This window comes from Drosophila ananassae, chromosome XR (assembly GCF_017639315.1).
Source record: "Drosophila ananassae strain 14024-0371.13 chromosome XR, ASM1763931v2, whole genome shotgun sequence".
Taxonomy (NCBI): Eukaryota; Metazoa; Arthropoda; class Insecta; order Diptera; family Drosophilidae; genus Drosophila; species Drosophila ananassae.
In genome coordinates this window covers 8,612,367-8,753,154 of record NC_057932.1, presented here as the reverse complement: position 1 = coordinate 8,753,154, position 140,788 = coordinate 8,612,367, and the positions used below count along the sequence as shown (strand labels likewise).

At 38.2% G+C, this 140,788-nt stretch overlaps 14 protein-coding genes across 35 annotated transcripts; 5 read left to right on the top strand and 9 right to left on the bottom strand.

Annotated features, from left to right (window-relative positions):
- Positions 1 to 18,834: 18,834 nt before the first annotated feature.
- On the bottom strand, positions 18,835 to 23,354 carry LOC6501928 (phosphatidylinositol N-acetylglucosaminyltransferase subunit Q). Of its 3 annotated transcripts, XM_001967124.4 has the most exons (8): positions 22,353 to 23,352; positions 22,175 to 22,283; positions 21,983 to 22,118; positions 19,648 to 19,792; positions 19,504 to 19,580; positions 19,333 to 19,448; positions 19,164 to 19,278; positions 18,835 to 19,107 (listed from the first exon to the last, which is right to left on the bottom strand). In XM_001967124.4, exons 1-8 carry the CDS (start codon positions 23,003 to 23,005, stop codon positions 19,010 to 19,012), a joined length of 1,449 nt encoding a protein of 482 aa, XP_001967160.2. In that variant the 5' UTR covers positions 23,006 to 23,352; the 3' UTR covers positions 18,835 to 19,009. The 3 variants fall into 3 exon arrangements, with proteins under 3 accessions (XP_001967160.2, XP_044573203.1, XP_014759369.1); XM_044717268.1 differs by lacking the exons at positions 21,983 to 22,118; positions 22,175 to 22,283; positions 22,353 to 23,352 and adding an exon at positions 19,881 to 19,902 and having other exon boundaries at positions 19,648 to 19,819; XM_014903883.3 differs by lacking the exons at positions 18,835 to 19,107; positions 19,164 to 19,278; positions 19,333 to 19,448; positions 19,504 to 19,580; positions 19,648 to 19,792 and adding an exon at positions 19,899 to 19,961 and having other exon boundaries at positions 22,353 to 23,354.
- A 633-nt stretch (positions 23,355 to 23,987) lies between these two features.
- Positions 23,988 to 26,227, top strand: LOC6502349 (splicing factor U2AF 50 kDa subunit). The gene is made up of 5 exons (XM_001967125.4): positions 23,988 to 24,128; positions 24,633 to 25,196; positions 25,256 to 25,344; positions 25,461 to 25,583; positions 25,697 to 26,227. Exons 1-5 carry the CDS (start codon positions 24,116 to 24,118, stop codon positions 26,156 to 26,158), a joined length of 1,251 nt encoding a protein of 416 aa, XP_001967161.1. The 5' UTR covers positions 23,988 to 24,115; the 3' UTR covers positions 26,159 to 26,227.
- Positions 26,228 to 28,800: 2,573 nt separating this feature from the next.
- LOC6501908 (1-phosphatidylinositol 4,5-bisphosphate phosphodiesterase gamma-1) lies at positions 28,801 to 39,673 on the bottom strand. Its single transcript, XM_001967126.4, has 4 exons — positions 38,102 to 39,673; positions 32,701 to 33,178; positions 31,710 to 32,563; positions 28,801 to 31,633 (listed from the first exon to the last, which is right to left on the bottom strand). Exons 1-4 carry the CDS (start codon positions 39,401 to 39,403, stop codon positions 30,563 to 30,565), a joined length of 3,705 nt encoding a protein of 1,234 aa, XP_001967162.1. The 5' UTR covers positions 39,404 to 39,673; the 3' UTR covers positions 28,801 to 30,562.
- An 11,642-nt stretch (positions 39,674 to 51,315) lies between these two features.
- LOC6502372 lies at positions 51,316 to 68,488 on the top strand. Of its 4 annotated transcripts, none has more exons than XM_044717463.1 (4): positions 51,316 to 51,344; positions 64,469 to 64,813; positions 64,873 to 65,188; positions 68,093 to 68,488. In XM_044717463.1, the coding sequence occupies exons 1-4, from the start codon at positions 51,331 to 51,333 to the stop codon at positions 68,405 to 68,407; spliced, it is 990 nt and encodes a 329-aa protein (XP_044573398.1). In that variant the 5' UTR covers positions 51,316 to 51,330; the 3' UTR covers positions 68,408 to 68,488. The 4 variants fall into 4 exon arrangements, with proteins under 4 accessions (XP_044573398.1, XP_044573399.1, XP_032311968.1 ...); XM_044717464.1 differs by lacking the exon at positions 51,316 to 51,344 and adding an exon at positions 59,897 to 59,967; XM_032456077.2 differs by lacking the exon at positions 51,316 to 51,344 and adding an exon at positions 62,846 to 62,971.
- Positions 54,734 to 60,845, bottom strand: LOC6501878 (high mobility group protein DSP1). 3 transcript variants are annotated; one of them, XM_014903882.3, is made up of 6 exons: positions 60,123 to 60,845; positions 58,152 to 58,607; positions 57,908 to 58,066; positions 57,687 to 57,850; positions 57,395 to 57,569; positions 54,734 to 57,327 (listed from the first exon to the last, which is right to left on the bottom strand). In XM_014903882.3, exons 1-6 carry the CDS (start codon positions 60,144 to 60,146, stop codon positions 57,145 to 57,147), a joined length of 1,161 nt encoding a protein of 386 aa, XP_014759368.1. In that variant the 5' UTR covers positions 60,147 to 60,845; the 3' UTR covers positions 54,734 to 57,144. The 3 variants fall into 3 exon arrangements, with proteins under 3 accessions (XP_014759368.1, XP_001967163.1, XP_032311967.1); XM_001967127.4 differs by having other exon boundaries at positions 58,152 to 58,610; positions 60,123 to 60,844; XM_032456076.2 differs by lacking the exon at positions 60,123 to 60,845 and adding an exon at positions 58,946 to 58,996 and having other exon boundaries at positions 58,152 to 58,610.
- Positions 61,880 to 62,923, top strand: LOC6502368 (HIG1 domain family member 2A, mitochondrial). The gene is made up of 2 exons (XM_001967128.4): positions 61,880 to 62,469; positions 62,535 to 62,923. Exons 1-2 carry the CDS (start codon positions 62,325 to 62,327, stop codon positions 62,696 to 62,698), a joined length of 309 nt encoding a protein of 102 aa, XP_001967164.1. The 5' UTR covers positions 61,880 to 62,324; the 3' UTR covers positions 62,699 to 62,923.
- A 1,077-nt stretch (positions 68,489 to 69,565) lies between the features above and the next one.
- LOC6501867 (calpain-C) lies at positions 69,566 to 73,221 on the bottom strand. Of its 4 annotated transcripts, none has more exons than XM_044717461.1 (3): positions 72,180 to 73,221; positions 71,868 to 72,117; positions 70,337 to 71,158 (listed from the first exon to the last, which is right to left on the bottom strand). In XM_044717461.1, the coding sequence occupies exons 1-3, from the start codon at positions 72,887 to 72,889 to the stop codon at positions 70,868 to 70,870; spliced, it is 1,251 nt and encodes a 416-aa protein (XP_044573396.1). In that variant the 5' UTR covers positions 72,890 to 73,221; the 3' UTR covers positions 70,337 to 70,867. The 4 variants fall into 4 exon arrangements, with proteins under 4 accessions (XP_001967166.3, XP_044573395.1, XP_044573396.1 ...); XM_044717462.1 differs by having other exon boundaries at positions 71,907 to 72,117; positions 72,180 to 73,220; XM_001967130.4 differs by lacking the exon at positions 71,868 to 72,117 and having other exon boundaries at positions 69,566 to 71,158; positions 72,180 to 73,217.
- A 2,347-nt stretch (positions 73,222 to 75,568) lies between these two features.
- On the bottom strand, positions 75,569 to 77,385 carry LOC26513704. Of its 2 annotated transcripts, none has more exons than XM_044717326.1 (4): positions 76,846 to 77,385; positions 76,665 to 76,811; positions 76,481 to 76,578; positions 75,569 to 75,848 (listed from the first exon to the last, which is right to left on the bottom strand). In XM_044717326.1, exons 1-3 carry the CDS (start codon positions 77,067 to 77,069, stop codon positions 76,533 to 76,535), a joined length of 417 nt encoding a protein of 138 aa, XP_044573261.1. In that variant the 5' UTR covers positions 77,070 to 77,385; the 3' UTR covers positions 75,569 to 75,848; positions 76,481 to 76,532. The 2 variants fall into 2 exon arrangements, 1 of the variants encoding a protein (XP_044573261.1); XR_006507724.1 differs by having other exon boundaries at positions 76,866 to 77,374.
- Positions 77,386 to 82,236: 4,851 nt separating this feature from the next.
- Positions 82,237 to 83,409, bottom strand: LOC6501846 (27 kDa glycoprotein). The gene has a single exon (XM_001967132.4). It carries the CDS (start codon positions 83,238 to 83,240, stop codon positions 82,365 to 82,367), a length of 876 nt encoding a protein of 291 aa, XP_001967168.2. The 5' UTR covers positions 83,241 to 83,409; the 3' UTR covers positions 82,237 to 82,364.
- Positions 83,410 to 89,082: 5,673 nt separating this feature from the next.
- Positions 89,083 to 94,043, top strand: LOC6502373. The gene is made up of 3 exons (XM_001967133.4): positions 89,083 to 89,347; positions 89,415 to 90,110; positions 92,163 to 94,043. Exons 1-3 carry the CDS (start codon positions 89,189 to 89,191, stop codon positions 93,057 to 93,059), a joined length of 1,752 nt encoding a protein of 583 aa, XP_001967169.1. The 5' UTR covers positions 89,083 to 89,188; the 3' UTR covers positions 93,060 to 94,043.
- LOC6501835 (lambda-crystallin homolog) lies at positions 93,927 to 95,554 on the bottom strand. The gene is made up of 3 exons (XM_001967134.4): positions 95,363 to 95,554; positions 94,919 to 95,297; positions 93,927 to 94,585 (listed from the first exon to the last, which is right to left on the bottom strand). Exons 1-3 carry the CDS (start codon positions 95,398 to 95,400, stop codon positions 94,049 to 94,051), a joined length of 954 nt encoding a protein of 317 aa, XP_001967170.1. The 5' UTR covers positions 95,401 to 95,554; the 3' UTR covers positions 93,927 to 94,048.
- A 1,335-nt stretch (positions 95,555 to 96,889) lies between these two features.
- On the bottom strand, positions 96,890 to 100,357 carry LOC6501825 (IWS1-like protein). Of its 2 annotated transcripts, none has more exons than XM_044717539.1 (6): positions 100,150 to 100,357; positions 98,907 to 99,953; positions 98,687 to 98,840; positions 98,250 to 98,613; positions 97,176 to 97,589; positions 96,890 to 97,102 (listed from the first exon to the last, which is right to left on the bottom strand). In XM_044717539.1, exons 1-6 carry the CDS (start codon positions 100,166 to 100,168, stop codon positions 96,980 to 96,982), a joined length of 2,121 nt encoding a protein of 706 aa, XP_044573474.1. In that variant the 5' UTR covers positions 100,169 to 100,357; the 3' UTR covers positions 96,890 to 96,979. The 2 variants fall into 2 exon arrangements, with proteins under 2 accessions (XP_044573474.1, XP_001967171.2); XM_001967135.4 differs by having other exon boundaries at positions 98,907 to 100,091; positions 100,150 to 100,356.
- An 814-nt stretch (positions 100,358 to 101,171) lies between these two features.
- Positions 101,172 to 127,948, top strand: LOC6502708 (WASH complex subunit 4). Of its 10 annotated transcripts, none has more exons than XM_032456072.2 (10): positions 101,172 to 101,260; positions 101,576 to 101,663; positions 101,724 to 102,229; positions 102,286 to 102,507; positions 102,561 to 103,661; positions 103,720 to 103,972; positions 107,502 to 107,656; positions 107,719 to 108,145; positions 127,217 to 127,425; positions 127,491 to 127,948. In XM_032456072.2, the coding sequence occupies exons 2-10, from the start codon at positions 101,639 to 101,641 to the stop codon at positions 127,929 to 127,931; spliced, it is 3,339 nt and encodes a 1,112-aa protein (XP_032311963.1). In that variant the 5' UTR covers positions 101,172 to 101,260; positions 101,576 to 101,638; the 3' UTR covers positions 127,932 to 127,948. The 10 variants fall into 10 exon arrangements, with proteins under 10 accessions (XP_032311963.1, XP_032311962.1, XP_032311966.1 ...); XM_032456071.2 differs by having other exon boundaries at positions 101,198 to 101,301; XM_044717449.1 differs by lacking the exon at positions 101,172 to 101,260 and adding an exon at positions 101,404 to 101,512.
- Positions 127,949 to 128,002: 54 nt separating this feature from the next.
- On the bottom strand, positions 128,003 to 130,089 carry LOC6501804 (peptidyl-prolyl cis-trans isomerase). The gene is made up of 2 exons (XM_001967138.4): positions 129,558 to 130,089; positions 128,003 to 128,858 (listed from the first exon to the last, which is right to left on the bottom strand). The coding sequence occupies exons 1-2, from the start codon at positions 129,849 to 129,851 to the stop codon at positions 128,433 to 128,435; spliced, it is 720 nt and encodes a 239-aa protein (XP_001967174.4). The 5' UTR covers positions 129,852 to 130,089; the 3' UTR covers positions 128,003 to 128,432.
- Positions 130,090 to 140,788: the final 10,699 nt, after the last annotated feature.

Here is a 140,788-nt window from a genome sequence, read left to right as displayed (position 1 = left end):
CTCATCGCGTTTGAAGATTTGGCTCCTTTATCCCGTTTATAGCTGGAAATTGCGTTGTGGCTTTCGTGATGCGTTTTAAAGCTTGCAAGAAACCAAATGTGGATAGATTCTTAACATGCTCCAGGTGGACAGCTTTGTTTCAAAAACAAATGAAAACACTCACTTAACATTTTACGGGGGCCTTATTGCAAACTTCTGGTTTATAATAAATGGGCCGCAAAAATCCACATCAGTAACTCCAAAAAACTGGCAACCGCTGGCAACCGAGGGTTGGTGCGGAAACATGGGATACGCTTGTGTCATGCTTTTGTCACCGTTTTCCTCTCCCCTATTCGCCAGTATTGGGATCGAATAATAGATAGCAGAGCACGAAGCCCCGTGTGCAGATTCCGCTCATGGAAATCAACAATTATAGTCGAAGTGGCTTCTAGGCAATATAATGGGATGACGGCTATCAAAATACAACTAGTTCCAATAATAGTTGGTTCCAGACATGATGTCGCTAGCAGTCGCTACCTAGTAACACTCTTGTGGCGAACTCAGTGCTGGAAACGAATAAGCGTTGGAACCAGCTGTCATGTCAACCTACGGACATTGGATTAGCAGAACCAGAGAACTCCAGAGTAGGTTTCAGAGGAAACCGCTGCTGGCCACTGATCTTGAGGTCCAAGAAGAAACGGATGACCATGACACCATATACTATTATCAATTAACTTCTTGGGAAGAGCACCACGTGACAGGATGTCTGCTGGGTTTAAAGACTTAGGAACATATCGCCATTCCATCGTTCCGGTCATTTTCTGGATTGACGGAACCCGAAAACATTAAAGCATGCGGGCTCCTCCCGAATCCAGCGCCACAGCAGAGCCGCACCAGCAGAAACACTTCCCAGCGTAGACCTTTAACTTAGCTACCTTCGACATAAGACGAGCCATCAACTCTGCTCCAGATATCTCCAGTTTCGGCACCGTAACAGTTTTTAGAGGTGCAATTCGGGATTTTGAGCAGAGCAAATGACTCTCTGACCTTGTACCCTTGGATATGACATAAATGCATGCACCATACGCATCGATGCTGACGTCGCCAAATCCATGAATCTCCACTTTAGGCTGTGATGATAGTGGCTGACGGGTCAAGCAGCTGCCAGAAAGAAGTTTGGCCGGCAATAATTTATTGAACTCGTCACATCACTTTATTTTATATTTATGTTCGAGTCTCCCGCTCTATTCTCCTCGCCCGCTTTCGTGCATTCGATCGGCCACCTGCATCTGCCGTCATGCGCTAGCGTTTGTCTCGCTCTCTCGTGGGTTCTCTCGGTCGCTCCGCAGCATCAAGCGTTGAGCCGCGTTCCCGCGTCATTATTCTAATTCGGTCGTCAACCCTACTCAGTCACATATGTAAATATATCATTTGTAGAAACACCATAACAATTAAATAAATTGCATAAATATCTATAGATCGATCTGTGCTTGTTTTTATTAAAGCCAATATTTAGAACACAAAAATAAAGCTCCCGAAAACGCTCGGCAGCTAAACATTTGGTGAACCCCGACGTGATTGTGCTTAGGAAAATAATTTGTTAAATTATTGAAAATTTGAGCTGCGCGGCTTAAAATATATAAACAAAAACAAATAAATAAATTAAAAAACATTATTCGGTTTGTGATTTGTGCGCGAAATATTAGCATCTGTTGACATACAAACATACGCTGTTTGCAAAGTTCTACAATCGCTCATACATATATTACCCCGTTATATAGAATTTGCACAGTGGGTCGTAAGCTGACAATAAATAAACAAACTAAAATAATTTTTTTGTTGCGAAAATGAATCCAATTTCGATTGTGCCTCTCCTGGAAGGAAAGTATACCTGAGTCAAAGTGCAGTTGTCCTTTTTAAGGATCTTCAAGGATTTTTGTCCCCCTTGAAATCAGTTGATTTCTAAGTCGCACTTAAATGTGCGGCTCAGCGAATTGGAGGGAATCGTTGCGGATTTCAAGAGCACACACAAGGAGCTGTCCGAGATGGATGTTGCAGAACTCAGGAGCGGTCTGCGCGTCAATTTCGACGTTGCGGCGAGGGAGGCGATTCATCCTGGGCAGATTTAGGGCAGATTTCAGCGCTTTTTCCAAGGGCGAATTTCAGCTGCGGAAATGGTGCTCCAATATCCCTAGCGTGTTGGACGGCGTGCCTAAATAGAATCGAGAGTCCTATCTAACTTTTGATGACGGCAGCAACTTTCCGAAAACGTTAGGATTGGCTTGGGATGCTTCCAATGATCAGCTGCTGCTTTCATTTTCTGCTCTTCAGTCCACTTCGAAGCCGTCTCGACGTTCTGTCCTATCATCAATAGCGCGGTTATACGATCCGCTGGGCCTTGTTGGTCCTGTTGTTACTAAAGCAAAAATATTCTTGCAGAAGCGGCCGAGAGCATCTTTCTTGGGATGAAAGGGTTATCTTTCTTACCCCAGGGTTTTTGCCTCCTTTACCTCCGAGTGGCAGGAGATCTGCCGGAGCTTCAGTCACACCCAACGTGCAGAATTTCCTCGGCACTTACGTCTAGAGCACTCGTGGAGATTCAAGGATTTTGTGACGCCAGCATTGAAGCCAACGGAGCATGTGTCTACATAGTTTCCAGGTCGCCAGGGGCTGAGAGCCGCCTTCTATGTGCTAAGTCTCGAGTATCGCCTCTGAAGACGTTAACTGTGCCGAAGTTGAAGCTGTCTGGAGCTGAGTTGTTGCCGAGAATGATGGCAGAGGTTCACAGTCTAGGCGCTTACACGGGAAAGAATTTTTGTTGGTGGGACTCTTCAACCGTGTTATCGTGGATTCAAGATGAGCCTGCCACGCTAACCGCGTGGCAACCATCCAAAATCTTTTTGGACTTTTTGAAAATATGAGATTAAAAACTCCAATTTAATTGACGAAAATATTGTTTAACCACCTATAATAAATTATACAAAATTATTTCGAGTTTTTCCTAAAATCCAAAATTAAAACATGGTATGATCTACTGATTTCAATAAGAAAATAAAAATCTTCCATAGAAAAATGTTTGGGGAAAAATCATAGAAGACCAAAAATTAATGTAGAAAATCTGAGATTTCAACTTTGGATGCGTATTCCAAAGATATGGTAACTGCTACATACCATTTTTTAATTTAAGTTGGTACACATATATTTCAAAAATGATATGTACTAGAAACAATGATGGTCATCGCCATTACACGGCCTACATAATTCAATATATGGTAAAATTTGATCAATTTCTTCTCTTAGGTGTACCGCGGAAACTGTGGGTGATAGAACCTATGTTTGTTCTGGACTTTGGTTCAGGGGAGCCTAAAGGTTATGGAGCAGGTAAAATTATGCGTGGAGGAAAAAAAAAGTTGGAAATTGTCGGCCTGTGTAATCGGACCAGACAACACGTCAACAAAACATCCAACGAATACCCAGAGGTGGTGGCATCAGATCCATCAAAAACAACTCTGAGCTTGGCTTGAACTGTCCTTCAAAACGTAGTGATGCCAAATACTCATTTATGAACACAGCATACTGATCCTTAAATTGTGGCTGACGGCAAAGCTTCCTTTCGTGGGAGTAAAATTCTCCCAACGAAAACATCACAGAGTAGGCGCCTGACTCGAGCCGAGCAGAATGTTGCACGAAATGCACTTCGCACTCCTCCTTCATCCACTTCACAATGGGCTCGGCGCAGTCTTCGATTTCCCAAAATGTACGGAGCAGACCCTCTAAGCGCTTATTCAGCTGGCTTGGGCTCTTCACAACGTCCTTGCGGGCTGTGGCCACGAACGACTTTCTCTCCAGATGTAAACCGCCACCACGCACAACGCATCGAAGCCGGGTTTGCCCAACACAGCAGCTTATAGAATAGAGTGGCTCCGATATGTAAATCAATACAGTTCGGTCGGAAAAACTTGGGATCAGCCAAAGTGAGGTGGGACGGAATATTCCAACTGGAGACATCCAAGCTGAAACTAGGGTGGAAGCCCGTGATGTTGACAAGGGCCGATTATTCGGAGCAATGGAATCGTAGGAGCACATCAACAGCGCGTACGTCTGTCGTGAAGTCAGTGTCGTCAGACATTGCCATGTACGATTTGCTACTACGAAGCTGCAGTTGACTAGCCAGTCTGGACGTAATCACGTGCTGAAACTAATAGAGCTCGGCATGACACAAAAACCCCATCACGACTCCAAACGAGAATGTTCGCTGACAGCCAGTAGGCTGTATCACCGCTGTGACCCTGGTCAACTAGTCCATGAGCCGTGGATGGTGAAGCGCCTATTGGCTCGGCGCACTCGGCTGACGTAGACGTCACAACCGAAGGCTGGCTGATGGAAGACAGGAACTCCAAAAAATGCAGCAGGCTTTTATGCCTCCCCCCACAACTGAAACAATTATCAGCGAGGCAGTCTCGCAGGTGATGGCGAGTTTATATACATTTCTGACATAGACCGGATGAAATCCGAGTTCGAGGCATTTTGCCTCTTCCTCGCCCTTGGCCTAGGTAGCTAGGTCCAACCTTTGAAGGAGAACCTGCACAATGATGCAGCCGGCGATCTGAACTGTCGTCCCCAAATTTATCAAGGCTCGCATATGGGCATTAAATTTATCTGAAATTATATATCTTATAGAAGAATTATATATCTTATAATTTTTTTGATTTTATTTAATTATAATTGTGCACGGCGAACACGATTTATTCCACTGTGCGCTCAGAACCGTACACTGATTTATAGAATATATATATATATATGAATGCTTGTGCGCGGCAAATTCACTTGCAAGTGGAACGTATGTATGTATGTTATTATTAGCGGACCGGATAACAATTGACCGAACCGGATAACAATAAACGATTTATAAATATAAAATACTTGTTTCCAGCCACTCATGCACTGCAGTTTATGATCAAAAATGTACAGACATATTACACAGGCCGACAATTTCCAACTTTTTTTTTCCTCTACGCATAATTTTACCTGCTCCATAACCTTTAGGCTCCTCTGAACCAAAGTCCAGAACAAACATAGGTTCTATCACCCACAGTTTCCGCGGTACACCTATGAGAAGAAATTGATCAAATTTTACCATATATTGAATTATGTAGGCCGTGTAATGGCGATGACCATCATTGTTTCTAGTAAATATCATTTTTGAAATGTATGTGTACCAACTAAAATTAAAAAATGGTATCTAGCAGTTACCATATCTTTGGAATACTCATCCAAAGTTGAAATCTCAGATTTTCTACATTAATTTTTGGTCTTCTATGATTTTTCCCCAAACATTTTTCTATGGAAGATTTTTATTTTCTTATTGAAATTATTAGATCATACTATGTTTTAATTTTGGATTTAAGGAAAAACTTGAAATAATTTTATTGAATTTATTATAGGTGGTTAAACAATATTTTCTTCAATTAAATTGGAGTTTTTAATCTCATATTTTCAAAAAGTCATGGCTATCTAAAACTGTTTCTTTGTTCAAAACGTATCTATTGCAGGTTCAGCTTGTTTTGTAAAGCTTTACAGAAGTACAGAATCAGTAGATCGATTGCAATAAGAAAGTAAAAATCTTCCATAGAAAAATGTTTGGGGAAAAATCATAGAAGACCAAAAATTAATGTAGAAAATCTGAGATTTCAACTTTGGATGAGTATTCCAAAGATATGGTAACTGCTAGATACCATTTTTTAATTTTAGTAAAAATGATATGTACTAGAAACAATGATGGTCATCGCCATTGCACGGCCTACATAATTCAATATATGGTAAAATTTGATCAATTTCTTCTCATAGGTGTACCGCGGAAACTGTGGGTGATAGAACCTATGTTTGTTCTGGACTTTGGTTCAGGGGAGCCTAAAGGTTATGGAGCAGGTGAAATTATGCGTGGAGACTTACTGTTGGCCTATGTTATTAGACACTGCGCAAAAATGAATCAAATATATTATTGGAATTAATTGATTTAAGAACATTATAATGCTCTTTATTTATGGGAGCATATGAAATGGTGTGAGACAAAAGCTCCAATTTATGATGCGTGTGCAGTGAGATAAGGGGCAAGAGTAAGCCCGCCTTAGAATATAGGCTGAGCGAAAACTCGTTAGCTTAATGCTACAAATGCAGCCCGTTAAAGCCGAGCGGCCGAGAAGAGTGGGCTTGCAACCAACAATAGCGAAAAGATAAATAAAGATAATACAAACTATTCTTTAACTATATTTTAGTAATCTGATCTATGCCGTTTCTTCTGCCTGACTCGATACTAGACTTCAATCCGATTTAGATAAATTCTAAAATAAGTATTTAGCAAACAACCTAAAGCCTAACCTAATGGTTCGAAATGTAAACTGTCATTTTATCGATCAAGCCCTCACCAGGCTACGTACTTTCTCTGAGGGTACGCCATAGAACGATAAACTCAGGTTAACGATCTGGGTGTTCTATTAGATTTGAAACTTAAATTTACCGACCATATATCCACCATGGTTAATAAAGCGATGGATGGATGTGCTTGGTTTTATTAAACGAATTTAATGACCCGTACATAGCAAAAACATTATATACATCATTGGTCCGTCCGATTATTGAGTATGGTTCGTGTGTCTGGAGTCCTCAATACGAAGTACAAGTTACGGCAACACCAACTTGCCCTTGATCAAATTGGACATGGAGAAAGAAATGAGTTCAGAATAGGTTTGTCTGAGACTGCTTTTATTTTAAGTACAATATTTATAGCTAATTGTAGCTACATTCTGATAGCTACATAGATATTGCTTAGGTGGTAAATTACTGAAAATACATTTTATTGTAAAAATGATAAATTAACAATTTAAAAATGTGAAATGTGTTAAAATTTTTTGTCTATTGCATTAAATTCGAAAGTCAGAAGTTCTTGCTGCCGTTTTAGGTTTTTGCTGTAGTGTTTGGTTTTTAAATTCATCGTTCTTTATGTAGGCTATGACCAAATATTTTCTTTATTATGTATAGTGTTTTTGTGACTTAGTATTAAATTCTCATGACTTAACATTCCCCCGGTCGTTGAACAGGTTCATCTGTCGTCCACCTCTATAGTAAACTGTCTTGGGGTAGGTTCCAGAGTTAATCCTCTTGTACTGCCATTAGTTTTTAGAGTTAAAATAGATTGAATAGTTGGTACGGTGAATTTTGTCCTTTTATATCAGCTATCCGATGTCGGCTATCCTCTAATACCGTGTCGTCCATACTTAATGATTGAGTAGGAGCTTAAGGTGGATTCTGATATTACCTTTATGGGCTGATGTTTCCTCCTCTTTTTAATTCCCATATTAGAATGTGGTATTGTGGACACCAGTGGTATTGTTATGAGAAAAATGGCGTGAGTATAAGTTGTACTGCCTTGCGCATACATTATCTTGTAGAGCTGAAGGACATCAGTGGTCTGGTCGGGAACATCAGTTAGTACTGATGTAAACCGCTGTAAACCATTTGCAAGTAGATTCGTTTATGCTGTAATGATGACGCTTGCTCCAAATGTGCGCCTTATTACTGTCCTTGTTGCTTATTTATGAGGGTCATCTGTTGTTCCAATGATCTTAGGCGGTTGTTGATAGCCAAACATCCTTTTCGCACCAAGTCGATGGTAGAGTCAATAATGGATGTTTGGTTCTGAAGCAGCAAAAAATCCCTTAATAGGAGGTTACCCTTGTCCTTTGTGACCTTTGTAAGTGGAATCGAGTACACAGGCATGCTTATACGTTTGTAAATTCTTAACACTGGTGTGGGAGCTCTGTTAACCCAATTGAAAGTACTCTCATATCATTTTAGTATGAATCCAAATTGTAATATATTATCAACGCCCATTATGAAATTACCATTCTCAATAACAGGTAATGATAAGATGTTTATCTTTTTGCGTTGTAAATGGGGCTTATCAGACTGTTTGGCCTTGATGGTGTCGTCCTTGTTGTTGATCTCTTCTAGAAAAAGGTGGAGCTTTTTGTTCAGGATCTGGAGCTCTTGTAGGTATCGCACGACCATTACCTCCAAATTTGTGCTTTAGTCGTTATACCAGCTACTATATTTATACCCTTACAGAGGGTATTATAATTTTGGTCAAAAGTGTGCAACGCAGTGAAGAAGACATCTCCGACCCTATAAAGTATATATATTCTCGATCAGGATCACCTCCTGAGTCGATATGAGCATGTCCGTCTGTCCGTCTGTCTGACTGTCGGTTTCTACGCAAACTAGTCTCTCAGTTTTGAAGCTATCGAGTTGAAACTTTCCACACATTCTTCTTTTATTTGCAGACAGTGTATAAGTCGAAAGGCCCGGGATCGGTCAACTATATCCCATAGCTGCCATATAACTGATTGATCGGAAATGCCATAATTTTGGTGTTTTTTAAGTTGAGGGCCCGGGCCCGGCCCGAACGAACACGAACTCTTTTTTGAGAGTCCCGGCCCAACACGAAACTTTTTCACCAATGCCCGGGCCCAACTCGAAACTTTTTCACCAAGGCCCGGGGCCGATACGGCACGGCACAAAACTTATTTATGCGTATAAGGAAATTTAAAAGACATGCAATTTATAGATATACAGGGTGCGCCGAGCTATCATCGTTTTGATAACGGCCGAATTAAGAAGGCGAGGTTCAATTTTTATATTAAATTTATTATGGGTCTATTTAACCCCAAAACAAATTCCGCGGCCGATCCAAACCAATGCCGGATAACAAGTGCCACCAAAGGTCTGCGAATCTGGGAAAAACAAAGAATATTGAACAGCTGATAACGGGCAATTAGTGGACCGCTGCGGCTAGTTACACAGAGAGAATTAAATAGAAATAATTATGATATTTGATACTGGCACAAGTCCCAACAGCCATCTCGGGCTTAGGTATAGAAACACTGAATAGCTTTGACGTTTGTGAAGCGATTGGCTTGCGTAGGTACGTTTTGGAAACATCAATTCACTACAATTGAAACTATAAATAACTTCAAACCGAAAGAACGTATCGAAGTGGTAACTTTGTTTATCGAAAATGGGCGTTCAATATGGGCGGTGGATGCTGCCTCACATTGTGTGCCCGGATATGTATCGAAAGGGTCTAGAAAACTTCTGGTTTTAGCAGGTCGGGGCTCTTGTCACACAGCAAACGAAACCATAAAGTTTTTGCAGCGAAAATTTTTTTGGACGTGTTGTCAAAAAGATATTGATATCGACTGGCCGCCGCGTTGGCCGGATTTGACCCCGCCGGATTTTTTTTTGTGGGGATATCTAAAAAGCAAGGTATACATAAGAAAGCCCAAGACCATCAAAAAAGGTATTGTTTTCATTAGAGGGATTTTATCCAAACATTAGTCAAAAGTAGTTTGGCTTGGGAGAAATTTGCAGAAATGTAAAACACTTCTGATTCACCAAATTGGAGATAGTGGGGACATTGGTGTTACCAGACACCAGAAAATAGGAAGGTTTAGAGGAGGATTAATGGAAAATAGGAATTTTATCCATTCCGATTCAAGTTATCGACATGGGGTAATCTATTCCGGTGAGGACCAAACTGGTGATTCCTAAAAAGCTACGTCCTAAAGTTTTTGAAGTGGCGGAAATGCAGAGGATTGCGTGAAAGCTTGCCGAAACTGCGCGGTGTAGGCCACGATACGACCTGTTCCTATGGAGAGGAATGCAATGCCAAGGGGACCTCGGAAATTGTGGCAACGGTTTTAATAGGTCCTCTACCCAGCGGAGAGTACATTCTGGTACTAATTTATTTTTACTCCCGGTATATGGAGCATAAGATTAGCCGAAACATTACTTCGAAATCGATAACTACCAAAATAGAGGTGGGGGTCTTCTACAAACCCAAATCGTAGGTCACGTTCAAAATAAGAAACACGGCCAAGTCTTTTATGTTAGAGCGACATCTATACGGGTGTCGTCGACAGCCTAGCAAAATACTTCTCGTCCAAACAAAACTCAACGCTGGAGAGGCACTTGTTCAGAAGCTGAAAATTTAAGTTTCTCGGCTTCATATTGCAACTTCGTCAACAAATCAAAATTGGCTTCTCTAAAAAGGAAATTGAAGACATCTGAAGGGTTAAGGACAGTGTCATAGACGATTGGGCACCATTGGAACTAAATTGAAGCAGATTAATTAATTTTAATTAAGCACTTAATTAAGCGTCCAAAGTTAAGATATTAAGGGGGCAGGATGGTTTGAGACTTCAAAAAAAATTTTTTTTCAGAAATTTTTTATATAATAGAACATTATCTTAGAAATATCCTGTGAAAGTTTCATGTCGATCGGACTAAAACTTGCTGAGATACCGATTTTCTAGTTTTTTTCTCTCCATATACTTTCCATTGCTTTTAAAACTTTAGACGCGTTTTGCTCAAAACAACTTTTTCAAGTCGGTGCGTAACGTAACTCAAAAAGTAATGCTCGGATCTAAATAAAATTTTTCACACATCTTTAATACAATAAATACTTGCGGATGAACGAACGATTTTTTTTTAAATTTTTTTTTACCATTTTTACGGGCAATAATGGGCTAATTTTTATGTAAAAATAATACCTCCGACTTTACAACCGCGCCAAAAATTCAAAATTGCATATTTTTCAAAATGGTTTCGTTCATCCGCACAAGAAACAAATATTTTAAGTAAATCAATTTAATTTTTTGATTTTAGATAACACTGTAAGGCCAGACTTTACGCACCGCAAGAGACCAATTTTTTGAAGCGACTCCGGCCGACTGCCGTCACGGAATAAATAATAATTATTTCTTAATAAAAAATATTCTTAAATACTCTACAAATATAGCCATTTATCGTGTAAAAAAATTGGATCATTTCATTCACTCAGAAATGAGAAAAAAAATCGCAAAAATGTGCTTTTTTTCAGCCCCTGAAACCATCCTGCCCCCTTAAGGTCTAGCGAGGTCCCATCTATAATATCTTCAATCATAGCTCTAAGCAAAGAAGGGAATGCCCGAGATGTGGTAAATTCGGCCACACCACGCAATGAACCTACATGTCCTACCAGAAAATCATCTTGCAATAAATTATCGAATATCTGTTATTTTGCTAAGATTTGCCGAACTAATATAAAGGGTTTGAAATGAAATGACTTGAAATGGTCAAACATTAACATACACTGTGTGGGAGTAGAGGCGACAAGCCCCAAAAAAATGGAAGGGGCAGCACAATGCTTCAAAGTATCTAGCGATGATGAGGAGAAACACATAAAATGTCATGTAGGAAAACGGAAGATTCGGCTGATCATTAATTCAGGTTCCAAGTTTAATCTCTTCAGTCACGCAAACTGTTGACGACTAAAAAGAGAAGAAGCGATGTTTTTCAACGAAATATCCAAGTGCAAACAGCAGTTCCGTGGAACGATTCTGATAAATTGCTACAAATAATTTTTATTTTTGATGCACCAATACCCGTCGAAGCAGGGGCCGAAATATTGCTACATTTTATGTAATCGAAAATGGAAGAGAATCTCTATTGGGCAGAGAAACTGCAGTGGAGCTAAAAGTCCTTCAATTGGGAAGGAACATAAACCAAAAAGAAGAAACGACACCATTTCCAAAATGGAAATGCATAGAGGCGAAGCCTTTAATAGACCATACTGTAAGACCAGTTCATCTGCCCCTGAGACGAATTTGAGTGCCCCTGCATGATAGAGTTATGGACAAACTTAAGGAAGCCCTGAGTCGTGATATAATTGAACCAGTAACGCACCCGAGTGTCCCGATATCTCTAATCGTCCTCGCATTTAAGGAGAATGACAACACTCGCCTGTGTGTTGATATGCGGCAAGCGAATAGAGCAATTCTACGGGAGAACTACCCATGTGGAACAAATGCTATCCAAAGTGCCAAACGGCATGAGGTAAAGTTTCCTCGATCAAGTAACCTACGTCGGAAAGTTCATTCTTGGATTCTTGGATCTTGCACAGCATACTTTAAGGAAACTGCTTAAGACCGCAAATAAAATAACATAGGGCGAAGCTGAGGGGATCGCTTTCAGCAACTTAAAGGCGCAGCTAGCCATAGTACCCATAGTATCAAATGGGGGCTATTGCGGCTGCAGTTATACAAGTTTACCGTTATCCACAGAATTGGAAAAAAAAAACATCTCAGATGCGCTTTCGCGACTCTGCCAATTATTCACGGCAGGAAACGGATTCCAGAACGGAATATAGTATACTACGGCTGGTGCAGAACAAAGTCCTTGACCATCTCAAATATGGTTGAGTTTTCTATAAGGGAAGAAGAAATAATAGATGCAGTCAGCTGCCTTGAAAATAACTCCTGGAAACCGGATGCATCGACAAATTTTCACCCTTTTCGGAATGAGCTGTCATCAATCGGTTCGCTGTTTCTGAGGGAAAACCGATGGGTAGTATCAAACCCTACTAAAAGCACAGGCGCTAGAATTAGCACATGAGGGACACCAAGAAAAACAGAAATGAAGCGCCACCTGAGGTCAAAGGTGTGGTGACCACACCTTTAACCGAGAAACCGATACGTAGAAAAAGTTTATCAAGGTCTGCCGGGATTGTTGTCTGGTATCTCAAGAGCCCCGTCCACCCTATAACGATCCTAGGACCTGGGTAGCCTCCGACCTTTTAGGCACTCTACTCATTGGCCAGTATATCTCGGTTGTCTTAGACTATTTTTCCCGCTACATGAAACACAAGTTTCTTAAGTCCATCTCGTCATGATCGAATTTTTCTTTTGTCTAGGATATCCGAAATTCCTGAAAACAGACATGGGGTAGACAACATGTTAGTCCGGAATTCGTAGACTATTGTATCGCATGAGGCATTAAGCAAGTTATCGCGCCACCTTACTGGCCACAAGTTTCGTTCCCATGTATAACTTTAACCCACACTCTTAGTATCGAAGAGATAAAGGAGTAGTATTAAGACTCAGCCGAAAGGGACCGAGACATGGTAAAACTTGGAAAAACATTAAGGAAAAGAGGAGACAGAGAAGAGTGACATCAAGGTTGGTGACAAGGTCCAGAAGCACGTGGTGTTCCCAAACAAGCTCGTAGGGGGAAAGCAAAGGAACATAGTAGAAATAGAGCTCGATGGTAAGAAGCGAACCAAATATATCGGACACTTGAACAAAGTTGCCGGAATGGCCACCAGCCCTAACTTACGCTTTGCGTCTGAAGAAGGCACCAGTCCAATTCTATTTCGATCGAACAAAGTACCCCAGCCACCGTTAAAATTTAAACTCTTTAATAAAGGAGGGATGTGTGAACCGGCACTGGAAAGCAAGGATCAAGGCAGCGACGAGGCACCAGCAAAAAAAGACAGGAATTATCAACAGGCAATCACTCGAGAGTAAAGCGGCAACACGGACAGTCATACTACGGAGCAGTTACTACGACGCGTGTCACTTTTATTACAAATTAAATATAAAGACTATATAAAAATATAAAGACTATATTTATAAAGACTATAACTATTATAAACCTAAGCCCGAAGTTCCCTACTTATTCAGGTTGGACTAGCAGGTCATTACAACTTGTATTAACAAAAGCAACTATATCAAGAAAGGATAGCTAACTTTGAGCGGAACCGTTCATATGCCCTTGCAGTTAAGCAGCAGCTTATATTATTATTGTATTTATCGGATCATATATAGTTGTCCGATTACTATGAGAATTTCACCATCGAATCAATTTTCTAGTAAAAATGTTGGAAACAGCCCCAATCATCTTCAAAAATAGCAAGGTTGTACCATTTCCGACCAGTCAAGCGAAGAGAAAACAAAAAAAAACAGAACTGGTTATAAACCCACCGCTGCTTCTCAGTTTTAGAATATATAATTTTATATTTTTACTAGCTTCGCCTTTGGATGCTTGGCTCAACAACAAAGTTATGGCATTTCCGATCAATCAGTTATATGGCAGCTATAGGATATAGTCGACCGATCCCGGCCGTTCCGACTTATATACTGACTTATATACTGCAAACAAAAGAATGATGTGTGCAAAGTTTTAGCTCGATAGTTTTAAAACTGAGAAACTTTGCGTAGAAACAGATAGAGAGACAGACGAACATGCTGAAATGGACTTAGAAGTTGATCCTGATCAACAATATATATACTTAAAAGGTCGGATATGTCTCATTCACTTTTGACGCAAAATACAAGGGTGGTCCCATAAGTACTCCAAAAGAAAAACGAAAATTTTGGAAAAGTGGCGATTTATTTCTCAACATAATCTTCTTTTAGCTCGATACACTTGACCCAGCAATGCTCCAACTTCAACTTCCGACAGCCCGAAATTTCATGCAGGATATGACCCACGAGGTCTTTTGAGATGCCCCGTTTTCGGGGCACCTGGGCGTGGCTCATCAAAAACCGACGTGCGACTACGTTAAAACTCGATGAACCAATTTTTGATTGTCGCCATCGCAGGAGAAGAGTCACCGTACACAGCATCTAGGTGCCCTTTGATTTCGCTGCGCGATTTTTCTTCCAAAAAAAAGAATCGAATCACAGACCGATATTGCTCTTTCGCCATTTTACGAGTCCGATTCGGCTGAAATTTCGCCAGTAGCCGTTTAAGAGAATGTACTGCAGTATTTCTCTTGCGATAGTGATGCCATCGGCCGATGAGGCTAAGTACTTATCAGACTGCCATCGAAGAATATCCTCTGCAAGGGTATAAAAAGGAGCTGCAAATATTTGTCATAATCTATAATGTCACACAGTACGACGGGAGAAACCCCGTCGTAACAAAAAGGTATAAGATTCCTCGAATTGAGGATATATTCGTCCAACTGGTTGATTCGACATAACCAGTTAATCCATAAACATAATCCAAAAAGAATAGAGAAAAAAGATAGTGGATCGTCCAGGCGAGCTGGAAATATAGAGTTAGACGTCGGTGATAAGTGATAATTATAAGATAAGGTCTTCTTTAAAAACGTTATCTTTCCCCACAAGTCCCACAAGAAACTGACAGAATATTAATAAAAAGCAGGAAGACCTCCTGAGTCGATATAATCTTGTTCGTCGGACCGACTGTCTGTTTCTTCGCGAAGCTATCGATTTCAAACTGTGGACACATCCATCAGTTATTTACACGCAGTATATAAGTGGAAACGGCCGGGATCAGTTGACTATATTCTATAGCTGCCATAAAAATGATAAATCAGATATGACTCAAAATTTAAAAAAAATTTATTTTTTAGAAAATGGTATTAAAAGCGAAATTCTCATAAATATCCGATCAGATGTATATCTAATAATATAAACTGTTAATTAACTGTAAGGATATATCAACTTTTCGTGACCGCCCTTTATCTGTTTGCGTTTCTTTCTTGTTTAGTTTCTGATGCTCCACCACCGAGTTAAGATGCCCACCGCTTTTTATGCCCTTCAAAAAAATTCATGCCATTGCGCAGTTTGCCATATATATTAAAAATAAAAAAATAAAAATAAAAATAAAATATCTTACTTAAATATTAATTTTATTACCAAAATTCCAATAATTACACCACGAAGCAAATAAAGAAATGAGCCGTTTGCACGGATTACCCCTATTCCCACCTTAATCGAAAAGAAAAATGTAAATAGTTTATCGAAATAGATACAATTTTCAATGACTTACATCTAATTTCAAAGAATTTTGATGAAAATAACATCAATTATTAAATTTAACATTAACTGGTTTATAGACCTATGCCTATAGCGTCCTAAGCCGTCAATTCTTTCGTTGCTGAGGATCGATTTGGTGATGTGGTGCTGCTAGCCACTGCCAATATTCTAGTCAGGAGCCGCTCAGGAGTTATACTGCCCTGCCGAGCGCTGGCTCGCAGGTACACCAAGGCTGGCCAAGGCTCACTTCAAGGCTGGCGAAGCAGCTGTAGCTGCGGAAGATAAGGTCTCCGGTGTCCGTATCCGGTATAGGTGACGCAGGTGGTACAGATGGGTTTTATGTGCAAGTCAGCTTGCTATCCCAATGCCCTGACTACTCAATTAACTGCGATCGTAACCAATTTTGCATTGGACATCAGCTCTTGGAAAATTTCCGCCAATGTAAAGCTAGCGAATCCTCGTTTTCACCAGCCTCAGCGAGTTGATTTGCTAATTGGAGCTGGATTATTTTACGAGCTGCTTTGTGTGCGGAAAATTCATCTGTCTCCTGGTTTGCCCTCAATCCAAAAAACTCGGCTCGGTTGGGTTGTTTGTGGAGGCAGAGGCCCTGACAATGGAAAAGTCCACATGGCAGGCTTGGCCCTGCGCCAGCACAACTACAAGGTGGCCATGCGAAAGGTCAAGCGGGAGATCGAGTTGCGCAAGAAAACCGGATAGTCTGGACAAATTTTTTATTATTGAACGTCACTTTGTTGTATATTTATGTCCCTATTCGCGTCGCCCCTTCTCGTGCATTCGATCAGCCAACTGCATCTGCCGTCATGCGCTAGCGTTGTCTCGCTCTCTCGCGGTATCTCTCGGTCGCAGCATCAAGCGTTGACCTGCGCTTCCGCATCACTCACTAATTAGATCGGTCTTCAATCCTACGCACAGATCCCATATTTTGTATATCAACCAAATCATCAAATTAGAAAAATAAATTGTCTTTATACATAAATCTAACAGAGCTTGTTGTTAGTTAAAGGCTGTATTTTGAAAATTAATTAAAGCTCTCGAAAACGCTTGGTAACTTAACAAAGACTTTAAAACAAGAAAGGTCGAGTCGAGTTTACAGATTATTTGATAACCGGTACTCAAGTTTTTAAACTGTTTATTTAACATTTGAGAAAATAGATTCCTCAAAAAAAAATTTTGACACAAACTTGGTCTGCGTGGGTATCAAAAAAGGTTGTGCCAAATCTGATGGATCCATCTCATAATGTCTGTGAGATCCAAGCGTCCAATACACCATGTCATTATGGGAATCAGAAAATGGTTCGATTTTGCTTCCAGATTTAAATTAGCTATAACAAGAAAGGAAAGCAAACTTAAAGCGACACCGAAGTTGTTATACCCTTGCAGAAATTTGGCAGAATTAGATTGCCCAAAATAGCATCCGTAGAAAGTCCCATCATTCTAGATTCAATCATTCCATCATTCTAAATGCCATCATTCTAAACAGTTAAGCCAATTCCGATCGGCAAATCTGATAATTTTATCTAACTGGAATCTGTACCAAGTCCCATCTTTCTAACTTAAAAAACACCAAAGTTATGGCAATTCCGATCAATCAGTTATATGGCAGCTATATGATATAGTCGACCGATAAGGTCTGTTCCGACTTATATACTGCCTGCAAAAAAAAGAAGGATGTGTGCAATGTTTCAACTCGATAGCTTTAAAACTAAGAGACTAGTTTTGCGTCGAAACAGACAGACAGACGGACATGCTTATTTCAACCACTAACCATACAACATATAGATTTCTCATTTCATACAACGAAAATGGACGCAAAAATTTCTTGCGACAGGCCCCCGGAGGCCCCAGAGAGAATCTTACTCTCATTCTTACGCTCATTTTTACGCTCATAATCTCATTTAACTTTTATGGTTGTTCAGTCGCAGAGAGGCGCATCATCATGAAGGTTCTTCCGCGGTTTAACCGATCTTTATATGTATGCGTGCTCACACATTCACATACACGGTTTCATGTGTGCGTTGGATTTCGTTTTGAAACCAGCTAAAATTTTTGATTTTTGTAAATTTACAGGCATGGAGGTGATCCTGATCAAGAATATACATATATACTTTATAAGGTCGGAGATATCTGCTTCACTGCGATGCACACTGTTGACCAAAATTGTAATACTTTCTGCAAGGGTATTAAATAGTTTGGCATCAAACTTTTAACAAAATAGCAAACAAATACTACAGGAATATGCCGTTTTTAAAGCGGTAGAAGCGTGGCAAAAATTAAAAAAAAAAAACTTGATTTGCGTAGGTATTATAGAAGTCTACATCTAGCAGAGGATATCTAATAGCTTTATCTCTCTGAGATCCAAGCACTCATACAGACACAGAGAGACGGAAAGACGTGCAGACAAACAGGCGATCTGAGGCGGACATGGCTTTATCGACTCTGTTTATGCTAATCCAAAAACCAAGACATGCAGGTCGTTATCTCGTGGACAGCCGTCCACAGTGAGTGTATATACTTTATGGGGTCGAAGATGATTCCTTCTCACCTTTACATACATACATTTACACAAATACAATATCAGAGATTACTCCTTCTTCATATTACATACATTTGTGATATTTTGTGACGTATCGAAATATTCCTAGGCACGTATGTTTTTACCCTCAATTAATTTATAATTCTGTAAGAAAACGAAAAATGAGAATATGCCCGCCACTGCTTTAACCACTGTGCTTATTCAGGATGACTACATGAGTCGATATAAGCATGTTTTTCTATCAGTCTGTCTGATTGTATAAGAACTTGGGATGCTTTAAAGCAATTGACTTCAACCTTTGCCCACAACCTTCTTTCCTTTTAACGCAATATACAAGTTGGAACGACCTTAATGGCTTGATTATAACATTCTATAGCTATATATAACTAAACGATGGAACATTTCATAACTTTAGTGATGTATTCCCTGTCCCTGTCAATGGAAATTTTCATTTATAAATAGAAGCATTTATAAATACAATTTATACAATTTGAATAAACTTTAAACTTTAAATACTTACAACTGGAAATATTCTCGTGACGGGAGACCTGTCAATATAATATACTATAATCTTTATATTCATTATATAAAGAAACATAAAAATACATATTAAAAATACAAAAAAATGCATTTTTTTTCAGTTGAGGTAATATAACTAATTTAATATAAATAACAATGTAGTTTATGTATCACGTTCATAACCGATTTTCTTATGGTTAACAGATAGATGTATTTTATCGTGTTTGACGAATTGATTCCGCTGCACCGTCAAAAATAAAATTAACTTACTACCAAGGTATTTTTTCTTTTATTGTCAGGTTTCAATTTTAAAAAAAGAAACGTCAACCTTATGATGATTATCAACAAAAAACTCTTTATCCAGAGGAAAGATCCTCTTGATTTTAAGGCAGTCTGAAACGAAAAAAAAACTGTTAATGGAAAATATTTAAGAACGCTTATTTGAATACCTATTTTACAACATCCTTTGATAAAAAATATTATGATACTTTTAATTGGAAAATACATCAAATTTTGACGAAAGTAGTCAAATATGGTTAGCGTAGTAGAGGTAAGCGCCTTAAGCTAAAAAAAGTATTTTCATTATTTTAAAATAAAATTTATATTATAAAAATTTACCGTAGCAAAAACAATGTAATATACGAAGGTAGTAGGGTACAGGAATAAAATCGCCGAAAAGAATATTGTGGCAAGATATAATTGTCTATTCATATAATTATGAGCTTCAATTCGACCTAAATAAATAGTTTTTTATTAAAAAACCCTTATTTGTAAAAAAGATATAAAAACCTTTTAATACATTATACCGATTGCCACGAACCACTTGCCATAGTACAGACAAGCCTTTGATTTCCACGTTATAAAGGCTAAAAAAAATAATTATTATTCATAAATATATAATTATTTTAATTAATTTTATTAAGAGGAACTTACACTTTAGTGTAAATGTAGAAACAATGTGAGTGTAATCCAATAACTGATATTAAATCTGCAAGTAACGCTATTTGAAACGTAAATCCCAAACATCCGAAGAGGGCAATGGCAAAATAAACTTGTCGTACAAAGGGCTCGATAAAGTCTATTAAAATACATAAAATAAACTGACCTTAAATAAAATGTAAGCCATACTAAATAAAAATTTAAAATGTGTAATATAATCAGCTTACATATCATAAATATTCGTATAGATTCTGAAAAGATCTCTTATAAATGTGGCACGTATTTTCAGATTCCTGTAGGCATCCGATCTGAATGTATTATACGCCAATCGAAAGGTATAATTTTTAGTCTTAATAGTAGACAAAAAACAAGAAAGGAAAGCTAACTTCGGGCGGAGCCGAAGTTTATATACCCTTGCAATTATGCCATTTCCGATCGTTCAGTTATATGGTGGCTAATGGATATAATGGCAGATCCCTATAAAATTGGGCAAATAAGATTATTTTGCCCAAAATCGAATCTGTACCAAGTCCCATATTTCTAACTTAAAAAACGGCAAAAACACCAAAGTTATGGCATTTCCGATCATTCAGTTATATGGCAGCTATAGGATATAGTCGACCGAACCGGGCCGTTCCGACTTATGTACTACCTGCAAGAAAAAGAAGGATATGTGCAAAGTTTTAACTCGATACCTCTAAAACTGAGAGACTTGTTTGCGTAGAAACCGACAGACAGACGGACAGACGGATATGCTTATATCGACTCAGAAGGTGATCCTGATCAAGAATATATATACTTTATACTGTCGGAGATGTCTCCTTCACTACGTTGCACACTTCTGACCAAAATTATAATACCCTCTGCAAGGGTATAAAAATACAAGGTTAATAAAATACAATATGGATCATTTGATCTTATTTATATTGCACGAGGAGATAGTCTTTGAGATGACGCAACACTTAAAAAGTTTAGAATCACTAAATTGGGGCTGGCTGATCCTTATGAAATTTGGCATATCGAATTATTTTGCCCAAAGAGGAATCCCTTGAAACTCCCATCCTTCTAACTTGAAAAACACCAAAGTTATGGCATTTCCGATCAATCAGTTATATGGCAGCTATAGGATATAGTCGACATGCTTATATCGACTCAGGAGGTGATCCTGATGAAGAATATATATACTTTGTAGGATCGGATATGTCTCCTTCACTGCGTTGCACACTTTTGACCAAAATTATAATACCCTCTGGCAGTGGCGTAGATAGCTTTTTGATATGGGGGGGGATATGACTCAGAATAATATCATGTTTTTTTGTAAGTTTTATTTTACACTGCGATAATAATCCGCAATCTGCGATAATAATAATAATAATGCTGTACTGCACAATTTTGAGATTATATCATCTTATAATTCTCAGACCCAAGGGGGGGGGATTGATCCCCCTGATCCCCCCCAATCTACGCTACTGCCCTCTGCAAGGGTATAAAAATATGATATTTATAATTATTGCGAATTTTTTATCAGACTATTTTTTATCAGACTTTCTTTCATTGTCGCGTATGACATTAAGCCAAATAAAACTTTTTTGTTTAGTTTGAAAAACTTATATTTTCTACATTTATTTTCATTTTATTATATAAAAAAAATATGGTATTTCTAATTATTGCGAATTTTTTAGACTATCAGTTTCTTTCATTATCGCGTATGACATTAAGCCAAACAAAACTTTTTTGTTTAATTTGTTTGTTTAGCTCTAAATAAAGTCCTAATTAATTTACAAATATCCAATTCCCTTTTTAATATTTATAAGTTCAAAAACAATATAAAAAGTATAATGGAAGAAAATGTCGCGTGCGACAGTGAATAAAATTGAATTAAAAAAAAACTATGAAATATTTTTAAATAAATCGAAAAGAATTACTAAGATCAATTAATAAATAACGTTTTGAAATTGATTGCAGACAAATTTTCCATCAGTTTTCGCTGAAATCAGCGTTTGAAATGGTTTTTGAAAAAGTAACTTCTTTCTGTGTCGCGTGCGACAGCCCTAGTTTCTTTTCAATATTCTAAAAACAAAAAGTCATCCAAAATTTATATTTGCACCAATTATAGAACTTGTCAAAACCTATTACATTCACTTTTGAAAAATTAAGAGTCTTAGCAAATGCCCTTTTTTAAAGTGGGAATGCTTGAACTTTAACTTTTTGAACTTTAAAGAATTACCCATATTTAGGTGGGTACCTAAGTATTTTTAATTTGTATTTTTTTATAATGCAAAATTTATTATATATGATGTTACTAAAAATAAAATGTAACTTTACATACCTAAAAATGTAGACCATAACGCAATGTGATATTTAAAGCAATCGACAAAAAAGTTATTTAAATGAATATTCAGTTTCATGCCAATCGGGCTTCCTTCTAATACGTTTAGGAGGCTGTACAGATGTCCAATAATAGCCTAGTACAGAGATAAATTATTAAACTTTTTTTTTAACATTTTATAGCCTTACTTACGTGAGAAACTTGAATGAGAAAATCTCCTGGCTGTATCGCTAAAGAAAACAGTATTACCATTAATATCATTCCTATAACACGATCAAGTATTATATTTGTTTGTCTTGATCTGTGTATTATAATACAAAAAATATATAATAATTACACCCATCGTTTACAAAGTATGTAAATATATTACCCTTTATCGTATTCCTTATTCCATTCCTTAAAGTTTTTGTAGACTGTTGTATGCTCAATAAGTTTATTGACAAAAATATTTGCAACAAAATATTGAAAAAATACCAATGGTGACAGCGCAAAAAAATTCCCTATTTTTAATATGCTTTTCTTAAGATTGTTTTTAGGTTTTTGGGTTTGAACAGTTAAATCAACCAATCGAGATAACTCCAAAAAGTCACACTCCTCATTGTAATATTCAAAATTGTTTCCAGCAACAATTAATTTTCTAATATTTCTTTCATATATAATTATTTTAGTATGTTTTAAGTGCTCAGGGGCTATTCCTACATATATTAGAGATATATTTTCCTTGATTTCGTCATATGTAAAACATAGTCGCATATTAAATTTATTACATTGATTTATTTCGTCACATGATTTTGAACTACAAATGCAACCCAAGAAGCGTAAATGGTTTGGGGCTGTGTCCATTACATTGGTACGCGGTTTAAAAGAAAATGTGGTCTCAACAACGTAATATACAATGACGTCGTCTTTGTTAATTTTTACTTGACCATAAAGATTAATTGGCTCTTTAGAATAAAAATATTGGATGGGGAGATATATTTTAATGCTCATTATTGACCGGCAAAAAATCTTCAAAACAACCATATAGTAATTACTTAAAGCGACAAGCTATCAGAAGGTTGTATGGTCTAAACACTTCACGTCGTTAATGCTTAGAATTTCAACAATTGTTTTCTGAGTTGTAACATTTTAAAATTTAGGTCACGGTCAATGTCGCTATTTTATTTTAACAAATTTTTTACATTCTTGAATTTATTAATTATTTAAATGTTTTCTTCAAAAATAATTGAATTTTGGGCCATTAGAACCCTAAGATGTTTTCATGCCGATATGTCTCTAATCGATATCATTTAAATACAAGCTTGTGGTTCGAGAAGTACATATGTACACACCGAAGTGAAGAGGAAAAGCGAGAAACTAGTCTTAAAGTGCGGGTTACACTAAAATATAAAAAAAAATCGGTGTTACCCTACTAAATTTACCGAGGTTTACCAGTGTTGGCAGAATGTATGGGCGAGAATTTCAAAAATCAAATTGTAAAGTTTGTCTTTTAAACTTACTTAAATTACGAGTAAATATATAATATCATTGTCATATTTTTTTGTGAACTTATTTTATTATTTTTACAACAAAACCTTTGATTACCTTATATACGTTAAATATAATGACGCTTGATATAGAGAATATATGATATAGAGATATATAGAGAATATTATAAAAGCAACCTAATTCACATTTATTAGTTCAATTTCCATGTTAATTTAGTTGTAAAATTTGAATCTATGTGCCCTTTTATTCTGTTTAAGTTTACCAACCTTTTTGCTAAATCAGCATATTTTGTAAATAATTTATTTATTTATTTACAATCTGCATGCTTAAGGTTACAAACTAAAGCTAGAGGGGGGTGTTGCAGCCATAGCTACTAAGGCTTTCGGCTGTGTAAATAATTAAATTTTTGTACTCTATTAATAAAAATCCCTTTTAAAATAGCTAGATTTATGTAACATTATATCGGAATGGAACCATCTTAAAACAGCTAGATATTACAATTGAATAGCTAAAATGGAAACACTTCTGTTGGTATCGATGTTTCTCCACCTCTATAAAATACGCATACGGGGATACACTTTTCATCGGCATTTTTTATAGTAAAATTTTTTTCGTTTAAAGAACTGTTTTTATTTAAACATAGAAATGGGATATGATGGTAAGAAAAAACAAAAACTATAAAAGAAGATACAAGAACATCCATGTTTTAATAACAAGAGACAAAATAAATAGATTTGTTCCTTCCCACATATGCATGTACTTATGTACATACGTACTTATATTGTGAAATACACATTAAATTTGTTAACCAATTACGGTCTTAAAAGCATACAAGATATCCCGTAAATTTTTGTTTGCCTCCCAATAGCCTTTTTAAGCGCATTTGACTCTTCTAAAAATATGACCGGCTAATTTCACTAGGGCGGTATGCATTTGTATTTTTGTATATACATACATACATATGTATGTACCTTTGCATTTATTGTAATATTCCTTACCTTAACATGGAAGTTAACTTTTTAATGTTAAACATGGTTGAAACTTTAGAATATTTGCATTCAAATTATGGGTTCAACGTCGATAATCTTACGACGCACATTTGTATTGGTGTGTTTGTACAGTGATTTGCAGGAAAATTAATATTTATTTGAATTTAATTTAGATAGAGAGCGTGACAGGGAGAGACGCCGCCACCGTTCACGTTCCCGCGACCGCCATCGCGAACGATCGAGGGACCGTCGTCATCATCGAAACTCTAGGCGCAAGCCTTCACTGTACTGGGATGTGCCGCCACCGGGTTTCGAACATATCACCCCAATGCAGTACAAAGCTATGCAGGCGTCTGGACAAATACCGGCAAGTGTTGTGCCAGATACTCCTCAGACTGCGGTGCCGGTGGTCGGATCGACAATCACCCGTCAAGCCCGTCGTCTTTACGTCGGAAACATTCCGTTTGGCGTCACAGAGGAGGAGATGATGGAGTTCTTTAACCAGCAAATGCATTTAGTTGGCCTGGCACAGGCAGCGGGCAGTCCAGTCTTGGCCTGTCAAATAAACCTTGACAAGAACTTTGCTTTCCTTGAGTTCAGGTCCATTGACGAAACTACCCAAGCCATGGCATTTGACGGTATTAACTTAAAGGGCCAGAGCTTGAAGATTAGGCGGCCACATGATTATCAACCAATGCCAGGTATTACAGATACACCAGCAATTAAACCAGCTGTTGGTAAGTCACCTATATCACTTGTCTTCTATATTTATTAATCTAATAACGCGTCCTTTTAGTTTCTAGTGGAGTAATCTCGACGGTAGTTCCAGATTCGCCGCACAAAATTTTTATTGGTGGTCTGCCAAACTATTTAAATGACGATCAGGTACATTAATCATAACTTAAAATATATAATGACATAATATTATTAATATTATAATTACTATTAATAAGGCTAAGTTGGTTAAAATGCCTACTAATCAAATTTATTTTTTATTTAAGGTTAAGGAACTATTACTGTCCTTCGGCAAGCTACGCGCGTTTAACCTTGTTAAAGATGCAGCCACTGGACTAAGTAAGGGGTACGCCTTTTGCGAATACGTAGATCTTAGCATCACGGACCAGGTAATATAAAATTATAAAAACTTTATTTTTAAAAACAGTTAAAAATACCAAGTTTAATTTTTTATATTATATTATAAATATTATGTTTAGTTTAAATAATTTTATTTTTAAAGTCAATTGCAGGACTCAATGGAATGCAGTTGGGCGATAAAAAACTCATTGTTCAACGTGCTAGTGTAGGTGCAAAGAATGCCCAAAACGCTTCTAACACCACTCAATCGGTTATGTTGCAAGTTCCTGGCTTGTCCACAGTTGTTACTTCCGGACCACCGACAGAGGTTCTGTGCTTACTTAACATGGTGACTCCAGACGAACTTCGTGATGAAGAGGAATACGAAGACATTCTGGAGGACATTAAGGAAGAATGCACGAAGTACGGAGTTGTACGTAGTGTTGAAATACCGCGACCCATAGAAGGCGTGGAAGTCCCAGGCTGCGGCAAGGTATTTGTCGAGTTCAACTCTGTTCTCGACTGTCAAAAGGCTCAGCAAGCACTTACTGGAAGAAAATTCAGCGATCGTGTCGTTGTTACTTCGTACTTCGATCCAGACAAATACCATAGACGCGAATTTTAGACAAAAAATCTTATTTTTCACATTTACCGATTGTCCAATAAATATCATATAACAAAATAAAACAAAAAACGAATTTTTTTATATAATTTACATAATGGAACTTAATCTAATTATATTCATAGGTCCTTCTATTTAATAATGTTTATCGTGCAGCCTTCTTCTTGCTCAATGGTTCGAGTCGCGGTCACATACATACAGTGTAAGTTATCGGCAAATCCCCTTGATAGACTCCACTGTTGTGTAAAAAGACCAAGTACCAAGTGTAAAAAGAAAATATTACGAGAGTCTTAAGTCTGTTACAAAGCTTTAAAAGGAGCTAAAAAAAAAATTTAACAGCACAGTGATCCAAAAGATACCATAGGAATGGTTTACGAAAAAGTCTATAAACGTGTTCGACTGAGTTACGAGAAGTTGGGTCGGGTGAAATGATATTTTTTGGGAAAGAAGGGTGCAATCGATTGCCCATCAATTCCCACCCACCAAATGCCCATCAATATTTAGAAATGCTCAACTCCCGTTTGGAAAATATTCAAAAATGAAATTTTTCCAAAAATTTTCAAAAAATTTTACTTTTGGAATTTTTTTTCTTAACACCGAAATAAAGTCGTTTGCCCACCAATGGGCATCTTTTTATTGGTTTAAAATTTTAGAATGATTATTTATTTCAAATTCGCCATTCCACTAGTTTTGAAAAGTGGTGTTATTATTTGCATAGTAAATTTTGCGACCTTTCAATATATATTTTTCTACCCTTGCAGAGGGTATTATAATTTTGGTCAAAAGTGTGCAACGCAGTGAAGGAGACATCTCCGACCCTATAAAGTTCTATATATATATATATATATATTCTTGATCAGGATCACCTCCTGAGTCGATATAAGCATGTCCGTCTGTCTGTCTGTCTACCGGGGCTACGAGTCCCCGAGCTTCATGGTAGCCAAAGTGGGAGTGCTTCTTTTAGTTGCACGAACCTGACCAGAGGATTTTTCTGGTACCACGGGTGATGAGGATTCACGGAGATGGTGCTCTAACTCCACCTCGTCACAAGCCCTTAGGGGTTGTTGGGAACATAGCTAGCCGTCTTCGAGCGGTCTGGTCACTGACCAGCAGCGAGTACCGCGGTTTGCGGAAGAGGAAGGAATAGTCCTCGCCTCCGAACAGTGAGAAAGCCATGTCCATGAACATGGTGGATAAAACTGTACCACCTTTTGACGTGGCTTCGGCCACTTCATAATCTATTCCCAGCTGCTATGCACTATCCAGGGCCACCGACTCGTGACTGTTCTGGAGTCAAAATCGATAGTGTCCTTGTTGGCACGGCGCCTGACCGGAGGCTGTGATAATTTCTGGTACCACGGGAGCCAGAGCCCACGGAACTTGTTCCGTCCTGGCTATGGTTGAGGCCCCTTAGGGAGCTACGTGGTGGTTGTGGTTTAAAACCTGAATGCGGGTAGAGTCTTCTGGCTCGACGTGGAGTTGCGTTATACAACCGGGGGCCGTGATCCCATAGATCGGAAGAGGTTTTAGATAGGCCTCCATCCTTAACCGAGGATTAAGTCATGACCGAATAGATTGACTTACATTTGGTATCCGGCGGAACATGGTTCCAAAGGGGTGCTGATTGACGCATAGTCTCATATCCCACGCCCAAGGGGGCCGTGAGATTAAGCCAACGTGGCAGGCGCTCACGTTAAACATATCAGACTTTCATGTCTGTTTCTACGCAAACTAGTCTCTCAGTTTTAAAGCTATTGAGTTGAAACTTTGCACACATCCTTCTTTTCCTTGCAGGTAGTATATAAGTCGGAACGGCCGTGATCGGTCGACTATATCCTATAGCTGCCATATAACTGATTGATCGAAAATGCCATAACTTTGTTGTTTTTAAAGTTGGGACTTTCTACACATGTTATATTTGGCCAAAATATCTTATCTACTATACTAAAGTAGGCCGACTACATCCTATATATTTCATATAACGATCGGAATCGGCATAATTTTGGTGTTTTTTAACTTAGAAAGATGGGGCTAGGGTACAGATTCCATTTTGGGCAAAATAATCCCTCCTCAAATTTTATAAGGATCGGCCGAGTATACCCTATAGACACCATATAACTTCGGTATATCAACTTCGGCTCCGCCCGAAGTTAGCTTTCCATTCTTGTTTTGAAATAAATTAAACAAATTTTATCATTATTAAAATTAAATTCTTGCAATTCTTAAAATGTGTGGTTTCTTAAAATATAGTGTTTCTTTAATGTTAAAATTATACATTTTTAAAAATTAAAATGATGTAAGTGGTGGTGGTGTTGGACTCTGTGAATCTATGCTAGGAATAGGAATAGATCTAATATACATATAAAAGGAATCTATAATAAAACGCAAGCATGGCGAAATTGTTATACTACAAAGTTAAAAGGGTGATGTATTTTCTAAAAGCTATTTGGTGTCATTACTGAAACTGTAGAAACTATAGATATGTCTTTTTAATTGGAAGCGACAGATTTCATCGCTTTTTTACGGAATTAGGAAATATACCTCCCAAATAGTAAGATCATCCTTCTTGAGAAAAAATAATTAACTTATAGGTTTCTGCACACATTGGTTTAGTCTACAGGTCAACATTCTCCCTTGCATTTTTATTTTCGTTTCAAAATACATGGAGCTTTTATTGATGCATTCTTTAGCGGCTTGCAATACATTGTAATAACATGTACTTACATATGTACTTATATACATTCCCCATCGAGAGGAAATAATAATAAAATAATGTATTATTGATACAAAATTGAATAAATATTTATAACATATTAAAATAATGTTTAATATTTGTTATCACATATAACAAAATATTTAAGGCATTTTCTGGAAATATGCGTATATGTATCTTTTGAATGATATAACAAAGTATTTAAAATTATCACCTAAGAAATATAAATATTACAAATCTTAATTTATATATTGCCGTGCGAATAACAGTTACATTTGCAATAATTGTTTTCACTTTTCCCATTTATGTGGGCAGTTATCTACGGTCAAATTTGATATTTTTTTTTATTTGATAAATAATAACTATAATTGGCGCAAGAATTAATTTTGGGAAACTTTTTTTGTATTCACACATACATAACTATAGAATTCGCACGCGGCAAAGACAGAAGTTGCTTTTTTTAAAATCAGTTCAAACACCGATTTCTGCGAAACACTATGGAAGATTTTTCTGCATTCAATTTTTAAATGTTATGTATTAATTGTTCTTAATAATTATAATTATAAAATAAATAATAATAATTAGTATTATTAAATAATTATTTTTGTTCCATTTAAAAATATTGAATAGTTTTTATTATATAAAATTTTAATCACTGTCACTTTTTATACCCTTGCAGAGGGTATTATAATTTTGGTCAAAAGTGTGCAACGCAGTGAAGGAGACATCTCCGACCCTATAAAGTATATATATTCTTTATCAGAATCACCTCCTGAGTCCATATGAGAATGTCCGTCTGTCTGTCTGTCAATTTCTACGCAAACTAGTCTCTCAGTTTTAAAGCTATCGAGTTGAAACTTTGCACACATCCTTGTTTGCAAGCAATATATAAGTTGAAACGGCCGGGATCGACTATATCCTATAGCTGCCATATAACTGATTGATCGGAAATGCCATAACTTTGTTGTTTTTAAGTTAGATGGTTGGGACTTTCTACACCTGTTATATTTGGCCAACTTATTTTATCTACAATTTCATAAGGATCGGCCGACTATATCCTTTCTTTCATAGAACGATCGGAATTGGCATAACTTTGGTGTTTTTTAAGCTAGAATGATGGGACTTCTACGGATTCCAGTTTGGGCAATCTTACTTGTTCTGCCAAATTTTATCAGGATCGGCCGATTATATCCGGTAGCCGCCATATAACTGAACGTTCGGAAATGGGACAACCTTAACTGCAAGGGTATATCGACTTCGGCTCCGCCAGAAGTTAGCTTTTCCTTCTTTTTTTAGTTAATATTAATAGATTAAATATGTGTAACAACATATATTCATTGACCTTACATTTTTTTTCAAATATGCAATATTCAGATGCAATAATAATAGACCCGTTGACTATTTTCAGTCAAAATTGTAAGCCAATCTATGAGTATGAATACAAACAAAATGGTGATCCAAACAATGATTGATTGGCACTTTTGGGAATAACGTGGAGTTGCCTTATTGCTAACATTCATAAATATGTGTTATGGAATAACTAGTCCTTTTGATATTACTTAAAGATTAAAATATAAGTTTCGGTCCCTGATATTTTTCTACAAATGGGAATTGGAAACTTTTTGATAAAAAAAGCAAAAGTATAAAAAATACATTTAGCGAATTAGTGAACTTTTAGCGACCTTGTCCAATAACTAGGTGGAAGAGACACTTTCAATGGTTATATGGACCAATAGAGAAGACAGCTCTAGTTCCTCGCTGAACTTGTTACGCAGAACCACACTGCGATATCCTTGGCGCAAACATGTAAGAGGATAGCATGCCTGCGCAATGAAGTGGGTTTCGGCAAACATGTCTTCATCCTGCACCTCGAACCGAAGGATGGCGAAGTGTGGGTTGCGCACGCTAAATTCGCAGGTTTCGTTCCACACGGGGTTAAAGCCGTTTTCATTAACTTTAGTTCGGTACTTAACGCCTGAATCGAAACTTGCGCCCACTACCTCGACTACGATTTGTGGGTTGTTGGACCTGCCTCCTCGAAATAGGTGGCGTGCCGCAATTAGTCGAAGGCAAACTTTGATCTCATTGAGTCCGTTGCACTGAGGATTGTTCGGATTAAAAGAGTCAGATTGCATGAACGATGGCTTCAGAATATAACCGCATTGACCGTTGTTACGGAATTTAGCCTGATTTAATTGCATGGCTTTATCACCAGTTTGGTAGTTCAGCGCGATCATTTGCGAGCCAACGTTCCAAAATGGCATGGGATTGAAATTGGATGAATCCAAACGTTGGCCTTTCGGATACACTCGACTAATCTGTTGACGGTGATAGGTAAGAAAAAGCTGGGGGTTATTTTGAAAGAACTGTTTCTCTGCTTTTGTTTCTGGGAAGCTGGACATCTCTTGGAATATCCATGAGTGTTCCCGGAACGGGACACTACGGAAATATATGATAAGGTCGGACATCTCTTTGGCCACCCGGGCTGTGCGTTCTTTTTTGCGTCTCTCTGTAGCCAGTTGGCTGGCGACAAGAGCCGCTTCTTGGATAGCCTTTATCCATTCATAGGCTATCTCCTGGTTGTCAAAACCTATCACAAACGGGTTCTGCATAGTCGGTGTTTGTATCTGCAGTTTAAAGATGATACCTGGCTCATTTGATTCGAAAAGTGAGGCTACAGCTCCAAAGATCTCGATAGAGTCCGTGCGACCATCGGTGCCTTCCTCATTCATAGAGTTGTAGTCTTCCGTGGCACAGTCAATAACCTGCGTATCATGAAATTCAGATGTTTAGAAATCAGAGTTTTAAATTTTACCTAAACACAACGCCCCTCATCCTTACCTTGACATAGTTCGCAGGTAAATGTTTCTTTATCATACCGCCGTAGTCTCCGATCCACCACATGGAATTGTCTCGCTGTACGTTCGTTATAATCGCGTGCTTCGGAAAGGATAGTTCGTCTGGTTTGCTTGCCTTGTAGCTATACAAAGCTTTACAGGTGACATACTCGTCTAGGTTGGGGCCCATGTAATTAGAAGCTACATTGCCGTCGCCGGTGGCCACAAGAGCACACTGGGCGCCCTCCGTCAGTACTTGGACCAAATTTTCCTGAGATACGGGATGACTTAGTTTTACATTACGGTAAAGCGGATTCCGTGTGTAATAGTGAACAAGCGACACCAGCGATTCAAAATTCATCGTGTCAATGCCATATAAACGCCCTTCCTGTAAAATGCGGCAGTGTTTAATTTTTCGATTGATCGTGAACGAGATCACGAATGCATTCGCGCTTTGCACCGAAGGTCGCACCAGAAATGAGCCCATCTCTAACCGGCACAGTGCTTGTTCGGCCTGCTCTTTAGTTGTGTTAGGGTGGAACCACTCCTGGTCCTCGTGTTTTTTTGGCTGTGGTACCGGTTCCTTTAGAATGATTGAAAATTCCGAGCTGCGCAGCATGTTTTTTCGGTAGTACACAATCAGCGAATATAACGAATCAAATACGAAATTTTCCACCAAGTAATACTTGATAGTTCCATTTTCGTGCTTTAGCTTTATGCGGCAGTGGTTGGGCCTATTTCGACGCCAAAACGATAAACTATAATCCCCGACAAATGTAGCAGACTCGCGCACTAAAAATGTTCCGTCACCAAGGTGCTTATACTTTTTTAAAAGGTCATCAGCTTCTTTCCTTCCACCTAAAAACAATGGAGAACTAAATTTTAAATAAGAAGAAAATGATGCCCCACAAATAAGCATGTATACATATATACGTATACATATATATGCAAAGGCTTCAAAAACTTTACATGGCTATATACTCCAAACATCGTACCTTCCAGCTTTCCGTGAAACCAATTTTCTCCAAAGTGTAGTTCATCATTCACTGACGTGTCCTTTTGCTTCTGCTGTATACTATTTTTTAAGGTGCCGGAAAGTGATACGCCAAAATCGTCATCCTCTGAGTTTCCATTGCGCGATTCATTGATTTCAGAGGAATAAATAAGCTCCTGATGAGTTAGCACGAACTGGTAAAGATTCCACGACTTGTCAACCGGGTCCCTAAAGTAAAGTACGCCTTCCTTAAACACTTTCCGCACATTTTCGCCATCAATCTCGCCAGCTCCACCACCACCGGCGGCAAGGGAAGATCTTTGTGTTAACGTCCCCGTAACACCAATACCATTTCCAATGTCGTCAAACTGCGGCAGTTTCTTGTGCTTCAGTATTATTTTGTGTCGCAATTGAAACGGCGAAGGCAAGTGCTGCTCGTTCCGATCACATGGTTGGGTAAGCAACATGTCTCCAAAGACCTAGGGTACATAAGTTACAAAAACGGATTAGATTCTTACCGCATTACCAATATTTTCCAATTTTGAAACCAATTGAATATATTCTTCGACTCAAACTTATTTTTGCTAGGAAACTTAATTATAAATAAAAATTAATTACAAATTATGAAACAAAAATTATCAATTCAAATTTTTATGTAAACAAAGTGGTTGTGTTTGAAAAGTAAACAAAATTTATGCATTAAAAAGTGGCTCATTTTATAAAAAATTCAAACAAAAAAATTTATTTACATTGCGTGTTTTCTAACGCAAAGCAATGGCTGCAAAGTTTTTCGAATCTTTCGATCACTTCTTTGGCGGTGATTTCGATGTCATGATGCGTATGAAACAACGCTAATCCAACTAGTATTTCTTGAAGCATGGTCGTTCTAAGCCATTTTTTGATGCGGCGAAGACAAGAGAAAGAACGTTCAGAGCTCACGTTCGTTAAGGTAAGTGAACAGAATACTCGAAGAAAATGGGAAAGTATAATTTATTGGAGGATTCAAAGGGTTTTCAAGCTAAATTTGTTTTACGTGATCGTCAATTTTTTGTCCCACGAAATTACCAACATCATTGGAAATGTTCACAATGTTCACCACAATCACAGCAATCACAATGTTACTTGCACAATGTCGGAGTTTTTGGACGAAGGTGGTGTTTCGGTGCCCGAATTGTCAATGCCTCCATCATGTTTAGGTGGAGTGTCCATAGCTGCACGATGAACCTTCTTTTCGATGGACTGTGCAACATCTTTATCTAGTTTTCTTTTTTTTGCAGGTACAAAGTTGGACGTTTTCCCCTTTTTAAAAAAGTTTTTATATAATATAAGAAATTATTTAACTGCAAGGGTACATATATCAGCTTTCCTTATTAGCTTTATTTTAGCTTTCCTTTCTTGTTTTTTAATTATATTTATTTTTGATCATATGGAGACAGCGCATAACGCAGATGATTGCTTAAAAATAAATGCTTCATACTCAGGTTTTTCTAATTTTTTATCTAAATCTAATTTGTATACCCTTGCAGAGGGTATAATAATTTTGGTCAAAAGTGTGCAACGCAGTGAAGGAGACATCTCCGACCCTATAAAGTTCTTTATATATATATATATATTCTTGATCAGGATCACCTCCTGAGTCGATATGAGCATGTTCGTCTGTCCGTCTGACCGTCTGTCTGTTTCTACGCAAACTAGTCTCTCAGTTTTAAAACTATCGAGTTGAAACTTTGCACACATCCTTCTTTCCTTTGCAGGCAGTATATAAGTCGGAACGGCCGGGATCGGTCGACTATATCCTATAGCTGCCATATAACTGATTGATCGGAAATGCAATAACTTTGGTGTTTTTTAAGTAAGAGGGTTGGTAACGTAAGAGGGTAACTTTCCACACATGTTATATTTGACCAAAATATCAAATATGTACAAAATTTCATAAGGATCGGCCGACTATATCCTATAGCTGTCATAGAACGATCGAAATTGGCATAACTTTGGTGTTTTTTAAGTTAGAAAAATGGGATTTGGTACAGATTCTATTTTGGGAAAAAAAAGGATCGGCCGACTCTATCCTATAGACGACTATATCCCATAGCCGCCATAGACCTGAACGATCGGAAACGGCACAACCTTAACTGCAAGGGTATATCAACTTCGGCTCCGACCGGAGTTAGCTTTCCTTTCTTGATTTGGTTATTTTTATTATTTTTATTTGTTGACAACGTCGTATAAATGTAAATAGTGACGCGAAACAGAAAGAGAAAATAAGCAGCTGCTGAAGTATCTATGTTCTGTCTCTTTATCTAACCCTGTTTAGGGTTCATTTGTTTTTACAATAATCTTTGTTAAGAAATTTTATTTTAAAATCAAATAAAACAAGAAAGGAAAGCTAACTTCGGGCGGAGCCGAAGTTGATATACCCTTGCAGTTAAGGTTGTGCCGTTTCCGATCGTTCAGGTCTATGGCGGCTATGGGATATAGTCGGCCGACCCTTATGAAATTTGGCAGAAAGTCCCATCATTCTAGCTTAAGGGGGCAGGATGGTTTCAGAGGCTGAAAAAAGGCAGATTTTCAGATTTTTTTTTTCATTTCTGAGTGAATAGAATTATTCCATTTTTTTAACACGATATATGGCTATATTTGGAGAGTATATAAAAATTTTTTTGTTAAGAAATAATTATTATTCATCCCGTGACGGGCAGTCGGCCGGAGTCGCTTCAAAAACTTATTATCTTGCGGTGCGTAAAGTCTGGCCTTACAGTGTTATCGGAAATAAAAAAATTGAATTGATTTACTTAAAATATTAGATTATTGTGCGGATGAACGAAACCATTTTGAAAAATATGCAATTTTGAATTTTTGGCGCGGTTGTAAAGTCGGAGGTATTATTTTTACATAAAAATTAGCCCATTATTGCCCGTAAAAATGGTAAAAAAAAATTAAAAAAAAAATCGTTCGTTCATCCGCAAGTATTTATTGTATTAAAGATGTGTGAAAAATTTTATTTAGATCCGAGCATTACTTTTTGAGTTACGTTACGCACCGGCTTGAAAAAGTTGTTTTGAGAAAAACGCGTCTAAAGTTTTAAAAGCAATTGAAAGTATATGGATAGAAAGAAAGTATAAAATTGGTATCTCAGCGAGCGTTAGTCCGATCGACATGAAACTTGCACAGGATATTCCTGAGATAATGTTCTATTATATAAAAAATTTCTGAAAAAATTTTTTTTTTTAAGTCTCAAACCATCCTGCCCCCTTAAAAGATACCAAAGTTATGGCATTTCCGATCAATCAGTTATATGGCAGCTATAGGATATAGTCGACCGATCCCGGCCGTTCCGACTTATATACTACCTGCAAGAAAAGAAGGATGTGTGCAAAGTTTTAACTCGATACCTCTAAAACTGAGAGACTTGTTTGCATAGAAACCGACAGACAGACGGATATGCTTATATCGACTCAGGAGGTGATCCTGATCAAGAATATATATACTTTATAGGGTCGGAGATGCCTTCTTCACTGCGTTGCACACTTTTGACCAAATTTATAATACTCTCTGCAAGGGTATAACAAGAAAGGAAAGCTAACTTCGGGCGGAGCCGATTACCTTTGGTGATATACCCTTGCAGTTAGGTAGCAGCTTATATTAATATATATGTATATATAGGATCGTATATAGTTGGTCGATCCTTATAAGAATTCCACCATCAAATCAATTTTCTAATCAAAATGTTGGAAACAGCCCGAAGCATCCTAAAAAAAGGCAAGGTTGTGCCATTTCCAATCGTTCAGTTATATGGCAGCTATAGGACATAGTCGGCCGATCCTTATGAATTTTAATAGATAAGAGAAGATATTTGAACAAATATAACATGTGTGGAAAGTCTCAATCCTCTAACTTAAGAACCACTAAAGTGCTGTCATTTGCGATAAATCAGTTATATGACATATAGGATATAGTCTACCGATCCCGGCCGTTTCGACTTATATATAAGCAAAAGAAGGATGTGTCCAAAGTTTCAAGTCGATAGCTCCAAAACTGAGAGATTAGTTTGCGTAGAAACAGACAGCCTCAGGAGGTGATCCAGATCAAGAATATATATTCTTTATAGGATCGGAGATGTTACCTTCACTACGTTGCACAATTTTGACCAAAACTATAATACCCTCTGCAAGGCTATAAAAATAATTGTTTTATTTTAAGACGACTTAAAGGATATTAGATTAAAGATATTTAAAAAACTTCTTAAATTTTAAATTATTATTCCTAAGGATAAATGTTCGGTTTTCTTAAAAGTTTACACCACTTGGCATTTTTAAGGTACAAACTATTTTATTATGGAAATTTTCATATTATTCCGATTTAGGGATATATCAAGTATTTTTCGGTTTCCTATTATCCGCGTGGATAAAATGAATAAAAGTGTGTGTCGTAGCCAGTACTCATATTCTCACGCCTTGTCAATAAAAATATATGTACATATGAATTTATTGTTTAAAAATATCATTTTGTAGCATTAATGGCATAGCATGGCAATTTCAATCAGTATATCCCATATAATTTTTTTGGTCAAACAAATTTAAATTTCTGATCTAACATAACTTAAACAAGAAAGGAAAGCTAACTTCGGGCGGAGCCGAAGTTTATATACCCTTGCAGTTCAGTCGCAGTCCGCTAGGTGGCGCCACGCATCTTATATTATTAGATATATAGCGGATCGTATATAGTTGGCCGATCCTTATGAAACTTGGAAAATCGAATTATTTTGCCAAAAGAGGAATCCATTGAAACTCCCATCCTTCTAACTTGAAAAACAACGAAGTTATAGCATTTCCGATCAATCAGTTATATGACAGCTATAGGATATAGACGGCCGATCCTGATGACATTTAGCAGATCATATAAGTTGGCCCAAATTAGAATGCACAGAAAGTTCCATCCTTCTAACTTGAAAACCAACGAAGTTATGGCATTTCCGATCAATCAGTTATATGGCAGCTATAGGATATAGTCGACCGATCCCGGCCGTTCCGACTTATATACTGCCTGCAAAGGAAAGAAGGGTGTGTGCAAAGTTTCAACTCGATAGCTTTAAAACTGAGAGATTAGTTTGCGTAGAAACAGACAGACGGTCAGACGGACCGACGGACAGACGGACAGACGGACAGACGGACATGCTCATATCGACTCAGGAGGTGATCCTGATTAAGAATATATATACTTTATAGGGTCGGAGATGTCTCCTTCACTGCGTTGCACACTTTTGACCAAAATTATAATACCCTCTGCAAGGGTATAAATATAGTAAGTTAATAATAATAAATAAATGACTTCAAATAAGAACTTTGCTCTTACCAAATCTTAGCTATATAAAATCTGACATATTCATAAGGAACCTAACTCACCTCGATAAGCGCCTGTGCCATATTGCGTTGCTGCTCTAGAGAACAATTCTGTTCAATGGAAAGGATCACCGGATACTCGGAGGTAGTAAAGGCGTGGTCCTTAATAGTTTTAATTACGTCCATAAACTTTATTTTTGAGGTCATTGTGTGGCCATGGAAAATATAGGGAAGATTGTCCGGACCGTTCCAGCAATCCAGCTCAATGCAACGACAACCCATACGTAGCGCCCGGGCGTATGCTTCGCAAGAAGACTCACTGGAGAACTGGTCGCCGGTTAGGTAGGTGTTATGGGAGGAAGCTATCCAGTAGTTAGATAGCGGAAGTGTCATGTCCATAAAAACATTGTTGAACTTTTTGTCCCATATATCATTTTGTTTTGAAAAGAGAAAATCCACAAACTCTGCGACTGTAAGATGTGGTTCCTGTACGTCCCGTTCTACATCTTGAACTAGGTCGCGTATAAAAGAAGCAATTGATGCGGCACTCAAATCGCTAGAATTAAGTTCGCGCTGCTCTATCTCTAGGAATTGTTTTAACTGTAATTGTCGCACTGTCTGTTGGTCCTGCGAGTACGGAAATACACCATTACTGTTGCACAAAGTGTTCACAAAGTTATTGGGCTGCAGGAGCTTTTGATAAAGACGAGAGAAATCATCAAATTTTAAGTCATGCTTGCGCCGAACATCTTCGCTAAAGCATTCCATAAACTTGCTGGTGCTCATTTTGCAACTAACGCTGGCCAAAAACAGTTTAAAGTCCTTAATGGTAACCTGGGTGGGACCCTGATCCGATGATTTTGTCGACTGAGAGTTGACATTTTCGATCTGGTAGTACTCACGTCGCAGCCACCGGTCGATCTGCATGGGATACGGTGCGGCCAACGTGTCACGTACCATGTAGCGAAGACCACGTACCCAGTTCTCGGCCTCAATCTTCGACAACGCTACTACAGAAAAACTTTTAAGCTTAAAGTTGGTTCCGTGCAGAACTACAAAGCACTTGCTGCTCTCAAAGCGTTGGCACTCTTCAGCAAATAGGCGGAATTCCTTTGAGTGCTTGCCAACGCGGATCTCACGGATTTCACGCAGCTGGATAGCGCCCTCGTAGTCGGAGCGGGGTGAATGCGCGGCCACTGTTGCCCATAGTAATTGCTGCGTCTCACGAATAAGCATCAGGCGGCGGCGGTCAGGTCTCCTTTGCTTTCCGTACAACTTGGTCACAATAGTTCCCCGTTCCAGCATTCCTATGGTCTGCTCCATCTCACCCAGCAGCGGGGCGTTCATCGCACTAAAGCAACTCATTTGTGCATCCGACCTCCAGGCTAAACAATTAAAATATATACTTGGAAGCCGGTGCAGTATGCTTTTATTTACTGAACCGACTATATGATAGCCAGCTTGGCTGTTTATGGGCTTGGTCAGTTTCTCATCAACAAAGATGGGATTCAAACAAAAAGTTGAAGTAGCAATTTACTTGTTGAATATTATTTATTTTCAATTAGGGATGTATCAAATATTTATCCCATCGATATTCTCCCTAAACTGATATATTTCTATCGTAATATTTTATCCGTCGAAATATCGTTTACCAATTTCATTTTAAAAAATATTTTCTGGAATTTTCTGTTAGGTCACACTAAAGTGGCATCCTCTTTTGCTCTGCCAGACTTATTTTTTACACAATCGTATTACAATGATATTGTAAAATTCCGTCAGGGCGCTAAATTTAAATTCAATTTTTTTATTTAGTACAGAAAAATCTCGATTAATTGAAATAGGGACCACTCGTGTTTCGGGTTTCACTTTCATATCATACAAAACGAATACAAACAGAAAATAAACGGAGCTTATATTAAAAGATAAGATGAATGTATATCGGATCGGATATATAAATATTGCATATAATGGATACAGGCGGCCGACCGTATCCAAATTTTGAAAGAAGTCTTCAGCATCTATGTAAAAAATAACACAACTTTGATATTTCTGAACGTTCAGTTATATGGCAGCTATAGGATATAGTCGGCCGATCCTTATGATATTTGGCAAATCGGATTATTTTGCCCAAAATGAAAACCAAGTCCTATCTTTCTAACATAAAAAACATCAAAGTTATGCCAATTCCGATCGTTCTATTAAAGATATAGGATATAGTCGGCCGATCCTTATGAAATTTTGTAGATAAGATATGTTGGCCAAATATAACATGTGTAGAAAGTCCCAACCATCGACCTTTAAAAACAACAAAGTTATGGCATTTCCGATCAATCAGTTATATGGCAGCTATAGGATATAGTCGACCGATCCCGGCCGTTCCGACTTATATACAGCCTGCAAACAAAACAAGAATGTGTGCAAAGTTTCAACTCGATAGCTTTAAAACTGAGAGCCTAGTTTGCGTAGAAACAGACAGACAGACAGACGGACATGCTCATATCGACTCAGGAGGTGATCCTGATCAATAATATATATTCTTTATAGGGTTGGAGATGTCTCCTTCACTGCGTTGCACACTTTTGACCAAAATTATATTACCCTCTGCAAGGCTATAAAAAGGTAAGACACATTTTGTCACCAATATCGAAAAGTCCATAAGGAATTTTCAAGTAAATTGAAGTCAGAAATCAAAGGACTAGCGTATCATTGAAAATTGAAAAAGGGTATATTTTATTTTTTATGGGAAGAAATGGGTCGAAAAGCAGAGCTTAGTTTAGAAAAAAGGTGAAACAATTATAATTGCATTATACGATGAGTATTATTCAATGCGAAACATTGCTTCAAAAATAAATGTTTCTCAAAATGCGAACGTTGCAAAGTGTTGCCGCTGTAATAGATTTTTTGCGTTAAATTTCAACTGTTAGTATAAGCATAAACTTATCCATAGGTTAGTAACGGCCGAAAAGAAGGCAAGGCGTCGGTCGGAAGCACACGCATACATGCAGGCGCGTTAGAACACGCACGCCGGTTAGAGTGGAGCATAAACATAGAAGTGTGCCAAATTTGCGAGAACAAGAACGAGACAGCGTCAGAAAATTGGGTTTAGTGTGACGTTTGCGGAAGGTGGTACCATTTTGAGTGTGCCGGCGTAGACGACATTGAGAGCAAGGATTGGAGTTGCTATTTCTGCCTCGCGAGTTGCAGCCACATAGCACCGTACGGCAGTATGCAAAGATCACCGGTATAGCCTCAAACACGTGAAGACGCAATGGCCAACCCCGTAACGCACGACAAAACGCTAGCTGTCGATACTCTAATCGATACCGCCGGCAGCGGAGAGAACACACACGCGATGGAAGGAAATCCGAAAAGGACTAGGAACCAATTGCTTTTAAAGATGCTAGAGGATTAAAGGCAATCGGAGGCAAAGTTCATAGAAGAAAAATATAAGCTTCTAATGCAGATGATGTACCCCACTGATGTACCGAAAGCCGGGATGGTTCGAGCTACAGAGTCGCCAACGAGCAGAAAGAGAAGAGGCGTTTGAGCCTGGACCATCACGAGGACAAGCACGGTCGAACGCGAGGCAGACGGAAGCAGCTCAGCAGCAAGTCCAATTTGGGTGCGTGGCGTGCGGCGACATCAGTCAGCGCCCAACACAATGTCAGGTGTTCTTAAACCTCGACACGGAGCACAGGTGGCAGGTGAGGCAAGTTTCTGCTGCCTCAAAGTACATCGCAATATATGCCGAACCGGAAACTGTGGAGTTAACGGATGTACAAGGAGGCACAATGAGCTACTTCACACGGAAAAAGGCAGAACACAAAGTCTGGTGGGTACGCATCAAGACGACAACCACGGAAGTCAATTTTTTCGCATCATTCCAGTTAAGCTACGCAATGGTAGCAGGATGATCGAAATCTATGCATTCCTAGACGAAGGATCATCCGTGACCTTAGTAGACGCATCAGTATTCAAAAGATTAGGAATATAAGGCCAAGCTGCGTCAATGTGTTTACAGTGGACCGCAGAAACAACTCGATTTGAGAGTGAATCCGTGAGAAAAGAAAAAGGTCTCTCAGGAACCTGATGTGTACGAAAAGATTGACGCCAAAGTCAGGAACCTTCTAGACAAAGGATACGCGGTTAAGCTATCCAAACAGAAAACCTGTCGTGAGAACATCCGTACATGGTATCTGCCGATATTCATAGCGCGAAATCCAAATAAGCCGAGTGAGATAAGACTATTATGGAATGCAGCCGCGAAGGCACACGGATGTGCACTGAATGACTACTTACTCAGGGGACCAGATTGCCTAAACCCACTCATAGAGGTCTTACTAGCCTTTCGTGTTAACAAGATTGCGATTTGCGAAGACATTGCGGAAATGTTTTACAGGATCAACATCCGCGAGGAGGATATGCATATGTCTGGACACTGAGGATGACGCCGCTATGACCCCGAACTACCTACTGTTGGGGTCAGCGAATGGATACAAGCCACTTCAAAAAGAAGGGATGAATCTGCAGCGTAGATGGATTGAGGCTCAGCGCTCAGCACTCAGGACCGTTTTTGGCAGCGATGGATTAAAGAGTATGCGCCCGGATGAGCTCCTCCCCAGGAACCTGTGATTAAAAGGACGAGTAACCGACACAATGATGGCCAAGGATGGGCAAGTTCGACGCGTGACTATAAAGACCCAACATGGCATTTTGGAAAGACCAGCAACGAAGGTAGCGGTTTTGGACGTCGGCTTGGAGGATGGTAACTGACCACGAACCGGATCAATTAAGGGGAAGGGAATGTTGCCGTCGTAATAGATTTTTTGCGTTGAATTTGAACTGTTAGAATAAGCAAAAACTTATCGATAGGTTAGTAACGGCCGAAAAGAAGGCAAGGCGTCGGCCATCGCCAGAAAGAAAAGAAAAACACGGTGAAACTAACGTGTGGAAGAAACACGAAGTTTTTTAGCTCGCATAACACGCATATACTACACACACCATACACAAACTAAAACGGATATTGAATAATAAACGTTATAAAAAAGAAAAATTGTGTGTTTGCTAAAGAAACGTGGGAGCCACATCGTCCCGGCAATAACACAAAGAAACCGCGAAACAGGATGCAATCAGAGTCGTAATCGTTTTGGAAGGCCTAAAGTAACAAGAGGTACAAGAGGACAAGTTCATCTGTGTTGAAAGCAAAAGAAATCGTACCCGAAATTCGTGAACAACTCAATTCTACACGGGAAACACAAGAATCTGTTTCAACGGTACAGCGACGTCTGCGTGATTACGGCTTACAGGATTTACTGCAGCCAAAAAACCACTTTTACGAAACCAAAACGAAGATAAAAGATTGAATTGGGCAAAAACAAAAAAGATTGGGCAGTTGAACAATGGCCGAAAGTGTTTTTTACGGATGAATCGAAATTTGAAATTTTTAACGAACGACGTCGAAAATATGTGCATCATTTTTTTGGTGAACGCATGATTAATCAATGTGTTATTCCAACAGTGAAGCATGGTGGAGGGACAATCATGATCTAGGCATGTTTTGGAGGTAAACAAGTCGGAGATATTGTGAAAATCAATGGCATTATGGACAAGAAACTGTACCATAAAACTCTCCAACGACACGCTTTTCCCAGCGGTAAAAGAATTGTGGGTGCTGGATTCGTTTTCCAAGAGGATAACGATCCTAAACACACGTCCAAATTCTGCCGGAATTATATAGCAACCAAAGAAAAGCATAAACAACTAAAATATATGGAATGGCCTTCTCAGTCAACTGACTGTAACCCCATTTTATCGTTATGGAACGAATTGGACAGAGAAGTAAGAAAAATGCAACCAACCAATTCAAATCAAAACCCAAAGCTTTGGGAGTTTTGTACAAACTTGTTGGAATAGACTCTCAACGGAAACATTGGGTTAACTCATCGAAAGGATGCCTAGAGTATGCGCTGCTGTATTACGAGGGAAAGGTGGGTATTTTGAGGAATCAAAAATATAAATTTATACTGCAAAGTATCTGTAAAAGTCCACATAATTTAAACATAAATAAAAGATTTGCTAATCCTAAGCATAAATTATGTGTTGATATTTTGGTCAACAGCCAGATAAAGTGGTAGTCAGTTATTAAGAATGAAAAAGGAGTATAAAGTACAGTTTATTAAATTGTTGAAAATATGATCGCGTCCCTTGCATTGGACTTTCGTGCTTCACGTTTGAGTTAGAACTGAACTTGAACAAAAGAACTTCAGAACTAATACATATTGGAACAGAGTTGCCAAGTTGCTGCTTTGATACAAATATATGCGTATATTACAACACGCCCCCTCAAAGTAGCAATTTATAACTTTAATTATTCAACTTAATTAAATGCGGTGACGCCCAATGATGATATGCAGCCACGATGTTTGCTACTGCTTAATCCCTTCGTCAGGACGTCGGCTGGTATCTGCTCCGTCGGCATGTATTCAATTTCGATGTCGCCAATCTTATGTTTTTCCTGGATGAAGTGGTGGCGCACGTCGATATGCTTTGTGCGGGGATGAAAACCAAAGCCTTTAACCAGTTTTTGCGCGCTTTGGTTGTCATTGTAGATGCGTATAGGTCTGCCTTTTCCGCCGATCCTCTCCAGAAGACTCTTTAGGTATAAAGCCTCCTTTACTGCCTCGGACATGGCTAAGTACTCGGACTCAGTACTGGATAGAGCCACTTGGCTTCTTTGACGTATTTCGCTTCTGGATTCTTCTGATTGGAACCAATTGGAACTCTTGATGCCAATTTTTCCATAAATTCGTTTGACGTATTTCGCTTCTGGATTCTTCTGATTGGAACCAATTGGAACTCTTGATGCCAATTTTTCCATAAATTCGTTGAAACCTTCTATCCCATGTACACGTCTTCCTCCAGTTCACCGTTTAGGTATGCCGTTACTACGTCCATTTGGTGGATCTCCATATCAGACTGTGCCGCTAAGGCTGCCAATAGTCTAACTGATGTGAACCGTGCAACGGGGGAGTACGATTCATAGAAGTCTTCGCCTGGTTTTTGTGCGTAGCCCTTTGCCACTAGCCTCACCTTCTTCTTTCCCTTGGATGTGCCATCGTCTTTGGTTCGGAAAACCATTTTGTTGCCAATTATTTGTCGGTTGTTTGGACGTTCAACAACTTGCCAAGTGTTGTTGAGAACCTGCGCCAAAAATTCGTCTTCAGCTGCCCTTATCCAGCCGATCCCATCTGTTGAGCTTTTCGCATCGTCGATTGTCGTTGGATCGTCTGCGTTCATCGCAAATGCCATCTCACACTCCTCGAACGTTTCTTGGGAGGATGAGCCCATGCTGTCTTCTTGACTGGTCTCGTTGCCCTCTTTTGCTGCTTGTTGGTATACTTTGCGTGGTCGTCCTCACTGATCTGGGACGCCCTTTACCAAAACGTTGGGGCTGGGGTTGACCTTCAGATTCCTCATCTTAAAAAATAACAATGACTAAGTATAAATTTGATTTTGGTGACATTATTTGCAAATAATGAGTTGAACCCAAACTTTTGACCGCTAGTGAAGTCTGACAATGCTTATTGATAAATTGATCATGTAGAAATACCCATCCCAATACCCAAGTTATACCAAAGTGCCGTTGCCTGTAAAAGAAACAAAGACGTACATGCATATATTATCTATATCGAATCAGGAGGTGGTCCTGTCTTATCCCATTATCTCATTCTCTATAATACCCTTTTCAGGGGCATAAAAATCGTATAACGGAACGGAATTTTTTGAATAAGGACTGGCCCAGCCCGGCCCGGTGAAAAAGAAATATTTTTTTTATGTATATATTTTTTTTTAAACCAGTATTTTATATACTAATTTTTTTTTACTGAAAGGTAAAATCACAAACGTTTTTCCAGTTTTTTAATAACTCTACGTTACTGAAATTTAAAAAAAAATTTAAAAAGTAAAATAAATCAAAAGCGGACGTTACTTTTTTGGGAAATTCTTTAAAAATCGTTAAGGTACCAATCGACGCGAGCAGAATCTGTCTTACTTTACTTTGTGTTGTAACAACAATGCCTCACTATGTGTTTTACATTTCCGAAAATTTCTCCCAAACCAAACTAATTTTGGCTAATGTTTGATAAAATCCTTCTAATGAAAACAATACCTTTCGTTTGGTATATCACTCATTCAGATTGAATTCACACCAACAATTTTTAATTCTTCAGCTATATATAGTGCCTTCACCCGCCTGCTGTAATGTTACCCTTCGCAGATGCTGTAATGTTACCCTTCGCAGAAGATGAAATGCCTATTTTGTTATCTTCCAGCAGGATAATGACCCGAAACAAGAAAAAGAGGCAAAGAAGTGGTTGTCCAACAATTCGGTAAAAGTTTGGGAGTGGCCTGCGCAGCCGTTGGATCTAAATCCGATAGAGAATTTGTGGTCCAACGTTAAGAAGGCAGTTTCTGATTTCAAACCACGACTATAGATTGTCTTTGGGATGTTATTAAGGAGTTCTAAACTAATATACTTAAAAAACGCTGACTTAGTAAATATAATGCCAATATTATAACACGCATATGCCTGCGCGGTTCCCGCTGCATAAGTACAACCCACCTCCCGACCAACCGACCGATGCCGCTGCCACATAACGTACAGGGTTCGCGGGGATAGATCCGAGAAAAAAATTTTAGGTTATACGTAGAGCAAACTGAAACCGAACATAATACCCTAAATTAATCGTGTTGGGCAGTAAGGAGTAGATGACGAAAGTTTCTAGTCCTTCTAATAGGAACGTTTAAATTTAAGCATGTTAGTAATTGCTGGCTGTCTACATTACCATTAAGGAGATGATATAGAAGCACGACGACTATATAGTGATGATTATGAGTGATTAATAAGAGTCTACTAGGATAGGAAGGGAGGGAAGGTGAATATTTGAATCCCAATTAAGTCCTCTAAGGGCGAAAATTAGGAGGTTTTTTTTTTTACAGATTCTATGTGATCTCGATGAACTCCGTATTAGGGACTTCAGACACACGATCCATAATCAAAAATTGTAACGCCGATAACCTAAGTTAATCGTTTTAAGGCGTTCATAGAGTAAGTACATAGCCTGGTGAGGTGACCTCACTGACACTGACCTCACCTAACTGAGGTCTAGATCAATAAAAGAGTTTACATGAGTTTCGTTTCGAGTTTACATGAGTTTACATTTCGATCCATTAAGCTTTAGGTTATTTGCTAAACACCAAATTTAAAATTTATCCAAATTAGATTGAAGTCTAGATGTGGCACTAGTGAATCTATACTGAAGACAAAGCTTAACATCATCAACGTACATAAGTACAAAAGAATCAGATAAGGCAAGGGATAATTTTTATTATATAATGTAAAAAGATGGCTTTCTTGGAGTACTCCAGAGGTGAAGCGAACTAAACGCGAGAAATCATGTTTAAAGAAGATACGTTGGGTTCTTCCAGATAAGTAGCTCGAAATCCAAATAAGGAGATCAGTTGAGAAACATAGGTGTTTGCCAATATGGGGTGATTAATTTTTCAAAAAGCTTTGGAATTGAATTTTAGAAATGCCTCTTTATGTGGCAACGTCGGATAGTTTCCCTTTTATATACAGAGGAATAATGTAAAATTCCTTTCATATAAGGGGAACGATCGAAGTCTCCAGCGAATTAAAGAGTTCCTTAGAACACAGCCTGGTACTTCATCGCCCGACGAATAAACGGGATTAACCTTAAGAAGATCCGAAATCACACCACTTTTATCAAAAGATGGGAAAAATATAAGTTTGGCCGAATGAATATTATACTTAGGCCTATAATATCCATTCGGCCAAACTTATATTTGACATATTGAGCTGAGCTGGAATGGTGCGAGGTGAATACGTTTTTTGAAAAAACTGTCCAAAGAAATCGGGCATTGCCGGATCAGTGTTTCAATATGAGTTTTCAAACTTAAGCAGAGCAGAAAAATATACATGTTAGCTCTAAGTGTTTAGAAAGTTATAACTGCTTCGGATCGTTAGTAAACTGAATTCCGGCAGCGGCGAATATAACTCTTTTACATTCTGCGTTTACATGCGCGGAGCTATAGGACCGTGCTACTAAGTATATTGAAAAACGAACTATACAGACAGATGTACAGTTTATTTAAATGTCTTTTCTTGACGTTCCTTAAATTTAATAAAATAAATTTAATAAATGAAAAATATATTCAAAGTGTAATCAAATTTATGTAAGGCAATGTTTATATCTTTACATGCCAGTAGATCGGACCAGTCAAAATCCAAAATTAATTTATTCAGTTTATGAGATTTAAGAGGAGACTTAAGGTCAATTAAAGTATTGGTTTTGATAAAAAATCAAGAGTGAGATGATAGGAATCCTCCGGATTATAAAGGGGCACAGTTCTGAAAAGAGTAATTCCATCAGGATCTGAAACGAAAAACAAATCCAGCAGCCGACCAAACTTAGAAGCCGTGAGGAGAATCAACTGACGGACAGGGCAGTTACCAGGATGCCTGGCCACGGCTAAAAAATCGATACCATAATGAATGGCTGTTGATTAAGTCCACGATACAGAAGTTTTCGTACACCCCAGAACTAATGGATCACCGGACCAACTGCCTATCTTGCGGATCAGCTTACCTTGCTCCGAACGGTCGCCGTTCTCAACGCACTCAATATGTCAACAGTCAACTGGGATCCAATATTGATACACATCTTTGACGAAAAATTGGGCCCACACACGTGGTCATCTTTAGAACTAGCCATCACCGATCTAACCACGCAACAATCTCTGAAGCAGATGTTAGAAAACCTTGAGCGTCAGGCAACCAGTCAAGTGACAATGATACGTCTAGCGCGCCACGTCAGTCCAGCTCATCACGAGTGAAGTGTTTAGCCTCAGCCCTTCTTACAAATAAACCCGCCGTTCTGTTACCAAGCACCGAAATGGCACTACATGGACCAGCCGGACCCCTTCAGCCACTGATTTTCAAAAACAAATCAAGGTAGTCGTACTATCGGAAATAATGCCCAATCAACCACCTCACCCTAATCAGGTGCAAAGAAATATCCCACCTCAGTTGCGCTTAGCCGATCCAGAATTTACGGAGCCCCAGAAGATTGAACTATTGTTGGGCGACGAATATTTCCACCAGCTTATGAGGCCTGTGTCATGCTTCTATGTCACCAAACTCTAGTGATTGTACCTCTTCAGAAGCGAATTGTGAGTCTACAGAAATTAGCACTCCTCCTCATCACGTCTAAAAGTGGTGTAGGGACAGAACAAATAGTATTAAACATCTACACGGGCACGCGTATTTTGGACGATGACGTGTGCCTGGTGGAGGTGTATTTAAATTTAGTAATATTCGCCACCTTTATGTCAGCTTATGTTTTAGATTTGATATAAGCCAAGATATTAATCTCAGATGTGTCAGGGGCAAGCCGGGAAATAAATATATGTTTTGATGGATCACCAGTTAGGGTTTTGGTGTCGCAGTTACTAAAACAGCAGCATCAATTTGTAACGGGGGTCCGGACCGTTGATTACCATGTTGGGTGACTTTTAGAGGGTATAAAAAATATTCTTACCCGAAATGTGCTGTTTGTTTATTGTTATTGTTCCATGTCACCAAAATAATATCATATATTTTGGACGTGGCATGCGGGTTCACCACCGTTACTTTACCTCGTGAAAAGGTTTTTTTATTCGATATCAGTTTTTTTGGGCGTTGCATTAAAGTTTGTCCCCGGTATTTTACATCATCAAGAGGTTTTTTATTTGATATCACCTTGCACGACGGTTCATGAGGGGACGATCTTGCCTTGGCGTGCGCGAGGAGACTCTATATATAGCTGAAGAATTAAAAAATTTCTGTAGGCATCCCATCTGAATCAATTATACACCAATTGAAACGTATTGTTTTAATTAGATAATTTTTGTCGAAATATTTTCCAAAAACTTGGGAAAAATTAGGGTGAAAGTATGTAAAAACATTTTGAATCACTAAAATTGGGGCTGGTGGAGACATTTTAGTCCCCAGATATATTTATATATTCGCATTTTTATTCGATTGGTACCTCAACCGACCCGATCCGACATTTCTTTCAGAAGTAATTCAAGAAATCGATTTTTAAAGCTTTTTCCAAATGAAGGCCAAAAGGCGTCTATCGGTCGACTATATCCTATAGCTGCCATATAACTGATTGATCGGAAATGCCATAACTTTGGTGTTTTTTAAGTCAGAGGGTTGGGACTTTCTACACATGTTATATTTGGTCAAAATATCTTGTGTACAAAATTTCATAAGGATCGGCCGACTATATCCTATAGCTGTCATAGAACGATCGAAATTGGCATAACTTTGTTGTTTTTTAAAATAGAAAGATGGGATTTGGTACAGATTCTATTTTGGGAAAAACAATCTGATTTGTCGAATTTCATAAGGATCGGCCAACTATATCCTATAGCTGTCATATAACTGATTGATCGGAAATGCTATAACTTCGTTGTTTTTCAAGTTAGAAGCATGGGAGTTTCAATGGATTCCTCTTTTGGCAAAATAATTCGATATGCCAAATTTCATAAGGATCGGCCGACTATATACGATCCGCTATATATCTAATAATATAAGATGCGTGGCGCCACCTAGCGGACGGCGACTCAACTGCAAGGGTATATCAACTTCGGCTCCGCCGAAGTTAGCTTTTCTTTCTTGTTTTATATGATTTATTTTATAACAATTTTTAAAAATCATCACCACATGCGACTTAATCAGCTTTACCGGGCTCAATTGGATTAATCTTAGAACTCGTGTCCTCTCACTCGCTTTTGTTAGTTTTCATTGTCTCTTTCGCATTCGTGTAGGACTCTTCAACTTATTTTCGGTTTTGAGCCAACACTTGAGAAGCGCCCGTAGCGGTGAAAAAAAGAATCTGCAAATTGCTTGGGATATTTTTTTCGGAGTGCCGTAGCGGACAGTGGCATAGCGCCTCCAGAAGTGAAAAAAAAAAAATTACAATTATTTGTGAGTATTTTTTTTGGAGTGCGGTCGCGGCCAGTGGCCAGTTCTTAACAAAGAACATTGTACTCTTACTAGTCGACGCGTACTTTGGAGCAGAATCTGAGTATATGTATAACATTGTCTGGTGACACCAATGACGCCACTATCTCCCATTTGGTGAATCAAGAGTGTTTTACATTTACAAAAATTTCTCCCAAGCCATTGTACTTTTGGCAAATGTTTGGATAAAGAAGGCCATGCCATGCAACAAACGGAGTAAGAATAAGTAATTTGGTAATCATTGAATAAAATGCTTTTTCCAAAACATGCACTTATGTATATGTAAGTACCTATGTATAAATTTATCCAGCGGATTTTACCATGAAATGGTGCCTCACAAGAAAAAGAAGTACATATGTATCGTATATGTGCGTTGAAATTAATTTAAAAAAAATATTTAAAACAAAGAAAATGTTTTGGATTACATTTTATATATATTCTTTAAATAAATATTTAAAAAAAAAAATCTGGTTTCCGTAAAGTTAAAGGTTAGCTTACAAAAAAGCTTTATCTTCATATGAAATAAACTTATTTCAGCGTACAGAATTACAACTCAAAATAATATTTGAAACATTTTTTAGGATTTTATTCCTTACGTTTTAACAAATAAATTTTTGGTTTTTTTTTTTTTTTAATTTGATTAATCCGGGTGGTAATATTTTGATATTTGAATTTGAAAAATTTTGTAGAGTTGCATATATAATTAATTCCATATAATTTAATCCCATTCCTGGATTAAAGCCTTCAAGTAATTTATCATTTTAAACTGGCGGCCATTCTTATAAACTTTATTGAACAATATTCCCCAAAAATCTATTGTTTCTAGCTTCTTAAAAGTCTTTTGTTTTGTGATCCGTGTGGCGTAACGTGTTGTCTTGTCCTCTTAAGTCCCTTGCCCCTTAAGTCGGTACTCTCAGTCGGGCTCTATGGGACTATCTGGGACAAGGGTACGTCATTGGGTAGAGGACATGTCTGCTTATGGGTCCGACACGTGGACAGAGTAATAGACATGTCTGCTTACGTGGCTGACACCTTGACAGAGTACTGGACGTGCTTGCTTAGGAATCTGGGGAAATAATTTCCTTTTTCAAACAAAATTCTTTATATTCTTTTAAATTGTGTTAAGTCCCAGGGAAATTGCGAAATGTTGTTTAAGTCCTAGGGAAAATCAATGAAAATGTTCTTAGTCCAAGATAAAAAGAGTCGTAATAGTACAATTAAAATACATACATATATCATTCCCATCTAAGTACGCTTAGAAAAAAAAAAAATACAATAAAAATTTTTGAGTAAAAAACAAAAGCAAAGTCAGAGTTTATTCATTTTAAAGCAAAAACAAAATAAAGGAAAAATAAAGGCAACAGCAAAAACTCCTATATTTTCCCTAAAATATCCCTTGATGACAACTCGGAACTTATGTCTGCTTTTGTGTCTACTACTGGTTATGGACAACCTTGTTCTCTTGGTCCAGTGCCTGTCAACTACACCTAGTGGTATTACCCCGGCCGCGCCTATACGAATTTCATATACAGCGTAGTTTGGCACTTAGATGGATGTAGGGTAGTTGACATGTAAACTACCCTTACTCGTGACTGTCCTGTACCCTGATCCGACTGGGCTGTTTCTAGCAACTCTATATATGTATGTATGTAGTATGTATATTTTCATTTTGCTCGTTGGTAAAAAACAAAGTGAAGACTTCCCAGCATACCCAACTACGACCCAAAGCATTCATGATCTGTGGTTCCGTTTATGGCAGACCTGTCGTCGTTGCATTTCATCGCGCCACTACTTTTGGCAGGAGCCCAAGCCGTCTAAATTAAATTTGCCTTCCGTCCGAAAATAAAACTTTTCACAACTCCTCCGACCAAAATTTGTTTTTCTCAGGATATTGTAGCCGAGCGGGTTTATGCCGCTTTAGTATTGGATCGCGATAACCATATCGGATTCGTTTAAAATTTCATGTTTAAGACATTTGAAAATTTTAAGCTTCAGTTGACCTTTGATCTCCATGCTAGATTTGTTGTTTTTTGATAAAGGAAATTTTTTGGCCAGATTTGGCCAATACTTAGAGCATACCGCGTTCTTCTTCCGACAAATTTATTTCACGAGGCATTCTACCGTCAAATCAAAATTATTATACATTTAGTTCACTATACAAGCATAAAAATCAATTTTACTTATTTTCTGCTGATTAAATATTTTAAAATAATACTTCTTAGCTTAATCGCTATCAATAGCACAACAATCTCAACTTCCACTACTTATTGCCTGTAAGAAGCCCGTGTTCCAGCACATAAAAAAAAGGGAAAACAAATGAAGAAGACCTTAAATAAGAAGAAAAAGACAAGAAACCACCTTGCACCCCTACATAATCAAACCCATGAATTTAAAAAAAAAAATATATAATAAAACAAGAAAGGAAAGCTAACTTCGGGCTGAGCGAAGTTGATATAACCTTGCAGTTAATTAGCAGCTTATATTAATATATATATATCGGATCGATATATTTGGCCGATCCTTATGAGAATTTCGCTATCGAATCAATTTTCTAAAATGTTGGAAACAGCCCCAAGCATCTTTAAAAATAGCAAGGTTGTGCCATTTCCGATCGTTCAGTTATATGACAGCTATAGGATATAGTCGGGCGATCCTTATGAATTTTGTACATAAGATATTTTGACCAAATATAACATGTGTGGAAAGTCCCAACCCTCTGACTTAAAAACACCAAAGACATTGCATTTCCGATCAATCAGTTATATGGCAGCTATAAGACATAGTCAACCGATCCCGTTCCGACTTATATACTGCCTGCAAAGGAAAGAAGGATGTGTGCAAAGTTTCAACTCGATAGTTTTAAAACTGAGAGACTAGTTTGCGTAGAATCAGACAGACGTACTTGCTTATATCGACTCAGGAGGTGATCCTAGTCCAAAATATATACGCTTTAGTGTCGGAGATGTCTCCTTCACTGTGTTGTACACTTTTGACCAAAGTTATAATACCCTCTGCAAGGGTATCAAAAAATGTCACATATAATTTTTCCCCTGAGGTCATTATCTTTTATATTTTAATGATCCTCCTGAATGATATAATTATCCCTGACAGGATTTTTCGGGAAACATTTTTAAACCTTCCATGAAACCCGATATAGAACACTTTTGATTGTGTGGGTGCTCCCATCTGTGTATCTCTGTTACCAAAACGAGATTCGTTCCTTTAACTTTAGACTTTTATAACCAAGTTAGAAAGAGGAAAAACTTTACATTAGACTAAAACCAGAGTAACACTCCATACCTTGAGAAGTTGCAATTATCCAATCAGCATTTATACTACATATATACATTATATACTATGTATATAACTCTACTACACCCCATACATACGTACTGAAATTACCCCCGGCCGTCTCTCTTCACCACTTGATATATACATATTTCATTAAAATACTGCTTCCGCGCTTCAGGCTCCATTTCTGTATAATATTGCTTAGGTAAATATGTGTAATAATGCATGCTTATGTACCCACTAAATGCAGTATAAGCTTCTAAGTCGCCAGAAATATAGGTCGAAGTCCTTATATTAGTTAACCTAAGCCGTCATCTAGCTAAATATTATTTATTTTCAACTATTTTTACAGATTAGATAATTAAAGCAAACAAAAAACATCTTATATACTAACTCACACAATAGATAACTCTTTTCGAAGATTTTCGTTCTTGAAATACGAAAAGGTTTTCGTATTTTTGCTGCGATTGAAAAATATATGAGACTGAAATATAAACTTAAATACAGCCATAATCTAGTAATGATATTACAAAAAGTAAATAAAAAAGACAAGCCGTTATGAGAGCACACCATTTCGCCTACATGAATCTCATTTCTATAATTTTATTTCATAGATTTATTCTTATAATAAGCGCACAGGGGAGCTGGAATTTCATAGTCATTTAATATATTATGGGAGTTATCAATTGCAGAAATTTTTAAATTAAAAATGTAACCTAGAATCTTTTATGAATATAATCTCGGTGGCGAGTCATTCTCTTTAAAATATTGAATGAAAACATATTATGTATGAATTTTAAGATATTTGTTAATTTCGGGCTGTATAATGTACTAAGATACGTAATTTCGTATATACATTTATAATATATATATTATATGTATGTCAAATGTACATAATATAAATATATATAAATATATATAAGTTTATTCCTTGATATAATTCTATATACTCATTTCTATATAATATATATTTGTTTCAAATTACCATTAACTTGATTATACACCCCAAAATTAAGAAAGGAAGCTTTGATTCGAGCAGAATTGTTTGTTGTCATAAATTTTTTGAAAAGCAGAGTATTTTCAAATAAGTGTATGAGCCTAAACGGAACTTATTTTACATGGATAGGCTTTACTCATTAACAGACTGAAAATATTCGATATTGATTGGCTTTGGGATTATATTGAATCAATTGGGGTGCAGATGTAGCATATTTCGACGTACCTATATACATTTAGGGTTATAAAACCCCAAAAGATTCAAGCACAATACAAGGTGGCGCAGAAACTGATAGATGCACTGGTCAACACAGTTAATGTTGATTTTTTAATAGGGCGTTGGACTGATCCCGTCCATTATACAAGAAAATGCTCATGCACCCCAGTCTATGAAAAATATGGTCTAGCAATTACTGAGTGAGAAGTGGTAGTTGCTTACGTACGTTATTCTTTTAGGATTTCTGTAAGGAAAAAATTAAGTGGTTCATGAATAACTATTAGGGTTAAGGAGATTTAAAGATCATCAAGAAAGTGAATACGTAAAATTATGAACCACCTCAAACAGTAGTTTCCAAAGCCTATTTTTCCTAATGTGAAATAAAGACTTTCTTCTCACACTTTTTATATTGAGAGTACGACTTCAGATTTGAAATAAGTTGTTTTACTAATGATTTAAACTTGTTATGGATTCTCTCTAATTTCTAGATAGTCTCTTCTAAATAATACTTCAAATTGTATGTACATGGCCATGTCAAGATATTTTTTTGTGTCTGTTTAGTAAGTGTACCTTTTTTTGCTAAATCATTCAACAATCTTAGTTTCTCCCAGAATATCCTCCTAAATATGTCGTTCTTAGCTATTAGTATTGATTCATATATTTACAAATAAACACTACCTCAATGTTTCCCAAGACTATATTAAAATGTCATTTACGAAACATAAAACAGCAAAAATTTATGAATGGGTAAGGTTCTAAACGAAGGGAAATAAATAACCTTCATACGCTGTTAGGATTATTCAAAATTTTTATAAAATCAAATGCAAGGCCTGGTTCTGATCTGATTTTGAATTTTATGTGGCTACACATTAGCACACGCACAGATGGAAAGAAAAAATAGAGATTTTACCCGCCACTGAGTTAAGTATTTGACTTTATCACGTTTCATCGAGTGTCGTTTGGAAACGGACAAACTCGAATGAGCAAACGCATTTTTTATAATTCATTTATATGAATCTATCTTTAATAAATGGGAAATATGTACCAATATTTATAAATGTAGTGGTAATTTTCGTACTTGTTGTGAATGAATGACAATGGACTTCTTCAATTTATAAAAAAAATTCTTAGTTTTTAGGAGAAACTTAGCTCGAAGCACAAATAAGGTTTTCAGATAGATGCGTCACTTTAATCTAACCTTACTTAATAGTATTCACCTTAACATAGAACTTACAAAAAGTTTCTTTGTGATTTCTTCTTCGTAATTCATGGAAATTTGATTACTTATTGTTAAAAAAAAAAAAATTATATATATATATATATATATATTATATATATATTTATACATATATATATATATATATTTATACATATATATATATATATATATATATATTCAACACTCATCAGCCAACCTGATAATAGATCAGCTAACGATACCATGTCCATGCCTTCCTGGCCGTAATGACCAACGACATTTTGTTTAAATAGTGAAGAGTATTACTGCTAAACCTATTGGTTCTCGTCATCATCGCCATCACCGTCATCGTCGTCGTGCTGTTCATCCAGCTGCTGATGCTGTTGCTGTGCAGCGGCGGCAAGTAACGCGGCTTTCTGCGCCTGCGCCTGCATCGACGCCTGCATTGAAGGTGCAGACATGGCTATTTTCCCACTTGTCTTGTACTCGGTCATTTCCTGAAACAGCCGAAAAATACACTCAATCTTTTCCCTCAACGAACCACAAACAAAAAAAATAACATACCCGTTCATATCGAGCCTTATCCCGTTCCGCCATCGACTCGTACTTCTGTTTCACCTCAGGATCAACGTCTGACCACTTTCGGCCCAGCTCCTTTGCAATGTCGCCGACACCAAACTCGGGATTCAGAGCCTTCACTTTATTTCTCTCGTCATTGCAGAACCAGAAGAACGCAGACCTTTAATTAAAAAAAAAAATGGAGCAAGAAGTGTGTTACTCATGGTATTCTCTTGAATAACTTAGGTAAATATCAAAACTTAGATAAATATGGAAATTCATTTTGCTACGAACTCACAATGAACGTTTTGGAGCGTTGGGATCCTTAATCTGTTTCCTTTTTTTGCCACGGCCAACGACCGCCCCCTTAGGTGGAACATAGTTTTGCATTTCCGCTTCGTAGCGTTGCTTATCCTTCTCGGCCATTTCGTGAAAGCGTTTCTTTTCCTTATCCACCATTGTCTACAGATCCAAAATCAGGAATTAGGCAAATTACAACACGGACAAATGCCTACTCACCTTCCACCGCTCAGCGCACTTTCGCGAGAATTCTGCAAATATCACGGTTTCATCGGGGTGTTTCTTTTTATGCTCCTCCCTGCAAGTCTGTACAAAGTAAGCGTAGGCGGTCATGCGGCCTCTGGGTTTGGCGTCTGCCTTTCCTCTGATCATTGGACTCTATCGAACAAAGCCAACCAATATTAATATCCTGATCCACTTATTGCAGTACCCAACCAATACCAACTGGTATCTGATAACTTACCCCAGCTGAGTTTATGACATTCTGTTGCTGCTGCTGTTGTTGCATTTGTTGTTGTTGCTGCTGCTGGTGCTGTTGTTGTTGCTGCTGCTGCTGTTGTTGCTGCTGTTGTTGCTGTAACTGTGCAGCTGTGTTAGCGTCCACTTGACCTTGGTTGGCAGCTGAGTACCACCATTGCGAGCCGGGAACGGCGGCGGCTGCAGCAGCCTGTGCCATATTCAAGCGGTAGTCATAGCCCGTGGTGCCGGCGGCGTTTGAGGTGGCCACTACTTGGGCCATTGTTGTGGCTGGGTTTGGGAAGCTGCTGGCCATTTTGTACGTAAACAGCTGCTGGGTGCCAACGCCAGCCGTGGTGTTGGAGCTATTCTGGTGTGCTTGCTGCTGGTTCTGCTGCACTACCACTTGATGTTGCTGCAGTTGTTGCTGTTGCACTTGCTGTTGTTGTTGCGCAGCCAGTTGCTGCTAAAAGTGGTAAAAAGTTTAAAAATTAATAAATTTCAATATTGTGTGTATAATTTAATAAATTTCGTGATGATTGAGGTTTTTTTAAATATAGTTATTTTACATTTTATTAATTTTAAAATGTTACATTTGATAAGATGGAATGGAAATGGACGTTCAGTCGTTTCAATTTTCTTTTTGATTACTCATATGAAATCTTCTACAATTTAAAAATTATTTAAATTTATTTTTTATCACCACAACCCACGATTTAGACATCTTGCCACAATAACACTAAGAAACCCATAGATAAATCCAGCAAAGCCACTTTTTTGTTTACAAATAAAGCACTCTACCAGCTGTTGGCGTGGGGATAAGAGCTGAACAAGCATACATGTAGGTTGCCGTCGAAAGGAACTGCACTGCTTCCACTTTGTGAATCAAATCGGACCCAAATCTTATTTTGAGCATTGGCAGTGCCCTAGGCGTGCGCTGCCAGGGTGGTGTGAGGAGAGTCGACAGACGAGCTCAATCGGTGCGAGCGACCAGATATATGTACATATTAGGCATACAAAACTTTTCTGCTATTGACCACTTGAAAATTAATTATTAACCGCAACAAATTGACTTTTATATTTGCAACATAATAATAATTTTTATATGTTCACACGTATACATACACATGTTTATGCATGCATAAATACTTGTATGTATGGGTATATGCATTTGTATGTATATGTATTTGTATTCGCGAAACATATGTACATGGTTTCGCCTAAGATGAAATAAACACCACTAAAATACTCAGCACACAACCACATTACCATACCTATGAACATATGTACATATTAGGCACTTATTTTATGCACATGCGGAAAAAATAAAATTTGAGATTACGCAAGCTTCACACACATGTACATAAAAGCTAGCAATGCGCATTTTTGTGGCGTTTAAAAATTCGGATCCCATTATGTGTCATTGCTTTAACATTGCTTTTGGCCCATGAATTTTACAAGATGCAGTTGAATTTAAAGCTTAAAAGGCGATGCCACAATACAATATATCCATATGACTGTTCATGTGTATTTTCATACAAACTAATAAAAAAAAAAAATGGCGGCCCTAGATGCGCACGCAAAATAAAATGTTGCTGGTACAGCGTCGTTTTTGTTTGTATGCATACGCACACACATACATACTTACATACGTCTAGCAATCTGCTCGTTTCTATTTTACAAAGAAAAAATAAATATAAATTACAACAGAAGAGTTGTTCAATAAGTTTAGCTATACGTATGTAAGCGGTCCCTTATGCGTTCTTCCAAATATTCTTAATTTTTTTCATTGGCGGGAAAAACTTTTCATCGCGAAATACGCGGTAAGCATCTAATAAACAAAAAGCGTGTTTCTTTCGTGCTTGTATGTGTGCATGTATATATGTACATACATATATATTTACATTACGTGCGAGCGTGTGTGGGGTAGTGTCAATACGTTAAAAAGAGTACAATGGTATACCTGCACGGAGCTTACCTGAATTTGATGAAAGTGTTCCATTACTAAACGATTGGATTGACTCCGATCGTCTCGAGAGTTTGCCTTAGTTGTTTTGGAAGCCGGCGATGAATCTTGTTCTTCACAATTTTATATTTCTTGTTTATTTGTTTCACTTCACACACCAACACCAGCAATAACAGTCGAAGCCAGTTCTTCAGACAGCCTTTAATACTGCTCTACGTCTTTTATAATATGTTGTAGCTTGGGGTTACGGGCTGTAGGTATTATTGATTATTATACGTATGTATGTACATGCAAGTACACGGAAAGTTAAACCAGAAGCAGACGCCACACGTTAAATCGAAATCGAAATTCTATAACGACACCAGACGCAACGAAACAACCGCAACGCAATGTAGTATGTGTTTGCAACGCCAGCAACGCGGGTAAGCTAGCAATCTGTTTTACGTTTGTTTTTAGTTAGTAGAAAATAAACAAACAGCGATGCAACGCTGCCTATTGTATCACTGTGTTTTGTTGGTGGCAATGCGGAAAAGATGAGGTTCGTTCGCGCGCCGCTTGCCTGATTGAAAACACACACACAGAGTACCAACAACGAATGCAAAGGCTATTGAATTGAATTGCTGTCTCTGGTCTCTGACTTTCTGTGCTTCGTTAGCCAGCGAGCTCAGCAATCTTCTGTATGCGTCGAATGCGCAACGGTGTGTGCGAGAGAGCGAGTATGAGTGGGAGAGGATGGCTGTTGTGTGTACGGTAAAAGGCGGAGGAAACTCAGAGCAAGAGAAAGGCAGAGCAAGAATGCCCGAAAGAGTCCATTTGGAATACAGTTTATGAGCAAACCTCTCTCTCGCTCTTGTATACACTTATGTACATACAAAACGTGGAGAGAAAGGGTGATACGACAGTTTCTGACTGTATCTGAAATTCACTCGTATTTATGTACCATGCAATGCGTATGTACATATACATTTAATATTTTGTCCATTCATTAATTTTAAAATGTAAAAAGGGAATACATATACATATATTTTTTTTATTTTGTTTATTTTACAACGTATATAAGCGTAACGTAAGCAACGTAAGCACCAAATACATGTACATTGTTATGTACTTATGTATTTATTCTTTATTTCTTTAGAAGCATACGTACATACATAAGTATTTGATATGCATCAATACATTACTCCGATACATATTCAAAATATCATATACAAGCACGTTGAGTGCTCGCTAAATACACATGTTTCGTTTTGTGTTCACAGTCTGACTGTACTTCCCAGCTCTCTCTTTTTTCCCTCTCTCGCTTTATTTTAATATTGAGAGTAAAAAAATATCCATTTGGGTAGACCCTGCCGGACAGAGAAAGTTATATGAATGATCGATGCCAGATCTAATGAAAGAAATGTAAATGAATGTTGCCGGACTGTTTGAACCAGACATTTTTCATTATATTTAAAATATTCAAGAATTTTTTCCTTAAAAAAAATCTACAAAAAAGTGGTATAGAGCTAAAAAAAATATATTCTGTATTTGTGAGTCGTCATTTTTCAGTTCAACCCACATATAGCGTTGCAACCTTTGAAAGCCGTCCATCTATAGATGGTTGGTGAAAAATATGACCGTTTTACTAAAAAAAAAAATATAGGCCTTGTTTTATGATTGAATCTTGTAGGTACGAGTAGAATTGTGCAATTTTTCATGTTAGTCTATATTAATAAAAAATTTTAACCAAAAATAAAATAAAAACAATACGAATCGCGCATAACTAAGTATTAGTATATTCGGGGGACAATTTTTATTGCAGAAAATTCAATTATTGGCCAGGTTTTATCCCTTGTTTTTTTAACATTTCAAGCTACACAAAATGTAGGTTTATGTTAAAATAAATAAATACGCAGGGAAGACTTGAATTTCTCAAGGGATTCCCTTGTAAGAGTTGCGCGAAAGAGAGCTAGAGTGGGCGACGAAAAGTAATCGATAAAATTAAACAAATAGAATAATCGGTAAAATCTGGGGTGAAATAGGACTTCTCTTTCTCAATCGACATAGCGATTAATAATGAACAGTAATGTGTCCAGCTTTCGTTTGGAAAAGTTGCTCGAATTTTAATAAGTTCTAATATTATCGATGGTGTGAGTCGGTACCAAATATTCGATATATAGACGTCTCCGCCTCTATCAACAGAGCATATAAATTGGTATACCAAAATTAGCCGAAATGTCTAAAAAGGCCAATATCCCCCTGCCCGACGGGGAATTGGATTGGATACAGTTGCGGCAAGATTTGGGACCAATAGCAGAGGTAGAGACTACCAAAGAAAAGCTACAGCGGAAGATAAAGGAGAATCCTCTGGTTCCCATTGGTAAGGCGCATTGCTTTCGAGTTCCGTCACATTCAGATTATATAAATTTTTTTGTTCATTTTTAGGATGTCTGGCAACTACAGCGGCTTTGACAGCTGGGCTGTATAACTTTCGCACGGGAAATCGAAAGATGTCCCAGCTAATGATGCGTTCCCGAATCGCGGCTCAGGGATTTACTGTCTTAGCTTTAATTGTGGGCGTCGTGATGACTTACTCTGATAAGAAGTAAAAATATTGTCTCTTCGTAATCATTAATGAGATAGGCTAAATCAAACATCAATCGGGGTTTTTTCTTGAATTTTGTTAATATATGTATGTAAAAATTAAAGAGGTTATTTAGGACATTTATAACGTAAGTGCTTTCTATTATAAATGTGATATGGAAACTGTTATGGGTAACCAAAGTTAAAATCTGAAATTAAGAAAAATAAACTAAAAATGGTTTCATAACCGAGTTCTTTGGCAATTATTTAATAATTTTTTTATGGAACATAACATGTTAGTAAGTACATTTGTAAGTACCTTTATATATCATGTATTATGTCCATACGCGTATATACATATATTTAGGTCCTGGTCAACTAAATTTACTTCCAAGGGCTCCTTTTCGCATAAAGAGAAATTTCATGCAACTTCCAACTCAACTGATTTTTAAAATTAATGTTTTCTGCTAATACAAGGTTGTATGTGCAAAATGTTCAGTACATTTGGGCAAACTTAAAAAATTAAATTATTAAAAATTAAAGGGGTTAACCCAACTAAGGTTTGGCAGCTTAAAAAAATCGATCTTTTTTATATTTTTATAAAATTCTCCAGAATCTTGAGAATATTCTCCCAAATTTTCTAGTCGATTCGAATAAAAGTTTCGGAGATACTGCCTTGAAAAGGTGGACGCTCGAGGTCAGGTATAGGCAGAGCTCGAACTTTAAACGCGTTTTTCTCAAAACTATGTTTTCAAAGTCGCTTGACAAGATTTCTCGGAAAGTACTTAACCGATCTTGATAAAATTTTGGATAGGCCTCCGAAATACGATTCTCGAGAACTTGAACGAAGAATTTTTTTTTTCGTTGATAACAACTATTTAAAAACAAAAAAAATGTAAGCAAATTTCACCAAAAATTGAATTTTTTTGGAAAAAGGGGTCTCAAAAATCCAGTTTCTAGTTTTAGGTCTGTACTAAAAGAAAATATTTGGTCTTTTCATTTCGGATGATTCTGTCAGGAATTGTGCTGTCATCGCAAAAGCCCCTTTTTTTCACCAGAAATGACGTCTCAATGGCTGTTTAATATTTTTTTCTGAAAATTTCAGAAATACGTTTTCAAATATGTATATTCAAGAAACTTGAAAGTTGTAAAAAATTTTCATTCTTTATATAAAAAAAATTCTTGAAAATAGCCTTTTTTTTGGCCGAGTAAACCCAGCTTACCACGTAAGACATTTTACAGGTAATAGGGTGACCCAAAAAACAGGAGGTATCCTTTTAAAGCTAGCTTTCTGTGAGGGAGCTGGTGCGCGCGCATCGGTAAGAAAGCCACATATTGTATATAGTTTTTATACCTCAGTACAGAAAGGAAGTTTGTTGGGACAAGAAAAAAGGTTTTAGGTGTGGAAATTTGTTTAATTTTTCCGAATTTTTCTTTCGATTAAAAACGAAGTTTTTTAATTAAGTGCTAAACGCAACCCTTAGAATGCAGACACATGATTGCATTTTTTTGTGCCTGTTTATTAATGTGTATCTGGTGAATTAATACTACTTGTGAAAAGTTTTGGGTCTATGTGGTTCCACCCAGTGATTTATAGATTTATAGAGTCATAGACTGGCTTAATCATATATTTATTATTCCTGAGAACTAATTCATGCATACTGAAGCATACTGAATATTTAGGTTTCAAGTATTTCTGTTTAATAATATATTGTTTTGTTTTTTTTTAAAAAAAAGTATTATTATTATTATTATTTTATTTTGTGAGACATATACATATGTATTTCTCTTTGTAGGTCAAAAATGAACATGTTCTTTGGAAACTGCATAGGCAGCTGTGATCAGCTGGCTGGACCGCCGCCCGACTTCATTTTATCGATGCCTCCGCCACCGCTGCCATTGTTTCTCATTTCGAAACCCGCGACAGTAGACGCCCTGGTTTCCTTAAATGAGTCTCAGCCCTGTTTCGCCGCTTTTATGTGTGGACAAGCTTACAACCGGAACGAGAGTGGCAATGCGATAATGGAGCTGGTGCGGAACGACTCCAAGAGCCTCGAGAGCCTTTGGCTCTTCATTTCATCTTGTATCGGAATTTTCGTGCTTGGATGTTTCTTGGCCCTTATAGTGATTCGCTGCAGGGAGTAATTTTTGCGAAAATCAAGCTATCTATCTTCTAATTACAGTATCTTTTTAATTTAAGGTCTTTCTTCTCGTATCATGACTCCAACATTAAGCAGACTTCTATAAATGCTCTTGGTGAGGCCGCCAAGTCAAATGCCTTCACTTCCGGTGGCATTTTGTATCCTTGTGCCACGGCGAACAGTCGGGATCTACTACAGAGTCAGTTAGTCAACGACAGTCGGCTGCTGTGGGCCACTCTCACTCCTCATGGCACCCGGCACTTCATCATTGACAACTCGCAGGACGCCGGGCACTACGAATCAGTTGATTATCGTGGAAAATCGCACAGCCAAGTTTTTCGCGGATATGCCAAGCACTCCCAGTCTTTTGTAAAGGTATGAGGCTTATTCTTATTTTTCCTTTTATTTTTCTTTAAATATTCTATAAAAAATAAGGTTAAAGATATTAAAAAGGTTTTAAAAGTTATGATGAATTAAAAATAATTCATCAAATAAACCTCAGAAAAACAAGAAAAAATATTTTTTTTTGGGAAATTTTTAATAATGTACATATAAAATTATACCTCTCTCATTCTATTTTAATTTTTTCTTTCACTCTATTTCAAAACTTTGTGGTTTAATGTTTTAACTTCACTGTACATGTTATGTCTTACTGAAATATCCAAACTAAACATCATTAAAATATGAAAAAGTATAGAAAAACCATAAGCAATAAGTTCCGCTGGACCGAGTAGAAGCTTTATACATGTATAATATTATAATATACAAGATATAATATTATATACATATGTACACTTGCACCTAAAGGGGGTATTTATTTTTAAGATATATATCTACTTACACTGCTGGCCAAAATAATAAGTACACAGATATAGTGTTCATTTGTTTCGATATAACTCGATTTTTATGCAATGCACACCCGCCAATTTTTTTTTATATTGAAGGGTTCCAGTGTAACACAATTTCTAAAACAATAATGACAGAGGGGAGCCCTGCGTATTCAATACTAATCTCAATTTTCTGCTGGGAGGCCGATTTTGGACTGGCCAAAATAATAAGTACACCTGAGAATATGATAAATTTTAAAGGATTAAAGCTATAATTGGGTCAAGGTATGTTGGTTTTTATTATTTCCTTGCATAATCCCACGAAAAAAAATTATATAGATGGGCAAAAAGAAGCATTGTACTACAGTAGAAATGAAAATGGCCTTGAATCTGCAAAAAGAAGGAAAAAGTCTTCGGGAAATCGCTAAAAGCCTTGGGCGGTCAGTATGTTTTGTCCCGAATGACCTTAAATTCAAGGCTCAAACCGAAACTAGAGGTCGGAAGAAGAAATCCTCTCAAACGACGGACACATAAAACAGATCATAAAACTTGCAAAAAAGTATCCCTTCATGTCTTCAAAGTCTATTGCTGCTGATATTGACCAAGAAATATCGTCTAGATCAGTTCGTCGTAGATTTACTGATGCTGGCTTACAAGGACGCATAGCCAGAAAAGTTCCTTTCCTTCGAGGGAATAATTTAAAGATGAGGAAACAGTTAACCCAAAATCATTTGGTATGATCTGGATCAGAGGGTTCCAAAAAGTGTAATAATGTCCTATGGAGCGACGAAACAAAAATAAATCTATTTGGTAACGACTCCAGAAAGAATGTACGACGACCCAAAGGCAAAGAATTCGACGCCCGGTACTCGAAATAGACCGTTAAACACGGAAGCGGAAACATTATGATTTGGGACTGTTTTTCTTGGCATGGAGTCGTCCCGATTTACGGATTACGGATTACTATGACCCGATTTGGGTATAAAAATATATTGTCTGACATAATGCTGAGGAAGACATGCCCTTGAGATGGGTCTTTCTACAGGACAACGACCCAAAACACACATCAAAGCTGGTCAAGGCTTGGTTCATCGAAAACAATGTGGACATTATGAAGTGGCCAAGTAAACTGCAGACTTAAACCCAATAGAAAACCTATGGGGAGAGCTTAATCGTCGGATTGGCACAAACACATTTCAAAATACAGAAGAATTGCAGCAAAGACAAGGTACGAGAGTCCTTTGGAGACGTGCCGTAAATTAAATGACATGCCGAAACGATAACAAAACTTATACAAAATAAGGGGGGATATACTGGGTATTAGCATAAGATTACTATAAAAAGAAAAAAATTGGAAAAAGGTTATTTATTTTTAAGTTAGAGCCTTTGAAGAATTGCTTATTTTTTGACCAACCCTTTTTTATGTTTTTTAGGTTCAATCGACAATAAATTCTACAGATTTCGTGAAATATTCTTATGTTAAGTATTTTTATAATCAACATTATGCCAGAAAACTAAAAGAAATTAGAATTGGTTCGTTACGGTAATAAAAAAAGATTTACGTGACATAGAAAAAATCTTATGAGCGTGTACTTATTATTTTGGCCAGCAGTGTATGTACATATGTGCATATGTATTTAGGTGTCCGACCTTTGTGGGGATTAGACCAGTTCCTAGTAATAAATTTTACGGTATTCAGGCCTGAATCAGCGCTGATTCCGAATGAGGAGTGCAAATTAAATTAAAATGTTAATTAAATTAAATTTAAATTAAATTTAAATATTGCAAACTAAATATATTAATTACTTACCATCTACTGGATTTTATATTTTGCAATAATGTAAAATTGATTTTAAATTGTAATTTTCAAATGACTCAGTCAAATATATCCGATATATACATAAGTTAAAAATAGTCAACCGACTATTATTTACTGGCTCCTTATAGTGGAGCCATTCCGGGGTATACGTATGTAGATGCTGCACTTGTCAATAGAGCATCAACTTTACGAATCGTATGATTGATGGGTTTTTACCTAAGCTAGCGGTCTTAGTTGCTTTCGAAAGAAGTACGAAAGAAGCATAAGTAATTTTCGGAAGCGTCGGCCAAATGTATAGTAGGATACATAGTTTTTTAGTAGAAGACAAGTGGTCGATCAAGACACATTGAATAAGAATCATCAGCCTATATTCATCTCCCGACATCCACGTGGGATAAGTCTTGAGTGGGAAGCTTCCAACCACAACTTTTAAGTTAGAAAGATGGAAATTGGAACAGACTCCATTTTGGGTTAAGTGATTCGATCTCATAAGAACCGGCTGCTACATAAGTGCAAGGGTATATCAACTTCGGCTCCGCCCGTTAGATTTTCTTTATAATAAGTATAAATACATATACGTATGTAAAATATTTACTCTCTTCGGCTTCTAACATTATGTATTATGTTTTCTAGTCCTTTGACAATAATGGCTTCGTTGACTATGATTATGAAGACCCCACGCCCTTGATGGAATCCTATCACGATGACATGGACTCTGGATACCAAGAGCCTCACGATGTGACAGGATCTCTGAAGCGTTCGCCGATGCGCGTTTTGGACTCTAAAAACGAGACCCCATCCAGTGTCGAATCCCAATACAACTCCAACTCAAATTCCAACAGCGGCATCAGTCCGGCCCCGAATCAAAACGCACTATCCACCAGCCGCAAGACAACGCTCTGCCGCCGAATCAGTGACGCCTCCTTACATAACGGAACATCTATTTAATGAACCATAAGGATCAGCCAAAGACTACTAAGGACTACTAAGGACCTTTTAAATTAAGACGCTTTCTGGGACATTATTTGTCCAGTCGTCCATAACTAACAACAAATTGCAGTATTAATTCACTGGTACTTTTAATTATTTTAGTGCTATGTGTGTGTCGTGTTTGGGATAGCACTGACATTGAACCAAGGAACCATATAGATCAAACCCTCTCTCGTTGAAATTTATGAGTTTCAAAGCTTATTTGGGGAAATACTGACTTGCTCCACAATATAATATAAAAGATCCTACATTATTCTAGACTTGCGGAGGACGTTGGTTTCCACACATGAACATATTATTCCTTGATTAGCTAATTAAGTTGATTAAGGTAAAGTCAGATAGTGCACTATATGCACACAATTCTCGCGTCGTCTTAAATTGCTTGTGCACTCGTAAATATGCATAAAACATAAAAAATGAAACTTTGCGTCTACACTAATTGCTTAATTCGATCAAAGTCTATAAAATCTTTATAAAATAAAAGGTCTTTGATTTTGCTAATAGAATGGGAGGACTATAAAAAGCCATTACTGTAAAGCGTTTTCCTAACTCTAAAATATTAAATAAAACATACTTTTTAAAAACACTCGCAAAAGGGTTTTTTGTATCAAATTTAAGTATAAATAGAGTAAAAATTACAAAACAAAGAACTTTTTTTTAAAGCCTTTATTAGATTTCTTCTACTAGAGTTGCTTAAATGTAGAAATCTCAGAGGGTATTTAAATGGTTTTTGTTATTTAAAACGCACTTCCTTGAAAGTTATGTTTTTTGGCAGTGTTCAGGTGTCCTTAATATGCCTTTTTGTGTTCAGCATGTTGTATGAAGGTAAAAAGCTTCTTTAGAATGGAAAAAAAGCTTGGAATAAAAGCTTTAGATATCTACTTCAATGTGAAAAGTATTAACGTTTTAATTTTGTACCCCGGCAGCGGTTGCTCACTGAATATGCAATTACTGATCAGAATTTCTATCCAAGCTAGTATAGCCATGCCCGTTTGTGAGTATGTTTGAGTATGTACTTTAGTTGCAAGTCTTCGAGAATAGATATAGAAGCCATAACATGGGTTAAAGTTCGATGAATTTTTAAATAATTTTTAATAAATTTAAAAGTCAAATTTTAAAAGTATTGCAAATTTTTAAATAATATAGGACTGGTTTAGATAGCATTCCAACAAGTTTTTGGTATATTTCTTCTCAGATTGTTTCCATAAATATATGGAAACACTCAATAAATTGTATTGAGAAATGCTCTATAACATTGGTATAAAATATTTAAGAAAAATTGTAAATATAAAAAAATCTCAATTAAAAATCCAATGATTTTTATAAATATTTGAAATATAATCTGAGCACCTGAGAATATTTAAACTGCCAATAGAAAAAAGATTAGGAACACTGTGCCATTTGTTGGATTATGAGCTCAAGATGCTTTTAATCCAGTCATTCAGATGAACCTCGATAACATTCACTTGGCTGTAGTTCTTCAAGTGAAATTGGTTGAAGGCAGTGGTGAGGTGGATGACGGCCGACACAAAGTCGCTAAGGCGCAGTGTGCCATCTTTGCGAATGTAGCGCTGGATGAGGCAGTTCATGATGTCGGTGCTGAGCTGGAAACCGATATCACAGAGGGCGTCTCGTAAGCGTTCTGCACGCAATATTCCAGCTTTTTCCTTAGTGTAAATCTTGAAGACACCTTGCCAGGCCTTCAGATTTACCATAAAGGTCTTAAATTGCTGAAAGGTAATGCGCCCACTGCCACTCTTATCTTGGAGTGCAATCACCTGACGGCAAATGTCAATGTTGGCGCAACCCTTTATGTAATCATTGGGAAGACATGCTTCCAAGAGCTCGTGAAGCTCAAAACAGTTAATGGTCTTGTTTTCGTCAGCTATCTGCATATAAATGGGTTCGTACTGACACACGCTCTTTCCCTTAACACCGTTTTCCTCAGTTTTAAGAGCGGGAAATGGATCGAGCAGGATCATGGTTTCTGTTTCAAGGCAAGAGAGTCTAAAAGATCCTGTTCCTAGGATGCGGACCGTAAAATGTGCCTCCTCAGCTGGCTCGTAAGTAGTAGGAATGAGTACGTAGTGACCCACTTCCAGTTGCGTGTGGTAGCTCACGTGTCGCGTGTTTCCGTAGTCTGAGTTGAGGAGGCTCACGTGGCTTTTAAAGAAGTCCTTCTGCAGGCACTCATTGAAACCGTAGTCACGGTCCCATGTGTACATTGTGAATCCAATAACTTTTGGCTCCACAGCTGTATGCTGGTTGAGGGCGATTACGACATCTTGCCGTTCCTGCACAGAAATTAATAGCTGGGGGTTTATGTGAAACGATTCGTGGTTTCGACAGCCTCCAGCCGTCACTCCGCGTTTCCATTGGCCTTGGTACATTTTAATCTTCCATTGGAGAGGCCGATTTTTAAGCATTTCCTCGTCGTTTGCCGTGTCCGAATCGAGGTAGACTACTTCCAAGTTGCTGAAGATCTGTACAAAGTCGCAAAATGACATCCAAAATTCGCCTGGGCCCAGGTGACTGACCAAACGCTGTTGTTCTGCTGACGATACACGTTCCCACATCTTTGAGAGTGGCGACCAATCGCCAAGGAAGTGCGTTTTTTCTCCAAAGGGTTTGGTGGAAAATGTATCTCTTATGCTGATTAACTGCACGGAATCCCCCATGAGGGTCTCCACTTTGTCTAAACTGGAAAGCCTAAAAAAAATATATAACTCTTTTTAACTTGTGGCATCCTATTACTTTCTTCTTAACTATTTGACAAAGATTTTTCACTACATTGTATCTTTAAGATATATAATTTTACACAATATTATCTTGCAAACTAATAGAATTATATCAAAACTTCATTACTATTCAACCTTCATATAAGTGCACATGCTTAAATTAGTAAAGTTTGTGGAAGCTATTCACTTGCAAAATAAATAATAATTGTCACACAATAAAATTATTCAATGTGAAAAAAAACATTAAACACGGTTCAGATAACCCCCTTTTTTTGGAAAAAAAAAAAAACATTTTGCGAAAATTACAATTGTGTAAAAATGTTGATGGCTATGTATTATAAGAACTCCAAACATTAATTGTAACAGAAATTAATTTGGAGGATGCTACAGTTGAGTTTCCAGTCTGTAAAGATAATTTCGCCATGACATAAAAAATATTGACAGGGCAGAGATTTTAGAGCCTTATTACATAAATAAAGTGTATTAAGTGAATACCACGAATATTTTCTTTTAAAAAATCGTCAGTTTGCTATTAAAAACAGAATACAAGAAGCAGAAATAAAAAATATTGTCTCGTTCTCGAGTTATTAATTTTTTGCCAAACAAGGAGGTCGTCTGAACCAGAATGTATTGCTGCTATTGTTACATATTTTATTATATGTATATACATGCATATGTACCTTTTTCGTGCATAACAAATTGATATGAGCAAGTAATACCCGTAAAAACATTTGGATGCTGAGACACATCCTGAACAGCGTTTGGAACATATTCCTTTCTAATATTAGCAATAATTTTCCACAGTCTCCAAAGTCTTTGTTCCACAGGGGTTTTTTAAGTTTGAAACATTTAAAGATTAATTTATATTTATAACTCTGGGAACAGTCTGTTGTTCTGTTACCTTTGACTATCGTGGAAATTGTAAAGAAACTGAAAGAAATTTACCTACAGGGAGAAGCAAATTTTATATAATATTCTTAAAGATTTAATACCTATAATTGACGTTTAGCAGGATTCCATTGGGGAGTCGTTCTGCCACGTTCTTCTTTTGTACCGAAACATTCTTAGATGCCAGGCAGGTAACGATGCAGGTAGTGGCTAACTGATCCTTAAGTGTCTGTGGTCGAATAGTGTCCTTAACGATCGGCATGCAGCGCACCACACCGCCGAGTAAGTCGGTTAGCCCGTCGGAGCGCGTACCATACTTAAGGGCTTCGTAAGAGCCGTGCAGTTTAGCAATCGCCTTCTCTAGAAGCGCAGCCCAAAAACATTGAGAGGTCTGAGGCTGCATAAAGGCTAGACGACCGTTGATTGTAGGCAGACGGTCATCGACGAGCACCTCGACCCATTCGCCGCACCACCATAATCGAAAGCGGAAGACGCCATGCGCCTTGACAAGAGTTTGATCAGCGGGCACGACGCGGTAGAAGAGATTCCTTAGCGAACATAGCACACCCAAGCATGAGACTAGCCAGCGGTCTCCCATCTTCCCGGGCACCACGTCAAACTCGGCTCCCTCGCTAAGGAAGATCGCCTGGGCGTGGTTTAGCTCTGCGATGCGCTTCCATTGAAATGTGAATGGAGGTGTCTGGTAATAAAAAACGGAAGACTGTACGGCGGGGAAATCGGGGTCCTCCCATAGTATGCTCTTCGTCTGACAGTCGCTTAAAATGCACTCGTATTTGGATGCCATTGTCGCCATCGTCGCAATTGTTTACATGCTTCTCCCGTTGATCCCGATTCAAATCTCGGATTTGCATCCACAGTTCTAGCACCGATTCAATAGTATTTTCCGTGTTGGTTTGTTCACAGCTCGTTATAAGCAAAGTGAAAGTTAATGAGCTGCATAAATACACACTGCCAACTAGACGAGCTGAACTGAGCCTAGCTTCGAATAAATAAACTAAGGTTGAGCCCGAACCGGTTCGGTTCATCTACGTGAACAATATAATTGGGACCAAACACTAGCTCAAATACCGACTGGTTCCAGATAGTCGATCATCTTCTCTTGCTTGCCAACTCACTGAAATACATTTGTATGTATGTATGTATTTACATTATGGTGGCCCTATCTATCAGTTCTACTACTCCATGATACTATTCACATATTGGATATTATTTTATATCCATTCGGATAAATTTTACATAATAAATTTACTAATTAGAACATAAAAATAAGTCTGAAAAAAAGCTATGTGGAACTTTATTAAAAAAAAAAAAAAAAAAAAGAATGAAATATCGTAAAATGTTTATGACGATAGCTTAAAATTTGGAAGACAAATTATGTAGAAAGCGACAGATGAACATGCTTGTACACTGCTGGTTTTACGTTGGTTAATTTTCAATCGTAAAAATTCTTACTTTTTATAAAAGAATTAATTAATTCCTTAATTTTTAAATTAAGGAAAATCTATACCATATATAGTGTTTTTGAGTTAGAGGGATGGGATTTGATCAGAGGAAAAAAGAAAACATTTTGTCTGGTGACTCTAATGTTCCCACTAGCTCCAATTTAATGATTATTTTTTACTTTTACACAAATTTCTCCCAAAGTTATTTAAACTTTTTGCAATTTTTTTGGTAAAAATTATCTAATTAATTCTTTTACGATTACTGCATAATTTATTTAGATTAAATTTATAAAATTTAATTTGACTTATTATTAGAGTTGGAATTGTGTCTATAACTTATATTTTACTAGTCTACACTGATTTTTATATGTTAATAGCGAATCCTTTTCCGAAATAATCGTAATCGTAAAAATTACGAATAAAAATTTTTAAGTTGTTGTACTAAAAGATAATAAAAATCGAATAACACCTTTTTAATAAGTCTTTATTCTTTTTTATATATATTTTTAGTCATCTGAGCAAAATCCGTTAACTTAAGATATAGTCCTGTAAATGCAGCTACCCATTATGTGCAGCCTCCTGTGAATCTTGCATTTACTTATACATGTGTGTGTGTATTTGATTGGCAACTTTGCTTTTGGGAGTCTGCATATATTTGGTCAATACCCTAAAATATATGGAGTATATCTTTTCAGATTTTAATTTATTTATTTAAAAATAAAATCCAAATAAAAAAGGGCTTAAAAAGTAAAACATAAACATTGACTCAACTAGGACTCGAACCCAGGCCCCCCGTGTTAGGAACCACGACGCTCTCCACTCGGCCAACCTCGGACTTTGCTGCTTGATGGCAAATTTTGATGTAATTCTGCTTTGTGTTTCAGTATCTCATGTCTTAATGAGAAGACTTACAAATGCCCCCATATGCCCCCACTGAGCATATAATTCATATAAATAAAACACTGCTTTACTTAAATTACAGCCACCACCGTTTTTGGCCCAATCATGGATTAAAGGCTAAAAAAAAACTAGGCAAACTAATTCCGCCAATACTTTTCTAATATTTATTATTTTACATCGCACACCCAAAATAAATTGTTTCATTCAACAATTGGTTTAACTAGAAAAACTTGAAAAACGTAATTTCCAGTTTTTTTTTAATTTGTTATCTTTGCGCATTTATTTTAGATATTATACGTGTTTATCATATGGTTGATCGGATATGCCATAAAATTGTTTTTATACCCTTGCAGAGGGTATTACAATTTTGGTCAAAAGTGTGAAACGCAGTGAAGGAGACATCTCCGACTCTATAAAGTGTATATATTATTGATCAGGATCACCTCCAGAGTCGCATAAGCATGTCCGTCTGTCTGTCGGTTTCTACGCAAACTAGTCTCTCAGTTTTAAAGCTATCGAGTTGAAACTTTGCACACATCCTTCTTTATTTTGCAGGTAGTACTTAAGTCGGAACGGCCTGGAAGGGACGACTATATCCTATAGCTGCCATATAACTGATTGATCGGAAATGCCATAACTTTGGTGTTTTCATAAGGGTCGGCCGACTATATCCTATAGCAGTGGTTCCCAAAGTGGTCCAGGTGGACCCCTAGGGGTCCACGGGAGACTCGACGGGGGTCTACGTTGGGTGTAACAAAAAATGGGGGTCTACACTTTGTAAGCGGGGGTGCATGAAAATTAATTTGGTTTCGATAGTGAAGAACTAAGATATTGGCTTGACTTCTCCTATCAATATAGGCAGATAATATTTTGAGAAGCTCAGCGATTGTTACTTGTAAAACCCTGTAAAATTGTAAAAATTGGTTCCATATTCAGTACAACGCGTCGAGACTTGTCGTCGACGCGCCGCTGCCGGCAACCGTCCCGTCCGCAATACTTGTTCAAACGTGCAAATGAATTCATAATCAATTTTAAAGCAGACGTCGCCTATTTGACAGATTTGTTTAAAAAATTTAATGACCTCAACTTACAATTACAAGGGGACAGCCTTAATTTAATAAAACAAAGAGTGTAATTTCAGCTTTTATTGGTAAATTGAAGTTTATGAAGGGAAATATTGGTCGGCGCGAATTTTCACAGTTTTCAAACTTATTGCAGGTAGAATGCCTTGATGAAGATATTCAGACATACATTCAACATTTGATTGCCCTGTATGGTGATTTTAAAACTATATTTGAAGACATTCTGTCGATGGAAATACCACCATGGATCATAAATCCATTTGATGAAACAGAAGTGGAGAATGTGATATTACAAGAGGAGCTACTCGAGCTCAGCACTAATGAGGAGCTGAAAGTGACATTTAAAAAAGGGTATCAGAAATTTTGGTTGCAGGCAGAAATACTTAAAAAATATCCTGGATTGTGGGCAATCACGCAAAAGCTTCTCATAGCGTTTCCCTTATCATATCTCGTCGAAAAAAGTTTTAGTGCCGTTACAAACTTATTAACAAAAAAAGGAGCAGATTGAATATCACAGAACGGGGAGATTTGCGGTTATTTCTTACAAAACTCAAGCCAAATATTGATAATTTGCTAACCATACATCAAGCACATCCATCTCATTAAAATTATATATATTTTTCTTAATTACCATTGTAGAAGTTACATTACGTTATAAGTGTTCAATTTTGATAACATTACGACTGTTATAACAATAATAATTATTAGTGTAATAATTTTAATATTTGAATAAATATCTACAACACAAGGATATACCTACTTCTTTTTGCAACTTAGTTTTGACGTTTTTTAATTAAAATTTGTAAAAATTGATTGGTACTTGTGCTATGAGCTACTTTTTCGATTGGCCAACTCTTCTTTTTTGACATGCGTTCGCAGCACAATCAATTAAAATTTAAAATTTGTTCAGTCGACTTTATTATCAAATGATTAAAACCCTATCAAGCAATAAATTTTAACCTTTTTTTCCAAAACTGTTCATTTGTCGTTGATTACGAAAATTGATAGTTATTTAGCTGCAGGGGGTCCACCGGATCCAGCAAAGTTTTGAAAGTGGTCTATGAGAGAAAAGAGTTTGGGAACCACTGATATAAATGTACATATATGGGTACAAGGCAGTTAAGTCACCTGACGATTCACTTACATTATCTCCCCCTCACGGTCAGCAGCCTCCATTGTTTCTTTTAGTTTCCTTGTATAATAGAAGGCATAACAATCTCGGAACAGATAAAAGAGTAGAATGTTTAAGAACACGCCTTGGTCGAGGATGCGTTTCGGTATGGCTTGCGAGCTAAAATGTTGTGTTTTGTTACATGTTTTGTTACTTTATTTTATGAGTGCTTACATGTGTATATAATATATATACTATATATATGACTGATGTAATGACCATGGGCGCAATGATTGACCCTACTGTCCAGGCACTAAAGGCATACGATTTGTTTATCCAGTACTCGTATGCCAATATCCAAGTCATAAAAATAGACACGAATCGCAACGCAATAGAGGCTCCGATTGAAACCATATTTAAAGTCCCAACTGCCTCCATAATGCTTATTTAGTTTATGACCATTTAAATTTAATTGATAAACTGAATTTGTGTACCCAACAGAAAGATTTTGTATAGCTATTTCTGAAACTTATTAACATCACCGACAGTGTTGCCAGATTTGAGCTCTCAATGATAAATTTAAAATTATATGCTAGAAACAACTCATGGTGGTATATTTTAAAAGCGATTGATTTTGTATTTTAGTAAACAAAATTTTAATTAAAAAAAAGTAAAGTATTACACTGTAATTAAATTATATAAAAACAAGAAAGGAAAGCTAACTTCGGGCGGAGCCGAAGTTTATATACCCTTGCAGCTGAGTCGCAGTCCGCTAGGTGGCGCCACCCATCTTATATTATTAGATATATAGCGGATCGTATATAGTTGGCCGATCCTTATGAAACTTGGAAAATCGAATTTTTTTGCCAAAAGAGGAATCCATTGAAACTCCCATCCTTCTAACTTGAAAAACAACGAAGTTATAGCATTTCCGATCAATCAGTTATATGACAGCTATAGGATATAGACGGCCGATCCTGATGACATTTAGCAGATCATATAAGTTGGCCCAAATTAGAATGCACAGAAAGTCCCATCCTTCTAACTTGAAAAACAACGAAGTTATAGCATTTCCGATCAATCAGTTATATGGCAGCTATAGGATATAGTTGGCCGATCCTTATGAAATTCGACAAATCAGATTGTTTTTCCCAAAATAGAATCTCTACCAAATCCCATCTTTCTAACTTAAAAAACACCAAAGTTATGCCAATTTCGATCGTTCTATGACAGCTATAGGATATAGTCGGCCGATCCTTACGAAATTTTGTACATAAGATATTCTGGTCAAATATAACATGTGTAGAAACTCCCAACCCTCTAACTTAAAAAACACCAAAGTTATGGCATTTCCGATCAATCAGTTATATGGCAGCTATAGGATATAGTCGACCGATCCCGGCCGTTCCGACTTATATACTGCCTGCAAAGGAAAGAAGGGTGTGTGCAAAGTTTCAACTCGATAGCTTTAAAACTGAGAGACTAGTTTGCGTAGAAACAGACAGACGGACAGACGGACCGACGGACCGACGGACAGACGGACAGACGGACAGACGGACATGCTCATATCGACTCAGGAGGTGATCCTGATCAGGAATATATATACTTTATAGGGTCGGAGATGTCTCCTTCACTGCGTTGCACACTTTTGACCAAAATTATAATACCCTCTGCAAGGGTATAAAAATATTGAATAATAATAAAAGTAAATAAAAAGTGACAACCAAGCAGTACTGAAATTCATGTCACCGCCTTTTCAGGCCGTAATGTCAAATTTCGTTCGAAAACAAAAACAAAAACAGTTTCGTAAGGGTAGCCTTTCGAACGTCAAAAAAAAATAAGCGAAGTAATTCTGCCGGCCCTCTACAGCTGCTAGAGTTCGAAATAACGCATATTCGATATTCGTATTCACAAATACTTTTTTGTCATTCTATATATTTTGCGCGGAAAACTTTAACCGCATGGTCCAATGATAAAGATATCTGCCTGTCAATCTTAAGGTCGTGGGTTCGATTCCCAGCAGAAAATCTTTCTTAGGAGTTGATTTTTGTTTACTTTAATTTATTTTTTACTATCACAGTCTCAAAATAAACTGTTATATTCAATATTTTTTAAATGGGGATTCTTTATAATTGAGATTGTTTTAAAGGGTGAGTAATTATTAAATATAGTTTGCAATATTAATAATTTAATGTTATTTAACATATTAATTTAGTTTTCATTTGGTACAATATAAATTAACAGCAATTGTAGGAGATTATAAGGGAAATTTTTTTTCTATGATTTTGGGTCATGATTGCGGTCTGATTAAGCCACGATTTTCAGCGCGGAATCAGGCTATCCTTTCGGGGCTAATTCAGCTCTGAAATTCAGGTGTAAATTAGGGCGAGAGAATTTTCACTCCAAAATCCGGAGTCGGAATCAGGGCTGATTCATGCCTGAAATCGAGTTCAGGGCCCAGAGGACTTTTTAAAAAATTTCAGTACAAAATTCATGGGTGATCAGGGGGACGCACGGGTGGTTCATGGGTATTTCATGGGTGACTGGTAGTGCTAGGATAGTATGCACGAACATGCATATGTAAACTATAAAATGAAAATTATATGTGGCAGCAGAATTAATAACCCAAGATAAAACTGAAATAAAGTTAATTTATAAGAAATTCACATCAAGTTAGTACATCCATAAAAAATTGCATGTCTAGATAATACTTAATGTATATAATAATAATTTCTACGATATTATTTAAAATATTGTTTAATAAAGAAAATACATTCAACATTTTATTTAAATCAAAAGAAACACATGCGGCTATTAGATTCCTTAAGAGTGTGGGCTTACAGCATTAAATAATATCGCTTCTTGATCGTACTTTCTAATGGACCCTACACTGAGCTCCAACCCACATCATCCGTTCTATGGGTAATCCATAAAGCTTAACATGCAAAAAAATTCCCAGTTAGTCCAAATCTAAATTGATGTACTTTTTTTTATGCGACTTTAAATACGACTCTTCTTGCTTGTGAAAATTTGAACATTCACAACGTAATTGTAAGCAATGATGACAAAAATTAAAGGCGCCAAAATTGAAAAGGTTCTCCTTCATTCGAAAGCTCTCTTTAAAAAACTGGTCGTTGTTTTCCCAATACATTATATTTTCTAAATGTCCTGCATTTTAAAATAAAACACCCACTTAAACTTTTTTTAATAAAATTTGAAACCATTAACACTTTGTGGTGGTGCTCACTGGTAAAGAAAATTCTTTTAAAAGCTCCAACCTGTTGTCATGCAACTCTCCTGAATTTGCAGGAGTGTACCGACCGAATTAAAATCCTGTTTTCGAGATCGCACCCAAGATTTTAGCATGGCTTCAACCCAACAGAATGTGAAAGATTGCCAGAGGAATCTGCGGGAACGGAAAAAAGATGAATCTGCCAGTTTTTAGTTATAATGAAATATATATCTAATACATAAAATTCTTATGTCACGGTGTAGTAGCTCTACTCCTCCGAAATGGCTCGAGCGATTTTTGTGGACATATTCGTTAGGGCTGAGGATCGGACATCTATTTTTTCAATTTGAAATTTGATCTCCCGTCTTCGCAGGTCGACTTCGACTAGCATTCCAGTAAGAACCTGATGTTGAATATTTTGCTCATTCCAAAGTGATTACACAGGTCGACAATTTCCAACTTTTTTTTTCCTCCACGCATAATTTTACCTGCTCCATAACCTTTAGGCTCCCCTGAACCAAAGTCCAGAACAAACATAGGTTCTATCACCCACAGTTTCCGCGGTACACATAAGAGAAGAAATTTTAATTTTAGTTGGTACACATACATTTCAAAAATGATATGTACTAGAAACAATGATGATCATCGCCATTACACGGCCACATATAATTCGATATATGTGGTAAAACTTGATCAATTTCTTCTCTTAGGCATTTCCGATAAATCAGTTATATGGAAGTTATAGGATATAGTCGACTGATCCCGTCCGTTCCGACTTATGTACTACTTGCAAGAAAAAGAAGGATGTGTGCAAAGTTTCAACTCGATAGCTTTAAAACTGAGAGACTAGTTTGCATAGAAACCGACGGACAGACGAACATGCTTATATCGACTCAGGAGGTGATCCTGATCAAGAATATATATACTTTATAGGGTCGGAGATGTCTCCTTCACTGCGTTGCACACTTTTTATCAAAACTATAATACCCTCTGCAAGGGTATAATAAAGATCAAATTATTAACCTAAATAAATAACAAATCGTGTTCAATTTGTCCCCAGGATCACCCCGGAATCCGCCCGGAAATCTAGAACAAGCAGCCCGAAATTTGAAATTGAAATTTTTGAAAATGTCCTCTCGGTCCGGAATTTGATTTCAGGCATGAATTAGCCAAGAATCCGCACGTATTTCGAATCCGGATTTCGGCGTGAAAATTGTCTCGAAATCACCCTGATTTCAGACCTGAATTTGACCGCGCTGAAAATCGTGGCTAAATCAGGTCGCATTCATAACCCAAAATCAAAGAAAAAAATTTCCCCTTACAATATTCTAATTTGATAATCATTATTTTTTTATGTATTCCTTAAAAATTGCTGTTAATTTATGTTGTAAACTAAATTAATATGTTAAGTAACATTACTTAATTAATATTGAAAATTATATTTAATAATTACTCACCGGATTCGAACCTTAGTGCACCTACCTACAAATTGGTATGCTTAAAACAATCTACAAAAAAATTAATATAACAGTTCATTTTCAGACTGCGACATTAAAAAAAATAAGAAAGGAAAGCTAACTTCGGGCGGAGCAGAAGTTGATATACCCTTGCAGTTAAGGTTGTGCCATTTCCGATCGAGCCGTGTGAAAATACTGAATTTAGTTTTTTTTAGTTTAAATTAAAAAATAAATACAAAATATATTTATAAAAAACTTAAAATTGTTATTTTGGTATTAATACATTACTAATATCTATTAAAATTAAACCACTAATTGTTTTCCTTTAAATAAAGAAATAATTGAAAAAGACAATGAAGCATCGCTAAGTCAAAATATATATGCCGACTAGTGTATATTCAATTTATTGAGAGCTAATTCCGCGCAATAAAAAAAGCGGCCCGTCAATAACAACTCCAAAAATACATATGCAAAAAGAAGAACAGCTTTGGCGCAAAAGATCTTCCAAAGCTCCCAAAAGCGCATGCGCTACAAATGACAACAAAGTGCATGCAAATCTGGGAGGCAAAAGAGAATATTAAATGCCGCTGCAGCTAAACAAATTTTCAATATTCTAATTAGCTTATCTGGTGGCTGCTTAGCCCAACATATGTAAATAAATTTTTCTTTACTTAATATTACTCAATATTTTTACTTTATTACAAATACAACATATACACAATTATATATTTTTGCCACAATATTCTTGCTATCCGATCTTGATTAAATTCTCAAAAAAATCCCAAACAAAAACCATCCGCCACCATAGCTATGTAAATAAAAAAAAAATTATTTTAGGAATTAATTTTAGCCGCCTACTTTGTTCGTGATAAGTTCTTTAAATACTTTGTATATTTCGATTTTGGTGGTGTAATAATTTTCGAATATCATATAGTTTTTATTTAAAAAAAATACTTTCTTTGAATTCGAGACATTTGGTAAACATGAGATAAATCGTTATTTCGGGGCACAATCTTTAAAGCTCAAAGATATGTAGGAACATTTTTAAAACGTTGGTTTAAAATATAATAGCCAGACTAAAAAAAATGAAATAAATGACAATTGGATGAATCCTTTACTTCCCGAGCTAATAGTTGCAGATTCCGGGTGCGATTTCTGATATTTGCGGCATAACGTCTCGTTTCTAATAAACTTAAACATAGACTCAACCAGATTTGCTGGTGTAATGTCTGGGCAAGTCTCCAGGCGAGCAACCACGCATGTCTGGAGGCTCAGAATGACGTCACATTGCTTCTGACCCACAATAAGCTTTGGCATTGATTTTTCTTTATTTTCGGTGAAGTCCGAGGAATCGAAGAATGTAGAAAAGGTGCTATTGAAGCACTGCTGGATATTCTGCTTCTCAGCTTGAAGACACTCTGGTCCTTTTTCTCCAATAAAAAGAGCTATCTGGTCGCCATTTTTGTGGCAGACGAAATTAAGCAGGCTCTGAACGATGCGTTTTATTACTACTGGGCTCTCCTGTTCATCCTCTTCAAGGCATGGTGAAACAATTGATGTAAAATCGTCAAAACAGTGTATAGCATCCGACCGCTTGTTGCAGTATTTATTAAAAACAACATCTAGTTCGCCTCGGGGAGTCGCTTCTTGAATTTCCTGCTGTATCGCCGTGTGGTTTACAATATTTACCATGCATTCGCTGAACACGCCAAAATTAGACTCTATTTCATCAAAAGCTTTGCTGCCGACTTTATCGCCAAGTACAGCAATACATTTGTTGCGAAAAGTGTCCCTTTCTAGAATAGGAAAATTCGGCCTAAACTCTTCCGGTAATTCTTTTGCAAACTGGGCGTGTGTCCAAATGACATTGCAAAATAAATGCAATACTACACAAATTGTGATTATCCGAAGCGTCACCATATCTACTTATTAATTGCTTGATTGCCAAAAATTAATTCAAATGCGGAAGACTTCGTATTCTTTTATGCAAAAATGCAGCCTTATAGTATGATAATAAAAGTATTCTTGGTATGAGAGCTGTCAACACTAGTGTTGCCACTTTAGCAATTAAGTTGCTTAATCTAGCAGTGAAATCTAATCTTGTGGTTTAATCTGGCAGACGCAAATCTGCCAATTTTAAACCTTTTCTTTAACAAATTTATTGATAAACTAATTCACAGTAGATCTAAAAATAAATTGATTTGATTTTTTTTTTTTTAATTTTGAAAAGGACACATAAACATTGATAAAAATTTCTTTGCAATAAGTAATAAAAAAAATATAATGTTTTCAGGTTTGAAATATTTAAAAATATTTTTATTTACTTTTGGATATATAAAAAAAAAATTTTTTAAAAGTGTTCAGTTATGAATGTTTTTCTTTTTACATGCGCATCACTGTGATGGCAGTTCACATGGTGACGAACCGCAGTCTTAGCTTGCGCGAGGAGACACTATATACACATATAATGTATAATATAATAATACTCATTTAACTCTTAAATACGTTTTGATTGACACCTCAACCATCTCGATCCGACTCCTCCGTCGGATCCGAAAAGGAGTCTCCCTTTAAAAGTTATTGAAGAAAAAATCATTTTTACAGCATTTCCCAAAATACAAATTTTTATTGAACTATAATTAAAAAAAAAAAAATGAGGGTGTTTATTACTGAAATGTGAGTAACTTTTGTTCTAATATTTATTTTAATGAGCTCTAACGATTTTGTTTTTTATTTGCGTTGGGAGGTAGCCCTTAAGAGGGCATGCGCAGTTAGAGCGCCAAAAAATAGACATTTTTCCCGAATTTTTTTCTCGTTAACTATTGAATTTTTTTGAAATATCGCTTTTTTATGCGAAAGAACATCATTTTAACTTAAATTTGAAAAAAAAAGTAGAAAATATTGGGCAGTTTTAAAGTTATGCCCCGTCGAAGTGAGCTCCGTCTGACTGTGGAAATCTGGATCGTTTGAAATCAAACAAGAAAGGAAAGCTTCGGGCGGAGCCGAAGTTGATATACCCTTGCAGTTGAGTCGCAGTCCGCTAGATGGCGCCACACATCTTATATTATTAGATATATAGCGGATCGTATATAGTTGGCAGATCCTTATGAAATTTGGCATATCGAATTATTTTGCCCAAAGAGGAATCTGAAACTCCCATCCTTCTAACTTGAAAAACAACTAAGTTATGGCATTTCCGATTAATCAGTTATATGGCAGCTATAGGATATAGACGACCGATCCTTACAAAATTTGGCAGATCGTATAAGTTTGCCCAAATTAGAATGGATAGAAAGTCCCATCCTTCTAACTTGAAAAACAACGAAGTTATGGCATTTCCGATCAATCAGTTATATGGCAGCTATATATATAACTATGGCAGGATATAGTTGACCGATCCCGGCCGTTCCGACTTATATACTGCCTGCAAAGGAAAGGAAAGTTTCAACTCGATAGCTTTTAAACTGATAGACCAGCTTGCGTAGAAACAGACAGACGGACAGACGGACATGCTCATATCGACTCAGGAGGTGATCCTGATCAAGAATATATATACTTTATAGGGTCGGAGATGTCTCCTTCACAGCGTTGCACACTTTTGACCAAAATTATAATACCCTCTGAAGGGTTTATCTAGTACTTAATCGATGGATATTAAAAAAAATATATATTCGACAAAATAGCGACCTATCAAAGTTGACCAATCGTTTGTCGTTAAAAAAGCGGTAGTTCTTTAGCTGTAAAAATACAATTTTTGCATAAAAAAATCAATCCTTCGCTTAAGTACTAGAGACTAATACTATGTATTAAAAAAGCATGCTAAATATCAAGACAATCGGGTCACTAGTTTTCGAGTAAGAGTGGTCACCGACTTCAAAAACGTAGTTTTGAGAAAAACGTGTCAAGTTTTAACTCACTATTACATAAACCGGACGCCCCTACCTTTAAACATGTGTATCTCAATGAATTTTCACCGGATCATTTCTTGTGAACATTTTTTGTGTTCACAAAATTTTGTGAACACATTTCTAAATATATACACTTTAGGAAAATGCAAAAAAAAAAATTTCGTTTATTCGTGAATATCAATTTTGCCGACTTCAAAGTAATCCCCATCAGACATTATAAACTTGTGATAACGTTTTTTCCAATCCTCGAATGATTTTGAAAAATAATTTTTTGTGATCTTCTTCAGCTCTTTGATCCCGTCTTTATCTTCTCAATCTTGGCCTAGCGCGTCCTTTCTAGGGCCTCTTCAGTTTTGTCACCAGTTATGACACCAGTAGGACAGATCCAACAGCTGTTTTTTGTAGAAATTTTCGCGGCGACTCGTCTCTTGCCCAAACTATTGGTAATAATCGAATGGCAAGAGCCAATCGATATATCCTCGGTCCTCAGCAACTTCTCTGACGGTGAATCGACGATTGGCCAATACAAATTTCCTTGCTTCATCAATGTTTTTGTCTGTTGTTGACTCGTCGCTCACATCTCTGCGCTCTGAGAACATTTTGTACCACCGATAAACGTTGCTTTTGTCCAAAGTAGCTTCGCTGTATGCAACAGTCAACATCCTGAATCGTCCGCGCACTTGTTTCTTTTTCATACAAAATTTGATACTAATTCTTTGATCCATATTTTGAAACAGACGAAAATCGAAGACAAGCTAAAACTCGTCCACGCACGAAAGCTGTCAAAAACTGACAATCAAAATGGCCGAAATTGTCAACATAACTGAGGGCCAACATAACGCCACCAAAAGAAGAAATATCGAACCTACGTGGCGCGCGAAAATTCAATATTCGAAATACTTTTTTAACAAACCTCGTATATAAAGTGTTCGTTCGGATTTCATTTTGTAGCGTGCAATTCTTCAGGCTGGGTGTTGGGACTGAGTAAAGGGCGCAGGCGACTGATCCCGCGGCTAAGGAGGTGGCGATCTTGCTCCTTTCCCAGGATTGGCCGTTTTTAATTATTAAAGATATGTTTTAGCGTGTTAGCGACGAGAATGGGGAAATCTGCAGGCAGAGGTCAGAAAGGAAAGAAAGTTGAATTAAAAAAAGGAAGTGTAGAGCCCCTGCTGCCTTCGGAAAACGCTGAGCCAAAGCTGACGGCTTGGCATTCGTTACCCCCCCTTCCATTAGCCACCCGGATCGATTTCTGTGGTGGCCCCTTCGGTTCCCCGCCCCCGGGTTCGGCCCGGCCTAGTCAAAACTTGTTAAAACTCCTTTATCTTTAATTTATCATTTGCTTAAAATTACAACTACTTAACATAAGACATTTCATTGCTTGCTTTCTTTTCATATAACCTTTACTTCTTACGAATTTCTTTCCTTTACTACTAAAATTATTTCTCCAAGTATACTTTAACGATTTTTAATTTAGTAAATTTTATTTAATAAGTGCAAATTTGACAAGCATTATTTTCGATGCGAGCTTAAGGCTCAGATCAACACGCTAGAACTCAGTGATCTTAGGCAGAGGGAAAGAAAAGAGCATTTGATACCAGTTTTGGTTCTAATGCCATAAGTATCAAAATTCAAAAGAAATAGGACTCCATAATAACTTCTCACATTGAAGGGTTTTCTTTTCTTTCTTTGAAGAAAGCCATTTTGACGTGGTAGCTGCAAAAATAAGGTTTATGGAAATCTAGAAAGGGTCCCTTTGGTCCATAGCAGCAATATTAAATGGAATTATTTCTCTTCTCCATCCTAATTACCCTAGATCCTTGGCTCTTACAATTCTCATAATACTACTCAGACAATAATGTAACCTGTGGCGGGAATGCCGTTCTCCCTACCTTTGCTACCCTAGCTGGGACTCGACGCCTAATGGGGCTCGCGATCAACTTTCTTGGGTCGACTTGCCCTTTCGTCGCTGTCTAGGATTCCCCGAAGGATCTCCCTATACAAAGACCCTCTATTAGATGCCAGGACCAAAGCCTCCGAACTTACCTCTGTGTTTCCTTTTCTTTTTTTTATTAACACTTCGGACTTTAACTGCTTAATTTATTTATTTAAATTCGCTTTAGGATTACTTTGGATAAAACTTTTAGTCATTTTTTGGGAGCTACGGCCTTAAGGTAGTAGACCAATGTGATGGGTTCCAAAAATCGAATTTTTTTTTTCTACATTTTTTGAAAGAACCACATTTCAAAAACATGCTCTTAAATTTTCAGACCAAAATTTAGAATATTGTTAAAGTTATTGGCAAAACAAGAGAGCGCGCCCTAGTGAGTATGAACGCGTGTCGAAACTTGGAACGCGTTTTTCTCGAAACCAGGTTTTTGAAATTTCGGGGAAGCACTGACTTAAAACTATTCAACCGTTTTGGCTTAAAATTTAACTGAATATTCTACATACACATATCTAAATACCTAACCTTTAAAACATTTAAATTTCGAATAATAAATTGATTTTTTTAAACATTTTATCAACGGAAAAACTTCGATTTTGAGTACTTTTTTTTCAAAACTCCAACATTTATACAATTTCTCACTTTCTATGCATATTTTTGGTTCAGTCACTAGAATAGGGTCTACATAATAATAATTTCTTTGATTTTTTAAATTCGGATGCTTACGGAAGGCTGTGTGCTTCCCCGAAACAGCTCACCATTCTTTCGTGACCTCTACTTCAACAGAAAATACTGTTAATAATTTAAAGTATAATTAAGTCAACTAAATTTTTTTGTACCCTAGAAATTATTAAAATAAACATGTAAAAGTTACAAGACGATCGCATTTTATTTTCTTGTTAAAAAAAAATTTCAAAAAAACGTCCAAATTTGGGCCGTCACATTGGTCTACTACCTTAAATCTTTGGGAACCTCTGTTGCTGTTACTCTCTTTCTTTATTCCTTCTGCCCCCATCCCGGTTCCACCAGACACATAAACAGGACGCCCCCACGCAGTGTGCGGCTTGCGTTACAGTTTTAATTTACTAGTCCTCCTGATCAAGAATTTAAATGTATACTATATATGGTCGGAGATGATTCAATGCATTAAAAACACCTGGACAAAATATTTCTTTTAAATAGAAATATAAATGTCTTGAGGAAAATACCAATGACAAGCACGAAACGCGTATAAATTTGGTATATTTGTGAAAAGGTATCATTATTAACTTACATTTACACTGGGATTAAAAACATAACTGAGTTTACCCAATTGTATATAGCTCAAATTTATAAATTTAAATTATCTTCGCACCAAATCTTACATTTAATTTCAAAATTAAATCGCACCAAAGATAAATTAATTATTACATTTTTTCATGAATTTAATTTTTAACGACCGTAAGTCATTTTCACAAGACTACGCAATCTGAAATATCTTTCCGTCCTAATTCTAACACAGGAAACTGAACTAGTACTGATTTTTATAATAATTGTTGAATCGCTCCTTTTAAATTTTGACACTATCTGGAAGCATTTGAAAGAATTTTTTCTTGAAATTGTTTTACAAAAGCCAATTTACACATACTAAATGAAACTCTCCCCCAAATCATCAGATTTTGAGAGAAGTTAAAATTTTCATTATTTTTATTGCGCGAGAGGACGACACCTGTTTAAAGATGTCATTTGATTTGTTTTAATATAAAAATAAATATACCTATTTTTCATAAATAACAAATTAAAATTCCAACCTTGACGGTCGTGTGGCAGTCGTAATATAAAATGCTCAAGAATTGTTTTGAAATAATTTTAAAGAAATTCTCAAGAATTTTTTTACGGTCTCACTATTTTAATCTCATTAGTATAATGCACATACATATATACATTGCCAAATACTAATCGACATTTATCCCCCATCACTAGTAGCGCCAAATTCTCCATTGCTTGCATTTTTATTCGAAAAGTATTTTTGAAATATGTGTGATACGGAGAACCTGATTGACTTGTCCGAATTTGATGAGCCGCAGAAAGACCATACTACAGTGGAGGAGAAAGAAAATGACAATGTGGTCACAAATTGTTTCAAGGAACCCTACGATCCTTTTGACTTCGTTGAGAACGAAGCTTACAATAAGGTAAGTGCTTAAATGTGAATATGTACATAAATGCAAGTATATTAATAAAGGACTTTGTTTCTCTTAGGCTAATTTTTTAAAGTGTCAGATAGATAAAAAGGTAGCTAGTGCAGAGTGCCAGTATCCGGATCTAGTCAACGAAAGTCCTCCGGTTTGCATGCAATCAGATGGATTGCCTGCCGAAGCAACTCGGCAGCGATGTACAAACAACTCATTTCAAAAACAGCTGCTGAAGCTTAATGCTTCGCGTTCAATAGCTCACATGCTGCCTCATTGTGATGATACCTCTCAGTTCGAAAGGACTATTTTAAAGGAGAATTTACAAATGTTGGCTGCTGAGTCGCCGTTAAAATTAATAGAGGACGACGCATTATCTTCCAGTGCCAATTTTGAAGAAGATTTAAAAATGATGCGCATACCAATTTTAGATGTGCTTAGGCAAGAAGAGACAACTTCAATAGCTATAGAAAAGCACGATAACCAACTGTGTGAAAAAAGCGAAGCTTATTCCCCACTGGCCAATGACCAATCGAAGTCTAGGCATTTAGGACAACTTCTGCAGCAGTTAAAAGTTCTCACTCATGAACATATTGACAAGTCCAAATGGCATTATTTTGATGTTATAATTGATTCTATTTTTCAAAATATATTTGGAGGTACCAATGCCCATTTTGAAGCTAACGAAGTCGATCAATCGACCAAGTCGACACTTCCACTACCTTACGCATACACCCGGCAGGGAACATTCGACCTTGAACCGCAGGTATGTTTTCATATGCTTAAAGTTCGAAAAATTCAAATTAGCTGGAATAAGTAAGGGTTTAAAAAAACGAGTTCTTTTTAAATATTTGATTGTAAGACAGATTGTTGATATTTTACATTATTTTGCGAAGCTATGTGTTTTTGAACCGTTCAAAGCGGGAGGCTCGTGACGCTTCTAAAGCTTTACTGATCGGGCCGATCACATTTGAATACACCAGAGTCATATCATTTTCAATCGTTAAAATTTGTTAAGTCGTTTGAAATTTAAACAAGGAAGAAAAGCTAACTTCGGGCTGAGCCGAAGTTGATATACCCTTGCAGTTAAGAGGCAGCTTATATTACACAGGCCAACAGCAAATTTCACCTGCTCCATAACCTTTAAGCCCTCCTGAACCAAAGTCCAGAATAAACATAGGTTCTATCACCCACAGATCCCGCGGTACACCTAAGAGAAGAAATTGATCAAATTTTACCATATATTGAATTATGTATGTGTACCAACTAAAATTAAAAAATGGTATCTAGCAGTTACCATATTCTTGGAATACTCATCCAAAGTTGAAATCTCCGATTTTCTACATTAATTTTTTGTCTTCTACGATTTTTCCCCAAACATTTTCCTATGGAAGATCTTTATTTTCTTATTGAAATCAGTAGATCATACCATGTTTTAATTTTGGATTTAATAAAAAACGCGAAATAATTTTATTAAATTTATTATAGGTGGTTAAACAATATTTTTGTCAATTAAATTGTAGTTTTTAAACTTATATTTTCATAAAGTCATGACATTTCAAAAATTATATGTACTAAAAACAATGATGGTCATAGCTACTACACGGCGTTCATAATTCAATATATGGTAAAATTTGATCAATTGCTTCTCTTAGGTGTACCGCGGAAACTGTGGGTCATAGAACCTATGTTTGTTCTGGACCTTGGTTCAGGGGAGCCTAAAGGTTATGGAGCAGGTAAAATTATTCGTAGAGGAAAAAAAAAGTTGGAAATTGTCGGCCTGTGTTATTACAAGTATATATGTATGTATATACAGAGTAGCTTATATTATTACAGTATATGCAGAGGGTATTATAATTTTGGTCAAAAATGTGCAACGCAGTGAAGGAGACATCTCCGACCCTATAAAATATATATATTCATTATCAGGATGACCTCCTGGGTCGCTATCAGCATGTCCATCTGTCTGTTTCTACGCAAACTAGTCTCTCAGTTTTAAAGCTATCGTATTGAAACTTTGCACACATCCTTCTTTTGTTTGCAGGCATTATATAAATCGATACGGGATCGGTCGCCTATATCCGATAGCTCCCATATAACTGATTGATAGGAAAATGGGGCATTTGTGTTTTTTAAGTTAGAGGGTTGGGACTTTTTCATATGTTATATTTGGCCAAAATATCTTAACTACAAAATTTAGGCCACAAATTTTGGTCAAAAGTCGCATCGGTCGACTATATCCTATAACTGTCATAGAAGGGTCGGAAGTGGCATAACTTAAACTTTTAAGCTAGAATGATAGGACTTTCTACGAATTACGAATTTTTGGCAATCAAATCCAATCTGCCAAATTTCATAAGGATCGGCCGACTATATCCTATAGTCGCAATATAACTAAACGATCGGATATGGCACAAACTTGCTAGTTTTAAAGATGCTTGTGGCTGTTTCCAACATTTTTTGTAGAAAACTGATTTAATGGTGAAACTTTCATAAGGATCAACTATATGTGATCCGATAATTATATAGAATAATATAAGCTGCTACCTAACTGTAAGGGTATATCAAATTAGGCTCCGCTCGAAGTTAGCACTTCTTTCTTGTTTTATTTGATGTCCGATAGAACCTTGATAGAATCTTGATATACATAATACTAAATTGTTTTTTCTGTTAGTGAAAAAATTTCGTTCATACAGTAATACATATGTCGTAAATGTGTGCTGTGGATTATGTGTAGATTACTTTCATTAGTTTATAATATAAACTTTATATACCTAAATATCAAATATGTATCTACTAAAATTTTTTTTATTTCTAGTACAAGAAGGAAAGAAGCAATGAGAATGCAGATAACCAAGAGATTAGCTTAAAATCCACTCAAGGCTTTCCTGAAGCTATAGTTTCTTCAACAGCGACGTTTGATGGAGAATCTTATTTTGAAAAGCAATCTTTGCCTTTCGCACCATTACGTGAGAAGGACTCGTTTATGACTGAGTTAGTGGATGAAAGCCTGGCACTGCAGATTAACAAAATTTTAGAACATCATAGCCTTACGAAGACAGCCATTGGTATCAATGCTCAGCACAGCACCGATCCAAGGACTGTAATTTTACTAGTAAACCCACAAAAAAATGATGGACAACCCTCTATCTGCGATAAGCCGTTAAATTCAACGCCCCAAGCCATGTTAAAAGATGCTGGAACGATGCGTCGGCGATCTTCTTCACTTTCAATCCATGACAAGACTAATCTGATTAAGGATTCACGAAAGTCCGATCGCCAATTGGAAAATCTTGAGAACGTGCAACCTAGGGATATTAAAAACACGACCGCGACGGCGTCGTTGAATGCAGCAACTGCATTTCGACAAAGGCGGAATTCATTTTCTACGACAATCAATACAGTTTCGAAGCCATGTGACAGCAGGCGCACAATAATAGGAAATCGCATAAAGACGCCGTCGATTTCAGAGTCTCTTGTCAAGAGTCAGGGAGTTATGAAGCCTACTATCCCCATAAAACGAGTGGTCCCCATTATGAAACCTTTGAGCGCTTGTAACGAAAGTAAAAACCTAACCATATCAGCAACTCGCTGCTCTATTCCAGAGACGCCAATGTCGTCCAAGGGCAAGGCTGGGCAGAAAATATTTAGCACCAGCACTCCATTACCTCAGATGCGCTCCCAGGCTCGCAGATCACATAAGCCTCCTCTTTAAACCCCAATTCAGACTCCCCAGCTTTTGTGAAACTGATCAAGGTGCAAAGATGGAAAGTACGCATTGCAATCCCTGCATTGTCCTATAAATAGGGCCAATGTCGCTTGAAAGTGAATTTATTTGTTATGTCCAAGGTTAAGTTATTGACCTTGAAAAATAAAGCGAATGTGAATACTACTATACTGCGGTCTATGGTATCTCCCGATATTTTTGGGTTTTTTTTTCGCCCAACGTTGCTTGATAAGAGAATGACACTTAGTTCTTACCCAGTCTATGTTTATTTAAATGTTAGAATTTCTTGTTTTATGCCGCACCTTACTTTTATGCCTCTTTTATTGAAAATAAAAACAAAATTGATTATTTTACGAATGTTTTTTATGTAGAAATAAATGGATATTGGGGATATTATTAACATCCATACTTCTAAATATTTCTGTAAAAAGTACAGATCAATAATACACTAACATATTAATGCAAGAAATATTCCTCCTTCAGTCTGTTTTTACGCCAACTTATATTGAAACATAAAGTACACATACATATATGTTCGGGCATGTTTGGAAAATAATATATTTTCATTCCGTAAGTGATTGTAAGGGTAATTGTATGTTTTATAAATCAAACACAGTCTTTTGGAAGTTACGGTATATATATATATATACCTACATAATATACAAAAGACCTATTATATTATATCATATTAAGAAAAGTTCCTATTAAATAAGCAAAAAGCTTAGCTCCTAATGTCCGCCCTTTGGTGGTCTAGATCCGGTTAAAATGATAGAAGAAAATCATTACCGTTACTTATAGTCAGTAGAGCTTATTACGATTTTGATTAAACCCTAACCCACGTAAAAACAAACGGGCTTTAAGGTATCTCTTTATTTATGTGATTCAGTAAGTTTCATTTTAATTCATTGAAGTTCCTATTTTAAACAAAAATCTCGGTAGCATAACGATAATAAAAACTCATACAAAAAATAATTCGTCTACTGTTTCTTATTGAGTTGGCTCTTAAGAATGCTAAGTTGGGTGAGACAGTTGTCCCGGTAGTTGCGGCGGGCGACCAACTGGTCCAAGGGCACCATTTCGTCCAACTGCTTGGCCACCTCAACTGCTACTGAACCCTCCATTTTGGGTGTCGGCCCCATGGTCTCGCTTACTGCATAGATGGTATTAGAATAGCGTTCAAAATAGTTTGCCATACCCTCGGCGTTCAAGTGTGCAGTTTCCAGTGGGCCCAAAAAGGCGTAGCGCATTCCCAAACCATCGCTCATTACACTGTCAATGTCCTTGACGTTCAGAATGCCAGCCTCGACCAGACGCCACGTCTCGTTCAGGATAGCGTATTGAATGCGGTTTAAGGCAAATCCCTCGATCTCCCGGGACAACGTGACTGGTTTCTGACCGATTTCGTCCATAAGAGCTCGGGTTTTTTGTACCCATTCCGGTTTTGTCCATGGAGCTGGCACAATTTCAACAAGCGGTACATAGTAGGGTGGGTTGACTGGATGCGACACCAAAACCTGTTTGGTATGGAATTAAAATTCGGAATATATAGAAAATCGCTCCCAAACCAAATGAAACGCCATGTCGCGTCGATTTCGCGTGCATTCAAACAGTAGAATGGAATCTGGGTCGAAAGCATATGTATGTACATACACACATATACAAATATATGTATAAGTATATTATACATAAAATATATGTACACTTTTATATGTACACTTATCAAACTTTGAATCTTATTATGCTTAGAAAAGATCATTCAGATGAACTGATATTAATTTTTTCGTCCTAGCATCGGCGCGCAGCGAAGGTCATATGAATGATCTGAGTAAATAAATAGGTATACTTACGTTGGCCTTGTTCTTCAAGTCGGCGCTAAAGAGAGAGGGAAGGAAGGTGCTAGTGGAACTTGATAGAATGGTATTGGTACCAACCACCTCGTCGAGCTGTTTATAAAGCGCCTTTTTCAAGTCTAGACGCTCGGGAATGCACTCCTGTATAAAAATGGCACCCTTAGCCAGCTCCTTGAGATCGTTCGTTCCTGAAATACAGGAGTACTGTTGGGCGGCGGTCATTTTGCCACGAAGCAGCCCCTTCGATTCCAGGTTCTGCAGCTCCTTTTGGGTTAGGCTCAAGGCAGTGGACACCTGCTCAGGTAAAATGTCATATAAAACTACCTGATACCCCACCGAGGCGAACAACATGGACCAGGAGCGGCCAATGAGCCCACTGAAAGAGGATATCGTGTATTATTTCACAAATTTCTATACAACAGGATACAGGATAAGACTTGCCTGCCAACAATGCCAATTTTTTCCTTCTTCAACGACATGTTCACTATTTTTACAGATTTCAGCTGATTAATTGCTTGGTAGCTAACGAGATAGTGACCACAACAGAGCTCGGTATACGGGCAATTGAACAACTCACAACTGCGCAACCGGTTTAATATTTTGCGATAACGCAGAGGTGAACCCCAGCTAAGTGGCTCAGTTGTGGGGTGTTGGGTGCTGAGTGCCACTGATGGGTGTTTGTGATTTCCGAAAAGATAGTGAGCTACCGTGCGATAATATTGCTCTCCGGAGAAACTTTTACCGGAGCGCTAGTGCCTCATTAGAAAATATACCATTGTGGTTACGTTAATCAAGCAGCTATGGGATCTCTGGTTTTTGATTTACGGTTTATCTTTTATCTCTTTAGCATTCTTATCCAGGGCGGAAAATTTCCATTCCGTACGTTTCGCATGACAGTCGAGGTTGAAGCATATCAAGCCATTTCCTACTGGGTGCTTTCGAGAGAAACTGTGTCAAAACGCCCTTAATTTGACATTTATAGGAAGCGTTGTTTTATGTATTTAACCGCCGAGTATCTTTGCAATTTGTTGCGCACTTCGCTCCTATCGGAAAAAGCCATGAAAATGTTAAATGCTATATGATGCATGATATATGCTATATGCTATATGATAGAAATGTATATTTATTTTGACTTTTTTGACTCAATTATTCATGGTTTTACTAAATATTTGTTTTATTCCAAGTTAAATATGCACACATATATTTTGCGTTTAAATTAACTTCGAATAGATTTTTTCTTTAAAAACCCATAAAGGCTGAAAGATCTTATTGAAGTTTTAAGATTCGTCACCTTAATATATTTTATGGAAGTTTTTTTTTAACACCGAAAAAGTCATGGCCTTCAGATTGTGGTTAACTAAGGTTATGGAGGAAGCGATGTTTGTAGTTGGCCATTTGAAACTTTACAGGTTTTCAAATGGTATTTGTTGCGGCTATGATGTTTTTTTTGCTGGCCTGTGTAATGTTAGCGCGCGGCTACCCTAAAGGGTATACAAACTTCTAAACTTTAAAGTATGAGTATATATATAAAATAAACTCAATAATTAGCAGGTAGTACATAAGTCGGAACGGCCGGGATCGGTCGACTTTATCCTATAGCTGCTATATAACTGATTGATCGGAAATGCCATAACTTTGGTGTTTTTTAAGTAAGAGGGTTGGATCTTTCCATACATGTTATATTTGAAAATATCTTATGTACAAAATTTCATAAGTATCGGCCAATTATATCCTATATCTGTCATAGAACGATCGGAATTGGCATAACTTTGGTGTTTTTTAAGTTAGAAAGATGGAACATGGTACAGATTCCATTTTGGCAAAATAATCTTATTTGCCACATTTCATAGGGATTGACCAACTGATCGGCTCCGCCCGAAGTTAGCTTTCCTTTCTTGTTTTTCCCTGCTGTTCTTTTTAATACCTACCTTGGAAATAAGATTCAGACTTCAGAAATTCAAACAAAAATTCGTTTTAATATTATTATATTGAAAACTATAATTTGGTACTATTTTTCTATAGTTTGGATGATTTTATTAAAGATAACTAAAATCCTAATTATAGTGCCATTTTGCGACCCTCTATAGAAATTTCGACTGCGCGGCGACTTTCCTTTAACCGTTTGGAGTCCAGAAATCGCTTCATGTGCTTCTCGTAGCGGTTTGGCTTTCGCTTTGTTGACTGAAATTTTATTAAAACATGTAATAGCCGGTTAAAATATCAAAAAGCAAAATAAAATTCTAGGTGTGCTCACCTTGGAGATTTCGCCCTCGACTGTTGACTTAGGTCTTATAACGTAGTCCTTGTTAGATGGCATGGGAACACGAGCGCGAGCGACCCATCCAGGATCTCCTGGTCTTAGCAGTTTGTCCTCGCCTGAAAGAGTTTGATTGAGGGATTGCGCGTGTGCCTTACTAGTTGAAGCTGGTTGCGGATCAGGACTCTTGAGGCGATGTTTCGACATTTGCGCGAGGTCACGCTCCTGCCGCTCCTCTTTGCTCATCGCCGAGAAATTGCAGCTCAAGTTAAATATTGGACGAGCCCATTCGGAGATGAGGCGGCCAGCTCGGTCTCTATTCTGCTTTGTCTCTTGCGGGTGTTTATACAAATACATAACAGCCTTCCCTATCCCAGATTGTTTTAGAAGTCCCTTTTCGATTGTGGGAAACTAAAATAGAAGATGTTTCTTAGAATTTAGGTATATATTTAATATTTAATTGAGTCGAAAGCCCCTGTAGCTAAAGTCACTTAAAATTGTTAGGTTTATTATTTTATACTAAATATAATTAAATAATTTTATAGACAATAACATTAAGAATACGTAAACTGTCAAAATTTGATAAATTTTTTTTCGTGCCGAGATATTTGTATAAATGTAGCACATGTAAAGAAACAGTGAGTTTTTTGTCAATTTGTTTTACCATTCAAACATAAGAATGACATATTATCCTACTTGTTTAAATAATTTATGATTTAAAAAAGGATTTTTTGTGTACAAGAAGTACTAAGAATAAATATAATTAAGGAATTCTTCATTTATTGCAGATCACTTAAGCCATTTCATCTACCTTATATTATGACGTTATGAAAAAGACAGAGAGGAAAATAAATATATGTTTCCAATAATATATACGAAAACGAGGAACATTTTTCTTATCATAAAAATTGAATAATTTTGATTTCTATAATAAACACAATTTTTTGATGATTTAAAATTATTAAAAACCAAAATGACGTTTTACATTGCATTTATTGAAGGTAAGTGCCTCGAATTTAATAGTTTCTATTACAAAATGAAATCTATGCAGTAATATGAATTCATACTTACGTCTGACAATAATTTTAAAATACTTTCGCGTATTTGAAGGCAGGGTAGACTTTTGTTAGGTAGAGGCGCTAGCCAATCAGTAAGTACGTTAAGAATATTGTGCTCCAAAAACGCTAGCTGAAAGTGTTTTTTAATTAATTGCGACATTACTTGCTTTAGCATAGATATCTTTTTCGTGGCTGGCTGACCCAGCATGTTGAGCTGCCGATCGTCATCGGAAGCGTTCTTCATGTTTATGATTAACTGATCAATCAAGTCATCGTTATCATTTATTATGTCAATATCTCCTTTACGTCGACGAACGCGCTTCTCCGCTTTTTTTCTTTGCAGCATTGCGTCAAAGTCTGATATAAAGTTGCTGCTTCTGAAATCCAGATAAATAAAAAAACCATAGGTTTAAAGACGATAAATAAATTATTTTAATTTGAAAATATTACTCTGTCTCGTTTGAAATTGGAGTGTTCTCATCGTCAGAGCTCTCCACTATTTTATTTTCAGTTTTGGCTTTGTCCAAGCCGCACTCCTGCTCCTCCTCTTCGTTGTCCGTGTCTGTGATTTTGACTCGTTTTTTGTGAGATTTTGGAGACTCATCTGCACACAGAAGTGTCAATATTACGTTTTTATTATTTTTTGTTTGAATGATTACATCACACTTACCTTCAGAGTCACTGAGAAGTAATCTCTTGCGCCTCGAGTTGTCCTTTCCACCGCTTCGCTTACTCTTTGATCCAACGCTACTAGATCGGCTTTGAGATCGTTGGGTGCTGCGTTGAGAATTGACTGAAGGACTGCGAGAGCGACTTGATCTACTGCGCGACTGCCTGGATCCTGACCCACTACGAGAGCGCCTAGAGCCTGATTTACTTCGGGATCGTCTAGAACCAGAGCCACTGCGGGAGCGGCGTGAACCACTTCTAGATCGCAGAGATCCACTTCGAGATCTTCGACAGCGTCTGGATCCACTTCTAGATAGTCTGGAGCCGCTTCTAGATCGCCTGGAGCCGCTTCTCGATCGCATAGATCCACTTCTGGATCGCCTGGAGCCGCTTCTCGATCGCTTGGATCCACTTCTAGATCGTCTGGAGCCGCTTTTCGAACGCCTTGATCCACTTCTAGACCATATAGAGCCGCTTCTAGACCGCCTGGAGCCACTTCTGGATCGCCTGGACTCGCTTCTAGATCGCCTGGATCCGCTTCTAGACCGCCTGGAGCCACTTCTTGACAGCCTGGATCCGCTTCCAGATAGTCTTGAGCCGCTTCTAGACCTTCTAGAACCACTTCTCGAACGCATGGAGTTAATTTTAGATGACCTGGAATCGCTTCTTGATTGCCTAGAACCACTTCTAGATCGCCTACCGCCAGACTCACTGCGGGATCGCAATGAGCCACTTCGAGAACGGGCGGATCCATCCCGAGAGCGTCTTTCGTCCCTGGAAGTATTCCTTGGACCTGAACCGCTGCGGGATCGGTTTGATGTTGAACCACTTCGCGACCTCCTAGATCCGCTTCGCGAGCATCTCGAGGCACCACGAGAATGATGAGAGCGGTTCGAGTTCTTTGAGACACTGCGTGTAGGGGATTGTTTTGATGAGCTGCGTGAATGTCTCGAACTCGCATTAGAATGCTCAGAACCACTGCGAGCTCCATTGCTTCTTTCAGGTGATCGACTTTTTGAACGAGAAGCACGAATTTTTTCTTCTTCCGCTGGAATTGAGGATTTACTGTTACCGCTACCATCAAGTTTATCATGGACCGCTTCGGAAATAGAATCATGCGAAGCCCTATATGCTAGATTTTCGGTCGTTTCAACTATGTTTCCTGCCTCCTCAATGCCCATTGTGTCTGGTATTTAAGTGATTTAACAATAATTCATTAAGTGATGGGTGTTTTTATAACCAACCTTTAACGAACGCCTCCATAGTACGAAAATATTTACTAAGCCTGCACCGCCTTTAATGGCCTTCGATCATGAAAACCGTAAATAGTATATTCCTAAGTAAAATATATTAGCCGAAAAAAATCGTAAATTTTATTAAATACGACGCGATTTCTCGACATTTATCGAACCAATGAAACGAACTGGATTTGGAACAGAAGTACACACATTCATAGAAGCACACGTTTTTAAAGGACCTTACACACGATGAGTATGGGAATACTTAAAATGTTAAAAAAAAGTTCTAACAATGTCAATATAAATTTCACTTTATAATAATAAAATAAAACATTTAAAAAAAATACATTAATAAATGAATAATTAAAATATAATTATAATTAAAAAAAAATAGCTCCAATAATAGTTCAAACGCGAACAGTTTATATGTCTTAAAATGGAAAAAAAACCCAATGTATTTTAGTAATGAATTGATCATGTATAAAAAATGCGAAGTATTCTTATGAATTAATAAATAATTCTTATCAATATTTTCTTTAAATGTGAATAAAACATTTAAGTTTTATGTTAATGTTTATTTTGAAAAAAACAAAATTTGAAAAATAAAAATACATAGGGAAATGATGAGCACCGTCTTTGTTATCATATATTATAAAAAAATCTCTTTAGTAAAAACATCGCAATTTTTTTTTTTGAGAATTGAAGAAAATAAAATATTTTAATCAAAGAAAATAAAATATTTTAATCAAACCAACAGTCAACCCGATGTACCTAAATCATACAGATGTATCATCAGCATCAACAGTCGTGGATCTCAGAGACTATAAGGGATAAAGCTTAATTTTAAGTTTGAAAATAAAACACAAAATGAGTTACATTTTATTTCAAAGTAAAAAATTGAAAGAAAAAAAATCCTTGTTGTCTGACTTTTATTTTTTTATATAAAAAATAATGATTATGTTTTCAACAAAAAATAAAAATTTATTTTTAAAAATGCTACCTCTTTAAGAACATTCAATCTTAATAGCGTGTAAATCGTGCAGAACAGTGGAAATAATTGATCGATAAATAACACAACCTAGTGTTTATACCATCAAATTTAGACATTCATAACAATGTAAAATTATTTTTCATCTTAAATGACCCTGCATACGTTAAGTACTAATAAGAAGAGAACTACAATTAAATAATATATATCTGAATACAATTATGATTTAATTTAAATATAAATAAATGTATAATATAAATTTAAATATAATTTTTTTTTCGTTTTTATAAATATATGAATTTGTTTTACGATTACAATGCCTTAAATTGTTTGATTACACTTATTTTATTATGAATGTTTGTTTAAAGTCAGTTAAAAATTGTAAAAATGAAGATAAATAATAAAATCACAAAACCTTACCAAATCAAATTTGATTTCTTTCAGAAATTCGTTCAATATCGCAGCTCAACATCGCATAAACGCAATAGTAAACTAATAGCTCATAATATGAGAAAAGATAAAATATCAATGTGTATGATTTTAAAAAATTTCATTACTGACGCCCTTATTTACATAAGTTTTGTTTCCGCAGCTATATTTGCCGAGGACATACTTAGGAACTATGGGTTGTTTATGCAGGAACACGATGTAACTTTAAAAGAGTTAACAAAGCAAACACCTGCATTCTCCGAACCCAAAAATAACTCACTGATTTCCATGAAATCCGTGATAGAGCTTAACTATGTTTTGAAAAATTGCGTTGTGTCAGAGAGGTTTTTGGAGGAATCACAGTTGGTCGCAAATAAACCGTTGACTACATTAGCCAATTTGTGCAACCAGTGCCGGGATTTAAATGAGACAGCGAAGCAGTTGCAGCTGACATTTTTACTCAGTGACTTCAGGCTGAAAGATCAGCGACAGCATTTAGGATACGGCATAGCTGGATTGGAGCAGACTCTGTTTGGTATAAGCACCTCCATTGATTTTTTTTGTCAGGTAAACTTTACATTAAACCGTATAAATGCGACTGTTCAGAACCTGTGGACTCAAATTGGCGCCGTCTGCGTTCTGGTGGAGATCAATGAAATACATATATTTGTAAGAATGTTTAAACGCAGTTTTATAAAATTTATATACATCCTAAATTTTTACAGACCCTTTTTGATTATATGATTGGACTACTTGAATCCGTAGTAATATTTAATGAAATAGTGGAGCATTCAGACATAGCGTCACTATGGATTTTATACAAAAAATGGTTAACTACGTTTACCAATAATAAAGATATATTGGACCACTGTACTTCTTTGGAACTTCTAGGCCTTAGTAAAGCTCTTAGTGACATTGAGTCTGTAATTGGTGGAAATCATTTTCGTGTAAGAAAAATTTTCTAATGTGCGTAACCCTAAATGTGATATGTATCTATCAGACTCTTATAGCTCATCTGATCAAACTGAAGAAACAAACATGCCTAAAAGATGTGAATCAGATTACTCAACATTCCAATGCCTACATTCGTAGGAAGCTGGTTGCTATTGATGAAAATCAGGATTCCGACTACCAAAACATTGAAGACCCTAAATTAATCATTCAAATCACCGCATTTGTCACAACGCTCCACGAGATGGGAATCCAAATAGAGACCAAGTCAGTCAAGGCTGTAAACGACCTCGTGACCAAGCACCAGTTTCTACCAATATGTGGGACGATTTGCTGGTCTCCCCATAAATTTTTTTTGCACAATTCCAAAACGTTGTTTAAATCGCCAGCCAAGCCTCAAATTATAAACAGCCACGGCACAAAATTCCAACCATCAATTATTGAAAAAGTAAAACTAAACGACTTAAAAACCTGTCGGCAATTAGGCAATCAGATTGCTCTTTGGTCATTCAGCCTTAAAAGAGTAATTGACTGTGGAGTTTTTGGGCACTTGAAGATGTTTTCAAATCTTATCCTAAGTGGTCATTCGTATGCCAACGAAATATTTGTTTTAACGAACTCATTGATTAACCGTCACATCGCGCTCAAGTCCCCATTAGTAAAGGCTGATCTCCTTCTTCTATGCCGTCTGCTCCAATATCTTATGATAATACAGGACATCTTTGAGAAGAACCAAATAAATTTCAATCGTTTCTTAGATTCACTGATTCAATGGAAAAAGCAGAAGGTTCTGTACCTTCTACAGACTACAAAGAAAAAGATTGTTGACATAAAGTTAGTTCAGCAAAAAGCAAACCTTCTCTCAACATTAAAGTTGACTGAAAAGATATTTGTAGGCTTTCCAAGTATAAAGCGGATGACTTTTCTTAATTTGGCTCTGGCCGAGTTCTCTGACAAGGACCGATTGCAACTTGGAAATAAAAATAATTATTTCAGTTCCATTTTGTTTCGATCAAACAATATGTGCCGTTTTAAGCAAGATAACAGAACGAAATTGGACTCATCAATTCTGATTTATAACTTATGGCTTCGTAACACGTCCATTTTCAAAGATTATGTTGAGTTGAAACGGAATTCTCACTCCATGCAGGTAATATAACAAACTCCCCAAACTCTTCCGTTGTTAATTACAAATAAAATTTTCTTAGAATATAATGGAGATAAATCAACAACTGCAAAAGAGCCTTCGAATTTTTAACAGCTGTGAGAATAACAAACATCCGCCCAACTACCTGATAATCGAGTTTCTCAAAGTAAATTTTGAGTTTTTTCTTCGGGTGGAAGCTCTCTCGCATTTATTTCAAAATCAAGATGAGCCTTTCCAAAAAAATACCTTAGATTATCGTCACTGCATAAATGCAATCGCTTCTGAATGTTTCGGGAGTTACGACATAGTTCGAGGTAGGAAACAAAATTATTACCCTTTAATAGACATCAACTACACGGCCAACAGCAAAAAATCTCCACGCATAATTTCACCTGCCCCATAAACAATATTTTCGTCAATTAAATTGGAGTTTTTAACCTCATATTTTCATAAAGTCATGGCTATCTACAATTTCTGTAAAGCTTTACCAAACCAGCTGAATCGGATCGGTCGACTATATCTCATAGCTGCCATGTAACTGAACGACAGGAAATGGCACAACCTTGCTATTTTTAAAGATAATTGGGGCTGTTTGCAACATTTTTATTAGAAAATTTAATTGATGGTGAAATTCCTAAAATGATCGGTCCGATATATGTACATATGTACATATGTATGTGTACAATGGCGAGCACGTGTTGATACATGTTTGTCACTTCTGAGTTCAAAGTGTTATAAAAGTGGTAAAAATGTATTAATCGGCAAAATTTCTTATTGCCAATAATCTCTATTTATATCTACTATACATTAAAAAAGCAAAAATTCAAATAATAAGTTGTTTAAATTTTATATTATTTTTTTTTTTAATTAAATGTATCCACTTTTCACGATTGCGCCTTTTCGTGGTTTTCCCAAATATTAGTACTTTGTTCAAAGCTGTCCAAAATGCTCCTTTTTTATGATACCATCAATTTTCACCAATTGGCCATTGTTTCACACAGTAAAGCAGCCCCACACCAAAAAATCTCCTCCTCCATGCTTCATGTTTTTGATAACTTGAGGTTTTTTAATTTCTATGTGGCCGGTGCCTCTATTATTTTTTACTATCTAACTGAAAGCGGTTTATTTTGGACTCGTCGACCATATTACTGACTTTTTTCCAGTCCTCTTCCGTCTAAGACTTATTTAAAACTCAGTGCGTGCAGGTTTCTTTTGTTTAATTGCCGACGTCAGGCCCATCCTGTGCAGAACTCTGTGTGCTGTCCACTCCCTTACGGGGTTTTTTACGGTTAAAATCTGTGGTATCATGAAAAGGAAGCATTATCCTAATATTTTTGAGACCAAAGGTTGACAGTATGCCTAGGCACATTAAAAGTATCATTAAAGCTAAGGGTCTTTGGACAAAGTACTAATATTTGGGAAAAACCACGAAAAAGCACAAACGTGCAAAAGTGGATCCATTGACTTTTTTTAAATAAAAAATAAGAAAGTAAAGCTAACTTCGGGCGGAGCCGCAGTTTATATACCCTTGCAGTTGAGTCGCAGTCCGCTAGGTGGCGACACGCATCTTATATTATTAGATATATACCGGATCGTATATAGTCGGCCGATCCTTATGAAATTTGGCATATGGAATTATTTTGCATAAAAGTTAAAACAATGAAATTCCCATACGTCTAACTTGAAAAACAATGAAGTTATGGCATTTCCGTTAAATCAGCTATATGGCAGCTATAGGATATAGTCGACCTCTACCGGCCGTTCTGATTTATATACTGCCTGCAAAGGAAAGAAGGGTGTGGGCAAAGTTTCAACTCGATAGCTTTAAAACTGAGAGACTAGTTTGCGTAGAAACAGACAGACAGACAGTATATAAACTTCGGCTCCGCCCGAAGTTAGCTTTCCTTTCTTGTTTTTTATGTATAGTAGAAATAAATAGAGATTATTGGCAAAAATAAATTTTGGCGATAAATAAATTTTTACCACTTATATAAACACTTTGAATTCAAAACTTGTATCCACACGTGCTCGCCACTGTATATACATATAAGCGGACTGCGACTCAACTGCAAGGGTATATAAACTTCGGCTCCGCCCGAAGTTAGCTTTGCTTTCTTGGCATTAGTTGATTTTGATCAGGATTGTAATCATGTGTTATTTTAAAAATCACGAAATAATGATTTCTTATCGAAAAAATATCACTTGTACAAATATACCGTATTCTTCCGCGATCGCTTCTTCGTACCATTAAAAATAAGAATAAACTGAATACATGAGGGGTTGGATAAAAATGTCTTAAGAATCGTCAAATAATATCCAGTAGTTGGGATATTTATAAGATTTTATGTTCATATATCCAAAATGGTTGCCAAAACCAGAAGTACCAGTCCAGAGTACAATGAGTACACCCGAAAAACGCCGGGTGTTTTATACACCCGAGTGCCTTTCGTGCACAAAGTTTCGGGTACGAGTAGTTACTGTGTCTAAAATTTCGGGTGTGTGTAAACAGTGTTTTACTAAACACACATGATTTTGAGTACTTGCCTTTTCTTTACTCTGTAAAATTTTTGAAAATCAATCGTAGGCACTGATGAAAAAAAGATGAGTGGAAGGAAAGGCACAAAAAAAATTTCATAAAACAATAATAGGCAAGGATGGTTTTATTAAAATAACTTGAACATATATTTTAATTTATAAAAACATATAAAAAATAAAAAACATTGAATTTACATAATAGGGGACTTTATTGAAATAAAAATATTTAAGCTTCGCGTGAATTTTTAAAGATGGAGTGGAGAAAAATGATGTTGTCTACAGACTTTGGTGTAAGCCTATTCCTCTTTTCGGTCATAATATTACCGGCCATAGAAAACACCCTCTCACAGGCGGCAGGCCAATAGGCAGGTATAGAAAGGACTTGCAGTGCAAGATGAGAAAGTCGGGGGTATGAATTTTTATTTTGATTCCACCAATCAGTTGGTTCAAAGCCCTCGGTTAGAGCCACTCTTTCTCGGCAATACCTTTCTAGTTCTTCTAATGGCGTTTCGGATGTATAGTTATTAGGGTGGACTAAATTTGAAAAAAAGATTGCTTAGAAGCAACTGAGGGGGGTGTAAGTCTCATTGGGTTATTGTTATTCAAAATAAAGCTTAAATTGGAATCCTGATCGTTTTCTGCGGTATTCATTTCCATGTGGTAAGCGCAAAAAGATTTTATCTCAAGTAAATCTTGTTCTTGGATTATAGTAGATTACTCGGATATCCAATAATGAATGATTGAAGTAAGAAAGTGTTACAAAATATGCGATTAATATTATTGACAACCAATTTCGTCCTCAAAGTGAAAACATGGCAACAGATCAATCTGAAAACACCTAGGTGTTTCTGAAAACACTCAAGACTTTCATGTGTGTTTTTACTACTAATGTTTTTTTGTCACAATCATGATTTTTACTAATCTCTCATTTCAACACTTTTTTGTGTGGCAAGTATGATTAATACTTACGAGCGTAAAATACCTGAGTGTCTGAGTGTTTAAAGTCACACATACACAAAGTGAACAAGTGCTAGAAAGGCAATACACTCATTACACTTATTGGAATTTGTGTGTGTCGCATCATGTAATTTTTCTGATGAGTGGAGAGTGCCATCCATATACGAATTTTTATGAGTATGCATAGGGTGCCGAAAAGTGCCACCCGTGCCGTTCTCTGTACCAGTCATTAAAAACAGATACACTGGAAAAAAGATATACTTCGAAAATTCCACAGCAATGAAAATGTTGATTTTTTGTTAATTTTTAAAAAAATTTTATGACAATTGTATAATTTTTCGGTTTTTTCAGATAACCTTGAGAACTATTTAACTGAGACCTTTTACAATCTGACGACAATTGCACCTCACGACTGGAAATCATACGAAAAGATGCGTTACTTTGCAAACAAGGTGTTACTTCTAAGTCCCATTAATGATCATCTTCCCAACCAGATCATAGACCAAGTAAACTAAGTCCTATCAGAACAAATGGCTTTATTTAGATTTGCTCTATTTTTAATTTTTAGGGTATAGATGTGCTGCAAATTATGCGAAATATAAACACATTTGCCTCCTCGTTTTCTTATAACATGAATCTACAGCTTTTTGTAGAAATACAAAGCAATGGAAAGCACCTGGACATCATAAGCACTCGGCATGTTGCGAACTCGGTTCAGACACACGGCACTGGTATCATCAACACCACTGTAAATTTTATATACCAGTTCCTGCGACAAAAGTTCTACACCTTTTCCACTTTCTTGCATGATGAGCAGATCAAATCGCGGTTGTTAAAAGAACTACGTTTTCACCTTGCAAAGAAGCATGATAGAAAACACGAATCCTATCCATATGAAAGGGCTGAGAACTTTCTTAAAAAGATTAAAAAACTTGGTGTTTCCATCAACGGAGAAACTTACATGGACCTATTTCGAAAAGTTATTACACAAGTCGGTGAGTAAAATAGAAAAATATAAATTTTTTTTTTTTAAATTTTAACCCGGTACTCTTATAATATAATATAAAAAACCTCTTGACGAGGTAAAGTACCGGTGAAGAACATGCATGCGAAACCCAAAATACCTGATATCAATTTTAGTGACGAAAATATGCTACATAGGTGTACAAAATTGCATATAAAAATATTCTTATTCGGCACGTGCCTGATTTTTTTTGTTTTTGTTTTTCTTGCACGTGCCGAACAAGAATATTTTTTATATGCAATTTTGTACACCTATATAGCATATTTTCGTCACAAAAATTGATATCAGATATTTTCACCGGTCTTTTACCTCGTTAAGAGGTTTTTATACCCTTGCAGAGGGTATTATAATTTTGGTCAAAAGTGTGCAACGCAGTGAAGGAGACATCTCCGACCCTATAAAGTATATGGTAAAGTCGATATAAGCAAGTTTTAGTTTCTCTCAGTTTTAAAGCTATTGAGTTTGCACACATCCTTCTTTTGTTTTCAGGCAGTATATAAGTCGGAACGGCCGGGATCGGTCGACTATATCCTATAGCTGCCATATAACTGATTGATCGGAAATGCCATAACTTCGTTGTTTCCCAAGTTAGAAGGATGAAATTTTCGTTGCATTCTAATTTGGGCATATTTATCCGATATTCCAAATTTCTGATATATATAACTGATCATATAACTGATAGATCGGAAATGCCATAACTTGGTTGTTTTTCATGTTAGAAGCATGGGAGTTTCAATGGATTCCTCTTTGGGCAATATAATTTAATATGCCAAATTTCATAAGGATCGGCCGACTATATACGATCTGCTATATATCTAATAATAAAAGATTCGTGGCGCCACCTAGCGGACTGCGACTCAACTGCAAGGGTATATCAACTTCGGCTCCGCCCGAAGTTAGCTTTCCTTTCTTGCTTTTATATGAAATCAGTGGTTTTTAGTATACATATTTCTTCAATTATTTAAAAGAGAACACATAATATATAGAATATTAAAGTAACCTCTGGACAGGCGATCACACAATTAGCAATACTTTAAATTTAAGGATAAATACCACTCTTTTTATTTAGTTCATAGATTTTGACATTAAAGAAAGTGGAATAATTAAAAAGCTTTCCAAAGATGTAAAGAATGTTTTCATAGCTTCAGTGGTTCTGAAGTTATACGTATTTTTAATTTACAAAGGTTTTGGAATTTGGTTAGTTTAAAAATTTTAAATAAAAATTTGGCCAAAAGTCTATTAAAAATCCATAATTTGTTCGTAGTTGTGGGAAACCAAATTGATTAAACAAATTAACAGTTGAGAGGCTTAGTTTTATGAGAGTTTCACTATATAATAAATTACCACAAAAAAAAAACAAGAAAGGAAAGCTAACTTCGAGCAGAGCCAAAGTTGATATACCCTTGCAGTTAATCAGAAGCTTATATTATTATTATATACATCGGATCGTATAGATATAGTTGTCCGATCCTTGTGAGAATTTCATCATCAAAAAAAATTTCTAATACAAATATTGGAAACTGCTAACTATTGGAAATATTGGAAAATATTGGAATATTGGAAAATCGGATAAGATTGCCAAAAATTCAATCTGTACCAAGTCCCATCTTTCTAACTTAAAAAACATGCCACAGCTTAAACATATGACAGCTATAGGATTTAGTCGGCCGATCCTTATGAATTTTGCCCATAAGATGTTTTGACCAAATATAACATGTGTGGAAAGCCCCAACCCAACTTAAAAAATACCAAAGTTATAGCATTTCCGATCAATCAGTTGTATGACAATACCCACGATATGACGATAGACAAATAAAGTAAAAGTTGAAAGAATTTACTCTATATTTTCAAGTTTGTTGCACACATACATGAACAAGCTCAAAAAAATATTTCCCATCAAATATGGACATCAACGTATGTATGTACATACATATGTATGTGTACGTAACACCAAGCTTCACAAGTGGCTGCACAAAATTGGTAGCTACACTTATAGGACTATATCTTAAGTTAACGAATTTTGCCAGATATAAGCGACATATCAAAAGTTGCGTCATCTCAAGGACTATCTAAACGTGCAATATAAATAAGATCAAATGAGCAAATTTTAAAAAATAATTTAAAAAAAAATTATTTTCAGTGTATTTTTTTGTGTATACTGTTAAGACGTTTTGTCTTAAAGAAAGTGAAATAGATATTTAAAAAAAACTTTTCAACGGAGTAAAGCACGTTTTAATATCACAGAGCAACAGTGATTCTGAACTTTTGAAGTGACATCGTAGGAATTGTTTATTGGTTATTAGTCGAGTATATCACAAAACCATGTATGAAATATTTGTATAAGATATGTATAAGAATAAGAGTATATTCCTTTCATCTGACGAAAATTCTGTCATTTATGCCACATATCAATATTGTCTCATTAATTCTGAATAAAACGAGAAAAATTTCATCAAAAAATTATGAATATTGGTAAAGTTATAACGCTTTTCCCAAAAAAAGTCAATTCAGGTGTACAAGTTTTGTCCTTTTTGTTTAACAAAATCTAAGGTATATATTTTTTTCAAAAGCTACAACATTTAACTATTGAAAAAAAACGGAAAATTTGAAATCGCGATCAGGAATTTTTAAGCGCAAAAAAGTCCCGAAAAACGGTTTTTTAACCATAAATCAAGATTTTGAGGGTGTTACAAATATTTCAAACATGGTTTTGTGATTTACTCGACACAATAAACAATTTCTACTATGTCACTTCAAAAGTTCATACACTTTTGTTTTTGTTGTAACACTGTGTATCTTTCTTGATTATAAAGTTATGCATTTATTAGTTAAAATTTTTTTTTAAATTTCTTACGTAAGCTTAAGGTATTTAAAAAAGTTGTAGAACAATAGTTGCTCATATGATAGTAACAAACATCTCCAATTCAGGATTGCCAAGAAAAAAATAGAGCAAACAGACACACTGGCTTCATTTTGAAAAAGCTTTAAAAAACGAAAATTTTTTGAATAACTTCTGAAAGAAATGTCGGATCGGGTCGGTTGAGGTACCAATCGACGAGTATTTGCGAATATATATAAATATCTGGGGACTAAAATGTCTCCACTAGCCCCAATTTAGTGATTCTAATTTTTTTTACTTTCGCTCTAATTTCTCCCAAACCAAACGACTTTTGAAAAATGTTTGGACAAAAATTATCCAATTAAGACAATACCTTTCGATGGGTATATAATTCATTTAGATATCTACAGAAAATGTTTAATTTTTCGGCTATATATACTGAGCCTCCTCGCGCACGCCAAGGCATGCAGGTCGTCACCTCGTGGACTGCCGTCCACAGTGATGTGAAAGGGACAATTTTTGCAAAAAATATACGTAGGTACCCGACTATTAGGAATACACATTGTTTTCGTTTTCAAATATTTCTATTGTTTTGTTTATATCACTGGTAGATGGCTTTTTATTTAAAGTGTTTAATGCTTTGAGACTTCTCCGAAAAGCATCTCCCGACTTCAAAGGTTGTTACGAGGAAATCGAAAAAATTGACTAATCTCCGAAAGTATTGCTAGATCGACTCAAAAATTTAAGACAACATTCTAGAGACATTTTATAATTAAATAAAACAAAAAAGGAAAGCTAACTTCGTTTCGGCGGAGCCAACAGCTTGTATTATTATATAGATATATATCGGATCCTTATGAAATCTAGTTTTATAGTTTTCTGAAATTTCACCATCAAATCCATTTTCTAATAAAAATGTTGACCTCAAGAATCTTTATGTAAATATTCCTCTTTTTTTAAGTAATGTGACCCGTTATACATTTTAATTTTTGTTTCACATAAATAAAATAAGGAAAATTGTAATATAAGGATATTTTTAATATCCTTTATATCTGTTTAGCCATGTCCATCTCTCTGTAAGAATGCGTGGATCAGAAAGATCATTAGAGATAGTATATACCGACAGAATTATTTGGAATAAAAGCCTAATAAAGCTAGTATTTTAGTAAATTAGTAGATGAGTTTGTGTAGTGCTTGAACGAAGCACATTTTGAAATAATTCCTTTTTCAATTTTGTACAGTCTTCGGTTTGGGAATCATGATTTTGTTGTAAGAAAAAAATGCCAAGTGTATGCGAAAGATGTACAAAAAAATTCATAATGGTCAGTTCATTATTTTTGGAGATATATTGGAGAAAAAATTGTTTTTTATTTAAAGCAAATAGTGACTCTATAACTCAGACATAATTATTAGAGGTGGGCATGGGCTGAATTTTTCGACAAGGCCCAACACGACATCGAAGTTTTTTAGCACACACGCACGGCCAAAAATTTTGCCAACACGGCCCAACACGAAATATAATATTTACATTATTTATTTTTATAGGCATAGGTATATATATTTTTCACATATATTCACAAGCTTGTAATCCGGATAATTTTCCTTTAAAGCTCGTTGAACTTATACTTTATAAATTTTTTCGATCATTTTATTGGCTTTAAAATTTAATTTTCAACACGAACACGCTTGGCCACGCGTGCCACGACGAAACCACGAGCTCATGCCCACCTATAATAACACAGGCCAACAGCAAAAAATCTCCACGCATAATTTCACCTGCTCCATAACCTATAAGCTCCCCTGAAATAAAGTTCAGAACAAACATAGGTTCTATCACGCACAGTTTCCGCGATACACCTAAGAGAAGAAATTTATCAAATTTTACCATATATTGAATTATGTAGGCCGTGTAATAAATAAAACATCATTGTTTCTATTACATATCATTTTTGAAATGTATGTGTACCAACTTAAGGGGGCTTGCGCAGTTGGAGGGCCAAAAATTAGGCATTTTTTCCGAATTTTTTTCTCGTAAACTATTGCATTTTTTTGAAATATCGTTTTATTATGTGAAAGTACATTATTTTAACTTAAATTTGAAAAAAAAGTAGAAAATATTTAGGGGTTTTAAAGTTATGCCCCGTCGAAGTGAGGTCCGTCCGAAAAAGACGAGTTGCGGTGACCAACACTGAAAATCTGGATCGTCTAAAATCAAAAAATGAAACGGATTTACATTTATTAAAAGTTTATCTAGTACTTAATCGAAGGATATTAAAAAAAAAAATATTTGACATATTTTCGTCAATTAAATTGGAGTTTTTAATCTCATATTTTCAAAAAGTCATGGTTATCTACAATTTCTGTAAAGCTTTACTAAACAAACTGAACCTGCAATAGAAACGTTTTGAACACTGAAACAGTTTTAGATAGCCATGACTTTTTGAAAATATGAGATTAAAAACTCCAATTTAATTGACGAAAATATTGTTTAACCACTGTTAAGAGGAGCCCCTTAAATAATGGTGTTACTCCAATGAGTTCCGTTTCAAAACTGTTTTTATTTCTTACAATTCTCTTACAAAAAACATACATGAAAATCTTAAATCTATTTTAAACTACTTATATCTATTTAAAACTACTACAACGGACTGCACGCTGACATGCTATGTGACCCTTTCTTAAGTGCTTCAAGTGCAGCACATAAACATTTGGTTAGACTGCAGGAGATCGTCTTTCAAACCATGCTGTTAATCACTTATTCACATGGGTCCGATCTCCTACATTCTATGTTTGGAATTCTTATCGTGTTCAATGCTTGAACATTCTGCAAAGGGCCACAAAAAAGGTGTACATTTTGTATATTTTTAAATTTGTTTTCTTCAATATTAGAAAATTATTATTATTATAATTGTTCGATGACAATATGTCGTTAATTATATCATTCTATTACATATTTTTAAATATTTTAACATTGTTTAAGTTATTTTATTAGCTCCCATGTTCAACTTAATGTTTGAACATCCTGCAAGGGGCCACAAAAGTGCTTGACTTGTGTTTACATTTTTAAATTAATTATTATTTTTGTTTGATTTTTTAGTGGACTGTAATTTTTACTTATTTAGTTTCTTATTATTTTTAGATATATGTGGCTTTTTTTTTATTTGATTGATTACTTAATTATATGTAGAAAACCATTACATTATACAATGAACATATAAAATAAACATTTATTTTTTTTTAAACATTCGGCATTGGGGTTGGCAATGCTATAGCCATCAATTGTCTTCTCGACTTTAATTTTCTTAAATAGGATATTGTTGAGCTATCAGCGTTTTGATAGCGGCCGAATTAATAGACCAGGTTCAATTTAATATTTCAATTTATTGTGGGTCAATTTAACCCCAAAACAAATTCCGCGGCCGAACCAAAACAATGCCGAATTACAAGTCATAAAAACCTAAGAGCTTGCGCAGAAGCTCAACCAAAGCTCCCCAAAGCGCATACGCTACAAATAACAATAAAGCGCATGCGAAACTGGGAGACAAAACAGAGACGAAAACATGCTGATAACAACAGCTGCAGCTTAGCATTTTATGATTATTTTAAATGCACCTTTTGGTGGCTGCTTGGCCCAACATCCTCCCCCCATTGAAGGGTGGGCCTTCAATAGCACTTTTGGAAGGGGCAGCAGTCACATCATTCCAGTGGGTATTCCTTGGGTTGTCTTTCCTAGCATAGAGCGACGACACATCCCATGATAGTTCACCGCGTCCAGAAATCACCCAGCCAAATCGCGTATTCTGGGCAATGGGAAGCCCGTGACCTAATTGGATTTGACCAGCCGACAATAGGTCAAAGAATAAGCTGGCTCCAATCAACAGGTCCACTCGCTGCGTTTTGTAGAAGTTAGGGTCAGCTAGATCCAAATTGCCAGGAATCTTCCAGCGCGAAGCATCTATGTCCTGGCTAGGTTGATAGTCCGTTATATGTGAAGCTACAACAGCCTCAATTTCCACTGAGTACGTGCTAAGGCGGGACTTCAAGCACACATTAACGGATGCTCCATCCGTATCAAACCCAGCGCCGCCGAAACCTGCCACCGTAGTGGAGCATTTGGAACGGCCAAGCTGAAGTTCATTCGCCAGCCGCGACGAGATGAGGTGCACTTGTGAGCCGGAATCCAATAAAACTCGGCAAGGCAAGAAGGCTCCAGATCGACCATGAACGAGTACATTGGCTGTTGGCAGGAGCACTAGCTCAGCATTGCGATCCTGGTTCATAACAGGGTTGATTGAGCGGGATGGGTGCGCAACAGTAACGGCACCGAAGGGACGGGAGACTCGTGCGGGTGAAATCTGCCCGCGAGGGTGCAACAAAATATTATGACGGTGATTGCACGTCGAGCAGCGGGAAGCTGAGCATCCACGAGCGAGATGGCCATCCTCCAGACAAACAAAACATCGAGCCAGACGCCGCACTTCGTCGTACCGTTCCTCAATTGTCAAAGCACTAAATTTTGAACAAGAAGGAAGCTCGTGCTCCGAAATGCCACACAGGGCGCATAGAGCAGGACGGGCGTTAATAACCATGCACGAAGATCGGTTATTCCAAGATCTACCTCGGCCCACTTGGTTAGCTGGGGGAGACGCCGCCAAAGAAAACTCGACGCATTCAAGAGTCCGGCACCTTTGCTCCAAGAATCGTGCCATGGACTCCCAAGACGGAATGCTGTCGTTGCTTCCGGCGAGAGTGTCTTCCCACTTGGCCTTTGTGGCAGGATCCAACTTCTGCAGGATAATCTGGATAAGCAAGCATCCTTGGATCTCGGCAGCTGATCCGGAACTCAGAAGAGCCCGCATATGCCCATTGAACCGATCCGATAGCTCCCGCAAAGTAGTAACAGATCCTGACTCGACCACACGAAGCTGCAGGATCTCATTAATGTGAGACTGAAATATTAAACGCCGATTACTAAAACGATTGCGCAATAGGTCAAGGGCCACATCGTAGTTCGCGTCATTCATTTCCAGAGCTCTCACCGTATCCAAGGCTGACTCGCGCAGGCATGAAATGAGCCACCGGAGCTTTTCCATTTTCGTTAGGTGAGGATGGCTGTCGATCGTGGTCTTAAAAAGGGCGCAGAAATCCGGCCACTCGGCATAGCCGCCGCTGAATGTTGGCATCGGCAACGGTGGCAAGGAGGGGGCTTGCTTTTTTGGCATTGGCGATACACTGGTACCGTCGAGAAGTGTGGAGTGGGCAGCGATTCTAATGGAGCGCTTGGCAACCTCCAACTGAATTTCCACTTCCACATCAGTCGCCAGCTGCGAGAATCTCCAATACAGATCACTCCCGATCTCGCTAAAATTAAGCTCCTCCAACTCTTCTTGAAGCGCGGTGAACCGCTCACGCAAACGCTTCTCCACCGACTCCAGCGCCATAATGGAAGAATCCTCAGTCCGCGCCGCAGCCTTCACCTTATGATGCAGCGCCTCCATTTCTTGGCAGGCCACCTCTGCTCTCTCCGCAGCATCCTTTCCCGGTTTGCGGCAGCAGCTCCAATAATCTCAGCTCCAGACTCCATTCTTCAATTAAAATGCAACTTGTAGCAACAACAACAAGGGCGTTTTCTTGGCACTTTTAATACTGATAACAATAATAAACCGGGATGAAATCACGTCGGGGTCACCAATGTTGAGCTATCAGCGTTTTGATAGCGGCCGAATTAATAGACCAGGTTCAATTTAATATTTCAATTTATTGTGGGTCAATTTAACCCCAAAACAAATTCCGCGGCCGAACCAAAACAATGCCGAATTACAAGTCATAAAAACCTAAGAGCTTGCGCAGAAGCTCAACCAAAGCTCCCCAAAGCGCATACGCTACAAATAACAATAAAGCGCATGCGAAACTGGGAGACAAAACAGAGACGAAAACATGCTGATAACAACAGCTGCAGCTTAGCATTTTATGATTATTTTAAATGCACCTTTTGGTGGCTGCTTGGCCCAACATCCTCCCCCCATTGAAGGGTGGGCCTTCAATAGCACTTTTGGAAGGGGCAGCAGTCACATCATTCCAGTGGGTATTCCTTGGGTTGTCTTTCCTAGCATAGAGCGACGACACATCCCATGATAGTTCACCGCGTCCAGAAATCACCCAGCCAAATCGCGTATTCTGGGCAATGGGAAGCCCGTGACCTAATTGGATTTGACCAGCCGACAATAGGTCAAAGAATAAGCTGGCTCCAATCAACAGGTCCACTCGCTGCGTTTTGTAGAAGTTAGGGTCAGCTAGATCCAAATTGCCAGGAATCTTCCAGCGCGAAGCATCTATGTCCTGGCTAGGTTGATAGTCCGTTATATGTGAAGCTACAACAGCCTCAATTTCCACTGAGTACGTGCTAAGGCGGGACTTCAAGCACACATTAACGGATGCTCCATCCGTATCAAACCCAGCGCCGCCGAAACCTGCCACCGTAGTGGAGCATTTGGAACGGCCAAGCTGAAGTTCATTCGCCAGCCGCGACGAGATGAGGTGCACTTGTGAGCCGGAATCCAATAAAACTCGGCAAGGCAAGAAGGCTCCAGATCGACCATGAACGAGTACATTGGCTGTTGGCAGGAGCACTAGCTCAGCATTGCGATCCTGGTTCATAACAGGGTTGATTGAGCGGGATGGGTGCGCAACAGTAACGGCACCGAAGGGACGGGAGACTCGTGCGGGTGAAATCTGCCCGCGAGGGTGCAACAAAATATTATGACGGTGATTGCACGTCGAGCAGCGGGAAGCTGAGCATCCACGAGCGAGATGGCCATCCTCCAGACAAACAAAACATCGAGCCAGACGCCGCACTTCGTCGTACCGTTCCTCAATTGTCAAAGCACTAAATTTTGAACAAGAAGGAAGCTCGTGCTCCGAAATGCCACACAGGGCGCATAGAGCAGGACGGGCGTTAATAACCATGCACGAAGATCGGTTATTCCAAGATCTACCTCGGCCCACTTGGTTAGCTGGGGGAGACGCCGCCAAAGAAAACTCGACGCATTCAAGAGTCCGGCACCTTTGCTCCAAGAATCGTGCCATGGACTCCCAAGACGGAATGCTGTCGTTGCTTCCGGCGAGAGTGTCTTCCCACTTGGCCTTTGTGGCAGGATCCAACTTCTGCAGGATAATCTGGATAAGCAAGCATCCTTGGATCTCGGCAGCTGATCCGGAACTCAGAAGAGCCCGCATATGCCCATTGAACCGATCCGATAGCTCCCGCAAAGTAGTAACAGATCCTGGCTCGACCACACGAAGCTGCAGGATCTCATTAATGTGAGACTGAAATATTAAACGCCGATTACTAAAACGATTGCGCAATAGGTCAAGGGCCACATCGTAGTTCGCGTCATTCATTTCCAGAGCTCTCACCGTATCCAAGGCTGACTCGCGCAGGCATGAAATGAGCCACCGGAGCTTTTCCATTTTCGTTAGGTGAGGATGGCTGTCGATCGTGGTCTTAAAAAGGGCGCAGAAATCCGGCCACTCGGCATAGCCGCCGCTGAATGTTGGCATCGGCAACGGTGGCAAGGAGGGGGCTTGCTTTTTTGGCATTGGCGATACACTGGTACCGTCGAGAAGTGTGGAGTGGGCAGCGATTCTAATGGAGCGCTTGGCAACCTCCAACTGAATTTCCACTTCCACATCAGTCGCCAGCTGCGAGAATCTCCAATACAGATCACTCCCGATCTCGCTAAAATTAAGCTCCTCCAACTCTTCTTGAAGCGCGGTGAACCGCTCACGCAAACGCTTCTCCACCGACTCCAGCGCCATAATGGAAGAATCCTCAGTCCGCGCCGCAGCCTTCACCTTATGATGCAGCGCCTCCATTTCTTGGCAGGCCACCTCTGCTCTCTCCGCAGCATCCTTTCCCGGTTTGCGGCAGCAGCTCCAATAATCTCAGCTCCAGACTCCATTCTTCAATTAAAATGCAACTTGTAGCAACAACAACAAGGGCGTTTTCTTGGCACTTTTAATACTGATAACAATAATAAACCGGGATGAAATCACGTCGGGGTCACCAATGTTGAGCTATCAGCGTTTTGATAGCGGCCGAATTAATAGACCAGGTTCAATTTAATATTTCAATTTATTGTGGGTCAATTTAACCCCAAAACAAATTCCGCGGCCGAACCAAAACAATGCCGAATTACAAGTCATAAAAACCTAAGAGCTTGCGCAGAAGCTCAACCAAAGCTCCCCAAAGCGCATACGCTACAAATAACAATAAAGCGCATGCGAAACTGGGAGACAAAACAGAGACGAAAACATGCTGATAACAACAGCTGCAGCTTAGCATTTTATGATTATTTTAAATGCACCTTTTGGTGGCTGCTTGGCCCAACAGATATAATAAGTACAGTTATGATTATCATTACCAAAATTAAGGAGCTATGACCTGACACATGATGAAAGTCGATATTTTTCAATTCTAAATTTTGTGCTTTCAAATCTTCTATTTGTTTGGCCAGGTGAGCTATTTTCGCTGTATGCAATTCTCGGAATCTCGTTTATTTCTCCTATATAAGCCGAAGCTAATGCTTCTTGACTTTCCTAGAGGTCACCTCGCTGGATGGCAACTATCATCTTTTAATATAACTATTTGACCTTTTTGTATATTCGAAGAATTTCTTTTCCATTTGTATCTTTGTTGCAAAATATTTAAATAGTCATCCGTATCTTTTTTAGTAACTTTTTTAAAATTCGTTTCACCTATTTGTGTTTTTATGTCATTGCTATCCTCTTCTTCTATCTTCCAATATCGGTCCTTTTGTTTGAGCACGATACTGATTGCTACGATTGAATTACTACCCCTAGATTTCGTACATCCTGATACTGTCCATCCAAGATGTCCAAGATAGTTTTTTGCCCAAGAAGCATACCCTTTTTGGTTATCTCCGGCAGTAAAATTTGTGGATATAAATCCGCACCAATTACTAGGTCAATTCGACCAGGTTTGTCGAAATTGCTATCCGCTAAATAGAATCCTTTCCAATCCGACTTATTTATAACAAGAAAGGAAAGTTAACTTCGGGCGGAGCCGAAGTTGATATACCCTTGCAGTTCAGTCGCAGTCCGCTAGGTGGCGCCACCCATCTTATGTTATTAGATATATAGCGGATCGTTTATAGTCGGCCGATCCTTATGAAAATTGGCAGATCAGATTGTTTTCCCCAAAATAGAATCTGTACCAAATCCCATCTTTCTATCTTAAAAAACACCAAAGTTATGCCAATTCCGATCGTTCTATGACAGCTATAGGATATAGTTGGCCGATCCTTATGAAATTTTGTACATAAGATATGTGGGTCAAATATAAAATGTGTGGAAAGTCCCAACCCTCTAACTTAAAAAATACCAAAGTTATGGCATTTCCGATCAATTAGTTATATGGCAGCTATAGGATATAGTTGACCGATCCCGGTCGTTCCGACTTATATACTGCCTGCGAAGGAAAGAAGGATGTGTGTAAAGTTTCAACTCGATAGCTTTAAAACTGAGAGACTAGTTTGCGTAGAAACAGACAGACAGACAGACGGACAGACGGACATGCTCATATCGACTCAGGAGGTGATCCTGATCAAGAATATATTTACTTTATAGGGTCGGAGATGTCTCCTTCACTGCGTTGCACACATTTGACCAAAATTATAATACCCTCTGCAAGGGTATAAAAATTTTATTTGTGGGAAGACTTTTCATTAATTTTGGCAAAATAATTGCGTTTGTGGTAACTTCTTTTGAATATTTAGAATTATTCCTGATTGTCAATTTTAATTTGTGATTTGAAACACAGGCACCTGTTGCTGATACTCCGCTTATTTCAGTGTACGCTTTTATTTTTGGCAACTTAAGTTTTTGTGCCGCTTCTTCAGAAATTAGAGTGCTTTGTGACCCATTGTCAATCAATGCTCTAAATTTCCCGAATTTACCATCTTGACCTTTAATCTGAACGTACGCCGTGGCCAACAACGCTGGTTCAGAGGTCATGCATGTATTTACATTCTCTTTTTTAAAATGCAACATGCTATGGTGTAATTTTTGACAATACGAGCATACTAGCTCGCTTGGACATTTTGAGTTTGAACTGTGCTTTAAACATCTGTAGCACCAATTAAATTTTTTAACCATATTCGTTTTTTCTTGAGGACTTAATGCTTTACATTTATAGCAAAAAATTAATTGATGCCCGGGCATTTTTCACATAGGGCATCTTTGGTTATTTGTGTGATTATTTTGTATTATTTTTCTAGTTGGTAACTCATTTCCAACTGATGTCAACGAACTAAGCCGTTGATCTAAAAATTCTATGATATCTTTCAAATTTTGAATGTTATTTGACTTTTTTACTTGGCCCTCATATTGTTGCAGAGCCTCAATAGTAAATTTCTTTATAATAATATGCGCAAAAATGCGATCTGATTCTTTGGTTAGATTTGCTTTGAGACGCATCATATAAATTGATTCATTTATAGAATCAATTGTATTTTTTAAATGCCTGTATGAGTCCAAATTTATTTTTGGAAGATCAATCAGGCGATTCAATTGGTCTGAAAATATTTTCCTATTATTCTCATACCTTTTTATGAGCAACTCCCAGGCTGCATCATCATTATTGCCTGAGCCAAGCAATAAATGGGAGACCACATTTCGTGCTTCCCCTTTTAGAGCACTTTTAAGGTAGCTTAGCTTCAAGGATGGGCTTAAATCCATTCTTGAATGCACAAGCTCCTTGAATAATTCATAAAAATGGTCCCAATCTTTGGAGTTTCCAAAGAAACAGTTCGTCCATTTTAGGATTACTACCTTCTACCTTTTCTAATCGACCCACTTCGATTTTATTATTCATGAGCTCAATGTGTATTTCCACATCTTCTCTGAGCTCTATTATTTTGGGTAATATTTATTATTAGGCCCTTCAATATTTATTAAATCGGACACTGTTTCTACTCTGCTGAGAAACATTTTTAATTTTTTAATTCTTATCGGAAAGGTTTCAGCTTTCCTTTCCTGGATTTCTATATAAGTTTCCTCGAGGTAATCCTCGAGATTCTTTATGGCACCCTCAAGCCTAGAAAATAGCTCATCCTGGCCAATTATTTTTTTAATTTTTTCCTTAGCGGACTTGAATTTTGATAGCATGCTATCGAAATGATTTTTAGTAAAATATTCGTCCTCTGCAGCACCAAGTTGAACCAAATGATTATGGTTCGTACAGGCTCTAAGCTCGATGTTTTTAAGTGAATCCCTATCCTCTTCTAAATAAGAATTTTTTGCGAGAAGGGCTTCTACTTGCCGGGTGAGACGCACCTGGTCTTCTATAATAGCGATTTTTTCTTTTGTCGACATATTGACTTTTTTTTTTTTTAATTAAAATTATATTTAAGTTATAAAACTAAAAAGTTATACAACTAAAAGACCAAACTTGCCGATGAATATAATTTCTGCTGTTGGTTTAGTGATTTTGTTGTCGCTGCGCTGTTGATGCTGCTTCTTCTTGGGGTGTTTTCACTGCTGCTTGGCTGATGTTGCTGTTGATGTTGGTGTCGCTGCGGATGTTGCTTCTGCGTCACTGTTGCTGTTGCTTCGGCTGATAGTGCTCCTGATGTGCTCCTGCTTGGGGTGTTCACTGCTGCAGTGACTGATGTTTCTTCTGCTAGTCACGGCTGATGCTGCTGCTGACGGCTTTTTTTTTTATTTTTATTTTTTCCGATTTAAAAATTTTTTTTTTTATGTATTTTTGTCCACAATTTACTCTTCTTGTAAGGGCCTCGGTGTAGGGCCTCGGATACGTCAACACACAATTTTTATATTTCATATATTTTTATATATATTTTTATTATTCCGGTGTCGTTCCAGAAAAAACACGATAGAAGGAAATATTTATTTATTTTTGTTTTTCCTTTCTATTCAATTATGCTCATTGGCATTTATATTATTTTATTCTCTGTGTTCCTTAAGGGGGGAGACAACAGAGGACTACAATATTTAAAAACTGAGCTCTTTTTTACCCAGATCGCAGCCTTATTTTTTAGCTACCCTGGGCTGAGAATTTTAATTTTTTCTACAGCCACTTATAGGTGCCAGTTTTTTAAACCTGAGTCTCTTACCACAGGGGGGAAAACGTCAGGGTGTCTCGATGGACCAAATTTTAAGAGGAGCCCCTTAAATAATGGTGTTACTCCAATGAGTTCCGTTTCAAAACTGTTTTTATTTCTTACAATTCTCTTACAAGAAACATACATGAAAATCTTATGTTAATCTATTCAAAACTACTTATCTATTTAAAACTACTTATCAACGGACTGCACGCTGACATGCTATGTGACCCTTTCTTAAGGGCTTTAAGTGCACCACATAAATATTTGGTTAGACTGCAGGAGATCGTCTTTCAAACCATGCTGTTAATCACTTATTCTCATGGGTCCGATCTCCTACATTCTATGTTGAAATTCTTCTCGTGTTTAATGCTTGAACAACCACCTATAATAAATTCAATAAAATTATTTCGCGTTTTTTATTAAATCCAAAATTAAAACATGGTATGATCTACTGATTTCAATAAGAAAATAAAAATCTTCCATAGGAAAATGTTTGGGGAAAAATCATAGAAGACAAAAAATTTATGTAGAAAATTTGAGATTTCAACTTTGGATGAGTATTCCAAAGATATAACTGCTAGATACCATTTTTTAATTTAAATTGGTACACATACATTTCAAAAATGATATGTACTAGAAACAATGATAGTCATCGCCATTTCACGGCCTACATAATTTAATATATGGTAAAATTTTATCCATTTCTTCTCTTAGGTGTATCGCGGAAACTGTGGGTGATAGAACTTTGTTTCAGGGGGTTCTGGACTTTGTTTCAGGGGAGCCTATAGGTTATGGAGCAGGTAAAATTATGCGTGGAGGAAAAAAAATTGGAAATTGTCGGCCTGTGTAATTATGTGTTTAATAAATAAATAAAAGGTATTTTTATTATTCGAAAGTCTCAAAGAGCAAGTGTACCTTATGATATGCTTATGTGTGTATATCGCATCGGATATATCTATATCTATCTATATTAGGATATATAGTCGTACGATCCAGTCGTCCTGTTCGGCGGGGGCTATGAATTAATTTTGGATCCCAACTCTCTTCCTTAAATATAAGACTGTAGATTTTGATTTTGATGGACATTTTTTGTCCCATAAAAACTCCCTGTTGAGCGATCAGCTTTTTGATAGCGACCGAATTAAAGACGAGATTCAATTGTTTATATTTAATTTATTGAGCTAATTCCGCACAATAAACAAAAGCGGCCCGTCAATAACAACTCTTCAACTACAACAAGAAGAAGAACAGCTTTGGCGCAGAAGCTCTTCCAAAGCTCCCAAAAGCGCATGCGCTACAAAAATGACAACAAAGTGCATGCGAATCTGGGAGTCAAAAGAGAAGATTAAATGCCGCTGCAGAAGAACAAATTATCAATATTCTAATTAGCCTATCTGGTGGCTGCTTAGCCCAACATCCTCCCCCCTATTGAAGGGTGGGCCTTCAATAACAATTTTAGAAGGGCAGCAGACACGTCTTTTTCATTAAGAAGATTTAGAACTCACAGGGCGAACAAGGCACACCAACTTCTTCCAAACTCTTGACCATGCATTGCTCCCCCCAATAGACCAATGCGGGAGTCGAGTTCTCCTAACGAGTGCAGGGGGTCCGGAACGTTGATTCTTCTCCTCTTCTCCTTCTGCATAGGGCAATCCAGCATCCCGCGATAGTCCATTGCGTCCAGAAACCACCCATCCAAATAGTGTATTTTGGACAACTGGGAGGCAGTGACCTAATTGGATTTGGCCAACTGACAATAGGTTGAAGAACAGGCTGGGTCCAATTAGCAGGTCCACACCTTGCGGTCTGTGGAAGTTGGGATCAGCCAGCGCTACGCCGTGAGGAATCTTCCATTTCGAAATATCAATTTTAAGGCTGGGTTGACAGTCCGCAATATGAGACACTATAACCGCCTCTAGGTTCGCACAATATGTGGTTAGTCGAGACTTCACACACATATTAACGGAGGATCCATCCGTAGCAAACTCAGTGCCGCCGAGACCGGCGACCGCTACACAGCTTTTGGTGCGACGAAGCTGAAGTTGACTTGCCAGCCGCGATAAGATAAGGTGAACTTGTGAACCAGAGTCCAATAACACCCTGCAAGGCAGGAAGGCACCTGATCGACCACGGATGAGGATATTGGCGGTTGGCAGAAGCACTTCAGTAGGGCGATCCTGCGTCAAGACCGTGTTGATTGACTGGGACGGTGGGGTAGCAACGGCAACACCAACGGCGGAACCCAAGCTTCGTAGTGGTGGGGAATTGTTTGAGCTGGACAGCTGCCCGCAATGGTGCAACAAAGCATGATGTCGGCGATTGCACTTTGGGCAACGGGCAGCTGAACATCCGCGTGCAAAATGACCATCCTCCAAACATACAAAGCAGCGGGTCAGCCGTCGCACTTCGTCGTACCGTTGACTAAGTGGCAAGGCAATGAAGCTTGGACATGTAGGAAGCGGGTGCGCCAAAACACCACACAGGGCGCATAGAGCTGGACGGGCGTTGATAATCATGCATGACGATCGGTTATTCGAAGATCTCCCTCGGCCCACTTGGTTAGATGGTGGATACGCAGCCAAAGAAAAGTCGACGCATTCAAGAGTCCGGCACCTTTGCTCCAAGAATCGTGCCATGGACTCCCAAGACGGAAGGCTGTCGTTGTATCCGGCGAGAGTGTCTTCCCATTTGGCTCTTGTGGCCGGATCCAACTTCTGAAGGACAATCTGGATGAGCAAGCATCCTTGGATCTCGGCAGCTGATCCGGAACTCATGAGAGCCCGCATATGCCCATTGAACCGATCCGACAGCTCCCGCAACGTAGCAACAGAACCTGGCTCGACCACACGAAGCTGTAGGATCTCGTTGATGTGAGACTGGAAAATTAATCGCCTATTACTAAACCGATTGCGCAATAGGTCAAGAGCCACATCGTAGTTCGCGTCAGTAATTTCCAGCGCTCTCACCGTCTCCAAGGCTGACTCGCGCAGGCATGAAATGAGCCACCGGAGCTTTTCCATATTTGTTAGATGCGGATGGCTGTCAATCGTGGCCTTGAACAGGGCGAAGAAATCCGGCCAGTCAACATAGCCGCCGCTAAATGTTGGCATCGGCAACGCTGGTAAGGAGGGGGCTGGCTTGTATGGCATGGGTGAGACACCGGCACCGTCGAGAAGTGTGGAGTGGGCAGCAATTCTAATGGAGTGCTTGGCAACCTCCACCTGAATGTCCACCTGCACATCAGTCGCCAGCTGCGAGAATCTCCAATAAAGGTCACTCCCGATTTCGCTGAAGTTAAGCTCCTCCAACTCTTCTTGAAGCGCGGTGAACCGCTCACGCAAACGCTTCTCCACTGACTCCAGCGCCATAATGGTGCCATCCTCATTCCGCGCTGCAGCCTTCACCTTATGATGCAGCGCCTCCATCTCCTGGCACGTCACCTCTGCTCTTCTCCGCAGCATCCTTTCCCGGCTTGCGGCAGCAGATCCAATAGTTCCACATCCAGACTCCATCCCGCAAATCTCCAGCGGGTGTGAATCAAATCGAAAACCAAGAGATGTTTGTTATTTTTTTTTTTGTTTATGAAGTTTTCGTACCGCAGTTTTTTCAGTTTCTCGGGCAATTAAACTGATTGAACTTCGGGCGCGATCACGTCGGGGTCACCAATGTTGAGCGATCAGCTTTTTGATAGCGACCGAATTAAAGACGAGATTCAATTGTTTATATTTAATTTATTGAGCTAATTCCGCACAATAAACAAAAGCGGCCCGTCAATAACAACTCTTCAACTACAACAAGAAGAAGAACAGCTTTGGCGCAGAAGCTCTTCCAAAGCTCCCAAAAGCGCATGCGCTACAAAAATGACAACAAAGTGCATGCGAATCTGGGAGTCAAAAGAGAAGATTAAATGCCGCTGCAGAAGAACAAATTATCAATATTCTAATTAGCCTATCTGGTGGCTGCTTAGCCCAACACTCCCTTTTACATGCATTCGCACAAATATATCCTTTTTCTCTACGAGTAAAGGGAATTAAAATTCTTTTTCTTTTGTGATAAGGCAATGCTGTGGGATACGTGCGCCTGCTGCAGGCCGGAAGCAAAAATGCTAATTACAGAAGCCGATCTTATATGTCAAAATTTGAAAATATTTTGAATTCCGTGGACTCTCGACGAATGCACAAGGTGACTGAAAATTCAATCGGCGAATATGAGAAAGGCGTGGGTCATATGAAGGAGTGCTACTCTGACAGCACAAACTATTTCAAGGTAAGTGTTTTTAAATATCTAAATTATAATTCATTATAAAATATACATTATTTCATATATTTAAGCTGCTGCTGTTGGGATTTAAGCCGTTCCTGTGCAACCCGAACAATCATCACTTAAAAACCTTTTACCTCATAACACCGGCAGTGATAACGAACTATATAGACTACAGGGTCAAAGAGAAATTAAAGGTGCATAAAAAGGACCAAACTAATTTCTCCGTGTTTGAAGATGGATTTGCAATCGGTTTGATCTATATATTATGCATGCTAAACCAGCTTGGCGATTTTCATGAGCTAGGTTGGAGCCAAAGCACTGCTAAGCAACTAAATGCGGAGCGCTCCAAAGTGACCGGTATAGTGAAAAGGCAAAAAGAAACATCAGAGCAAGTCGACGAAAAGCTGCTCCAAACCGTGGCGATAACTGAGCGGCACGTTAATGCTTATGAGCATGAGTACAACCTCCTTTACGCCACCCTCAGTAGTGCTGAAATATTCTTCCAATAAAAAATTATGGATCAATATTTCTTGCTATAGTACCATTTATTTTCTTTATTAAGACAAAAATACAATTTCAATATCAGTATGTGATACAACACGTTGCAAGTCTGTAACTTACGTTTTAAAACGTGTATCCTTTATTGGAACGAAAATATATTGCTATACCTTTCCGCCAAGGCGACAAGGTTTATAAACTCAATAGAAACGTAAAGAAAAAAAATGTGAACTACGCTCATTTAGAACTTGTGGGGCTGCCACTTACTTCGACCTACGGGATCGAAAGTTTTTCAGACAATTTACATTTGATAAAATGTTGGCCCCAGCATACAATTTATTTTTGGCCAGTAACCGATTGGTATATTTAAACATGTGCATTGAAAATATTGTTATATTGTATTTCATATTACAGTAATTTGTTCAAAAAAAAAAAAATTGTTTAAGAAAATGCAAATAGTTTTCGTCTTATCAGATTTTTATCATTCATGATGCTTTGAATGGATATTCATCTTAAAGAGAACCACTGTTAGCCACCATAATCTTCTTAGAGGTCTTTCCAGACTGGGAGCCGTACGACTCAATCTTTTTGACAACGTCCAAACCTTCGACGACCTCGCCGAAAACGACGTGCTTGTTGTCTAACCAAGCGGTCTTTACAGTGCAAATGAAAAATTGGGATCCGTTGGTGTTGGCGCCGGCATTAGCCATTGACAGGATGCCAGAACCGGTATGCTTTAACTGGAAGTTCTCATCGGGGAACTTGTTGCCGTAGATGGACTTGCCTCCAGTACCGTTATGATTGGTGAAGTCGCCGCCCTGGCACATGAAGTTCGGGATGACACGATGAAATATGGAACCTTTATAACCAAAACCCTTCTCGCCAGTGCACAGGGCGCGGAAGTTTTCAGCAGTTTTTGGAACGACATCGGAGCGAAGCTGAAATGAGAAATCAAACATTGAAGAATATCGATTATTTTTCAATTGACTAAATAATAGAATTTCTACAATTTGATTTAACAGCTTTAAAATTAAACATATTTATTGAGATAATGCACCGTCGTGTGTATTGAACGTCAAAAAAAAGAAGTGGGGGCTACTAAAAATAAAATTTTGCAAAATTGTATCTTAACGAGAAAATGTAAGTATGTCAACGGCTGACCTCATGCGCAGGGAATTAATGTACATACATATGTACATTTATGTATAGGTACATGTAAGTATATGTATATAAAGCAGATTTGTCAGAGGTTATTCATGCTAACGTGAGAGTGTATCAGTGCATAAAATTCTGAACCCATGTATAAGTACCGGTAAGCTGTGCTCATTTACACTTACGCAAAACACTGTGTAGCACAATTTAAAAAAGTTCGACTGCTGTACAGTACCCTATACCCTAACCTTATGAATATGCACCATCTTAATGTACACTATAAAAGATATTGACCGGTACATATGCGCATGTATAATTTATTAATAACAATTTTTTAACTAATTGTTTATATATATATTTATATATTAATTATATATAGATAAACAAAATATTTATACTATTTTTTTTTTTTCAAAATCACGTGTTTTTTGCAAAAAAATTTAAAACAAACTAAACTTTCCAATATTAAAAATGGTTAGACTTACCTCCATGATAATCCTGCCGAGGGGCTCGCCATCGGCGGTCATATCAAAAAATACTTTAGGCAAAGTACTCATCTTCGACGCTTTCGAATATTCGCGAACAAATTGAATTCCAAGTTGCAAATGACCTCTGTTCACACCTCTTGCCGAACGAGCTAGGGTTAAAGATTTTTTAGTTAAAATGGCGGACTCCGCAATGTGAAGTGCCGCTGCCGACTTGTGCCTAAAGTGCCGGAGCAGAGTTGCACCAAAAAATACCATCGTGTATGACCGCGTGTACAATACTACATGCAGCATACATGGTGGTAACCGTTTCGTTTCATTTCCAGTCACGGCTCTTATATAATTTATGAAAAAATCACCTCTTAGTTTGGTAAAAAATTCTGGGTTTCATTTAATTTTTTTATATAAGTCTTAATAGTATTTAAATTTTAACGAGTTTTAACAGAGAATTTTTATTATTTTTTTTTATGTTTTCATGTGTATATCTTGTTTTGAATTTTGTACAATGAGTAAAAAATCATGGTATAATTTTTTATTGTTTTTTTTATTCAATATGTTGTTAAAAAACAAAAAGTCTCATAAATAATTTTCGTATAGTGTTCGTTAAATTCCTAATGCCCAAACGGTCACCGTCAAAATGGAATGATGAAAAATGAAACATATTTAAAGTTAGAACTAAACATAATAATATGTAGAAGCATTTAGAATGTGATGTGAAGAACCGCATGCCACAGTTTTCCATAGTATGCTAAAATGACTAATGAGCAGGGTTGCCAATGCAAATTTATACATTTCCCCAAAAATCGGGATCAAATTCCCCAAATTTGGGGACAAAAATCTGCTGATTCCCCACAAATTCCCCACATAGGTTTTTTAAATGAAATAATATTCTACTAGCTGAGTATAACTCATATTAGTATTCTTTAATAATCACTGTGGACGGTAGTCCACGAGGTGACGACCTGCATGCCTTGGCGTGCGCGAGGAAACTCTACATATAGCCAAAGAACTAAAAATTTTCTGTAGGTTGAAATAAAAACTCAAACAGTTTACTTTCATATTCTTTTCCCTATTTTTGTGGATAGCATTTTGTTTGACGGGTTGAACTTGACGCTGCCGCCTAGTTTTTAATTCCTTCTCTTTCAGCCATAAATGATACAACAGTATCTGTATTCAGTCGATTTTCAGTTTTCAAATTCTTAAGAACACTAAATTTGCGTTCGACCGATGCATTTGAAAAAGGCAGTATCAGCAACAACGAAATAACAATTTTTATATTTGGAAACAGGTATTCTCCCGCAGCGTTTTTCAGACGAAACACTTTACCCCAGTAACTTTCAGCATCAATGTTATTGTGAGTTCGCCATTCATCGTCTAATTTTTGTGCTGTCCCAGAGATGTGCTATACATAATGTTGGGCTAAGCAGCCACCAGATAGGCTAATTAGAATATTGGTAATTTGTTTATCTGCAGCGGCATATAATCTTCTCTTTTATCTCCCAGATTCGCATGCACTTTGTTGTCATTTTGTAGCGCATGCGCTTTTGGGAGCTTTGGAAGAGCTTCTGCGAAAAAGCGGTTCTTCTTCTTGTTGTTTGTTGGGAGTTGTTATTGACGGGCCGCTGTTTGTTTTACTGTGCGGAATTAGTTCAATAAATTGAATATAAACAATTGAATCTCGTCTTTAATTCGGTCGCTATCAAAACGTTGATCGCTCAACATTGGTGACCCCGATGTAATCGCGCCCGAAGTTCAATCAGTTTAATTGCCCGAGAAACTGAAAAAACTGCCATACGAAAAACACAAGAAAAAAAAACGAAAAAAACAAACATCACTTGGTTTTTGATTTGCATCACTCGCGCTGGAGATTTGAAGGATACTGCGGAGAAGAGCAGAGGTGACCTGCCAGGAGATGGAGGCGCTGCATCATAAGGTGAAGGCTGCAGCGCGGAATGAGGATGGCACCATTATGGCGCTGGAGTCAGTGGAGAAGCGTTTGCGTGATCGGTTCACCGCGCTTCAAGAAGAGTTGGAGGAGCTTAACATCAGCGAGATCGGGAGTGAGCTTTATTGGAGATTCTCGCAGCTGGCGACTGATGTGCAGGTGGACATTCAGGTGGAGGTTGCCAAGCACTCCATGAGAATCGCTGCCCACTCCACACTTCTCGACGGTGCCGGTGTCTCACCCATGCCATACAAGCCAGCCCCATCCTTACCACCGTTGCCGATGCCAACATTTTGCGGCGGCTATGTTGACTGGCCGGATTTCTTCGCCCTTTTTAAAACCACGATTGACAGCCATCCTCACCTAACAAAAATGGAAAAGCTCCGGTGGCTCATTTCATGCCTGCGTGAGTCAGCCTTGGAGACGGTAAGAGCACTGGAAATTACTGACGCGAACTACGATGTGGCTCTTGACCTATTGCGCAATCGGTTTAGTAATCGGCGATTAATTTTCCAGTCTCACATCAACGAGATCCTGCAGCTTCGTGTGGTCGAGCCAGGGTCTGTTGCTACGTTGCGGGAGCTATCGGATCGGTTCAATGGGCATATGCGGGCTCTCATGATTTCCGGATCAGCTGGCAAGATCCAAGGATGCTTGCTCATCCAGATTGTCCTTCAGAAGTTGGATCCTGTCACAAAAGCCAAGTGGGAAGACACTCTCGCCGGAAACAACGACAGCCTTCCGTCTTGGGAGTCCATGGCACGATTCTTGGATCAATGGTGCCGGCGTATCCACCAGCTAACCAAGTGGGCCGAGGGAGATCTTCAAATAACCGATCGTCGTTATTATAACCGATCATGGTTATTAACGCCCGATCAGCTCCATGCGCCCTGTGTGGTGTTTTGGCGCACACGCTTCCTACATGTCCAAGCTTCATTGCCTTGCCACTTAGTCAACGGTACGACGAAGTGCGACGGCTGACCCGCTGCTTTGTATGTTTGGAGGATGGTCATTTTGCACCCGGATGTTCAGCTGTCCGTTGCCCAAAGTGCAATCGCCGACATCATGCTTTGTTGCACCATTGCGGGCAGCTGCCCAGCTCTAACGATTCCCCACCACTACGAGGCTTGGTTTCCGCCGCTGGTGTTGCCGTTGCTACCCCACCTTCCCAGTCAATCAACACGGTCTTGACGCAGGATCGCCCTACTGAAGTGCTTCTGCCAACCACCAATATCCTCATCCGTGGTCGATCAGGTGCCTTTCTGCCTTGCAGAGTGTTATTGGACTCTGGTTCACAAGTTCACCTTATCTCATCGCGGCTGGCAAGTCAACTTCAGCTTCGTCGCACCAAAAGCTGTGTAACGGTCGCCGGTCTCGGCGGCACTGAGTTTGCTACGGATGGATCCTTCGTTAATGTGTGTGTGAAGTCTCGGCTAACCACGTATTGTGCGAACCTAGAGGCGGTTATAGTGTCTCATATTGTGGACTGTCAGCCCAGCTTTAATATTGATATTTCGAAATGGAAGATTCCTCACGGCATAGCGTTGGCTGATCCCAACTTCCACAGACCGCAGGGTGTGGACCTGCTAATTGGGGCCAGCCTGTTCTTCAACATATGGTCGGTTGGCCAAATCCAATTAGGTCACTGCCTCCCAGTTGCCCAAAATACACTATTTGGATGGGTGCTTTCTGGACGCCACGGACTATCGCGGGAGGCTGGATTGCCCTGTGCAGAAGGAGAAGAGGAGAAGAATCAACGTTCCAGACCCCCTGCACTCGTTAGGAGAACTCGATTCCCGCATTGGTCTATTGGGGGGAGCAATGCATGGTCAAGGGTTTGGAAGAAGTTGGTGTGCCTTTTTCGCCCTGAGAGTTCTTAATCTTCTTAATGAAACTACGCAACCCGTGGAATATCCCTTAAAAGATGTGTCTGCTGCCCTTCCAAAATTGTTATTGAAGGCCCACCCTTCAAAAGGGGGGAGGATGTTGGGCTAAGCAGCCACCAGATCGGCTAATTAGAATATTGGTAATTTGTTTATCTGCAGCGGCATTTAATCATCTCGTTTGTCTCCCAGATTCGCATGCACTTTGTTGTCATTTTGTAGCGCATGCGCTTTTGGGAGCTTTGGAAGAGCTTCTGCGCCAAAGCGGTTCTTCTTCTTGTTGTTTTTTGGGAGTTGTTATTGACGGGCCACTGTTTGTTTTACTGTGCGGAATTAGTTCAATAAATTGAATATAAACAATTGAATCTCGTCTTTATTTCGGCCGCTATCAAAACGCTGATCGCTCAACACATAATATTTTTAAAAAAGGTCGATGTCGTGTCGATAATGAATGATGAAATATTTGCCGACGAGAATAAGATGTCAAAAAATGTAAAAATCCCCGCATTTTCCCCACATAATGACAATCCCCAATCAACTTAAAATTCCCCGCACTTTGGGGAATTCCCCACAAATTGGCAAGGAGTCACCACCACTTGGCTTATAAGATCTGTAAAAACTAAACTAAACCAAGTTTCTAAAATATTGAAATGTACCTTTCAGAAATCCTTCAGAAATTTATTACAACTAGGTATTGCGCGGAATGTTCAAGGATGATAAAAAATTATACCTAACAATAAGGTGGGATATGTAAAATATTATTTTTTGTTTAATTTATCCTTAAACTACTTAAAAACAATGAACGTAACAAAAAGTGGTTGAGTAAAGCGGTGATGAATTCATTTTTTGGTTATCACAGCGGACGGTAGACTGCTAGGTCGACTAGGTTGCGACACGCATGCCCTAGCTTGTAGCTATCGAGTGAAGACACTATATATAGCCAAATAAAAGCAAAAAAGCATCTTTCCATATATCGTTCATATCTGGGAAAAGTCGCTTACTTAAGATATAGTCCGATAAGTAGAGGTACCGATTTTGCTGGCTGTGAAGCTAAGGTACATTTTTATAGCATTATTTAATTTTATTCGGTTGCGGATTTGCCTTTTGCAGTTTGCGCACATAAAAAATTACAAAATAAACAGAAAAAAAGGATTTTAATTTATCTGTCGGATCAAGCAGCCACCGAAAAGAAGTTTGGCCAGCAATAATTTATTGAATTCGTGACATCACTTTCTTTTATATTTATGTTCGCGTCGCTCGCTCTCGTGCAATCGATCGGCCACCTGCATCTGCCGTCAAGCGCTAGCGTTTGTCTCGCTCTCTCGCGGGATCTCTCGGTCGCTCCGCAGCATCAAGCGTTGAGCCGCGCTCATTATCCTAATTCGGTCGTCAACCCTACTCAGTCACATAAGTATATATATTATTTGTTGAAACGCCAAAACAATTAAATAAATTGTATATCTATAAATCTAATTGTGCTTGGTTTTATTAAAGGCAAGATTTAGAACGCAAAAATAAAGCTACAGAAAACGCACTATACGTTTGGTGACCCCGACGTGATTATGCTTAGAAAAATAATTTGTTAAATTATTTTCCGTTGAAAATTTGAGCTGCGCGGTTTAAAATATATAAACATAAACAAATAAACAAATTAAAAAACATTATTCGGTTTGTGATTTGTGCTAATATTGCATCCAACATCGACGCTGTTTGCAGAGTGCTACAATCGCTCAAACATAAACACCCCGTTATATAGAAGTTGCACAGTGGGCCGTGAGCTGACAATAAATAAACGAACTAAAATAATATTTTTGTTGCGAAAATGAATCCGTTTTTTGATTGTGCCTCTCCTGGAAGGAAAGAATTCCTGAGCCAAAGTGGAGTTGTCCTTTTTGAGGACCTTCAAGGATTGCTGTCCTCCTTGAAAGAAGTGGAGAAATTTCCGGAGGCGATGATAAATGTGCGGCTTAGCGAAAGCTTCGTCGCGTATATCAAGAGCGCACACAAGGAGCTGTCCGAGCTGGATGATTCAGAACTCAGGAGCGATCTGCGCGTTCATCCTGGATCAGGAGATTATGCGGCGCTCCAGTTTGTTGCCGGCGAGTTCGACGCTGATCAACGCATCTTCTGCCCCCAATTTCGATGCATCGTTTGGCAGAACTTTTCAGGCTTTGCCGCCAATGCCACTTCCCACTTTTAGTGGAGGTTATGCGGAGTGGCTTTAATTTCGGTCACTGCTCTCGACCATGGTGGACACAAGCCATTCATCAGTCGGGTCGAGAAGCTTCAACGGTCCTGCCTTCGTGAATCTGCCTTGGAGACTGTTCGATCGTTGGAGCTCACGGACAAAAATTATGACGTCGCATTGGAGCTGCTAAACAAAAGGTTTAGTAATCGCAGACTCATTTTTCAAGCTCATGTTAATGAGATAATGAATCTGAGGGCCGTAGAATCCGCATCGGCGACGAGGCTTCGCGAGCTAACGGACAAATTTAATTCGCATATGCGAGCCCTGGCAAGCATGGGCACACCGAAGCAGATTGCTAGCTGCATCATAATCCAAGTGCTGTTGCAGAAGGTTGATGATGCCACGCAGTCTAAGTGGAAGGAAATGCAAGCTGACTCGGATTCCTTGGATTCCATTCCAACGTGGGAGTTGGAATGAAGAAACAGAGCAGGGCTATGTTAGGAAGGAAAATGAAACAAAATATTATTTTACCTCCAAATATATCACTGCACACGCGAAGCGATACGGATCTAAGAATTGCAATTTGTTTTTATATATGAAAAGAAATAAACACCGATTGTTTATGGAAAGCTTATTACAAATTTTACAAAAACGTAGTGCGCACAAAAAAAACACGTCCGTTCGCTTTAAGATCAGGTTCAGATGGATCCGCTCAGGTTCCGATGCGTCAATTCCTGGCTGTCACACGTCGATCGCCTTTCATCCTGCTCACGCCCCGCGTCTATAACTGCGGCTGACGTGGGACGGCTCCTCTCGTTGGAGTCCACTGGTCGTGGCATTCCTCTCCGTTTGCTGCTGTCTCTGAACAGCCGTCGGTCCTGACTGCTTCTCTGGTCGCTCCTGCGGCCTCCCTCTGCGACGTATGGCCGTCTAGGATGTCCAGGTGACTCGTGGAGAAGATAGTGATGCCTCATTTGGCATCCGTAGACGTTGCATCCGCTGCTCTTCCTGCAGAACCGGGACATATGTCCGGGCTCCAGACACGAGAAGCATAGCCTCAACTTCCTCGCAGACTCGATCCGCGTCTTCGTAGAAACGCTGTTGAATTCTTTGCAGTCCCTGATCTGGTGTTGTCCCTCGCATATAGGGCAACATCTGGGGCGGTCGGCATACCGATTCTCCTCGCGAACACTATTCGCGTGCAGGATCCTTCGCTTCGGTTGCTCCTTGGCTCCAACGTCCGTGACAGTGCACACCAATTCATGAAGCCATTCGCTCAGGTGCACCACCACGTGCTTCGCCCAGTCCAACCTCTTGCTGAGCGGCAACTTGGCGATCAGCTCCTCCATTAGGGTTGGGTTCCCTGGGTTCTGGCTGCCGATCGTGGTTGACTATAGGAACGCTGCCAGGTTGCTCACCTTCGACGCGAACGGCATCTTGCGGCACGGATCCTTGCGATGTTGGCCTTCTGAATTGGCTGCACATCGCGCACGCTATCCAGTTGGCTACGGATGAGTAGCTCCGGACGTCCATACCGGAATTGAAGCTGCTCCATAACAGCTTCTACGTTGCTGGGATGGATGAGCAACGACTTCACTGACTCGCGGGCATCGCCATTCAGGGCTTTCACTAGCCGCTGGTTGTTTTCGAATTGTGTACCATTGTAGGCTGCTGTTGTCTCCGTAAACGCGCCCAGGATTATTGGCCATTCCTCTGGCTGACCCTTGAAATCGGGAAGATCAGGCAATCTACGTGGCGTCCATCCAGGTATGCTCGCCGTCGCCACTTCATATGACAGGCACGATGGTGCAGATACCTCCAAGTTGTGTGTCGGCTCCCGTGGCGGATGATCATAACCTAGCCCAGGCTGCGCCGTGGCGGTCACACAAAATGGCGGAGAATAGCCCACTGTTGTTGTTGGGGTGTGTGTCCGTGTTACAGGTTGCACGTTTGCACAATGGCCGCCGAGCGTCGGCGCCAAATTTCCACTCAATTGTGGCGGCAAACTTGCACTCAATTGTGCCGGCAACTGTAACGATGACGTCACTCCAAGCTCCGTTTGCAGGTTGTCACTCATCTGCCCGGGCAGGTTTCCACTAAAACTCTGCCGTTGCGCTGTTCCCTGGCGTGGCAGCATTCCACTCAAACATGGCGGTGTATTCGCCGCACCGCTCACTCCAACGCCACGTGCCCCGATTCCAACGGGATCCCTGGCGGCCTCTGCTTGTCCTCCACTTGCCCTTGCCTTTTCCAGCTCCGACTCGAAACGTGCGATCCTTTCCATAAGGGCCGCCACTTGTACAGTTGTGGGGTCCGTAATCTGTCCCGTTGCTTCGGGCTACAGGTTACTTGCCGCTTTCCTGGGGGCTGTTCCACTTTGCTCCGGAGTCTGTGGCCGCTGCCGATCACCAGCCACACTCGCAGAGCTTTCCGGGGTGAAAGTTGCTGTGGCCATGGTGGCCGCAGTTGCAGGAACACCCGAGGTTTCCAGCCTGGGGCTCCGCCGGGCCGAATATTTCATGCGCATCGTCTTGCAGAGTGCAAATAAAAGATAATGTCGCCGCTTGGCTGATCACGGGGAATGCCTTTAAACAAACACTCTAGTGCTGGACAATAGTCGGAGTTCGGTTTGGTTTGGTTAGTGTTGTTAACGTGTTGTTGATGTTGTTTTTTTCTCTGAAAAAGTTACATTAATTACTTAGCTCTTACCTTATCAAATTTTTCAAATCGGATTACTTTGCCCAAAATGGAATCTATACCAAGTCCCACTTAAACACACCAATTCAGTTACGCCAATTCCAATCTCTCTATGACAACTGTCGGGTCAAGCAGCCGCCGGAAAGAAGTTTGGCCGGCAATAATTTATTGAGTTCGTGACGCTACTTTCTTTTATATTTATGTTCGCATCGCCCGCTCTCGTGCATTCGATCGGCCACCTGCATCTACCGTCATGCACTAGCGTTTGTCTCGCTCTCTCCCGGGCTCTCTCGATCGCTCCGCAGCATCAAGCGTTGAGCCGCGCTCCCGTTTTGTATTCTAATTCGGTCTTCACCCCCTCGCAGTCGCATCTATCCATATATCACTTTGTATAAAGCCAAAACATTTTAAATAAATTGTATGAAATTGAACTGTGCTTGTTTTTACTAAAACCAAGATTTAGAACATTGAACATAGAACTCCCTCTGCGACGTATGGCCGTCTAGGATGTCCAGGTGACTCGTGGAGAAGATAGTGATGCCTCATTTGGCATTCGTAGACGTTGCATCCGCTGCTCTTCCTGCAGAACCGGGACATATGTCCGGGCTCCAGACACGAGAAGCATAGCCTCAACTTCCTCGCAGACTCGATCCGCGTCTTCGTAGAAACGCTGTTGAATTCTTTGCAGTCCCTGATCTGGTGTTGTCCCTCGCATATAGGGCAACATCTGGGGCGGTCGGCATACCGATTCTCCTCGCGAACACTATTCGCGTGCAGGATCCTTCGCTTCGGTTGCTCCTTGGCTCCAACGTCCGTGACAGTGCACACCAATTCATGAAGCCATTCGCTCAGGTGCACCACCACGTGCTTCGCCCAGTCCAACCTCTTGCTGAGCGGCAACTTGGCGATCAGCTCCTCCATTAGGGTTGGGTTCCCTGGGTTCTGGCTGCCGATCGTGGTTGACTATAGGAACGCTGCCAGGTTGCTCACCTTCGACGCGAACGGCATCTTGCGGCACGGATCCTTGCGATGTTGGCCTTCTGAATTGGCTGCACATCGCGCACGCTATCCAGTTGGCTACGGATGAGTAGCTCCGGACGTCCATACCGGAATTGAAGCTGCTCCATAACAGCTTCTACGTTGCTGGGATGGATGAGCAACGACTTCACTGACTCGCGGGCATCGCCATTCAGGGCTTTCACTAGCCGCTGGTTGTTTTCGAATTGTGTACCATTGTAGGCTGCTGTTGTCTCCGTAAACGCGCCCAGGATTATTGGCCATTCCTCTGGCTGACCCTTGAAATCGGGAAGATCAGGCAATCTACGTGGCGTCCATCCAGGTATGCTCGCCGTCGCCACTTCATATGACAGGCGCGATGGTGCAGATACCTCCAAGTTGTGTGTCGGCTCCCGTGGCGGATGATCATAACCTAGCCCAGGCTGCGCCGTGGCGGTCACACAAAATGGCGGAGAATAGCCCACTGTTGTTGTTGGGGTGTGTGTCCGTGTTACAGGTTGCACGTTTGCACAATGGCCGCCGAGCGTCGGCGCCAAATTTCCACTCAATTGTGGCGGCAAACTTGCACTCAATTGTGCCGGCAACTGTAACGATGACGTCACTCCAAGCTCCGTTTGCAGGTTGTCACTCATCTGCCCGGGCAGGTTTCCACTAAAACTCTGCCGTTGCGCTGTTCCCTGGCGTGGCAGCATTCCACTCAAACATGGCGGTGTATTCGCCGCACCGCTCACTCCAACGCCACGTGCCCCGATTCCAACGGGATCCCTGGCGGCCTCTGCTTGTCCTCCACTTGCCCTTGCCTTTTCCAGCTCCGACTCGAAACGTGCGATCCTTTCCATAAGGGCCGCCACTTGTACAGTTGTGGGGTCCGTAATCTGTCCCGTTGCTTCGGGCTACAGGTTACTTGCCGCTTTCCTGGGGGCTGTTCCACTTTGCTCCGGAGTCTGTGGCCGCTGCCGATCACCAGCCACACTCGCAGAGCTTTCCGGGGTGAAAGTTGCTGTGGCCATGGTGGCCGCAGTTGCAGGAACACCCGAGGTTTCCAGCCTGGGGCTCCGCCGGGCCGAATATTTCGTGCGCATCGTCTTGCAGAGTGCGAATAATGCCGGGGAATGCCTTTAAACAAACACTCTAGTGCTGGACAATAGTCGGAGTTCGGTTTGGTTTGGTTAGTGTTGTTAACGTGTTGTTGATGTTGTTTTTTTCTCTGAAAAAGTTACATTAATTACTTAGCTCTTACCTTATCAAATTTTTCAAATCGGATTACTTTGCCCAAAATGGAATCTATACCAAGTCCCACTTAAACACACCAATTCAGTTACGCCAATTCCAATCTCTCTATGACAACTGTCGGGTCAAGCTGCCGCCGGAAAGAAGTTTGGCCGGCAATAATTTATTGAGTTCGTGACGCTACTTTCTTTTATATTTATGTTCGCATCGCCCGCTCTCGTGCATTCGATCGGCCACCTGCATCTACCGTCATGCACTAGCGTTTTTCTCG

What these genes read in the sequence shown, in the direction of transcription:
- LOC6501928 (XM_001967124.4), bottom strand. Translation starts at nt 23,005, where the DNA reads ATGGTTGTTTTGAAGATTTTTTGCCGGTCAATAATGAGCATTAAAATA. An exon ending in AATAAGGAATACGATAAAGG is followed by an intron (nt 22,284 to 22,352) that starts GTAATATATTTA and finishes TATAATACACAG; the next exon opens with ATCAAGACAAACAAATATAA. An exon ending in ATTACATTGTTTTTGCTACG is followed by an intron (nt 19,279 to 19,332) that starts GTAAATTTTTAT and finishes TACTTTTTTTAG; the next exon opens with CTTAAGGCGCTTACCTCTAC.
- LOC6502349 (XM_001967125.4), top strand. An exon ending in ACTATTTAAATGACGATCAG is followed by an intron (nt 25,345 to 25,460) that starts GTACATTAATCA and finishes TTTTTATTTAAG; the next exon opens with GTTAAGGAACTATTACTGTC. An exon ending in ATCTTAGCATCACGGACCAG is followed by an intron (nt 25,584 to 25,696) that starts GTAATATAAAAT and finishes TTATTTTTAAAG; the next exon opens with TCAATTGCAGGACTCAATGG.
- LOC6501908 (XM_001967126.4), bottom strand. Translation starts at nt 39,403, where the DNA reads ATGAGTTGCTTTAGTGCGATGAACGCCCCGCTGCTGGGTGAGATGGAG. An exon ending in TGGCACAGGCGCTTATCGAG is followed by an intron (nt 33,179 to 38,101) that starts GTGAGTTAGGTT and finishes TATGTACCCTAG; the next exon opens with GTCTTTGGAGACATGTTGCT. An exon ending in GTTTCACGGAAAGCTGGAAG is followed by an intron (nt 32,564 to 32,700) that starts GTACGATGTTTG and finishes CATTGTTTTTAG; the next exon opens with GTGGAAGGAAAGAAGCTGAT.
- LOC6502372 (XM_044717463.1), top strand. An exon ending in ATAGTGATTCGCTGCAGGGA is followed by an intron (nt 64,814 to 64,872) that starts GTAATTTTTGCG and finishes TTTTAATTTAAG; the next exon opens with GTCTTTCTTCTCGTATCATG. An exon ending in ACTCCCAGTCTTTTGTAAAG is followed by an intron (nt 65,189 to 68,092) that starts GTATGAGGCTTA and finishes TATGTTTTCTAG; the next exon opens with TCCTTTGACAATAATGGCTT.
- LOC6501878 (XM_032456076.2), bottom strand. Translation starts at nt 58,981, where the DNA reads ATGCTTGTTCAGCTCTTATCCCCACGCCAACAGCTG. An exon ending in AACGCTCCAAAACGTTCATT is followed by an intron (nt 57,570 to 57,686) that starts GTGAGTTCGTAG and finishes TTTTAATTAAAG; the next exon opens with GTCTGCGTTCTTCTGGTTCT. An exon ending in ATAAGGCTCGATATGAACGG is followed by an intron (nt 57,328 to 57,394) that starts GTATGTTATTTT and finishes CGGCTGTTTCAG; the next exon opens with GAAATGACCGAGTACAAGAC.
- LOC6502368 (XM_001967128.4), top strand. Translation starts at nt 62,325, where the DNA reads ATGTCTAAAAAGGCCAATATCCCCCTGCCCGACGGGGAATTGGATTGG. An exon ending in GAATCCTCTGGTTCCCATTG is followed by an intron (nt 62,470 to 62,534) that starts GTAAGGCGCATT and finishes GTTCATTTTTAG; the next exon opens with GATGTCTGGCAACTACAGCG.
- LOC6501867 (XM_001967130.4), bottom strand. Translation starts at nt 72,889, where the DNA reads ATGGCGACAATGGCATCCAAATACGAGTGCATTTTAAGCGACTGTCAG. An exon ending in CTGCTAAACGTCAATTATAG is followed by an intron (nt 71,159 to 72,179) that starts GTATTAAATCTT and finishes TATTTTTTTTAG; the next exon opens with GCTTTCCAGTTTAGACAAAG.
- LOC26513704 (XM_044717326.1), bottom strand. Translation starts at nt 77,069, where the DNA reads ATGGAGGCAGTTGGGACTTTAAATATGGTTTCAATCGGAGCCTCTATT. An exon ending in GTAAGCACTCATAAAATAAA is followed by an intron (nt 76,812 to 76,845) that starts GTAACAAAACAT and finishes ACAACATTTTAG; the next exon opens with CTCGCAAGCCATACCGAAAC. An exon ending in GACCGTGAGGGGGAGATAAT is followed by an intron (nt 76,579 to 76,664) that starts GTAAGTGAATCG and finishes TTTCTCTCATAG; the next exon opens with ACCACTTTCAAAACTTTGCT.
- LOC6501846 (XM_001967132.4), bottom strand. Translation starts at nt 83,240, where the DNA reads ATGGTGACGCTTCGGATAATCACAATTTGTGTAGTATTGCATTTATTT.
- LOC6502373 (XM_001967133.4), top strand. Translation starts at nt 89,189, where the DNA reads ATGTGTGATACGGAGAACCTGATTGACTTGTCCGAATTTGATGAGCCG. An exon ending in AGAACGAAGCTTACAATAAG is followed by an intron (nt 89,348 to 89,414) that starts GTAAGTGCTTAA and finishes TGTTTCTCTTAG; the next exon opens with GCTAATTTTTTAAAGTGTCA. An exon ending in CATTCGACCTTGAACCGCAG is followed by an intron (nt 90,111 to 92,162) that starts GTATGTTTTCAT and finishes TTTTATTTCTAG; the next exon opens with TACAAGAAGGAAAGAAGCAA.
- LOC6501835 (XM_001967134.4), bottom strand. Translation starts at nt 95,400, where the DNA reads ATGTCGTTGAAGAAGGAAAAAATTGGCATTGTTGGCAG. An exon ending in AAAATTGGCATTGTTGGCAG is followed by an intron (nt 95,298 to 95,362) that starts GCAAGTCTTATC and finishes ATCCTCTTTCAG; the next exon opens with TGGGCTCATTGGCCGCTCCT. An exon ending in ACTTGAAGAACAAGGCCAAC is followed by an intron (nt 94,586 to 94,918) that starts GTAAGTATACCT and finishes CATACCAAACAG; the next exon opens with GTTTTGGTGTCGCATCCAGT.
- LOC6501825 (XM_001967135.4), bottom strand. An exon ending in ACTTCTCAGTGACTCTGAAG is followed by an intron (nt 98,841 to 98,906) that starts GTAAGTGTGATG and finishes TTCTGTGTGCAG; the next exon opens with ATGAGTCTCCAAAATCTCAC. An exon ending in CCAATTTCAAACGAGACAGA is followed by an intron (nt 98,614 to 98,686) that starts GTAATATTTTCA and finishes TCTGGATTTCAG; the next exon opens with AAGCAGCAACTTTATATCAG.
- LOC6502708 (XM_032456072.2), top strand. Translation starts at nt 101,639, where the DNA reads ATGAGAAAAGATAAAATATCAATGT. An exon ending in TTGGTGGAAATCATTTTCGT is followed by an intron (nt 102,508 to 102,560) that starts GTAAGAAAAATT and finishes TGTATCTATCAG; the next exon opens with ACTCTTATAGCTCATCTGAT. An exon ending in ACAGCACAAACTATTTCAAG is followed by an intron (nt 127,426 to 127,490) that starts GTAAGTGTTTTT and finishes CATATATTTAAG; the next exon opens with CTGCTGCTGTTGGGATTTAA.
- LOC6501804 (XM_001967138.4), bottom strand. Translation starts at nt 129,851, where the DNA reads ATGCTGCATGTAGTATTGTACACGCGGTCATACACGATGGTATTTTTT. An exon ending in TCGGCAGGATTATCATGGAG is followed by an intron (nt 128,859 to 129,557) that starts GTAAGTCTAACC and finishes TTCTCATTTCAG; the next exon opens with CTTCGCTCCGATGTCGTTCC.